The 121,896-nt window shown below is 61.0% G+C and overlaps 6 protein-coding genes across 12 annotated transcripts; 4 read left to right on the forward strand and 2 right to left on the reverse strand.

Annotated features, from left to right (window-relative positions):
* The first annotated feature begins 35,037 nt into the window (after nucleotides 1-35,037).
* Nucleotides 35,038-81,352, forward strand: SDK2 (sidekick cell adhesion molecule 2). Of its 2 annotated transcripts, XM_068209929.1 has the most exons (45): nucleotides 35,038-35,736; nucleotides 54,094-54,253; nucleotides 61,693-61,799; nucleotides 63,196-63,343; nucleotides 64,021-64,154; nucleotides 65,016-65,127; nucleotides 65,337-65,527; nucleotides 65,928-66,011; nucleotides 66,081-66,275; nucleotides 66,449-66,565; nucleotides 66,663-66,830; nucleotides 67,009-67,111; nucleotides 67,324-67,500; nucleotides 67,587-67,723; nucleotides 67,897-68,044; nucleotides 68,112-68,252; nucleotides 68,336-68,517; nucleotides 68,719-68,834; nucleotides 69,450-69,645; nucleotides 69,798-69,896; nucleotides 70,163-70,354; nucleotides 70,444-70,565; nucleotides 70,642-70,751; nucleotides 70,871-71,021; nucleotides 71,120-71,357; nucleotides 71,435-71,550; nucleotides 71,671-71,860; nucleotides 72,045-72,143; nucleotides 72,402-72,596; nucleotides 72,674-72,875; nucleotides 73,046-73,149; nucleotides 73,256-73,326; nucleotides 73,445-73,580; nucleotides 74,060-74,116; nucleotides 74,344-74,445; nucleotides 74,579-74,694; nucleotides 75,528-75,714; nucleotides 76,103-76,240; nucleotides 76,307-76,468; nucleotides 76,579-76,704; nucleotides 76,940-77,104; nucleotides 77,383-77,523; nucleotides 78,080-78,218; nucleotides 78,514-78,640; nucleotides 79,902-81,352. In XM_068209929.1, exons 1-45 carry the CDS (start codon nucleotides 35,658-35,660, stop codon nucleotides 80,256-80,258), a joined length of 6,537 nt encoding a protein of 2,178 aa, XP_068066030.1. In that variant the 5' UTR covers nucleotides 35,038-35,657; the 3' UTR covers nucleotides 80,259-81,352. The 2 variants fall into 2 exon arrangements, with proteins under 2 accessions (XP_068066030.1, XP_068066031.1); XM_068209930.1 differs by lacking the exons at nucleotides 35,038-35,736; nucleotides 54,094-54,253 and adding an exon at nucleotides 59,937-60,160.
* Nucleotides 81,353-87,684: 6,332 nt separating this feature from the next.
* On the forward strand, nucleotides 87,685-94,788 carry CDC42EP4 (CDC42 effector protein 4). Its single transcript, XM_068209954.1, has 2 exons — nucleotides 87,685-87,778; nucleotides 92,894-94,788. Exon 2 carries the CDS (start codon nucleotides 92,996-92,998, stop codon nucleotides 93,941-93,943), a length of 948 nt encoding a protein of 315 aa, XP_068066055.1. The 5' UTR covers nucleotides 87,685-87,778; nucleotides 92,894-92,995; the 3' UTR covers nucleotides 93,944-94,788.
* Nucleotides 87,886-110,705, forward strand: VCF1 (VCP nuclear cofactor family member 1). Of its 2 annotated transcripts, XM_068209957.1 has the most exons (5): nucleotides 87,886-87,891; nucleotides 103,375-103,430; nucleotides 105,026-105,122; nucleotides 108,808-108,870; nucleotides 110,370-110,705. In XM_068209957.1, exons 2-5 carry the CDS (start codon nucleotides 103,384-103,386, stop codon nucleotides 110,607-110,609), a joined length of 447 nt encoding a protein of 148 aa, XP_068066058.1. In that variant the 5' UTR covers nucleotides 87,886-87,891; nucleotides 103,375-103,383; the 3' UTR covers nucleotides 110,610-110,705. The 2 variants fall into 2 exon arrangements, with proteins under 2 accessions (XP_068066058.1, XP_068066059.1); XM_068209958.1 differs by lacking the exon at nucleotides 108,808-108,870.
* Nucleotides 97,009-99,920, forward strand: CPSF4L (cleavage and polyadenylation specific factor 4 like). Its single transcript, XM_068209928.1, has 7 exons — nucleotides 97,009-97,318; nucleotides 97,667-97,816; nucleotides 98,077-98,172; nucleotides 98,327-98,420; nucleotides 98,711-98,753; nucleotides 98,856-99,041; nucleotides 99,398-99,920. The coding sequence occupies exons 1-7, from the start codon at nucleotides 97,216-97,218 to the stop codon at nucleotides 99,464-99,466; spliced, it is 741 nt and encodes a 246-aa protein (XP_068066029.1). The 5' UTR covers nucleotides 97,009-97,215; the 3' UTR covers nucleotides 99,467-99,920.
* Nucleotides 99,814-103,142, reverse strand: MTNAP1 (mitochondrial nucleoid associated protein 1). The gene is made up of 4 exons (XM_068209967.1): nucleotides 102,035-103,142; nucleotides 101,636-101,743; nucleotides 101,102-101,218; nucleotides 99,814-100,641 (listed from the first exon to the last, which is right to left on the reverse strand). Exons 1-4 carry the CDS (start codon nucleotides 103,140-103,142, stop codon nucleotides 100,613-100,615), a joined length of 1,362 nt encoding a protein of 453 aa, XP_068066068.1. The 3' UTR covers nucleotides 99,814-100,612.
* Nucleotides 110,706-111,498: 793 nt separating the features above from the next.
* Nucleotides 111,499-120,351, reverse strand: COG1 (component of oligomeric golgi complex 1). 5 transcript variants are annotated; one of them, XR_011005306.1, is made up of 15 exons: nucleotides 119,961-120,351; nucleotides 118,804-119,048; nucleotides 117,929-118,110; nucleotides 117,467-117,637; nucleotides 117,238-117,391; nucleotides 116,860-117,070; nucleotides 115,975-116,736; nucleotides 115,596-115,742; nucleotides 114,586-114,747; nucleotides 114,211-114,338; nucleotides 113,688-113,796; nucleotides 113,123-113,232; nucleotides 112,959-113,034; nucleotides 112,583-112,832; nucleotides 111,499-111,685 (listed from the first exon to the last, which is right to left on the reverse strand). XR_011005306.1 is itself a non-coding variant. In XM_068209934.1 (15 exons), the coding sequence occupies exons 1-14, from the start codon at nucleotides 120,342-120,344 to the stop codon at nucleotides 112,604-112,606; spliced, it is 2,859 nt and encodes a 952-aa protein (XP_068066035.1). In that variant the 5' UTR covers nucleotides 120,345-120,351; the 3' UTR covers nucleotides 111,499-111,685; nucleotides 112,583-112,603. The 5 variants fall into 5 exon arrangements, 4 of the variants coding, with proteins under 4 accessions (XP_068066035.1, XP_068066032.1, XP_068066034.1 ...); XM_068209934.1 differs by having other exon boundaries at nucleotides 112,583-112,621; XM_068209931.1 differs by lacking the exon at nucleotides 112,583-112,832.
* Between the last annotated feature and the right edge of the window lie 1,545 nt (nucleotides 120,352-121,896).

Here is a 121,896-nt window from a genome sequence, read left to right on the forward strand (position 1 = left end):
GCACCTACAGCCCAAGGCACCTTTGTGTCCAGGGATGGTGCTGGAGCTGGGACCAGCCCCGATGCCCTCTGGATCCCCAGGTTTGAGCAGCTTCAAGAGTTTTCCCTTGGGAGGGATCTGCTGCCTTTCCCTCCTCCTCCTCCTCCCCCCTCCCATCCATGGCTCTGCAGAATCCTGTCACAGCCCCTGCGTGACCTGCCGTGGCACCGTGCCCGTGGAAAGCTGCAAACCCGACCCTCAGCTGCCAAAACACCGTCAGAAAAATCAGGGAATCAGGTGCAAATGGCAAGAGGAGATTAACGGGAGAGGAGCGATTGAATCAGGGGCCATTAACAGATTAAATCATTACACGGAGTCAGATCAGCACACAAATAATATGAATAATAAACGTGGCTCTGGGGCAGCAGCTCCTGCTTCCCGTTTATCTCATCCAGAAGGCGAGGGCTGGTGACTGCCACCACCCACGTGGTGCAGGGACAGAGGACACTCGGAAGAGCTCTGGGGTTGGGGACAATGACACCAGATGTGCCAGTGTGACCCTGCCCCTTTCTGCCGGTCCCTTTTGGGGCCCACCAGCATCCTGCCCACCCCAATGAGGTCTTGCAGCCCCCACAGCCCCAGCAGCCCTGCAGGGACCACCCTAAGCCCCTCTCCTCATCCAGCCTTTCCTTCTCCTCCAAATCTCCTTCCCAGCTGTATTTCCTTCCCTCTGGAGAAGGGGAGCAGCCACGTCCCTGCTCTGCTCCAAAAGGTTCAAAGGCAGGGCAGACACATCAATAAAAGGCTCCAAACAATGGGAAAATGTCTTTTCTCCCCAACTTCATTTCATTCCCATCACCAAAAACCCCGAGGAATTGGAAACAAAGCCTGAGCAGCCTCTGCATGGGCACGGGGAGGGGGTCGAGCCCTCCCTGGGCTGCCACAGGGTTAATTCACATCTCGGCACCGTCACATTTATTCTGCTGGCGAATCTTTTCTTCCCTAAATTCCTGCTTGCCCAGGAAGGCTGGAGAAAGTCTGAGCTGCTGCGACAACACCTGGGAACAAGTATTATTATGTGGTGTGACAAGGTTTGATGAATTCCTGTGTGCCTGGGGGAAGGGACTAAGTAGGTGAATGAAGTGCGAATATTCTCCGTGACAATCAATAGCCTCGATTGAGCCGTCTCGGCAGATGTGACATTTGGATTTCACTTCCTCGGACGGACTAACTGGATTTATGTCCTCGGGAAGTGGGAACAGCAGGGAGTGAAAGGCTGCAAGTGGCTGGCACGGCGGCGTGGGCACAGGGTTGAGGTGGGGTGGTGGGTTTGGGGTCGTTGGTTGGGGTTATGGAGATGGGGTGGTGGATTTGGGGTGATGGATTTGGGGTCATTGGTTGGGGTTATGGAGATGGGGTGGTGGATTTGGGGTGATGGATTTGGGGTCATTGGTTGGGGTGATGGATTGAGGAAGATGGGTTTGGGGTGATGGATTTGGGGTCATTGGTTGGGGTGATGGATTTGGGGTGATGGATTTGGGGTGATGGATTGGGGATATGGATTTGGGGTGATGGATTTGGGGTCATTGGTTGAGGTGATGGATTTGGGGTCATTGGTTGGGGTGATGGATTTGGGGTGATGGATTTGGGATGATGGGTTTGGGGTTATGGAGCTGGGATGATGGGCTGGGATGAATGACTGGGGTCATGGGTCAGGGTTATGGAGCTGGGGTGACGGATCTGGGGTGACGTGTTTGGGGGGGCAATAGGTTGGGATAATGGTTTGGAGTGATGGTTTGGGGTGCTGGAGCTGATGTCACAGACCTTGGAGGGAGGCATTTTCCACCGTGAGGGGAGTGCCCGGGCCACACTGTGGAGTTTCAGCTGCTGAAAGGAAAGAGTAACCTGGAGCTGGGGCACCCCACAACCACAGCCTGCGCTGGTGGGAGCCATTTGCCACCAGATCCCACCCTACCACCCCCGTGGATCCCCCCAGGACCCCTGGCTGTCATCCCCTCAGTGCCACCCACCCCATCCCAGCCCCCCACATCCCCACACCCGCCGTGGCTCCGGGATTCCCGTCACATCCCGCAGCCCCGGAGCTGCTGCCTCATGCCCGGCACGGCCATTTGTTTGTGCTGGTTTCAGGCAGACTGATGGTTTTAATGGCACATAATCATTTTTCAGGAGTCATTTGATGCCACTAATCATGGCTGTGATCCGGCACGCCGGGATGTGTAATGACAACGCTGAACAGGAAAAATGGCACTCGGATCCTCCGCTCTTCCCGCTCTAATCTATATTTTACCACATCTTTCTACCTAATGATACTTATAACTGTTAATAAATGACTACTTAGGCACTTCCTTCTTTTTTTTTTTTTTTTTTTTTTTTTTTTTTGTGGCAGTGGGCAATAAAATAATTCTGGGTTAAACTATCAGAATGGGAAAAGGAAGTGAGGGGTCAAGTGTTTGCCTGGTCATTGGAAGAAGCTCACGTGGTGGGAAGTTCAGAGCGGTTTTTGCTGCTCAGAACTTTATGGCCTCTGGGTTAAAATAGCAACTGTTAATTAAAAAAAAAAGGTAAAAGAAACAATTTTAAAATGAAATTTCCTCACTGCAGGAAGAGGATCCTCCTGGCACGGTGCCCAACATCTTCAGGATGAATTATCGTGCCATTCCTCACACTCCAACTCATTTCATTGCAAAATTAAAGAGAATCTGGCAATTAAAAAAATAAGGAAGAAATTCTTAACATGTTGTCTTCCCTGAGCTGCTAAAAGCCAGGGATCACAGACAGGGAATGAACTTGAATGGAGCATTGAGAGTGCCCTTCCCTTCCCTTCCCTTCCCTTCCCTTCCCTTCCCTTCCCTTCCCTTCCCTTCCCTTCCCTTCCCTTCCCTTCCCTTCCCTTCCCTTCCCTTCCCTTCCCTTCCCTTCCCTTCCCTTCCCTTCCCTTCCCTTCCCTTCCCTTCCCTTCCCTTCCCTTTTTTATTCCTCTTTTTCTTTTTCCTCTTTTCCCTCTTTTCCCCCCCATCCTTTTCCTCTCTTTTCTCCTTCCTTTTCCTCTTTCTTTCCCCTCCTCTTCCTCTCTTTTTCCCTCTCTCCCTCCTCGGAAGCAGCAAATCACTTTGATGGTGGCAGGAGCGAGGTCCTTTGCCGCTGCATGGAGTCACCCCTGTATCCGTCATCCTTAATGAATTCCAATGTAACGACTCATGGATTCCTCCCTCATTATTCACAGCCCCCAATACTCAGGGGAAGGATTCCCGGGGTGAGGATTCCCCGGGTGAGGATTCCTCACCTGGATGCTCAGGGGGATCCCAGGCACAGGTACCTGCACATCCCAGGGATCCCACAGCCGAAACTCTGGCGTGTCCCAGGATTGTGCCAGGATTGTCCCAGGGTTGTCCCAGGATTGTGCCAGAATTATGCTAGGATTGTGTCAGGGTTGTGCCAGGATTGTGTCAGGATTGTGCCAGAATTGTATCAGGATTGTGGCAGGATTGTACCAAGATTATGCCGGGATTGTGTCAGGATTTTGTCAGGATTGTCCCAGGGTTGTGCCAGGATTGTGTCAGATTTGTATCAGGATTGTGCCAGGGTTGTGCCAGGATTGTACCAGGACTGTGTCAGGGTTGTGCCAGGATTATGCCAGGATTGTGTCAGGATTGTACCAGGATTGTACCAGGATTATGCCAGGATTGTGCCAGAATTGTGCCAGGATTGTCCCAGGATTGTCCCAGGGTTGTGCCAGGGTTGTGCCATGATTGTGCCAGGATTGTGTCAGGATTGTCCCAGAGTTGTGCCAGGATTGTCCCAAAGTTATGCCAGGATTGTCCCAGGATTGTGTCAGGATTGTCCCAGAATTGTGCCAGGATTGTCCCAGGATTGTGTCAGGATTGTCCCAGAATTGTGCCAGGATTGTCCCAGGATTGTGCCAGGGTTGTGCCAGGATTGTGCCAGGATTGTCCCAGGATTGTGCCAGGATTGTGCCAGGATTGTCCCAGAATTGTGCCAGGGCTGTGCCAGGGTTGTGCCAGGATTGTGTCAGGGTTGTCCCAGAATTGTGCCAGGGCTGTGCCAGGGTTGTGCCAGGATTGTCCCAGGATTGTCCCAGAATTGTGCCAGGGCTGTGCCAGGGTTGTGCCAGGATTGTCCCAGGAATGTCCCCGGAGCCCGGGGCTGGCAGCTGGCCCGGCCTCAGCACCTCCCGGCTGTCAGCTCAGGAACATCCCCATGGATCCGGGGGATTGGGGCTGTGTGGCCACCTCGGTGCCCGGCTGGGCTCTCGGCCATCACGTCGGGCTCGCCACCTGCTCGGCGCTGCAAACACGTGGGGACAAAGCAAGTGTCACTCGTGCTCGTCCTCCATTAAACCATTAACTGGTTTAACGTCCCTTGAAGAGCTGGCATGTGGCTCTGTGTCCCCCTGCACCCCATCCTTCCCCTGTGCCCTTTGGGGACGTGTCGCCGTCCCCACTGCTGGCAGCATTGGGGCTCTGTTGGAAAACACATTTTAATTATTTAAAAAGAAGGCACGGAATATTTTCAGCTCTTTTCTGGGGGATTTTTTTTTGTGTTATTTTAAAAAAGCTTTTTTTGTAGCAGGTTTCTCTTCCCTGGGAAGGTGGCAAGAGGTGTCCCCGCCAGGGGGATGGGGACAGGGACATGTAGGACCCCATCAGTGACCAGAGACAAGGAGGTTGGAGGGTGGCAGTAACTCCAGCCCTAATAAATCACAGTGACACCATTACATGGGGCCACGTCACATCTCAGCAGCCAGCTAATTAAAAACTGGAATAAAACAGGGCAAGAAAATAACTTCATTTGGGTGTCTCTGCATTGCTCATCTGGGGACAGTTCTCTGTGGGGGGAGGGTTTGTTTGATCCTAATTAGGCTCCAGATTGGAACAGGGATGGGGACAGGTGGCTGTCCTGGTGACCTGGGACACTGTGACCCTGCAGAGAGGGGCTGCTTGTCCCAGGGGTATTTTTTTCCACTCCTTCTTTTATTTTTAATCCAACCTTCAAACTGGACCCAAAGCAGCCGTTTATAGCCCTGCCAGGACCTTGGGGTGTCACCAGCAGGTTTTTGGGGAGTGGGATGCTCACAGCTCTGGATGAACTGGGTGGAGCTGGCACAGGGACGTTGAGGGACGGGGTTTGGGAGTGTTGTGGCACAAGGCTTGGTGACGTTATGCCACAGGGCTTGGGGACATTGTGGCACAAGGACTGACACACTGGCATGCAGGGCTTGGGGCATCTTGAATCTGATCTTAGGGACATTGTGGCACAGGACTTGGGGACTTCACAGGACAGGGCTCAGGGACATCAGGGCACAGGACTTGGATTAAAATACAAATTCCTGCCTGGCTTTGCTGGTTCTCATCCCAACTTGTTCTCCAATTTCCCGGTGAGAGGAAAATTTTCCATAATGGGCCCCTGGGGAATGGCTGGAACAGGAGCCCAAACTTCCCTGATCAGCCCCTTCTGCCACAATTCTCTGCTGCTTTACTTCTCCCAAGGAAAATTAAACCATCAATGGGATCAGGGAGCCCCAGTGCCTTCCTCCTCCCTGGATCTCCCCATGCCACCCCCGTTATTTTTCCTAATTGCCCAGGAAGGGGAGGGTAAAGGCACCCAGCCCCCCTCGAGGGGGAATGTGGGATCTGTCTCTGGAGGAGCAGGGAAGGGAGATGGGAAGCGCCAGCCTCTCTCCAGTGAGGAGAACACAAACCCTTTCATGTGGTGCTGTGGAAAGGGAATTAAAGTCTCCTGGATTATTCCAGGGAGACAATCCAGCCCTGCCCTCCTGATCTCCGTTTTGTGATAAAGATTTTTGGGGGGGGCTTCGGAGAGGAGAATTCCAGGGATGTGGGCACAGCTGCCTGCTGCTGGCGGCTGCTTCTGCCGATGGATGTGGAATTCCTGGCATGTCCCCAGTTGTCCCAGCGTCTCCTGGCATGACACAGCATTTCCCAGCTTCTCTGGGCATCTCCTGGCACATCCCAGCACATCCCAGCACCTCTGGGCATCTCATGTCCCAGCATGTCCCAGATTCTCCCGGCACGTCCCAGGGGTCCCAGGGCTGTCCCCACATCCCAGTGCTGCCCAGGCAGGTCACAGGGCTCCCCCAGTTCTCCCTTTCCAGTGGTTTAGTTTGGGGGTGCAGGGAGTGTGGCTCTTTCTGGGATGGCACTGGTGGCATTCCGAGCACTTGGTGCCATCCTCAGCCCCTGTGGCCACGGCTGCTGATCCCAGCCAGCAGCTGCAGAAAATCTCCAGGAATTGTCCTCAGAGCTGGGTGATTTTCTGCTGGTTTGGAGCAGAGCCACGAGCCTGGGATCAGAAGCGCTGGAATGAGTGATTTTCCGTGCAGATCATTCCCTAATTAAACCACATCCCAAGTGGCTGCGTGTGAGCTGGGAGCGCCCGGAAGGCAACAGCTTCCTGGGATGTGGGATGTGCCCCCGCCAGCCCCCCATGGCCCCTGCCAAACCTGGAGCTGGTCCAGTGTCACTGGTGGAAAACTGGAATCCAGCTGCCATGGCCATGCGAGGAAGAGGCAGGGACAGAGCAGAGCCAGCCCCGACCCTTGCACAGCTGGAAAATCCCCTCGAGTTTCCATCTTTGCCATTACAACCAGTCCCTCCCTGCAGGAGCATCATCGGCTGCTCTGGGCCATGTGGGTCCACCCTGGAAATGGGTGGATGCTCAGGAAGAGGGATGAGTCCCTCCAAGCACCCGGAGGGTGGAGGAGCTTTATTAGCCCTTCTCCTTCCTGGGAGGCAAAGGTGCGGCTGCCAGCCCCAGGTGTCCCCATCCCTGTCCCACCCCAAAGCTCTGGGAATCTCAGACCTCCACAAGAGTCTCTCCCTCCCACCCACCCCTTCCCAGGGGGCCACGGCACGACCTCAGTGGTGCAGGGACACGTCCCTGCTTGAGATGCCACTGGGCCACCACATCCCTCCATTGTGATGTCCCCAGGGGTGGAGAGAGGGTCAGGTGAGGGACACGGCGTCCCTGGGCTCTCGGAGCATCACTGGCAGCCGCTGGCACGGAGCCGGGTGCACGGAGGAAGGGGCTGCAGTAGAGGGGAGGAATATTTTTAGCTTTCTCATTAACCGAGTCCTTTCAAATTAGCCTTCCATTAACCTCAAAGCGCAATGAAAGCGCTGCAAAGCAAGCGTGGGATTTTTTCCCCTTCCCTTTCAGGGCTTAAGGCTCCTGCAGAATATCAAGGTTTTCCTGATTAGCGTCGCATCTGCCTTGAAGCTCTAACGAAGGGAAGTTGTGTCAGGGGCGACTTTTGGGAAGAGCTGGGCTGGTGACAGTGGGATTGAGGCAACCCAAACCCTGCCCGGCCCTTCCAGAGAGGATCCATTGGGATTCTGCAGGCACTGGCACCTCCATGCCCATCCTGGAGATGCCCGAGGTCAGGGAGATCCATCAAACAAGGGAGAATCACCCCAACGGGCTTGGAGCTGCCCAGGTGCTTCCCTGTTGGCAGCGGCTCTCCCCACCCCCCCCACCGGGATTTTCCCTGGGTTTTGGGGCTGCCTGTTGTTGGTTTGGGGTTGAACATTCAGCCAGGAGCTGGGAGAGCTGGTTTGAAACCCCTCTGGCTCCAGTTTTGGTGTCCTCCAGTGTGTTCTTGGGTGGGATGGGATAGAGGTGAGGGCAGGGAGATGGAGGGATGGAGAGGAATGAGGATGTGGAGGTGGAGACAGTGGAGATGTGGGTGGAGGAAGGAAGGAGACAGAGGAGGGATGGAGCAGAGCCGGGGACAGGATCGGTTCCAGGTGCAGCAGCTCCTGATCCTGTTCCCTGCCATGTGTGAGGCTGCTCTGGGCTCAGGGGACCCTCCCCATCTCCAAGCCCACCTATGGAGCCAGACCAGGAACCCACGGCCCTGGGATGCTCCTGCCCAGCCCCTTGGGATGCCCCAAATCCCCCCAGTGCCTGGGCACTCCAGGACCCAGCACATCCTGAGCCGCCTCCACGGCCGCATGTGCAGCACTCACACACCCAGGGCTGATTTCCATTAAGTGGAAAGCAGAAATAAGGGGAACATCAAAGGGAAATTGGAAAGACAGAAGAAAAAAAAAAAAGAAAAGAAATAAAAAAAACCGGGGCGGAGGAACGGGAGACGGAGGAGAAGAAAGAGAAGGAGCTGCTCCGCGCCAGCGCCCGTGCTGCAAATTGGAAGAGCTGCTACGAGGTGTCCACAGGCGACCCTGCCAAATCAATTGATTTCATCTCTGGGCACAGAGGCCTTTTTTTATTTCACACCAATTTTCACGGGCAGCGTCGGATAAAAATGGCAGAGATGCCGGGAAGGGGGAGTGGCGGGGGGGGGGGGAGAAAAGTGGGGGGGACAGGAGGGACCGGCTGGGGGCAAAAAGAGGCTGAGGGGAGGGAAATTCTGCTGCCAGGCCTGCCTGGGGATGATCCCCTGCTGTCCCCTGCTGCCCCCCATGTGTCCAGTCCTTCCCCACCTCCCCCTGGGGACCCAGCGCTGGGCAGTCATGTCCCCTCCCCACCTGGGACACGGGAATGAGGGCGAAGCCCCAAATCCCGGCAGTTTTCCCGAGGTGTGGTGGGAGCATCCCTGTTCCTCTCTCTCCCGCACACAGCCGGAGACTCAGGCAGAGAAAAATACCCGCTGACATCAAGGTTATGTAGTCCTGGGCTGACAAGATGGATTATCTCCCGCAATCCATCATTTCCCTGGCTCCTATTGCAGCTTTCCTTTTGCTCTTTCTCTTCCCCCTTTTTTTCTTTCCTCTCCCTTTATTTTTTTTATGAGCAGAAAACGTTTTTAGCAACCGTAATAGCCACGGCTGGAGGCAGGAACGGGAATCCATCATTTATTTGGCGGGGTTGGATAATAAGTAAGCTCAGGCCTAAATCCCACGACCTTGAGAATTAAATAATAACAATAATAACACTAATGAAATCCCACACAACTTCCCACTCACAGCAGCCCCTCTCACACCTTGGCAGGTGGAAAAGGGCTTGGGATTATTTTTCCAGTAATGAGGGTTGCGAGAGCTCCCATGGAAACGCTGCGGATGCAGGGATGGGGGCTTTGTCCTCCCTCCCTCCCCCTGCCCTTCCCCAGCCCCCTCGGGTGGCACTGCCAGCAGCAGGGAGGCGCCGGGGATGGGGGCAGTGAGACATTTCCCTCTGGAAGTGTTTTGCTTTGACATTTCCCAAAGAAAATTCCCTGGCTCCTTGTCGCACGCTGGCATTTTGCTTTGAAATCCAGGATCTCCAACCTGTGACTGGAGACTGGGAATCAGAACATTTTCCCTGCCTTGATGCCGCTCCCTTCCACTGCTGCTGCACCCCCCAGTTCCCCTTTCCCTCCCGTCCCCAAAGATTGGGGGGCAAGATCGGGGCAATGCAGGGGCAGACCCCAAGGACTGGACTCGCTGATCCTCATGGATCCCTTCCCTCTGGAGCTGCTCCGTGCTGCTGTTTGCAGCCTCGTGGCACCTTCAGGGAGCAGCGAGGCCAGAGCCAGAGCAGCAGCGTGGAAAATGGAGAGGGAAAGTCACCACCGCTTAAAGATGGGAGTAATTCCTTCAGTGCCGCTCCGTGCAGCTCTGGGGGAGCGCAGGAGTGGCAGGGATTGGTGGCAGGGGTGGCACATCCCCCCAGAGCGTGCCGGTGCCCCCAGGGCAGGGAGATGGAAAGGTGAGGGTAATTCCCATCCTCCCCGCACAGCCCAGACCCCAGCCCGGCGCAGGAACAACTCTGGAGGGGCTGCGATGGGGACAGGAGGGTGAGTGGCACAAGGGTGGCATGGTGGCACCACAGGGGTGGCAGTGGCAGGGTGTGAGCTCTGGAACCGTGCACTGGTGAGACCCAGATGAGCTCCAGGGAACTTTGGCGGAGGAAAATGTATATTCCGGGAATGCAGGAGCTCTCTCCCTGCAGCCGGAGCAGTGGTGGAGCGGGGTTATTCCATCTGGTCCCCTCAGGGTGTTCAGGGTGTCACATCAGCCCTGTGGCCCCCCAGGCTTGCTGGGGACCCCCGGCATTCCAGGGATCCGCAGCTGCTGCCGGGGGTAGCTGGAAAATGAAAAATTAAACAGGGCCTTTGCACGAGGCTCTGCCGGAGTACAGGCATGGATGTGCAGCCACCGAGGCTTTGGGGGCTGTGGGGAGGACGTGCACCCCCACTTTGGGGCTGGGTATCCCCAGCTTGGGGCTCAGCATCCCGTCCTGGCTTGGAGAGGGACTCAGAGCCCTGGAGCGGGGCTGGGGTGCCCCAGGGGAGCCCCCAGAGGATTCCTCCAGATCCAGAGGCTCCTCTCCCTGCCGCGGGGGTTCCGGCACTTGTGGCAGCGTGGGGAGTGTGGGAGCTGGGTTTTGGGGTGCTGGGCCCCACTGGGAGGATGGCTCTGTCCCTGCCCGGGCCCGGCACAGCCTCGAACGCTCCCCATCAATAATTCCCAGCTCCGGAGCGTTGTCACCCGCTCGGGGGTCGCAATTACAGCGAGCCCCAGGGCTGGAGGCATCGCCTCGCTCGGCTGCGCCGGCGGAGCCCCGGTGTCACCCGGGCTCAGGGAGCGGGGCCAGGAGCACACGCACCCGTCCTCTGCGGGGACCCGGGCTTAATTAATCTTCTGTCGAGCAGAGAAGTGGGAATGGTCCCGGAGGAAGCCGGGGAGATGATTGTGCTGGAGTGAGACAAAAGAGAACAGTTAGACTGTGACAGCTGATATTAAAATGACTACAACTCACTTCACCCCCCAGTCAATGCATTATATTCCTTATAAATAATGGGATACTCCAGGTTAACTGTCTGTTGCTGCATTCCAATTGTTGATATTTAATTAGCTCTAAAATTAAAGTGTTCTTTTATTGCCCTGTCGTTAGGGCTGCCTTATTTCTAATTGATTGAGATTAAAGTGCCGGGGACGCGGCGCTGGGGGCAGGTGTGGTGACACCGTGTGACACCGGGAGGTGTGACAGGAGCAGAGCTCTGGGACACGTCCCCAGGGCGTGGGGGGCCTGGGCTGGGCTCTGTCCCCAGAGAGGGAGAGGGACACTCTTTCCCCCAGCCCTTCCCCACTGCATCCGTGGGGGACCTGGAGCCATTCCCAGGGCTGGATCCTGCCCCTGTAGATCTCAGTTCTCACTGGCATCATCCCAAATTAATGAGCACCCCTTTTCCCTGGCTCTAGGTGTAAATCCACGCTGACATCGGGCTCAGGATCCTCCACATCTCACTCTCATTGCCTTCATTGAAAATCACCCCAAAAATGAATCCTGGAGCACTCCGAGGAGGAATGAGGCACCAGAGCCGCAGCCTGCTCTGCTGGGCACCGCAGTGCCCAGGGGCCAGGGCAGGAGCTGCTTCCTGCCCCTCAGAAATGGGAGGAACTAGGAGCCCTCTGGTCACCCTGGGATGAAGCTTCAGAGGCCGAGCTGAGCACCAGGCGCTGCCACAAAACCCCACCAGCTCCCTCCGAGCCCAAACGGCTCTTCAAAACCCTGCTGCATAATTTAACTGGAGCGATTTCAAGCAGGAATGTGGGAAATCCTCACCCCCACGCTGCAGGAGAACGTTCCCTGCTCCCCAGAACCCCAAATTCCCCTCTGGAGCAGGAACCTCTTGTTGCTCCATCCATCCATCCATCCATCCATCCATCCATCCATCCATCCATCCATCCATCACGGCTGCGGGAGGTGTGGGTTTTTTTGGCAGGGCCGCGCTCCAAACCTGAGGAAAAGCCAGTGGAATGTTGACTGCGGGTGCTCCTGGTCCCGCTCCCGCCTCGTCCCGGTGCGGGGACCGCGGGATGCGGAATTTCGCGGTGCCTCTTTCATGTCAGAGCAGCGCCGAAGCGCTTGGGAGAGTTAATAATAGAATAGCAGCGGATTAAACAATGAATAATGGAGGAGGGTAATAGAGAGAATAAATAATATATTTACAGACTCGCAGTCCTGCTCCCCGCCGTGGGGCTGGCAGGGATGTCCCCGTGGCACAGCAGGTGCCACGTCAGGGCTCGGTGCAGCTTGGCAAAGCCAAACTTTGCCGGAGGGTGCCAGTCCCCACGCTGGGTGACACGGGGACGTAACAGGGCAGCGGCTCCCCAAGCGATGCTCCCGACCAGGGCTTGCAGGCAGAAATCCTCTGGCTGAGCTGTCTTTTCACGCTCCCTGGCTCCTGACGAACTCGATCTTGCTTGGCTGTAATCCCCGAACGCTTTAATGGGGGTTTGTTTTCCCAGCAATGCATGCAGTGACAAGGACGGCTGGCACGGGCTCGGTGCCGGGGGACAGCAGGGTGATACGGGGGGTCCCTCGGCTGGCAGCGGGCTGGCGGCAGCGCGGGGCAGCTGTGGGGTGCTGGAGGATGGTGATTCCCGGGATCTGCTCCCGGGCACGCTCCGCTCGCTCCCCAGCTGCTCCCGTGCGCCGGCCGCCAGCTGCTGTGGGGTGTCGGCGATGGTTGTGGCTCTCGCCGTGGCACAGGGCTGGCCTGGGGGCCGTAATGAGCAGCCCGGGCCGTGCCGGGGGCTGGCACTGCTGGGGTCCCCCGGAGCATCCCCGGTGAGGGTCACGGTCCCTGCGCGGGGCGCAGGTGGCAGGCGGCAGCGGGACGGTGATGATGGATGGGGCTCGGCCGGTGGCAGCGCCGGTGACACCGAGGGCTCCGGCAGATTTATCACTCTCCCAGATGGGCCTGCAGGTTGGGAGGCTGGATGGGAGCCAGAGGGAGGGAGAGATTTCCTTGGGAGAGGGTGCGACCCCAGGGAGCCACGTGCGCTGCACTGGGCACCCCAAAATATCTGCGGGGCTCTCATGGAGGGGCTCCTTGTGCCCAGGGCGGAAACCGCTCTGAGTCCGGGGTCTGGCAAAGGGCTTTACCCCCTCAAATACCCCGGGCTGGGCTCTGCCCGCCCTGAGCAGACCCCTGCCTGTGTGTCCCCGCGTGTCCCTCCCTGGCCCGGTGTCATTAATTCACCTGTCACAGGCTAACGTGGTGTTGGGATAATATTGATGTGGCCATTCGAGCGCGGGGACAACGAGGCACAGCGCCGGTGCCACCCGCAACGGCATCATCCCCACCTCTCCTGCGGTGCCACAGGCGTGTCCTCCCCTCCGTCACCTCCCGGGACAGGTGTCCCCACCCCCCTCTGCCGCGGGTACCTGGGAGGGGAGGGAAAAACACTGGGAGCCCTTAAAATAACACCCAAGTGTTTAAGGATGTGAGATCCGTACTAAATCTCAGGGAAAAGGAGCAATTATCCTGTCAGGGAAGGTGATATAATTTTGGAGAGCTGGTTCTGCAGCTGTAATTTTTTCCCAACCATTTCTCCCCCAGAGGGATTTAGTGGCCAATTATCCTCCAGGGAGAGGGAAGGTGCTGGCTGCCAGCTCCGGGTGCCATGTGCCATGTGCCGTGTCCTGTGTGCCATGTGCTGCTCTGGAGAGGCTGCCCAGTGCCAAGATGCAGCATGCTGTCACTGCTGTGGCTGCTGGCACTGTTGCGGCTGCTGCCTCTGTTTTGGGGACTGGTCGTGGAGTGCATGCTGGCACTAGTTTGGGCACTGGCACTACTGTGGGTGCTGGTTTGGGCACTGGCACTGGTTTGGGCACTGGCACTGGCTCTGGCAGTGCTGTGGGTGCTGGTTTGGGCACTGGCACTGGTTTGGGCACTGGCACTGGCTCTGGCAGTGCTGTGGGTGCTGGTTTGGGCACTGGCACTGGTTTGGGCTCTGGCATTGGTTCTGTCACTGCTGTGGGTACAGGTTTAGGCACTGGCAGTGCTGTGGGTGCTGGTTTGGGCACTGGCACTGGTTTGGGCACTTCTGTGGGTACTGGTGCTGGCACTGGCACTCATTCTGGCAGTGCTGTGGGTACTGGTTTAGACACTGGCACTGGTTCTGGTACTGCTGTGGGTACTGGTTTGGGCACTGGCACTGGTTTGGACACTGGCACTGGCTCTGGCAGTGCTGTGGGTGCTGGTTTGGGCACTGGCACTGGTTTGGGCGCTGGCATTGGTTCTGTCACTGCTGTGGGTACAGGTTTAGGCACTGGCAGTGCTGTGGGTGCTGGTTTGGGCACTGGCATTGGCTCTGGCAGTGCTGTGGGTGCTGGTTTGAGCACTAGCACTGGTTTGGGCACTGGCACTGGCTCTGGCAGTGCTGTGGGTACAGGTTTAGACACTGGCATTGGTTCTGTCACTGCTGTGGGTACTGGTTTGGGCACTGGCAGTGCTGTGGGTGCTGGTTTGGGCACTGGCACTGGTTTTGGCAGTGCTGTGGGTGCTGGCAGTGTGGGTGCTGGTTCGGGCACTGGCACTGGTTTTGGCAGTGCTGTGGGTGCTGGTTTAGGCACTGGCATTGGTTCTGTCACTGCTGTGGGTGCTGGTTTAGGCACTGGCAATGCTGTGGGTGCTGGTTTGGGCACTGGCATTGGTTCTGTCACTGCTGTGGGTGCTGGTTTAGGCACTGGCAATGCTGTGGGTGCTGGTTTAGGCACTGGCATTGGTTCTGTCACTGCTGTGGGTGCTGGTTTAGGCACTGGCACTGGCTTTGGCACTGCTGTGGGTACCGGTGCTGGCACTGGCATGGGCAGGGGTCAGGAGGGCGAGTGCTCCCACCCGTTGGGCTGCCAGGGAACGTAATTAAGTGCGAAGTTGTCATTTTTTTAATGAAGTGTCAGCGCTGGAGTTTATAATTGCTAATGAGCCTGAATAATAATTAGCTGGGTTTTAATGAGGGCGATGATCACTGGGAGGGAGAGAGCGGCGCTTTGGCCTCGTTCCCTGCCACTCTCGTGCTGTGTCCAGCAGCTGGGGTCACCCATCCCCAGCGCTGGCTGTGGCCCTGCCGCCTCTGTGCCATCCCTCAGAGCAGGGCCACGATGTCACGGTGCCACGCTGGGGGTCACAATCCCAGGAAGTGCTGTGGGAATCTGTGGGTGCCGAGAATGTCTCTGCACAGTCTGGTGTCACCCAGGAGCACTGTGGCACTGGGGACCTCCAGGACGAGTCTCTGCACTCCGGGTGTCCCCACAGCCCTGGCACATGTCCCCACAGCCTGTCAGAGGGTGCCATGGGGAGATGCCACCACTGTGGCTCTCCAGGCAGGCAGAGGGGACCAGGACACTCCTGTCCCACTGAGGGCCGCACTGGGGTGATGTCTGTGAGCACCTGGGTGCAAAGGGGACGTGGAGGGTTGGCCACCCAACCTGTCCCTGCATGGGGACACCTGGGTGCTGTGTGACCCCAAAGTGTGGGTGCAACTGCTCCTGCGTGCTGATGCTCCCAACTCATCCCATCCCCAGGGAGCGAGATGAGAACGGGATCAGAGGGCAAAAATCAGCCAGCTAATTAGGCAATTGCAGGTGATCCTCGTTAATTAGAGAAAGAGAGAGGTGTGAAAGGATGGGGCTGTGGAGGTTGCCAGGGAGGTGCTGAGCTGGCTATCCCAAATGTGGAGTCTGGGATTGCCAAGCCTCCAACCACTCCGGCTCCCACCGAGCGCCTGATCCTCGCTCTGGAAAATCTCTCTAATTGCAGCAGAAACCTTGAGAGCCACCAATGACTGCAGCCAAAGGTTCATAAAGCAGGAAGCAAATCTGGGAGACAGCTGTGATGTTGCTTCAAAGAAAATAAAAAAAAAAAAAAAAATAGGGAAAAAGAGCAGGGATGGGAACAGGTAAAGGTGGCCGGGCAGCTCCACACTCCGTGGTTTTATGGAGATAAATAATTCACCCATGCTGGGGGACTCCAGCACCCCCAGCACGGAGCTGCGCAGTGCCAGTGCTGTTGTTTCCTCTGGATGCTGCTGGATTCCCAGGAAAAATGTGCAGGGTGTGCCCTGGGATGGGTTTGGTGCTGGTGAAGGAGCATGTCCCCATGCCGGGCCAGCTCCGCTGCTGGGGTCCCCAGAGCACTGCTCAGCACCAGAGCTGCCACCCCACCCTGGCAAACGGTGTCACCACGTCATGGATGTCACCCCTGCTCCACCCCGCGGAGTGGGACGAACCGCCCCGCTCCAGACAGGCCCGTTCACCCAGCGCACGCTGTTATTTCTCAGAGGTGTAATTAAATTTAATTGTCAATTACGGAGTGACAATGTGGGATCGGCACAAGCCCGCCCATCCCCCGCAGCAGGGAGGGGATCCAGCGCCGGGACCCCCCCGTGCCCCCAATCCCTGATCCCCCAAGAACCAGGAGCTGCGGCTCTTCACGCTGCTCTGGTTTCTACTCCCTCACAAGAGCTGAAATCTGACCTTTTTTAATATACAGGGCTGCGATTCCGGAGCCGGGAGCAGCTCTGGGAGGGAAAGAGGAAAGTGGGAGAGTGAGATGGAAATGGGGGAAGCATCGGAGTCTCCAGACAGATGGGTGACGTTGAGGTGCCCAGCGAGGGCTGGGCTGAGCCAGTGGCAGGGATGCTCAGGGAGCATCTGGGGGAATTCAGGAGCCTGTCCTGGTGTCTGTGGGATGAAGGACGGGAGGCAGACATGGAAAAGTGCCCGTTTAAAAATCAATGGAAGTGTCACGCGCTGGGAGTGGGGCTGTGCCTGGAAATTGCAGCCGTGTGCGGCGCCGTCGCTGAGGCCCCGATAATTGTGCTTTTCTTCTCTTCCTTTCTTTCCCTTTCTCCCGCTGCGCTGCAATAATTGGGAGCTGTCGCCCGGCTCATCCGCTCGGCTCTGGGCGGCAGGCTGCAATTATCCAGCGGCTCTGGGACGACGCCTTCAACAGCCAAGCACACGGCACACGCTGCCCCCGGGCTATCCCTGTCCCCTCTGTCCCTGTCCCCATCCCCAGGACAGCCACATCCTCGTTCTCATTGCCACCCCATCCCCATGTCATCCCACTCCAAACCCATTCCCATCTAATCACATCCACATCCCATCTCATCCCAACCCCATCTCCATCCCCACACTATCTTCATCCCAGCCCCCTGCCCTTTCCCATTCCTATCTCCATCCTACCCCTGTTCCCATCCCCATCCCAACCCCATCCCACCTCCTTCCTCATTCCCATCTCCTCTTCATGCCATTCCCATCACCATCTCATCCCATCCTTATCCCATCTCCGTGCCCACCTCATGCCCACCTCCATCCCCATCCTAGGACATGGTGCAACAGCTGGAGCAAATCCCAGCTCCGGGCTGCACCACTGTGGCCACAGGTCCCATCCTGACCTACTTTCCCAAGCAAATCCCTCTCCATCAGCGTTCCAGAGCCAGCTTCTGCCTGGGAGCCCCGTGTGGGGCCATGACTCCCGAGGAGCTTCCTGAGAAACGCTCACAATAACGTAATTATGGGAGAACTAATAAATGTGTCAGTCCTGTAGGCAGGAATTCCCTGGGAACAGGGAGCTTTGCCGCTGTGGCCGCGGGCACTCCCCGTGCACAGAATTAACTGGGAAAATCTCTCCCCAAGCCCTGAGTTTGTGCATTATTGATGAACCTCTCAGGGCAGCCGTGACTTATGGGCTCTCCTGCCTCGCTTTTCCCTTGGATTGGTGGGATCTGTGGCTGGCTATGGCACAACGGAGGAGAGATGGCTTTTCCATGATGGAATGCCAAGGAACGGCCAGTTCTCCCACCTGCAGGCCCCTGCCTGCATCATTGGTGGGCCTGGGACAGGTGTGGGGACAGGGACAGGGGCGGCTTCCCAATGAAACCCCCATCCCCAAAGCCCTTGGCTTGGCTGTGCTCCCACACAGCCCCGGCAGCTGAGGGATCTGTATTCCCCAAAGGATTTTCTTAATTAGGAGACTTGACAACCACACTGGCTCCTCACCCCCTCAGCCCCACGCTCCAAAGCTCTGCCCACCCCCTGCCACAGCACTGAGGGGACACCGTGGTGGCACCAGCACCCCGCTGAGGAGGGGACAGGGACCCTGTCCCCAGCCCCAGGGTGGGGCTGAGCTGGGAGAAGAGCCTGGAGATACTCCTGGGATTTGTTTCCCTCTTGAGGTTGGTGCTGAGGGGATTGAGAGCTTTGGTGTGGGTTTAGGATCCTCCCGAGAGGGGAACGCGCTGTCACCTCTGTCACCTTCCACCTCTCACCCAGGGTGGATGCTCCTGCTCGGTGGCCTCGTGCCAACATCCTCCCTGGCACGTCTGGGCAGGTTTGGTTTGATCCTGGGCTGCCCATGGGGTCAGGGCTGGACATGACGGCCATATGTGTGCCACACCTGTGCCATATCTGTGCTATATCTGTGCCATAGCCACCACACCTCTGCCATAGCCACCACACCCGTGCCATAGCCACCACACCTATGCCATAGCCACCCTACACTTGCCATAGCCACCACACCTGTGCCATAGCCACCCTACCTGTGCCATTGCCACCCTACCTGTGCCATTGCCACCCTACACTTGCCATAGCCACGCTACACTTGCCATAGCCACCACACCTGTGCCATAGCCACCTTACACTTGCCATAGCCACCACACCTATGCCATAGCCACCCTACACTTGCCATAGCCACCACACCTGTGTCATAGCCATCCTTCCCGTGCCATAGCCACCCTACACTTGCCATTGCCACCCTACCCATGCCATAGCCACCCTACCCGTGCCATAGCCACCCTACCCCCCCATAGCCACCACACCCGTGCCATAGCCACCACACCCATGCCATAGCCACCCTACCCATGCCATAGCCACCACACCCGTGCCATACCCACCCTACCTGTGCCATAGCCACCACACCTGTGCCATAGCCATCCTACTCATGCCATAGCCACCCTACCTGTGCCATAGCCATCCTACCCATGCCATAGCCACCCTGCCTGTGCCATAGCAACCATACCCAGCCCCCTGAAGCAGCAGCACGTAGGCACAGGTGCATTCCCACGGCAAGGAATTGATCCCCGCTGTTCCGTTTATGAGGTGGCATAATCCCATGGAATCGTCTTCGTAATATCCCAAACTAAATCATTTATTCTTGCCAAAAATCCAATAAAGAGCTCAGGCCTCCTCCACTGGCAGATAAAGCCCAGATTAACGGGGCTGCCGAGATCAAAAAAAGAAAAGAAAAAAAGAAAGAAACAAGGAGGAAACTCTGGGAAAATGAGTGCGGGATGGAGAGGAGACTCCTGCCACCTTCTCCTTTCCCAAGGCTGCTGCAGCTCAGGGTTTTATTACAAAAAGCCACCTAAGTATTACAGACTAATCCCTAAATCCCAGCCTAGTAAAATATGGAATGGATTTTGTAAATTGTGCCCTTTACAAAGCTGATTGAACTTTTTTTCCCCTTTTCTTCTCCTTCCCCCTCCTCTCCCAGGGGATCTTTTTTCTTCTTGGGGACCAGGATGGCTTTTGGTGTCCAGGTCCCGGCTCTGCTCCTTCTGCAGCCTGAGCCACCTGGTCCCAATTTGGGGCTGCTGGATGGTGGGAGCTATGTGGATTATGGTGGGGATGATCCATTGGGATGGGGTGGGATGGGAAAAGAGGTGTGATAAGAGATGGGGACAGGAAAAGGGAAGGGAAAGGGGTTGGGAATGGAGATAAGGATGGGAAAAGGAAAAGGGATGGGGATTTGGAAGATGCCAAAGGCCCTGTGGCTGGACCTACTCATCACCTGTGTTGTCACTTGCTCCATTCCCCCTCCATCCCCTCTGCCTGCTGGCATCCTCCTGCACTGAGGCAGGGATGTGGCTGGGAACACCAAGCCCTCTAGAAAAGCCCCTCCTCCTCTTGGTCTGATTTTAGGACTTTCTGAACTCCTGGAGTTCCCCGAGGTGATGTGGGGCTGGTGGGGGACACAGAGGTCCCTGTGGGGGTTGGTGTCCCCGGGGGGCTGGCGGGTGCAGGTCGGGACAAGGGCACCACGTTCCTGGGCTGGAGCCAGGGCCTGGGGGAGCTGCTGGGGTCATACGGGGACCGTGTTGTCCTTGGCTCCTCCTCCGAGCCTTGGCTGCCTGTCCAGGCAATAAATATGGGTGTCAGCCGTGGTGGGTCAGTCTGTCACCTCGGCATGGCTGTGACTGCAGAGTGTCACCAGCCCACACAGCGCCTGCCCGAGCGCCCTCAGGCTCCTCAGCATGCTGGGATGGTCCGTGGGGCTGCGGGACCTGGAACTGGGATTCCCTCTGGGATCAGCCCAGCATCACAGAACCTGTTTGTGCACAGGATGGGGATAAATTTGGGCACTACTTTCCTTCCTCCAGCATGATTTCCTGTTTGGGTTTTTGGTTTTTTGTTTGTTTTTTTTTTTGGTTCTTTTTTTTTTTTTTAATATTATAGCAAGATGTTGCTGGAAAAATGTTCTCCCTTCCCTGTTTTTCCATCAAATTATTTTGCAGAGGAACATCTGGCAGCAGCTCACAAATGGGCTGCTCCCTCCTGTCATGGTGGCGGTGCCGGTTCCTCGCAGCGGCTGGGGCAGCTGGCAAATGCCACCTGCCACCACGGTGCCCATCATCCCGTGCCACCGGCTGACACAGGGGACAGCAGGGACAGGGCGCCGTCAGCATCGTGTCCCACGTAGCAAAGGGGGAGCTGGGGAGAGGAGAAACATCTGCCACGTCTTTCCTTTGACTCTGTTCCACCCCGAGCTGCTGTTTCCTCTGGCTTGAGGGTAATGCAGCGACCTGGGATCAGATCCCAGCTCTGAGCCGGGCTCAGCCCGCAGCAGCTGGAGCCAAGGCCGGATCCCTGCGTGGGCTGGGATCCTGAGCAGGATTTGGGAGCGTTTTGGGGTGATTGTGCATTGAATCCCCCCTGCAGCTGAGCCTGGGCTGAGCTCTCACTGCTCCTTGCTGAGGGGCAGCCTCAGTTTTCCCCAAAACCAAACGGCACAGCTGGGAGCCATCCATCTCTTCCTTCCCTGCCTCAACCCATCCCGGCGATGCAACACCGGAATTACTGCTCGGAGCCCGTGCTGGAGGATGTTAGGTGGTAACCACGGCAACGGCCAGGTTTCTCTTTCCTTGCCCTTGCCAATCACCTTGAGATGTCACCACGTCCTGGCCACCAACCGGGCACCTCACGTCCCCCCACGCAGAGGTCCCTGAGCTGTCCTGGTGTATGTGGCAGTGCTGGGGACCCCACCGTGGTCCAAGGACTGGATTCAGGCATCCAGCCCCCCCCCAGGGGTCCCCTCGTTGTGGGGGTGGAAGGAGGAGGTACCCCCACCCGGTCCCGCCGCCGTGTCCCCGTGCTGGCAGTGTCCCTTCCCCGCAGCCCCGGCGGAAGGAGCCCGGCGAGGCGCTCCAAGCAACATCTGCAAGTGCTTATCCCCGCAGCCGGCCTGGCCCTTCCCGAAATAGCTCTCCGGGATGGCTGCCCGTGCCAGCACTGATGTAATTTGCTTTTATTTCCCTCCCGTCTGCTCCTTCCCCGCCGAGCCGCGGTTCCTGTCAGGCACGCTCCGCGCCGGGGACTCTGCTGCCGCAAGCCCCGCACAGCCGGGGCACTCCCGGATGATGCTCCCGGTGCCACGGAGGGACTGGGGAGGTCCGGTGCTCTGGTGGATGTGATGCCATTGGAAGCTTCTCATTTCCCTCACCAGAGCTGGGACGAGTCTTATTTCTGCAGTGTGGGGTGAAATCAGGGAAATCCGGGTTGTCAGTGGGGGTTGGTGCAAGTGGGGAGGGGGGTTGGAGGACAGCGTCCCCAAGGAGAATCCTGATGTTCCCACAGCTCCAGCTGTGCCTCCACCGCTCCAGGAGCCCTGCAGAGGGGTGATTCCCTGGTTCTTGTCTCTGGCACTGCAGGGTTTGCCCGCAGGGTGTCACTGGGATGGGCACCCCAGCCCGGGGCAGCTCCAGGGCTGGAGATGCCTTTGCTCCGCAGCTCCCGGCCCCTCTCCATGCGCGGGGGGTTTAACTTGGCCACTTCCATGCAAGCAGAGACAGCCGGGCGCTGATCCAGTGGAGCCGGCCAGCTGGCGGCCTCCCCTCGCCTGGCTCCGGCACTCCCTGGCTCCGGCTCCGGCACAGACCTCGGGAGCAACGTGTCCGTGCAGCTCCCTCCAGCGCAGCTCCATCCGACCCATCCCCTCCCGTCCCGTCCCGTCCCGTCCCGTCCCGTCCCTCCCCGCCGCCACCGCGGGGTCCCTGCCTGGGGTCCGGCATCTCCCTTTCACCAGAGTCATGGAGGAACAGGAATCCCGGGAAAAAGATCCATGGAGAAAATACCGTGCCCCCACCGTGCCCTCGGTCCCCTCGGGGGATGGGCGGTGTCCTTGTCCCCTCGGCTCACACGAGGCCTGTGCCCGCTGCCACCGTGCCCTCCCCCCCTGCAGGAACACATGGAACCACGTCCTCAAATAATTGCTTCATTACGGGCTAATTACTGCAATTAGCTGAGCAGAGCTCGTGCAAGGCGAGGCAAGTCCCTCCAGCCCCCAGCCCGTGGAGGTGGCACGGATGGACCTGTGGGTGCTCCACCTGGATCAGGGGGGTCCAGCCTGGCACCCTCAGGGTGCTTGGTCCCTTGGGGACTCTGGCAGGAGCCCAGGGCTGGGTGTGTGGGTCTGTGGCCATCCAGAGCTGCCTTGGCCATCCCCAGCAGGCAGTTTGCCATGGGATGGGCACGTGCCAATGTCCTGTGCCAATCCATGGTGCCGGTCCCTGGCTGCACGTGAGGTCGGTGACATCCACCACCAAGGGATTGCTGTTCCCTCACGGCCTTTAATGGCTTTTGCCACCTGCCTGGCTCCTGCCACTGCTGCAGGAGCCCATGGGGGCTCTGTGGCTCTGCCGAGCAGGAGCAAGGCCAGGCTCACCTTTAATCCCTCCCCAGAGCTGGGGAGCAGAGGCAGCTCTGGGCACTCCAGAGGTCCTGGGGTGGTTCTTGCACCACTCAGCACTGCCACCACCCAGAGCCACTGCAGGACACGGGGTGCAGCGGGCACAGGGCCGATTGTCCCCATCTGTCCCCCAAAATGGGGAAGCTGTGACAAGCAGGATGAACAGAGCCCCCATCCTCCAGTGTGACCCTGGTGTTGTCACTGCTCTGGTGCCACTGTGAGACCTGGGAGTGCCAGGACAGCCGTGTCCCGTGCCAGCAGTTGTGCTCAGCTCTGCTGTCATTGTCACGGCTGCGCTTATGAATAAATGAAGTGCGAGCAAAGCGTCTGCCTAATGGCACGGTGACAAATGTGTACCAAAACCAGAGGGAAAAGGGAACGATTTGAGGAATTCAATTATTTAACAGAAGCTTGTTACTGCCATTGCACTGGGGACCCTCCTCTAGCACGGCCCTGGCTCTGGTAGGGGGTGGCGGGGAGTGTCCTGGGGTGCCGTGGGGGGTGTTGGGGGCCACAGCTCCCTGGGGTTGGGGACACACAGGATGGGGGGTCTGCAGGGGCTGGTGGCAGTGGGAGGCATTCATTCGCATCTCAGGAGATGCAGATGGACTCAAACTGTTTTGTGCTCTGCCTGATTCCTGAGGCTGGACATGGCCCAGGGTCTCATCCTGCTCGGTCAGAACCTCGTGGATCCAGCCCTGGTGATGCCACAGTCCAATGACACATGAGATGGGGACTCACAGAGAGGGACTGGCACTTAAAATGGATTTAAATCAGTCCCACTGTCCCCAGTGCCCAGGGATGTGTGTCCCCACGGCCTGGCCATGGTCACATGAGTGTGGCACAGAGGACAAGGGGCACCAGCTGCCTGCCCCTGCTGCCTCGAGCTGGGGGCTGGGAGGGTCCATTCCTCCCTTTTGAGGTCATGGAGACCTCGAGCTCTATCCTGCACGGCAGCCAGCGCTCCCTCCCCGGGGCTGTGGGGCTGTGCCATGTCCTCGTGCCAGGAGCCGAGGCCAGCACGGATCAGTGCCCGCGTCCCTCCCCAGGCAGCTGGCGGTGAGGGATCCTGGCAGGGGACGGGAGCGTGTGGATGTGGGCAGGCTCTGGCAGGGGCCGTGGGCTCAGGGGCAGCTCCCTGTGCCCGCCCCGCCGCTGCCTGGGGACAGCTCTCTCCGAGCTCCATATGCTGGAGGAGATGAGCTTTATCCACCTCCAGCCTCCTCTGGCTGCAGCCCAGGCTCCGGCTGGAGCAGAGATACCGGGGTCTGGCACGGCATCCCTCCATCTCTCCTTTCCCTCCCTGCAGCTCCGTGGGGTGGGAGCAGACCGGGCTGAGCCCCCGTGGGACACCGGCGTCCTCTGCTTGATCCCTCAAGCACAAAATCCGACAGAAGCGTCGCCTGTGCCGAGCACCACCCACCGCCAAACCTGCCCAGGGCCGTGCCACCCCGCGGTGACAGCCACCGCCCTTCCCGGCCCCCGGGGGACACCGAGGCGAGCGTCTGGGGCCTTTCTGCCAAAGGAGCTCCCGGCGCCGCTGCCCCGGCGCTGCCAGCAGCCGGGATGCTCTCTGGAATTCTCAGCCCTGGCGGCAGCCAGAAGGAAGCTGCTGTTTGCCAGGGAGGCAGAGCCTGGCAGCGCCGCGGGGCTGCAGCCAGTGCCAAGCCGGGGAGCTGTGCCGGGGAACGAGCCCCGGCTCGTCCGCAGGGCCGGGGAGAGCCGCGGCTTTGCCGAGCCTGCAGGAACGCGGAGGAGCAGCACTGGTGCGGGGATGTGCGTGCCTGGGCACCCCCTTTTCCAGCACGAAGTGCCCCGTGGGTTAGGGGCCAGCTCGGAGCCCCTCTGTCCCAACCCTCCCTCCTCGGGGTCCCTGCGGAGCCGCAGCCAAGCGGGTGGCTGCTTGGAGAGGAGAAAAATCGCGGCATCAATCCCGGCGGGAGCAGGGGCGGTGATTTAGGGGACCGGTCACCGCCGGAGCTGCTGATGAGCTGCGAATCGAGGGGAGAGAAATCAGGCTGTGACACAAAGTGGCATCTGCTCGAACGGAGTCACCCGCCCCGGGGAGGGGATAAATCCCGGTCGGCACGTTCCTGCTCTCCGGAGAGATGGATTTGGAAGGGAGGCAGAGGCTTGGGTGTGAGTTACTGGCTGAGGAGCACTCGTGCCAGCTGGCAGGGGACCCCAAGGATGATGGCACTCCAGTCTAGGACATCAGGGATGACGGGACTCTGGCGTGGGACCCTAGGGAAGACAGAATTCCATCACAGGACCCCGGGGTGCTGCTCTCCAGTGTGGAAACCCAGAGATTCCAGGCGTCCAATGTGAGATCTTTGCACCACACAGTCCCTCCTCTTCCTCCCAGCCCTTCCAGCTTCTTTAACTCTCATTTTCAAACAGGCCAAGATGAGGAAGGAGGAGGAAAAGGAGACTCCAGAGCCAGGGGTTTTGTTCCTGAGCATCTCTTCCCTGTGTGCCAGATGGGCAGAAGGAAATTATCCATAATTCTTTATCTGGAAGTGCTACAGTGGGGCAGAGTCACCTTCTCCTGGTGATTCCAGCGCCAGGGTGGGGGGCTGGGAAAGGAAGGGGGGGTACCCCCACTCCCAGGCCCCCCATGTCCAGTGTTCTGCTTCAGCAATGGGGTCCCAACCAGGGGCCCTCCTCCATCCCCTCTCCCAAGCCACCCCTGTCTCTCACCTCCCCGAGCCCGACAAATGATTTACAGGGAGATGATGTACGACTTGCTTGCTCATCTAAGTTTTCCTTTAAATGAGGTTTTTTTTTGGAGCAGCCTCACAAATCGATCCCCTGTCACCCATGCTCTGCTCCTGCCGTGGGTAATGGCAGGGAAATGGATCCCTGGGTCCTCGGGAGGGGCGGGGGCTCTGTCCAGAGCCTCTCTGTGCACGTGTGCCAGGGCTTGTGGCACACGTGGCTGCACATCAGCATTTCGGAGTGTGCACCCTGGCTCGGGCTGTATATCTGGGTGTGCAGAGCTTTATGACAACTGAAATGGAAAAGACAATTGGATGTCAAAACCTATCCCAGGAACCCATTTATACCCACTGACTTTTATGGGATTCCCACTGATTGATTCAAGCACCATAAAACTTACCACAGCAGCTCCCTGCCCTCCCAGCCTCGGCTCTGTAGGGATGGCATTGACTCCTCTGGCTGTATCCAGCATTCCTGGGGGTGCAGCTTCTTCCCAGCTCCTTGTGGGAGAAGTTCCAGATGAGGGATGCAGCCACCTTGCCATCCATCCCTCTGCTGGAGCATCAGGCAAGATGAGGCTGGAGGCCACAGCTGAATCCTGCACATTTTCCTTGGGAAAATCCCTCCTAAGCCTCAGTTTTCCATTCCCAGTCACTTTTCCTTGTCACAGAGGTGAACTTCACGCTCCACTGATGGTCTCCAAGTGACAGCCCTCAGTGGCACCAAGGCAGGAGCTGGGATGTTCCACACTGTCCCCAGTGGGACAATCCATCACCCTGCATGGGTGCCACGTGTGCCATGGGTGGCTCCAGGAAGCCAAAATTCCATGCGTGGACACAATTCATCACCCCCCAAAGCCTGGCAAGGCTCTGGAATCCTCCAGAAATGGGACAGGAGGCTCTGCTCACCCAAATCCTAATCAGAATCTCCCAATCCCCCATTTTTTCCCTTTATTCCCCCAAATCCTAAGCAGACTCCAGAAATGAAGCACTTCTGGATAGAAAGGAGTGGAATATTTCCAGTTGGAAGGGACCTACATGGATCACCTCCCCACAGTCGCCCAAACTGGCCCGAGCAGAGGATATCCAGGGAACCTGTGCCAAACAAGGCCTTCCCTGAGCTCCCAAAAATAAAATATTTCCATGTCAGAAAGCTTTAAAAAAGGAAATGCGAACCATAATGGAAAAGACGAGAAGTAAGGAACAGAAATTGGAATGTTAAATAGAGGAAAAGCAGTGAAAGGAGGGTTCTGGTGGGGGAAGGAGCGGGAAGGATGGGGGATGTCCCCAGGGAGGGAGCGGCAGAGGGCTGGAGCAGGTCACCAGTGCCACCAGGAGCCATCGGTGGGCGCAGAGCTCGGCACAGCCCGCGGAGCTCCAGCGGCCCCCGCGTGTCCCGGGGGAAGGTGAGGGGGAGCCCTTCCCCGGCACCCCCGGGGCCCTTGGCACGGGTGCGAGCGGCTCAGCCGCCCTCCAGCGCTCTCCTTCCCATGGCTGAGCGCGCTGACCTTTCCCGGCGCTCCCCGGCTTTCCTGGCGGCTGCTGGATGCGCTGGGAGCCGGGGGGAGGCGGCGGCCCCGGCCCCTTCCCCCTCCCCAGCACTCAGCAGCACCTCCTCACATGGAAACCTCCGGGTGTGCGCGGAGAGCTCGGACACAATCAGGACACAGGGACAGCAGCACAGGGACAGGCCGTGGGCGGCTGGCAGAGTGTCCCCAGTGCCTGTGACAGCACGGAGTGATGGTGGCAGGTGGGGGTGACAGGCAGAGCCTGGTCCTCCCAGTCCCTGGAGGGGACGGGGGCACAGCCAGGAGTTCCACGATTTGGGCTGGGAAGGTTCGGTGCAGGTTCCTGCCACAATTCCAGGGAGGGGTGAGGCAGGGCTGGGCGTGGGGGGCAGCTCTTGCATTGCCATGGCACTGCCATTGTCACGCTGCTGCGCTTTGTGGCACCGTTGTGTCACCATTGCGGTGCCATTTTGTCACCATTGCACTGCTGTGTTGCCATTGTCGTGTCACTGTTGTGTCACCGTTGCACTGCCACTGTGTCACCGTTGCATTGCCATGGCACTGTGGTTGTATCAACATTTTGTTGCCATTGTGTCACCTTTGTGTCACCGTCGCATTGCCATGACACTGTGGTTGTGTTGCCATTGTCGTGTCACTGTTGTGTCACCACTGCACTGCCATTGTGTCACCATTGTGTCACTGTTGCATTGCCATGACACTGTGGTTGTATCATTTTGTTGCCATTGTGTCACCTTTGTGTCACCACTGCACTGCCATTGTGTCACTGTTGTGCCACCGTCGCATTGCCATGACACTGTGGTTGTGTCACCATTTTGTTGCCGTTGTGTCACTGTTGTGTCACCATCGCATTGCCATGACACTGTGGTTGTGTTGCCATTGTCGTGTCACTGTTGTGTCACCGTTGCACTACCATTGTGTCACTGTTGTGCCACCATCGCATTGCCATGACACTGTGGTTGTGTCACCATTTTGTTGCCATTGTGTCACCTTTGTGTCACCACTGCATTGCCATGACACTGTGGTTGTGTTGCCATTGTCATGTCACTGTTGTGTCACCGTTGCACTGCCATGACACTGTGGTTGTATCAACATTTTGTTGCCATTGTGTCACCTTTGTGTCACCACTGCACTGCCATTGTGTCACTGTTGTGCCACCATCGCATTGCCATGACACTGTGGTTGTGTTGCCATTGTCGTGTCACTGTTGTGTCACCGTTGCACTGCCATTGTGTCACTGTTGTGTCACCGTTGCATTGCCATGACACTGTGGTTGTGTTGCCATTGTCGTGTCACTGTTGTGTCACCACTGCACTGCCGTTGTGTCACTGTTGTGTCGCTGTTGCATTGCCATGACATCGTTGTTGTGTCACCGTTGCATTGCCCTTGTGTCACCACGGCATTACCATGACATTGTTCTGTCACCACTGCACTGCCATTGTGTCACCGTTGTGTCACCATTGCATTGCCATGACATTGTGGTTGTGTCACCATTTTGTTGCCATTGTGTCACCGTTGTGTCACCACTGCACTGCGACACCATCCCTGGAGCACCATCACCGCACGTCCCTCCCTCTCCCGTCCCTCTCCCGTCCCACCACCCTTCCCACATCCCGCCTTGCCCAGAGCAGCCTGGTTTGTCCCAGTGTCCCCACCCCGATGTCACCTCCTGCTGGCTTTTCCCGCTCCCTGGGGGGCTGCTCCGCCCCGATCCCGAGCTCGGGAAGCCGAGGGCAGCCCGGGGCAGGGCTGAGCTCCCGGTACAGCATGTCCCCGTGTCCCGGGAAGGGCAGGCACACACCACCCCCTGCTCCCGCCTGTTCCCACCCCTCAGATAAAAGCTCTGCTCCTGGAATAAAGGATTTCAGAACCCGCTGTGCCTGTGTGGATAGAAACTCATTTGTTTAATAGGCAGCAGTTTGGCTTTGTCATGTTCATTTAGTTTTTAATGACGCACAGTTGTGCCAATATTGATTTTAGCTTATAGAGACTCAAAAAATTTACTATCTGGAATTATCTGAAATGTAGCTGTTTCATCCAGCGAGCAGCAAGATGGATCTTTCCCAGCCTCACTCCCAGCAAGGTGGTGGCACCAACCAGTTGGGAAGGGCTCTGTGTCATCCCTGCTCCCATGTCACCCATGGTATAGCCAGGCTGGATCTTATCCAGGGAAACTGAGGCACCAGTGTGTCCCCCCAAGTCCTGCCTGCGAGGTTGTGCTGGGGATTTGCTCCAGCTGTCGGGTCTTTCGCCCTGTATCCCATAGGGACGTTTGTTGGGGGAAGGAATGTGCTGGGAGAGCAGGGCCAGGGCTCAGACCTGCCCCTCCACCCCCCCACCCAAACCTCGTCCTTGGCCGATGCTTGACGAGCCAACAGCTCTCGGGAATGACCACAGCCAGCAAATCCCACCCACGGCCCCTTGCGAGCAGAATTCCCCGGTGGGAGCCAGCCAGAATCCATCTCCTGAGGTAACACAGGGTGATGTTCGGGGAGCGGGGACCCCAGGAACACCCGGGGCCCGGGGGGAGCAGAGCCGAGCTGGCTGGAACAGCAAATGCAGCAGGATGGGTGGGCTCGGCATGGGGAGGGGCTGGGCGGGGACCCTCCCCTACCCTCCGGCCCATGTGCCCCCACAACCCGGTCCCAACCCAATTATGGGATAATTCACTTTGAGGTTTGGCCGCTGCTGATGGGATTGATTGAGGAGCTGGTAATTACATCTCCCTAAAAGGACCCTGGGGCTTTGTGGGAACACAAGTGGGGAAGGGAAAGGCTGATTTTTATGGGGGGACAGGCATGGGGAGCCCACCAGAGCCACGTGTCCCCCTCACCATGTCCTCACTTGTGCCCACCCCCCTGCCAGGCAGGGATCTCTTGCCTCAGCCTGAGCTCGGTGTCATCCATTATGCAGGTCTGTAAATATATTATTTACTGTTTCCCCGATTTTCACTCATTATTTATCACCTGCAGGCAGGGCTAGAGCCCCCAGCCAGGATCCTGTCCCACTGTCAGGGACAGGGTTCCCCCTCTTCCCTTGGCAGCAGAGGAGGGAGTTAGGGAGTGGTGGGCTGGGGGCTGGACACACCTGTGGGAGTTTCAGCTGCAGCTGGGTTAAATCTCCTCCCTGAACACACCTGTGAGAGTTTCAGCTGCAGCTGGGTTAAATCTCCTCCCTGAACACACCTGGGGGAGTTTCAGCTGCAGCTGGGTTAAATCTCCTGCTTCAGTGCAGAGCGGAGTTGGGATGTGGGCTCTGTGCAGCTGCTCTGGGATGCCCACCCTGTGGCAGGCAAGGAAATGCTGGAGCTGGCCCTTTCCAGGAGGGGTGGGCCATGAGTGATGCCCGTTGGGGACTGGTAAGGTGGGTTTTGGGCTCTGTTGCTTTTGTAGGGTTCTGCTGGCAGGAATGACAAATTATGGGGTGTGAGAAGTGCCCAAGGGTGCTGTGGGCACCCAGAGGTGGTGATGGCAAGGTCAGGGGTTCTGGGAGGGTGAGAGCACATGTGACATCTAAAAACTGATCTGGTGTCCCCCCATAAAGTCTTTTTGGGTCTGGATTTTCCAAAAAAACCCTGCTTCTCTGAGCTTTGGGTGTGGGAATGAGGGATGGGGTCACTACAGACGCTCTGGTTGAGGGGAGTGGGGTTTGGGGGGGCTCTGGCACCCCCAGCTTGGCCCTGGCTGCTGTGGGAGGGACAGCAGTGAGCACCTCAAAAACCTCAGCTTCTAGAAGCATGTGAGTGAGGGAGAGTCTTGGATGCAGCCCCCAGCAAACCTGGCTGGTCCCCAGCTGCTGTTTCCGAGGAACGCTCCGGAGGTGGCCTTTAAATGTTAAGAAATCATGTTAAAAGGAGCCAGGGCCTTAGTTTAAATTTTTAATCTCCTGATTTAAAAACTCAGCCCTGAGGTCTGGGCTGCTGGTGGGGGCTGGTGCTGCTAAGTGGGTGTCTCTGTGCTGGTGGTCCTGGGGTGTGAGGTCAGCTCTGAAATAGGGGCTGCACCTTTGCCCTCCTGCTGCTGAGTGGAGCCAGCTTTTCCCATGGCTCATCCTGGGGCTTCTCTCGACCCTTTCCAGCCCACAGGAAAAGGAAAACTTGGCTTTGCAGGGCAGTGGAGGAGCACTGGGGGCTGGGGGGGTCCTGGTTCCAGTATTAGAAATGTTCCTTCCCCCCAATACCTGCAGCCTCAAAGGTGCTCTGGAGGAGGATTCACCAATGTGAGTTGAGGAAGGGAGGGTCTGGAGCAGCAGGAATGGTGTTTGCCCCACCCTCAGTCCCTCTCACACGGGGATCCAGGTGGGAACTCCCACGTCCCGCTCGGTATGGGGGGAGAGGCCCCCTCCGGCGGGAGCAGCTCTTGCCGCGCTGCCCTGAGCTCCTCGGGAGCTGCCGGGGAGGAGGAAGACAGCTTTGCACGGAGCAAAGGCTCCCGCTGTGCCCGCCTCCCCGCCGGGATTAGTGCTCTCCACCCGGAGGGGTGAGGAGCTGGCCCGGGGTGCTCAATTAGAGGGGTTCAGGGCAGGAGAAGGAACCGCAGTGCCAGCACTGGAGTCCATCCTGGTGCTGCGTGTGCCAAACCCTCGTGCTTGAAGGGGAACCAGGGCTGGTTTGGCTCTGTGGGGTTTCCACGGTCCCCATATCCTCCCTGGAGGTGTGGGACCCTTAACCTCCTGTTCCAGAGGTTTGTGGATTACTTAGGAGCAGAGGGGTGGCAGCCAGGGCCAGGTCTCCCTGCAGAGTCTCCGTCTCTTTGTGACTTGCTCCCAAAGCTCTCCAAGGAGAGAGCCAGATCCTGCTCAGCCGTGGGAGTCCTGCCCCCAGTGCTGCTGGTGCTGCTCTGCTCTCTGCCAGCTCAGAGCCCCCTCAGCACTGAGCAGGGCCTTGAAGGAAGATCTTAATTGGGCTGAGATGCCCCAAACAGCTGATGCTGGGAGACAGCCCCAGGGCTGGGAAGAGGAGCAGCCCTGGCAGGAAGGAGAGGGCAGGGCGTGCTCCTGGTGCTGCTCCTATCCTCGGTATTTTTTTAACTCATAAAAGATTTAAGATGTTTCTGTTCTGAGCCGGTTTGGAGGCTCCTTGTACAGCACCCCAGGGCAGCGTGGAGCCCTGTTTGATGCCCTTCAAGGAGAGGCAGCTTCGGCCCTGCCAAAAATGGGGCGTTTGCCTGCATGTGGCCTTCCAGGGCTGGGGAGGGCCCTCAGGGCCCAGGGAATGAGGTGGCTGTGACTCAGCCCAAGCTGCAGCTCTGGAGAGAAGGGACCTGTCCTAAGCCCAGGTTTGAAGAGAGCAGTTAAATGATTGCAGAGGCTGCTCTGGCCTGCAGCGCTACCCTGGATTGACTCTTCCAGCAGAGCTGATGCTTCTGGAGAAAAAAGCCCCTTTCAATCTTAATTACAAAACCAAGAAAGTGTTAGGGAGCCTTGCTGCAGCCGGAGTTATCCTCTCTGTTAGAAACGTGCATGTTATTGCTGGTCTGGATCCTTCTGGCTTCTCCTCCTGCCTGTGGGAGCTTGTTACCCTGCTGTCCGTGAGGCTGCCGAGCCTCTCGGATCCAATTTCTCTTCCCTGCGCCGGTGCTGACAGCCTGTGGTTACATCCATCTCCTCTCCCCTTTGATAGCGGAGAAGGACTGAGCTCCTGGAGTCCCTCACTCACAGGCAGCGCTTCCGACCTCTCCTTGCACTTCCCCGCCCTTCCCCAGCGCGGGGAGTGTGGATGCTGCTCTGCTCCAGGAGCAGAGACGCTGCTGGGAGTCACTGCCTCCTCTGAGAACGACGAGGGATGCTGAGGACAGCTGAAGCTCTTGGCTGTTGTCCTGCAGCCTCTGGATAGTGCTGATGGTCCCCAAAGCTCCTGACAGCCCAGCAAAGACTTTTTACATTTCAAACAAAGCCTTGATCTTTTTTTGGAACTTGCCTTGGTTTCAGACAAGAGTTTTTAATTCAAGCCCAGCGCCGTATTTTGGGTTTGACTTTGATGCGCCCTCTTCAAGCAGGAGGCAAAATAACAGCGTTCACATCCACAAATAGCCCCGGGGCGGGCTCCTGCTGCCCGCGGCCGGCGGCTCCGCGGGGCCGGCCCCTCCTTGGCCGGGGCTCCGGCCGCAGCTCGGGGATGCGCAGCTGCCGGTGCGGGCTGGAGAACCCAGTGCAGGGGTCAGCGATCGAGAGAGGAGCTCAAAACTCCATTTTAGAGACAGGCAGGAGTCCTGTGATGTGGCTTGCAGTGGTCTGTAGGGATGTGCTGTCACGATTCCTGGTGTAATTAGGAGTAGTGCTGCCCCAAATTGTGGGCTAAGTTGGGATTCTCAGTAATATTGGTGGAGGAGGAGGCCAAAACTCATGGGAGATGGAGAAATGCCCTGTGCGGGGCAGGGGTGACCCAGCAGCACGAGGAGGACACCCGGGCATCACCTGGAATGTCCTCAGGGACACGGGTGGGTGGCAATGTGGGGCTGTCACCGCTGCCCTCTCTGATCCCTGGGATGTGCCAGCAGCTCCAGGCTCTTCCACACGCTCCTGGAGACAGGTGTGGTGTTACCTGCTGGAACTTGCTCCTGCTTGGAGGGGTTTGGGTAGAGAAGAGCTGGCGCAGAGCAGGCAGGACCGGGAGGGGGGATGTGCTCTAGTGGGAACACTGATGTGAGATCCAGACTCAATCAGTCTGGGTGACCGTGGGGAACCAGGTACCTGTGCAAGTGGGTAATAAACTACTCACAGCTCAGCAAGATTAATGGTAATAACCATAAATCAGTGCTGGCACCAGGGTCAGACCCGGATTTATGGCCCTGGAGACAGGAATTCCTGTTCTTCATGGAACAAAGCCCCGATCCTGCAGGGGCCTGGGAGCGTGCTGAGTGTTATTGTGGCTGCAGCGTGTGTGGAGGTGCCTGGGGAACGGGTCTGAACCCCTGATGGGGGCTGAGCTCACCCCTGGCAGGGCAGCCTCTCCCTTTGCTTGCTCCAGGCGGCAGTGGGAAACACCTCCCTGAGGGGTGAGCCAGGACTGCTGCCTCCCACAGCACATTGATCCCGTCATCTCGGTTGAGAATGCCAGCCACGGAGCTGATTAATGCCGGGGTGGGCAAGAGCTGGGTTATTGTTCAGTCTCTCTTCAAGAGGTCGATGGGAAATTTGGCAGTAGCTTTCCAAATATGCAACGTGCACACAGGCGTGGTCCCCCCAAGGGCTGTGTAGGATTTCCACGTGAGTGTTACATTGCAGTGGAAATGCACACCGGGGCCGGGCATTGTCACACGCGGTTGTATCAATGCCTGTGGGAGAGTGCTCCCTCTGTCCCTGCCCTGGTGTGACCCGGCACTGCCGGGGCTGGCTCCAGGCTAATCTGCTCATGCTTTCGTTTCACCCTGATCCTTGCAGGTCCCTTGGCTCAGAGGTGCCGTGTGTGCTCAGGAGGCTGATCCAGAATTCCGGATGGATATTTCCTCCTGTGCAGATGGTGCAGGTCTTTGGGTGTTAATGCTCGGTAGCAGCCGTGACTGAGCTGCTTTCCCCCACCTAATGCAAGGCACTGTGCTAGCAGAAAGCACAGACATCTTTGAAGGATGTGTGATCCTGTTGGGAGCTCTGGGCTTGAGGAATTGCGGGATGAGGCCTGATGAGGTGGTGTGTTGTCAGGGAGGTGCTGCTGTGTCATCTCTGGGGTTAAAGGTTTTGTTGGATTTTTTGGGCTTTGTTTTTGAGAACCCTAAAACGTTTGCTCTGGTAATCCTGTGTCATTGAGTTCTGCCTCAGAGCTATCTGAGGGATGTGCTGTGTCCCCTTCGCAGGGGTCGAGCGCTAATGCTCTGAGCGCTGTCGGAGGGGCTGGGGCAGTGAGGGGTGGGTTAGGGTGGGAGCTGCAGACAGGAGCCGCTGTTTCCATAGCGGGGGTACCGGCAGCGCGGGGCACCCGCCCGCTCCGCACGAACCGGGGGCGGCCGGCGGGGACGCGCCCGCTCCCTCCGCGGCCGCTGGGTAGCGCTCGGGGCCGCGCCGTCTCCCCGCCTCCCCGGCTCGTGCTGCCCCCGGCTCCGCCGAGCTCCGCCGCCGCCGCTCACTCCGCCGCCGCACAGCGAAGGAGGAGCAGCAGCGGCTGGAGCGCCGAAAGGGGTCGGCGCGGCGCCGCCAGCCCGCCCGCCGCGCACCGCCGGCGGCTCCGAGCGGGACCCCGCGCCGCCGCCCGCCGCTGCCGCACTTTCCCCCGTCCCCGCTGGGGACGAACCCTCTGTCGCCCGGAGCCGCCTAGGAGGGGATGTCCCTAGGCAAGAGCTGAGCGCTGGGGAGGGGCCACCCCCCGCCCCCAAACTTTTCGCTCGGCCCCGGAGCGGCGGGGACCCGGCCCCCATGGAGCCCGGGCGGGCAGGAGGGGCCGGGGGCGCGGCGCCCTGCGCTTCCCGTCCCCTTCCCTGACGCGGGGCGCAACGCTCGGGGAGGGGCTCGGCTGCCGGCTCCGCTCCGGATTTGGTGGTCCCGGCTCCGCACGTCCCTGGGGAAGCTGCCGATGGTGGGGAGCTGCCTGCGGACCGCCCCCAGCCCCACGAGGAGCCCTTCACCCCGGCGCTTTCGCCTCCCCCTGAGCAGTGCTGCTGCGGGGATCCCTGCGCCGGAGCCGCCCGGATTATAAAGTCGGGGAAGTTCTCCCTCCGCAACCCCCCCCCAGCTTCTCTCGGCAGAGCCATGGCCCGGCTCCGGAGCTGGGGGCTGCTCTGCTTCGCTGTGCTCGCCCTGCCCGGCCCCCCGGGAGCCGGAGCCCAAGGTAAGGGGATGCGGGGAGCGGCGGGAGATGGGGGGACCCCGGGCTGCACACCTCAACCAAGCTTATTGCTACCCCGGGCTGGGAGATCGGTGTGCCAGCCGGGGGATGGGAGCGAGGCGGCTCTGGAGCTCCTACCGGGAATATCCGTGATATTCGCAAAACCTCCCCGGAGCCAGGACTCGGGGCCCGCCGGTGCTGGGTGCAGCGCCGTGTCCGTGGTGGTTCAGGGGGACGAGCAGCGTGGCTCTGCTCTGCCTCCCCCTTCCCCGTAACTGCCCTCAGGCTGGGAATGAGGGGAACGTGTTGCTCTGAGCATGATGTAGAGTCTGTGCTGGACCACCTTTGGGAGAGTGAGCAACCCCAAGGGGTAAGCGTTGCCCATTCCCCCCCTCCACGGGTACCCCCGTTGTACCACAAAACCCGGGGTGTGAGTTTGGGGGATTCCCGGGGAGCAGCTCATACCCTGATGTTGGTCCTGTCGACTTCCAGCCGCTGGTACGAACTGGCAGGGGGCTGTGGTGGTCTGCACCCCCGAGCCCTGTGGGTGCCTGGGGCTCCCAATGCACCCCAACTACCCCTGGGGGTTGCAGGGCAGGGTGAGCCCTTCTCTGCTCCTCGCCCTTTGGGCTTGGGCACAGCACAGGCTGCTTTTAGCTGCTCTGCTAGCCCACAGGGATATAAAAATAGTTTGTGGCCCTTCGGGGTGCAGCTGGGGTTCAGAGGGGCCGGGAGGACCCTGTGGTCTCCTTCCTGGCCGTCAGGCTCCCTGCGGGCCCAGAGAGGAGGCTCCCGGCTGGCAGGGCTGCAGCGTGGCTGCCTCCGTCCCTGCGCTTGGACTGAGCACATCCAGACGGGAAATGGGGGGGCACGGCTGAGTGCAGCGCTGGGGGTCCTCACCCACGACATTTCTTGCCCTTGTTTGTGGCAGCAAGTGGAGCCAGAAGTCCCTGAGCGCTCCCGTGCTCCCGCTCCCCCTGAGCCTCCCCCAGCACTGCTATAATTTCTCAGTAATTAAGTTCAGAACATAACATCTAAAGCGGCAGTATATTATCCGGGCAGGCCCTGTGTGGGGAGCTCTGAAGGTCTCTTTGATTGATTCACTCCCTTGCCGAGTTTCTCTTCTCCACGCTGGCGTCTCAGGCTGGCGGGTCCCCTGCGAGCCGTTTGTTCCCTGCCTGCGGGACGGGCTCCTGGGGTGACCCAACCTCCTTCCATTTACCCGTGGGGCTCCGGGGTCTCGCTGTGGGGTGGAAGATGCGGGGCTGCCTGTGCCCCAGCGCTCTGGAGGGGTGGGGAAGGGGCTTTGCTCCTCTCTCCTGGCGCAGGAGCCGAGCTTTGCAGCTCTGGCTCTCTGCGGCGCGTGTCGCGTCCTCGCGGGCACAGTGACATTGCTCGGTGCCCGGCCCCGGCGTGGCAGCGGCCACCAGCGAGCTGGACGTGCTGGAGGGATCATTCCCAAAGCCTGGCACGTGCCCGCCTCCCCTGCCGTGGGTGGCACTGGGGATGTGCCAGCAGGGTCACCTCCCGGCTGCGGTGCCCGTGGGGTGCCGGTGCTCTCCGCTGCATCCCGCTGGGATGGACAGGAGCAGGGTGCTGGAGCTGAGAACAGCCCGGCACGGGGCTCCAGGCTTCGGTGTGTCCCACTGCGGTGGGGCAGGCAGAGCTGGCAGTGAGGGGCAGCAGTGCTTTGTGCCAGGGCTATTGATTCTGGCAGCCAAGGAAAATGGGATCAATCGGGAAGGGAAGGAGGAGGCAACAGCGCGAGACCTCCCCGGCCAGGGTGCAGGGGCTGCCCGGGCCCGGGGTGAGGCACTTTCATACCTGTGCTTGGTAAAAAAAGACCCTTGCTGCCCGTGAGAGAGAGGATGGAAGTTTAATTACAGCCTGTCTGTGCTGTGTAATTATTAATTACTCGTGGCAAAAAATAACTTATTGATTAGGGGCCTCGTGCTAATTACCCGGAGTCCAATGCTGAGCTGGGGGAAGGCTCAGCCGGCAGCGCTGCCTGGGCGGGAGCTGTCGCAGTGCGACCTGTGCCAGGCCCGGGGCCTGTGCCAGGGCTGGGGCCACGGGCAGCCCACCCCCCATGACCCCTTTGGCTGATGAACAAGGCAATAAGGGGATCCCCAAGAGCTGGGGGTCCCCAGCCCCCTCCCTCTCACTCTGTGTAGATTTTCTGACACACAGAGATGCAGTTTCCCCATGTCCAGTGCTGGGGGCACAGCCTAGGACCCCCTGTACTGGCACAGCATCTCTAATGGGATTGAGGAGGCTGCGGCCAGTCCCAGGAGGGATTTGGGCAGCTTAAGGTTCCAGACGGGATTTGGGGCAGGGGTTTCCACCAAAGAGGCTTATTAGAGGTGGCAGCAGGGGAGTTCCAGCATCTTCTGTCACTGTGTGTGGAGCCTGGGCACGTCTCCGCACACAGTGCCCTGTGGGGCTGGGCAGAAGGGGGGCAAGGACGAGCCCCTGCCCTTCCTGGGGATGTGATGCTGGTGCCAGGCTCATGCCAGGACTTTGGTGATGGGAGCTGCTGGTTCCTCTGTGCCGGTGGCATCAGGGCAGGAGGGGATGGCCCTGGCTGTCCTGTCCCTGCCAGCGCTGCCACATTCACTTGGTGGCCTCATGCAAGGCACGGGCTCAGGGAGGAGAGTGGCTTTTAGGAGAGAGGAAGGGAAGATTAAAATTTGATGCTGCTTGGGAAGCCATTAGTGCCTGGGCACAGCGATGATGAAATTTTGATGACCTGATCACCATAAAGGAGGGGGATATGGTCCGGTCCCAGGCAGGCTGTGTCACTGTGCCTGTCACTGCGCTGGTCCCCAAAGGTTTGGGGTGCCAGCTGAGGAGGAGAACAGGCAGGATGAGAGCTGCCAGTGGGATGGAAAAGGGAGCTTGTACCCACCTCCAGCTGCCGGCACTGGTGGGCAGGGAGAGCTGGCGGTGGCTGAGCAGCTCCTGCCCCGGTGCCATCCGGGGATCAGGGTGAGTGACAACATCAAGTGCTGCTCGTCCCTTAGTGACGGGACTGGGCTGCGGTGGCATTTCCGCTCAGCAGGAGCACAGGCAGGAGCTCGAGGAGAGCGGCAAGGAGGGAGCAGGCGGATGCTTGGCTGCTTGAGAACCTGGGAAAACGCTGATAATTAAACCGGGAGGAGGGAGGCAGGCGGGTGCTGCGAGGAGGGGTGACCATGCCTCTGCCACTCCACGAGCCGTGTCCTTGTCCCCAGCCTGTGCCTGTGGCTGGTTCCTGCCTGGGGATGAGCTCCAGCCACACACATTGCTGTAGGCCCTACACAAACTGGTTTGTTGTTGGGGTGTGTTGGTTGCAGCAGCAGCACAGGCAGTGCCTGGGGTGAAATGGCCCCGTGGGGCAGCACCATGTGGGAGCAGAACCCGCTGGGTGGGTGGGTGAGCGGAGGGTGCCCTCCCTTCTGAGCCCTCGTTACTGCCCCAAGCTCGTTAACGAGTGGCTGGCGTGTGGCTGGGTGCGAAACGGCCGGGGAGAAATATGCTGCTGTCAGTGGTGATGTGATTGTGCTAACGAAGGGCGAGCTGAGCCCCCGCCGTGCCCGCGGTTGTGCCAGGGCTGGTGGCTCCACCGGTGCCTCATGGCACTGGGCCTTGGACTTCCAAGGGAATCCAGCAGCCCTGGGGAGCTGGGATGGCTCAGGGTGGGGGGCACTGGGCTGTCCCGGGAGCTTCTCTGCCGGTGCAGTGGAGCGTGGCATGGAGCTGCTGGAAAGGACGTGGTGCCAGGATCACTCAGGTGTGGTGGTGATGCCAGGGACCACCCTCATCCCCACGGCTGCTGCTGTGAGTTGGGGTTCCCCCCATCCCTGGAGGTGGATCCAGCCTCAGGAGGTGTTCCTATCGCTCTGCCCGGCCAGCAGGCAGGAATGTGCTGGCAGCAGCTCCCCGCTGTGCTGGCCATGCTTGGCATCCCTCCCACCCCCCCTTGGTATCCTTCACACCCTGGGTGTGCTGGTGATGCCACTGGCATGTGCACTGCCCTCTGCACCCTCCGTGGGTTTGGGGACCAGCTCTTGGGGGTGCATTTCCCAGCCCCACTCCCAGCTTTGGGGGTGTGTCCTGCTCCCCTCTCCCAGGGCTGCCTCACCTTGCAGCCCCTCTCCCAGCCTGACTCCCAGCACCTGCCTGTGCCCCGGGCAGCCCGTGGCCCCCTTGGCGGCCCCTGCCCCACCCTCCCCTCGCCCCCAGCCCCGGGGGTGCAGGAATGCCTGCCTGGAAAGCCATGCCGGGCTCGGGTTGCCTGGGAACTGGGAAACCTGATCCCTGGGAACGGGGGCCGAGGGCAGGGGACATTCCCGGGCTGCAGCTGGTCCCCGGCCCCCTTTGTCTCTCTGCTCTGATGGGGCCCCCAGGAATGGAGACTTGGGGCGTGGGGGCTCTCGGCTCGAGCAGGGCCATCCCTGGGGGCACTGTGGATGCTCTGGGGCGTCGCCTTCCCATGTGGATCAGTGTCACCACCATGGGCTGGGCAAGGGGACCAAGGCCGGGTTGGACAGGGCTTGGAGGAACCTGGTCTGTGGAAGGTGTCCCTGCCCGTGGCAGGGGTGGGGCAAGAAGAGCTTTAAGCCCCTTCCAACCCAACCCAACCCATTCCATGACTTGCTGAAGGCCCTGGGATCAGCTGCTGCTGCGTGCCAGCAGCTGGGCATCCCGGCTGGCCACAGGGATGGCATGGTGGCCATTCCAGGAATGCTGGGGTCCCCTGTGCTGAAGCCACTCTCCCTCCCTGCGAGCCATCATTGTCCCCATCACCCACCCTGACACGTGGCAGCTCCTGAGCATTCAAGAAGCTTCCCTCCAGCCTGGGCAGCGTGGGCAAACTGAGGCACAGGGCAGGGGTGCTGGTGGGGACAGTGGGAAGGGGACAAGGGGGCTGGCTGGTGTCCTGCTGCCTGGTGGCACTGGGTACAGCAGGAAGGGGACCCAGGCACACGTGAGCTGCTCCTTTGGCTCCCATCCCTCTCTCCCTGTCCGTGCGGAAGCCCCGGGTGCAGGGAAGCCTTGATGAGTTTGACCATTAGCAGAAGAAGCTGCTGAGCTAATTTTAGCCCTGGTAGCTAATTGCTTTCTGCACTGCTGGGTGAGCCCACAACCTGCGAGTCCTCAGCTGTAACCTTGAGCCCTCCCCACTCCGTGCCCTGTGGCACGGAGGTCCTGCCAGGGCAGGGAGTGGGATGGGGATTCTTCTGTGGGATCGCTGGGCCCTGGAGGGGTTTCTCTGGGACACTGGGGTGTACAAAGCTGGGAGGGGTTGGGGTGCCTGGCAGGGTCCCGCTGCCCACAGCTTGGAGTGGTGGCCCTTGTGTGGAACAGGGACACGTAATGTGGGAGGCCTCTGGCTGTCAGGGGTGGCCATGAGGTGTGCACCACCAGAGGTAGGATCCTTCAGCTTGATGGGTTTGGACCCCCTTAATTGGGAATTGCTGGGTCCAGAGGGCATTTCCCCAGGGCAAGAGTGAGGCTGGGGACACACATGCTCCCTGTTCCTGGCTGCAGGGACAGAGTTCTTCCCGGGATGGCCAGGGGCACCTGTCCCTCTGTCCCCATCCTGCAGGGCCACCCCCAGCACATCCCAGCTCATTGACTGGAATCTGTGGCGCGGGCTGGGCAGTGCTGGTGGCTTATGGGGACATTTGTGCTCCTCCCAGGAGTGTCCCCCTGCAGGGAGCAATTGAGCGCTGGGTGCTGTGGGTGGCTGCCCCCATGGGTCTCTGCAGGGTGGGATGCTCAGTGCTTCCTCTCCTCCTCTTCCTCCTTGCCTGGGCTTATCAGGGATCAGGCTCAGAGCTGAGAGGGAGGTGACGGGTCCTGCATGGATCTGGCATCCCCAGCTCCTGGCAGTCCATGAAGGGCTGGTTGGGGATGGAGCGGGATGTGGACGCGATGCCGGCTCCGGGCCCAGCATGGGGCTGGGAGGGATGGACGGACGGACGGACAGACGGATGGATGGCGGACTGGCTGGAGGGGGCTGGGACCGGCGGACACAATCGCTCTGGTTTCAGCACCCCGCCTCCTGCATGCCTGAAAAACAGCTGATGGCCGTGACGGGGGATGAAATGGGATTAGCTGCTGCTTCCAAAGGGAGCGCGTCCTGCCGAGCCGGACAATGCGCCCGCTGTGCCCCGCGTCCCACCGCAGCCCTGCCCAGAGGCTCGGCGCTGTCGCCTGCCCTAGCTGTCCCCGGGGGGACCTTCCGAGCCTCCCGCGCTCCAGCACCGGGTGCTGCACAGACTCCCGGGGGTGCTAGAGACCCCGGGGTGGCGTGGGCGCTTCTCAGTGCTGCTTCCAGCCCCGAGCAGCTCCCAGGTGAGCTGCTGGGGTGGCAGGAGCTCGGAGCTGTCCCACTCCAGCGAGCACCTGGAGCCTCGCAGTGAAAGGGAGAAGCGAACCTCGCGGCACGAAGGGGCTTGGCAGGGTGGGCACCTCTGCCCTGGCCCCCCCCCGGTCGGTGCCGGGGCACGGCGGGGACCCGCGGGGTGTCCCGGGGCGGGAGCCACGCGCGGCCGCAGCTGCGGCGCTGCCGGGGCGTGCGGTGCCGTGCTCGGTGGAGCGAGCTGATGTTTATTTTGATAATGAGTTCTCAATGCATTCGCAAACTAATAAAATCAACTCATTAGGGTGGGATGGTTCATTCCGAGCTCTGCTGCCGTTGGGAGAGCCCTCCCCGCCGGCTGAGCACCTGGAAGCGCTCGGCACCCGGCCCCGGCGGGGAGTGAGAGGATGGGTGCCTTCATCGCCTCCTTGTCTCCGTTTTCCTGGCGGGCAGCGGGGCTGTGCGGGGCGCAGGGCACGGAGATGCCGGAGCCTCTCCCCGGGGGCGCCGGGGGAGCCTCGCTCGCTTGGCTTCTCCCCATAAGCTTCACGTCAGGCTGGAATCGCTGGCGCGGCGTTGGCTGGAAAAGCCCCTCTGGCTGGGAGAGCCACAAGTGTGTGAATAAATGCGATGACCAGAGTTTACCGCGCTGCCCTGGAAATTCAGGGCTGTCTGGGGGGGAATGCCAGGCTGCCTGTTCTTCCCCCACCCCACGAACAGGGCTGTCTGGGAAAGAAAAGCTTTGGAAAAAAAGCTTTTCCAAGGAAAACTCGTGCTCGCTGTCATGCTACAGCTATTTCTGTTTCAAGTGAGCAGTGCAACGACTAATTAATACTTAGGAAAAAGGATGTCTGGGCAACACCCCAGTAAATGGGCGAGTGCCCGAGGCCCGCTGGCTCGGGGCCGTGCCGCGGGGAGGGGGACTCCGGCCACCAGCGCCTTCATCCTGCCTGGCACGGGCAGGGGGGGAGCTGGCAGAGCATTTTCCATCCCACGGGTCTGGCGACTCGATTGCGTCAGTCCCTGGGAAGGGCTGAGCGAGGTTTTTCTTGTGGTTTCTCTCTTGTGTTTTTCTTTCCCCGTCGTTTTTTGGGTTGGGCAACGCCGCCTCGTTGGGATTCTCGGGGCTAGTCTGGGAAGCGGCTGTTGTGTGTCTGTCTGTCCGTCTGCTGAGCATCCTGCGGGGCCGGGGGAGGTGGCACACGGGTGTCCCTGGCAGGAGGGACAGCTCAGGTGCTGCTGTGGCTCCCGCAGGGCCGGCCTGTGGTGGCTTTGCTTTCCCAGCCCTTCACGGCCGCTGTGACCCCGGAGTTTCCACGGCGCAGGGCTGCGCTGTCCTTCCAGGAATTCCTCGAGGATACACTCAGCGTGTTCCATGGGGCCAAACCCAGCCCCGGGCTTGTGTGTCACTGCGTGGGGTGGGTGACACGGGACGTCCCCATGGGGACAGGGTCCGGGCGCTTGGGATGTCCACCTTGCTTGGCAGCTGGGTGTGGAGCCTGTTCCTGCCAAATCCACGTGGGGAAACTCCGGGCTCGGCTGGGAATGGCTGAAGTGCGGGACGGGCGATGCACTTTGACCCCTCTCCTGCCGGGGGAGCGTCAGGCAGCTGGCTGGTGGGGGGGTCTGGAGGTGATGTCCGTCGATCCTTCCCTTCCTCCGTGTTTTGGAGCCTCTCCCGGGAAAATCAGCCGCAGGATCCGGCCCCTCTAATAGCGTTGAGTCACTCTCCGGGTGTCCGTGACTCACAGCAGTGACCCAGATACGGCGGAGCTGCGTAATCGCGGGCTTCGGAGGATTTCTGCCGTCGGAAGGAGTTTGCTTGCTGGGAAAGGAGTTTTGGCCGGAGCCTGGAGCTCGTTAAACATCCCCAGCTGGGGACTGGGCTGTGTCCTGCGCAGGGACAGGCTCAGCAGGACAATGTCTGTCCGTGCCACCCGCAGCAGGACAGCCCTGGGGATGTCCCCTGGGCTGGGGAGGGGCTCCTGTCCCTTGTCCCCGCTTTGCTGCAGGCCCCTTCCAGCTCCTGGCAGCTCCACGCGTTTGGGTTTGGAGCTCCGTGCCCTGGGGCCAGGATTGGGATCACACTCGGGGTCCCTGGGGGCTGTCCGGTTCCTCGGAGCACAAAGCTCTTCTTGTGGGCCCCCCGGGCTCGGGGCTGGGCACGCACAACGTGGCTGTGTGTGTGTGTGACTGTTTGGGGTTTCCCGGGAGGGAAATGTTGGTTTTTCCAGTGGCAGGGATGGGCAGGCACACAGCCCCGCTCTGTTTCCAGCCATGGGGCTGAATAAATCCCTGTTTCCCGGCCAGGGCTGATGTTTCTCCCTTGGCTCTGGGAGCATTTCAAGCCTTACCTTACCCAGGTTGTCACCGGGGTGCAACTGGCTGTGTCTCCAGTGCCACAGGGATGGGGACTGAGGGCTGTCCTGGGCTGTGGTCCATGGGAAGCCTGAGGGGATGATGCTGGCACAACCCTGGCTCTGCTGCAGCGGGCAGAGGAGGATTTCTCACCAGGTTTGGGACTTCTGATGGTTGGGGACATGGGCTGGGAGCTTGTCATGGTTTGACAGAGCTGCTGAGGTGTTGGGGAAGGGATTGTCAGGATGAGACTACAGGGGAAGGTGGCTTCATCTCCAGCACTGCTGCTGGGAGAAGGGAGATCTGAGCCTTTTCCCAGCACCCCTTTTCCTGGGGGAGCCTCTCCCCACATCCCCCATCCCTGGAGGGGCTCACCCGGGCATGGTGAGGCTGCCCATGGCCCCCTGAGCCCGCCAAGAGCCCCGGCTGTGGAAGAGGAGCTTGTTATGGAGCCATCCTGCTTTTAATTAACAAATTAAAATCCTAGTTAACAATCCAGCCCCAGGGCTGTTGGAGGCTGGGAGAAGCTGGAGCGTTTGTTATGGAAACAGCAGTTAATTAGCAAATAAATAAATAAGTATGGGCCTGGAGACAGATGTGGGAGGAGGAAGGGGAGATGGCAGCATGGTCGGGGTGTCCCACTGGCCTGGCCTGGTGGGATACAGTGAGGGAGGAGGACATCCATCCATCCATCCCTCCGTCCATCCGTCCCTTTGTCCTGGGGGCTGCCATGGTCCAGGTGGGCATTGCCAGCTCCATTCAGAGCCATTGAGTGCAGGGGCCTCTTGCTGCCAGTGCCAGGACAGATCTGGCCATGTTCCACTTGCCGGGGCCACCTTGGCTGGACTTGTGGCTCCCAGTCTCTGCCTGGGCTTTTCCTGAGCACTGCCAGCTCCAGCAGTCACCCCTCGCAGCCCCTTCCCCCACCCTGGGACCACGACAGATCTCCAGCAGAGATGGATGAGGTGTGACACTGGCAGAGCTGCCGTGCAGCCCGCAGGTGACACCAGTGCCACGCTGGGGACCGCAGGAGGAGGGGACAGTGCTGGGGGGCATCTTTCAGGGGCTGCTCCTGCATCCCCGTGCAGGGACTGCCGCGGTCCCCATGGGTGTCACCTGTGCCCCGGGATAGGGCTGTGAGGAGGATCTGGGGAGCGCTGGCTGCTGCCAGGGAGGGGGTGCTGAGGCTGTGGCCTCCCTGGCCGTGCCCTGCAGTGGTCAGCTTGGATTAGCCACAGGGATGTCACCGAGAGCCCCGAGCGGTGGCTGCTGCCAGCGGGGATTATCACCATGGGTGGCTGCTGGGTGCTGCTGGGGCCCTGCGGGGGTTTGGGGTCACTGTGCTGCTCCCCGAGGCGCTGCAGGGTCACCTGGAGGTCTCACTGCCAGTGTCACAGACAGGGGTGGCTGTGTGTGACCCAGTGTCACAGACAGGGGTGGCTGTGTGTGACCCAGTGTCACAGACAGGGGTGGCTGTGGGATGTGGCCCAGTGTCACAGACAGGGGTGGCTGTGTGTGACCCAGTGTCACAGACAGGGGTGGCTGTGGGATGTGACCCAGTGTCACAGACAGGGGTGGCTGTGTGTGACCCAGTGTCACAGACAGGGGTGGCTGTGGGATGTGACCCAGTGTCACAGACAGGGGTGGCTGTGTGTGACCCAGTGTCACAGACAGGGGTGGCTGTGGGATGTGACCCAGTGCCATGGGCAGGACTGGGGACCAACGTGGGGATGTGGCCCAGTGCCTGTGTCAGGACGTGGGTGGCTGAGGGGGTCACTGTGGGGACATGACCCCTCTGCCAGCCCATACCAGGGCCCTGCAGGGTTTTTGTGGGGTGAGGAGGGGGCAGAGCCCACGTCCCTCCTGCAGCTTCACCTTTCCAAAGGCTTAGGGGAAGGAAATCAGTTTAAGCTCCAGCTCTGCAAACCCTGCGGTGTCACACAGGCGGGAGCCGTGCTCCGCTGAGCAGCTCCTCCAGGTTTGCATCTCCCTCAGCCTCCCCCTTAATCCAGTTACCACACCTCTGCAATCGGTTTACGGCATGTAGGGAACCCCAAATCCCCTCTGAGGGAGGCGCAGGGAGCGGGCCAGTGGTGCTGGAGCTCTGGGCTCAGCCCAGCTCCTCTCTGGGGGGGTAAGGCCAGCTCTAGCTCCCCTCCTTTGCCAGCCCTCCTGGGGTCACGGGCACATGTCCTTGCACCCTTTATGGGAGGTGTCCCCACATCCCCAGAGCTACCCTTGACCCAAAAATCCTTTTTCCCGTGTCAGGGAGGTGCTGAAGCAGCTGCACAAGTGCACGGGGGGTTGGATGGAGATGAACTGTCCATCTCCAGCTGGGCAGGAGCTGTGACCTGAGCCAGGGGACAGCGTGCCCATGGCCAGCAGCCCCTTGTGCTGCCCGTGCCCCTTCCCCACGGCAGAGCAGCAGCTCCCAGAGCTGTGAGCAGCCCGGCACCTCGGAGAGGCACCAGAGCAAGGACGGATGTGCTCTGGCAGCAAGGTCACCGCAGGGCACGTGCTGGTGGCAGACAGCTGGAGGGCACTGGGTGCCAGCCTTGGCGCCTCCCAGCTCTTCCCTCGTCCTGGGCAGGACGGGCACAGCACCTGGCACGGCTCCGGGCTCTGCTGCCGGAGGGATGTGGCCGCGGTGAGATGCTGCTGCACCCCCGAGCGCCGGCAGCCCTTCCCTGCTCCACAAGGGCGGTTTTATCCCAGTGATCCCGGTGGGCTTGGAGCCGGGGAAGGGGAGGCTGTCCTGGCTGCTCTGCCTCGGCCGAAAACCCCCTTAGCTCCTTTTTGGTGGGGCTCCCCTGCAGCCCCCGCTGTCTCCTGGACCGTGGTGCAGTGGGAGGGCCCAGCCCGAGCCCCCCGTGCCCACCTCAGCCCACCCGGGGGGCAGGGCCGCCTCTGCCAAGAGGGAAAATCATGTCCAGCGCTGTTTTCCACGCGGCAAAGGAGAGGGCTGGAATAGCAGCCCCAGGAGCTGCAGGGCGCCACGTCCACGTCCCGCTCTGTCCCTGGGAATCCTGTGGGGCTGGGGAGCTGGCACCTCAGAGGAAGGGCTGGGGCGTGGCGTGGGGAGAAGGAAAACCTGGTGGGACAGGGATGGGGGCCCAGGCTGGGGGACTGCAGGGATGGTGTTCTCCAATATTCTGCGGAAACCAGAGCACCGTGAGCTCACCGGTCCGGGAATTGACCCCCAGAAGCTGCACCGTGGCCCCGCTGCCTTCCCACAGCCCGGCTCCGGCAGGAGAACTTTCCACCACGGCTCTCTCGCCGCCTCGGAGCACCGAACCTCTCCTAAATAATTCAGGAAGGCGAGTGCCGTCCGCAGGGGCTGCGGATAAACGTGGTAAATGGCTGAGAAATGGAGCGTGTCCTTCGGGAGCCACCTCCGCGCCGGGTGGCCGGGCCCCTCTCCTCCCTGCTGGCCCAGGTGGTGGCTCCGGGCCCGCACAGGTACGGGCGCGGGGAGGAGGGGATGGAGCAGAGCTGCCGAGGCCGCTGGAGCATTGGGAATTGCATTTCATGGCTGGGCAGGCTGGGATACCAACCCGGCCCCGCGCGCCGGGCGCTTGGAGAGGAGATAAGATTTGATTAAGAAGGCTGCTATTAATTTATGGCAAGTACACTCACGGCAGTGGAGAGGTTGCTTTTAATTAATAGCCAGAAGGAGAGTTTTAAAGCTCTTGGTCTCAGTGGGGGGAGAAGGGAGGGAGGGGAAAGCAGGGAAGGAAGGGAACAAAGTAAGTTGGGAGGATTAATGGTCACATCTGCAATTATAAGTCTTTTTCTTAGTAAAAAGGGCAAAAAACCCCACATCAAAAGACACGCAGTGGGTGGGGGTGTGTGGGGCAGCCGGGCTGGTCCCTGGGGATGAGATGAGTGGGACTGTGCGGGGTGCCTTTGGCACTGCTCCATCCCAGCCTGGGGGGACAGCAGGGGACAGATGGGTGTCCCTGTGGCTGCTCCAGGGCCAGCTCTGCTGGGCTCAGCACCGAGGGCCAATGCTGGGAGGGATCTCTTGGGAGAAATTATTTCTTGTGAGGGTGGAGGGACACTGGCACAGGGTGCCCAGAGGAGCTGTGGCTGCTCCATCCCTGGAAGAGTCCAAGGCCAGGCTGGACGGGGTTTGGAGCACCCTGGGGCAGGGGAAAGTGTCCCTGCTGATGGCAGGCATGGCACTGGATGGATGATGGATTCTAAGGACTTCCCCAACCCAAACCACTCTGGCCTTGGGTGACTGTGATTTTGGCTGTGGTGGTGATGGGATGAGGAGGATGGAGCCGTTCTGCCCTGCTGGGATCCCCTCGGTGGCTGCAGGGTGTGGCTCAGGTTGCTCTGCCCCTGCCCAGGTGTTGGGAGGAGGGCGAGCAGGGCTCAGCCAAGGTTCCCAAACCATGCTCACTCATTCTTGGCTTCATCCTCGCCACCCCCCGCCAGAGCCTTGTCCCCTTGGTCCCCTCCAGGCAGCACCGTCGCGCTCCGTGGCTCCCCAGGTGCCGGCGGCGCTCGGCATTTCAATTCCGTGTTTGCTTTTTATTAAGGGGATGAAGCCATGTCTCAAGAATACTAATGGCTCTGGCAGCGGTGGGGAGAGCCTCTAATCCCCCTGCACCTGCCACCCGCCACCGGGGACCCCGGGAGGGCCCCGCCTGGGGACACTGGGAGCACCAGGGGCCGTGCCCGGGCGTGGTGGTGGCTCCGTGCCCTTGGGGACAGGTGGGCCATTGAATTGGTCTGGTGGCTTTGCCAGCATCCACTGAAAAATCGATGCTTCCCGACCTCACCTGGCGTCTGACAAGCAGGGAATGGGACGTAGCCAAGGGGTGACTGCGTGGGCAGGGATTCACTTGTCCCCAGGGCCACCGTGTCCCTGTCACCCCTTGGGTGGCCATGAAGGATTCCCTGGGGCCACCTCTCCTTGCACCCAGATGAGGCTGAGCACCCACCGGGGTGCTTGGGGACATTCTGGTCCCAGTGGGTGCTGGTTTTGGGGGCCGTGGGTGACGCTGCCCCCTCCCCAGCCCCCCCAGCTGTGGCGCGGCTGCGGCGGCGCCGGGGAACCGCGCGGCGAATATGTTCCACAAATGAATAATAAAAACAAAGGAAAATTACCCTCTTATTGAAACTCGTTTTATGAATAAAACAATTATTCTGGTAATTGAAAAAATGTGTCGTTAAATTAAATGCAGTGGTTCCTATTAAAATTTTAGTGGATTTTTTCTTCTCCTCTGTTTCTTTTTCCCCCTTTTTCCTTGCCTCCCTCCCTCCTGCCTCCGCTGGCGGCTAAAGGCTGGTAATTATAGCGGAGGGTTTCGCTTTCTCTTTATTGTTTTTTAATCTCTTCGTGCTGCGGAGCCAGCGAGAGCCTGATGCCGAAGAGATTTAGCTCCATCTCCCCGTGCTGGGGGGGGGCCGTGGTGGGAGCTGCTCGATGGCAGTGCCAGGTGGCCGTGCCACCGCTCCTGGAGGGTGGCACCTTCCTTACTGGGCTGGCATCCTCCTTTCCAGGCTGCCATCCTCCTTTTTGGGTGGCGATGCCCTGGGAAGGATGGGGGAGCCCTGGGAAGATGTGGGGGGAGCAGGGACATGGCTCTGTCCCCTCTCTGTGGTCCAGGTGGGGCGTGGGCAGTGCAGTGGGCACTTCCCAGGGCTGCACTGGCCACATCCTGGTGGGACCAAAGAAGGGTTGTTGGGAAGGAGAAGGAGGATGGAGCTGTTTTCCCTGAGGCAGGTGCTGCTCCCTGGTGTTGGCTGGGCTCTGTTGGGTACCTGGAGCTCGCAGGTGGAGGTGGGCTGGGTCCAGGACATCCCCCAGGTCCCTGCGGGTATCGGCTCTCTTGGGATTCCTGGAGCATCCTGCTGAATCGTGGTGACCAGCAGGAACAGGCTGGCCACCTTGCAGTGGGTGAGCTGGGCAGGGGAGGGCCTGGATGTCACCCCTGTCCCTAACGGGGACTGAACACAGGCAGACATGGGGACTGTGCTGTCCCCTGGATGGTGGCGCCAGGCAGGAGGAGACCCGGCTGCCCCACAAGCTGCTGGTGCTTCGGGGGTGGCCGGCGGGACCTGAGGAACTGGATCTCCTGCCCCCATCCCCATCTTGCCTCTGAGAGCGAAGGGAACAGGAGGGGGCTGCATCCTCCGTCCCCACCGCCCCCCTGCCAGCAGCTGCCAGGCAGAGCCGTGCCCTTGGCAGCCATTCCGGGATTCCTCCGGGCTTAAAACTCCCCGTCCCTTCCCATCAAGAGGGATTTGAAGCCGGAGAGAGGGGAGCTTAGTTCCCAGCTCGCCCATTAGGGCCGGGAATTAGGATCCATTACGGCTCTTTCGGGAGCCCTGCCCTACATCCGCGCCGCTCGGCCTCTAATGCCCCGGCGGCCCTGATGTAACTAAAGTGCAGGGCCAAGATTGTGATCCCATTAGGCGGGATTAGTGCCGTGCCACGGCCTGCCATTAGACTGTCATCGGCAGGGGAGGGACAGAGCCGGGACTGTCCCTGTCCCTGTCCCCCTTCCCTGCTGCCAGCCCTTGGAATCCCATCCGTCACCGCCGGCAGCCCGGCTCAGCCCCGAGGGCACGATGGGGACAGAGGGGTTTGGTGGCACCTTTCGTTGTGGAGGGGACAGCGCTGGCGTGGCGGGGGTGGCACAGGAGCTCCGCAGTGTCCCGTGCCGCCGGCAGAGGTGCAGATGTTCCCGGAGACGCCCCTCGCTGCAGCCTGTGTTTGGAAAGTGATGAATTTCTGCACCAACTAATTAGCCTCTAATTAGCAAGCGGAGTGTAAACAGTCACAACAGATGGGGAGAGGCGGAATGAGCAGTAATGACCCTTCGTTTGGGGGGACGTGGCTGTCATCCACCGGGAACCCTCCCCCGGGCCGGGGGAATGGCAGCTCCCATCCGTGGTGACATGGTGAGAGCTCCACGAGCCTGGATTTGGAGGTGCCAGGGCCTGTCAGGGATGGTGGTGCTTCCAGGGAGCAGAGCTGGGATGGCTGGTGCAGCTGGAGAGGGAAACTGAGGCTGGGGGCTGCAGAAGCGGCTGGTGATGAGGGGGACAGTGCTGCTCAGCATTGGGGCCCCTCACTCTTCTCCCCTCCAAGAGCTGGTGTGGCCAAACCCTGGGAGCACCAGGAACACCTGGTCTTGTCCCTGGAGGCCCCTCTGAAGACCTGGAATCAACGAGCCACGTTCCCCTCCCTGGATCCCTCCTCTCCTCCGGCCACCCCTGGCACTGGGTTTGGCTCCCTGGAGGGGCACGGGGGTCCCCGGAGGATGAGGAGGATTCTGTGCGAGCTCGGTGCCACCTTCACCCTCACAGGGGACCCCCAGGATCCCCACTGGCCCCTGCCGTGGTTGGGCTGGGTTTGCCTTTCTGGGGGCACGGGAGGGGCCGGGCCGGGGCGGCCGCTGTGCCCTTGGCGGGCGGATCCCCACGGAACGATCCGATCCGAGTGGAATTAGGAGCCGCCTCTCCTCCTCTGCGCCGTTTTTCACCCCTTAATGCAGAACAGATGGCTCGGGCGCTTCAAAGCGTGATGAGCCTTAGCTGCTTAAAATCAAATTAGGATGGATGCAAACGGCGGGCGGGCCCAGGGGAAGGTGCACCGGCAGCACCCTGCTTCCCAAACGCCTCCAGGACACCTCCCAGGTGCCTCCCAGGCACTGGCTGCTGGCTGCGTGCAGGGCACACCGGGTCTCAGTCCCACTGTGCCCTCAGAGTGCTCGGCTGGGCCCTGGCAGCACAGCCTGATGGTCCTGAGGGATCAGCATTCCCTGGGGACCAGCCCGTTGCGCTGTGCTTGGATGCTCCCTGAAGCTGCATCGTGCCCAGTGGATGCCAGTCTGGGGCATGGCTCATTTACTGGGTTCATGCAGGAGGTGTTTGGATCCAGAGCTGCCATCTGGCTGTGCCACGTCCCCATCTGGGCACGGCCGTAATCCCAAAGTCTCCAGAGTGGCGTGGGCGATGCCCTGGCCTTGCAGGTCAAGCTCTGCCATGGTGGGGACATGTGCGGCCACCGCCGTGCACAGGTGACACAGATCCTGCTCTGGGGTGTTCCCGTGAGCCCTGTGGCAGCTGTGTCCCCACTCCTGGGGCACCCTGAGGGCTGCAGGGCTGCCCTGAGCTCCACAGGCCAGGGAACAGCATGGCCATGGGTCGGGCTCGCAGCAGTGGTGCCAAACCCCACAGCCAGGGCACCGAGCTGCCAGTGGGCACCACCCTGCCCCTGTGCCACCCGGGACATGCTGGGCTGCCATGCCCTGATGCCCCAATGTCCAGATCCATCCCAGATCTGAGACAGGGACACCAGGATCGGTGAGGGCTGCCCCTTCCAGCTGGCGCTGCTGAAGGTCAGAGAGGAAGATTAAATTAATGAGCCACAAGCTGCTCCTTCCCTTCCTAATGACTCGCCTGGCATCCAGCACCACCGTGCCCTTCCCTTTGCCAGGCAGGATGATGTAAATCCACTGGGCATTTCCATATGGGTGTGCAGGAGCTAGGACCGAGGAGAGGGACCCCCAGTGCAGCCCTGGGGGTGTCTCTGGGTGCCTCTGGCTCCCACAAACTCCTGTTACCCCCCAGGGTGATGGGCACTGCCCTGGTGCTACTCACAGGGATCCACGGCAGGAATTCAGCTTGAGCAGACAAGAAAGCAAAGCCCTACCCCAAAGAAAAAACCCAGAGCTGTGATTGAACGTGCACTTGAAAGCTGCTGGGGAATATGAATGTGCCTTTGAAGTAAAAGGGCTTCCATTTGTTAAGCAGAAAATGGAGCTGTGTGGTTCGATTTATAGTTTTACTTAGCAAATAAAACAGGAGAGGAGTAAGTGGTTCTGCCTCGCTCGGCTCGCAGCCCCTCCACCCCTTCACCCCCCGAGTTAAAAGCTCGGAGATGCTACAAAGGGAGCCGGGAATAAAGCGAAGAAACAGCTTAGATAAACCTGCAGCGGGCTGAGCCCTTGTGGATGGGCTGCTGGAATTGTTCAGGGAGGGACAAGGGACAGGGAAGGGTGGCAAGGCCGGTGACAGGGTTGGGTGGCCCGGCTGGGGCGGGGAGGGGGCTGCGGGGTGATGGCGATGCCAACTGAGTCACAGAATGCTTTGGGTTGGAAGGGACCTTAAAGATCATTTTGTTCTGTGCCCTGCCAGGGGCAGGGGCAGCAGTGCTGAGTGATCCCTGGGGCTGGTGGGATGTGGGGCCCTATAGTAAACATGTGGCAAACCCCGGCTCAGGGAAGAAATGCTGATGTCTGCTCCAGATCAGAAGGCTGAAGGACAGCTGTATTAACACTCTACTATATTACATTAATATACTATTTAAAGAGATACTATCCTGTTCTACATACTTACTTCTTACTTACCTGTCTAACTAACTCAAACTCGTGACTCTGCCGAGAGTCTGAGCCACAGCTGGGTCCCATTGGTCATTGAACTTAAACAACTTTCACTAAAATCTAATCAAGTAATCACTGCAGGTAAACAATCTCCACACCACATTCCATGTGGGGAAAACAAAGGAGCAGCGATAAAGATTGTTTTCTCTTCTTCTCTCTGTGCTTCTCCTGAGAGACAGAATTATGTCTCTCTGTCCAGAGAATGGGAATGCCACAGGGCCCTGATCCCTCTCCCTCCTCTCTCCACAGACGATGTCTCCCCGTACTTCAAGACGGAGCCGGTGCGGAGCCAGGTGCACCTGGAGGGGAACCGGCTGGTGCTGACCTGCATGGCCGAGGGCAGCTGGCCCCTGGAGTTCAAGTGGCTGCACAACAGCCAGGAGCTCACCAAGTTCTCCCTGGAATACCGGTGAGCCTACAAAGGGCGGTCAGGCCTCGGCAGGGGCTGCCCAGGGAGGCTGGGAGTGCCCATCCCTGGAGGTGTCCAAGGAAAACTGGAGGTGGCACTCAGAGCTCTGGGCTGGGGACAAGGCAGGGATTGGGCACAGCTGGGACACGATGACCTTGGAGATCTTTTCCAGCCTGGAAAAGACTCTGGATTCTGAGTCCTCCCGAGCATCCGTGGCAAATCCTGCCCGTCATGCTGGTCCCTGGCAGGTGCCAGTGCCAGGGCTGCCATCCTGGGAGGCGGCACAGAGGCAGCACTTGGCAGCCCGCGAGCTGTGGCTCTGTTTGCAGAGCAAACGGGACTTTAAGCAGGTCAACAGCGGGGAGGAGGTGTTTGCACAAGCGGATTAACACCTCAACACCGGGCTGCGGATCACAGCCCCCGGGGCTCCCTGGGAGCAGCCAGACCGGGAAGGGGCAAGGCAGGCTGGTGTGGGAGAGAGCCCAGATCCAGCCCTGTGTGCCAACTGATCCTGGCACACAGCGACTCCGGCCCCTTGGAGATGGCCTTTAAATCAAGGCGGGCACCTCTCGCCGTCTCCTCTGAGTGTGTGTGTCATCCTCTGTGTTTTAATCAATAATTCAGGTTGAGACAAGCCGTTCCCCCTTTCCAGGCATCGAATCCAAGGGCTTCGTGTTGCTGTAGCAACACGGGGCTGCTCCGGGATGCCGGGAATGCAGAGAGAGTGGCTGGGTGACGTGCTGGGATCCTGGAGCCTGGGCCCTCCTTGGGGACTGTCCCCTCCTGAGCCGTGGTGGCTGCAGCTCTGCAATGCCCTGAGTCCCTGGCTGTGGGCCCTCTGGGCCACTCTTGTCCCTGGTCATGGTGTGGAAGTTCAGAGACCTGTTGAGCCCACAATTCCCACAGCTCTCTCCTGTTGGGAATGCAGCTCTTTCCCAGGCAGGAGAAGGGAGTCAGGACCTTGATCCCACACCCTGCTCTGCCCTGGGAGTGGGTTGGGGTGCCTGGGGGCTCACCTCCAAACCCAGAATGGGCATTCTGCCTTCTTTTCCTGAGTTTCTCCTGGTTTGATCCGTGTCTCAGTTGACCCTTCAGTAGGAAAGGGCCCAGCAGCGGTGTCTGTGCTCCAAGGATGCCAGGCAGCTCCACATCCCTGCATCCCAGCATCCCTGCTCCAAGGTGACTCCCCTCCCCTGGAGCCCTGAGCTCCAGCATCCAGGCAGAAAGGATTAAGGAAGGAAGCGAGAAACCAACCAAACAAACACGTGGGGGAAACCCAAACAAACGCAGCACAGCCATCGGAGCAGAGAAGCCACCGTGCAAATCCCTGCTGGGCTCCCCTGGAACCTGCTAGCATCCCTTGGCTGTGCCCGCGGCTCCGTGGGGATTTGGAGCGTGGAGATGAGGGTTTGGCTCTCTTGCCTGGCACTGGAGGCTGCTGGTGAGAAGGCGAAGGACCAAAATTAGTTATGATGGGCAGAAATTGAATTTTAATAGAGCTGTCGGTGGCGTGGAGCCAGCGCGCTCAGGCAGTGGGAAGGTTGTAATTAAAAGTTAACGAGTTTAGAAACAGAGTAATCCTTGGAGAGGGGAGGACTGGTGCTGATGGCCGGGGAGGCCCAGGGATGTTCTTGGCCACCTGGGGCCGGGGATGGCTCCGGGTTTGGGGGGCACCAGTCCCTCCCAGCTTGGTGCTGCCGTGTGTCCCCTGGTCTAGGGACAGGAGGACATTGCCCAGAGCCCGGCTGTGCCCATGAGGAAGGCTTTGGAGGGGACAACGTGCTGCAGGGGCTGTGCCCAGGGACTGGCTGGGCTTGGTGGCATCACCTCATGATTCCCAGCCAGGCTTGGTGGCATCAGCTCACGGTTCCCAGCCTGGCTTAGTGGCTTCGCCTCGTGGTTCCCAGCCAGGGCTGTGTTTCCAAGCATTCCATCCTCATCATCCTCACTGCTGCTCCCCAGACCCTCTGCTGAGCAGGGCATCCCTCCGGCTGCAGTGGCGCTCGTGCATTTCCCATTTGGGGGCTGTGGGCAGGGGCTCGCTGTCCCCCCGCCCCCCTGCAGCCGCCCCACTCGGTGCTCACGGTGGTCGGAGGAGCTCATGCCATGTTTCCAGGGAAGGAGCCGCTCTCCCGGTTTGGCAGCGTTTCCATGGCGACCGTCCTTTCCTTCCCGCAGCGGTTCCGCCGCCACCGGAGCGGCTCTTGGCGTTCGCCGAGGGCCAGGTGGGCACCGGGCTCGGCCCGTGCCTGGCCCCGAGCCGGGCGGTGCCTGTGCGTGGAGCCGATCCCCCGGGAGCATCCCTGCGGAGCACGGCGGGATCACTCGGCTCTCTGAGCATTTGGAGCCAACCTCCCCGAGGAGCACCCCAGGGGATTCGGTGTGATGAGGGATCCAGAAGGACTGGGGAGCAGCCCGGGGCTGTGTGCTTGTGGAGCCACCCCTGGGGGCTGTGGGAGCTTGGGCACCAGCCTGGCTCTGTGTGTGACCATGGGCTCATCCCCCCGGAGCGTCCCTGGGGGTGGAGCATCCCGGAGCATGCAGAGCTGTCTTCCCTCAGGAGGATCCTGGGGGATGGAGCAGGATGAGGGACCCCCGCGGGACTGAGCAGCAGCCTGGCTCTGTGTGTGTGTGTGTGTGTGTGTGTGTGTGTGTGTGTGTGTGAAGTCCTCCCTTGGGAGCATCCCTGGGGCTGCAGCGGGCTCAGGGATCAGCCTGGCTCTGCGTGTGCCCACGGACCTGTGATCCCAGGAATATTCCTGCTGGGTGGGATGGGATCAGGGACCACCTGCCTTCCCCTCTCCTTGCTCCCCCCCTTCCCTGCTGCTGGCATGGGGTGCACGAGGCCGTTTTCCCATGGGATGCCTGCTGCATCCTGCTCCAGGGGACCCGCAAGGACACCCCTCCCATGCCCTCTGAGGTGACAGCAGGCTGGGTGCCCACGCACTTGGGTGCCCTGGCCCAGCTCTGGTTTTGCCTCCAGGATCTCTCCAGTGCCGGGCTCTCCGGAGCTGCTCGTATGAGGAATCACAGCATGCAAATCAGGCAGCTTGATGTCTTTAATGAAATCCTCGGAAGGAAAGCACTTCTCTGGTGAATTGAGGATATTTATTTCTCATACAAGAAATTTAACATGCAGATTAGTTGGGTCTGGTAATTTATCACATGAGATTGTCCTATTAAGGGCTGCATCGAGTCCTGCTGCCTTTGGAAATTACCTTACACATAGATTACCTCTGGACAGACTCCCATCCGTAGAGATGCATCTTCTGGCTCCTAAATCAGCCCTTGTGCCTCTCCTCATGGCCTCCACAGCTGGTGCAGGAGTCCAGCAGCTACTGAAGGATTCCCTGCCTCCTCTCAAGAGCCCAGATCCCCTTTGCTGGAGCTTGGAACACTGTAATTCCATCTCTGACTCCGGCTGGCTTTGCCCCAGCTCCCCTCTGCCAAGCAGGGCTGGCACAGCTGAGGCAGCCCTGGGGTGGGTTTTCCAGCACGTGGTGTCTCTGATCCATCTCCATCTCCTTCCAGGAGCCTTTCTGTGTGGGCTCACTGAGATTTGGGGCAGATTTGGGGCTCTTTCAACCCCTGCTCCTCTCTGGGCTATTTTAGGGTGTCCCTCAGGGGTGCAGGGACACATCTGGCTGTGCACACCAGACTCTGACGTGCCTTTATGGCCTAGTGAGGATCCCAAATGTTTGATGCCCAGAGTTTGTCCCCAAATTACATAAAATACGGAGCCAGGAGCCTCTGAAAATCCCAGACCTGGGGCAAACAGGATGGATCATCCCGGGATTCCTGCTGGGAGCTCATCCTTGCTCTGGTGGGCCTAGCTCTCTGCCAGCCCAGGTGTGAAGCCCATCCCTCTGCCTTGGGGAGCTAATTACCATGCAATGAGTGAATTAATGGCAGCTGAAGAGCATTGGAAGGGTTGCATCCAGGCTGGCTGGGAGCTCCTGGGTGCAACCAGGGCTTTCCTGGTTCTTGCGGCTCCAGCCTGCTCTGTGTCACCTTTGGCACCACCACAGGTGGCAAAGCCCCAGGAGTGCTGATGAGGAGCATGGAGGGTGGTTTTTCCTGGGAATGCTTGTGCTGGGGAGGCTCCTGCCTGTCTCTGTGCCTTGTCTGGGACTTTGGGGACACTTGAATGTTGGCATGAGGAGCCGTGGGCACAAGGCAGTGGTGCCAGTGAAGCACAGCAGTGCCAGGGCTGGCAGGAGGCACGTGGTGGGGTGGCAGCAGAGGGAATCTCCTTGCTGGGATCCTAGAGGGGCTCAGGAGCCACAGTGGAGAGGACAGGGGACTGTCAGAGCAGGAGATGCCACCGGAGCTGGGAGGTGGCCAAGCTCGTGCTTAGCAATGCACCAAAGCCCTCCGGATGCCGCAACACGGATCGAGGCTCGCTCCGTCCCTGCTCTGCAGGAAGGAGGCTGATTAATACACGGGCATTAATTATTAAATGGCTCATTGTTCTGGCAGGGCCAATTGAGGCAGCGATTTACGGGGCTGCCAATTCCCACGGCCGAGGGAAAACACTCCGGGCAGGAGGAGAGGCAAAGGCCACGTGGATCCAAAGAGAGTCTGTTGCAATCGGGAGCTAATTGAGATCCAATAGCCCAGTTAAGCGGGGCTGATGGAGCTCCAGGGGGGTGCTCACAGCCTCATCGAGCGCTGGCCCCGGAGCAGGGGCCGGGACACGGCTGGGATGCTTCGAGTCGTTAAACCTCTGCTAAGTGTGTTTTAATGCTCACTTGACATTTCATTATCCCAGAGTAACTATTCAAACACACGTCCCCTCCAGAATTAATTAGTCGTTATACAGGATATTAATCAAAGGGGGCTGTGCCAGTGTGCTTCCATCCCAAATCCGATCCAGCTGTTGCTGTTACTGGGCGGCATTGGAAGAACCTCACAGATTTCTGCGCTCTTCTGGCTTTCAATTTGATGGATCAAATCCTTTGGCTGCTGCTTTTCCCGGCCCTTCTCCACCCCCTCAATCTAAGAATAATTCGGCAGCGTCAGCCCCACGCTCCTCAGCAACCCTACAACAACAGAGCCACGGCAGCAGCCGGGGCTGGGGCGCGGCTGTGCCGGAGCGATGGCATCAATCCCGCGGGATGGCACGGCGAGGAGCTGGGCACGCTGCTGTGCCCTGCCCTGCTGACGGGATCAGGGACGGACGGACGGATGGATGGATGGACGGACAGGTTGACATTCCCAGCATGCAGCCATCCATCTGTCAGACAGATCCGGTGCCAAAGCTGCTGCTGCAAACCCGCCGGTCCCCCGGCACGGGGCTCCTGCCCGCGGAGCCCCCTCCTGACCCCGGGGCTGAGCGGGACACAGCCGCTTCCTGCCGGAGCCGTGGGGGTCAGTGCTCGCTGTGGAAGGGCTTTTCCCCGCGGACCATGCCCTGTCAAGCTCTGTCTTCTCAGAGAAGCCAAACAAACCCCTGGAACAGCGGAGTCAGCAGCGAGGGCTGCGCCGGGAGCTGGGCCAGCTTCACCTCCATCCCGGCTGGAGTGGGGGCGGATGGACAAAGCCACCCGGCCGGGGCACCGGGAGCAGTCCCAGCTGGAGGAGCTGCTTTCTCGCATGGAACAATGGCCCTGGAACGCCTGGCCACGGAGCTGTGGCACAAACTGGGGGGTGGCATCCACCCCTCCTGCCTGCAGCACATCCCCTGTGAGGGGGTGACAGGAGGGTGACATTGGGGGTGAAATCAATTCCCGTCCCCTCCTAGCCAGGAGTGACGGGGGAAGGAAATCGAACCCGAGCGGTCTTGGATAAAAGCCTCGGTGGAAGGCGAGCGGGGAGAACAAAGTCTGTGCTGGTTTGGTTGATGACTGCGGGCTGGGCTGCGCCGGGAATTGATTTCCTTTCTCCGGGCTATTTTCAGCAGCTGAGGTGTGTGTGGAACTGCTGCTGCTTCAATAACTCCTCCAGCTCCCGTGTGCGGGGACCAGGCCCTCTTAATTGGATTTGCTGGAGTGTCCTGGGCCCGGGGACACGGCTGCCTGTGCCCATGGAGGTGTCCTGCTGTGGGGACACCGTGCTGCCAGGGCTGTGCGCTGTGACCCGGTTCGAGTCCTTTGGCTGTGCCAGCGCTGGTGGCTTTGCACTGTCCCCATCCTGGAATGAGGGTCTGGAGGGGACACGGCAGCGAGGACACGGTTCTGTTTGGGGCCACACGTGTCCCTCTGCTGCTGTGTGTCCATCCAGCCATCCGTCCATGGGCGTGCGTGTGCTCGGGAGTCACGGTGTGATTTATTAACGAGGACACCGCAAGGAGAGCGGGCCCATTACTCCTGGCGTCTGCAGCCGTTCCTGACAGCTCCGTGGAATTGAAATATCTTATTTAAAGCCTCTGGGGAGCATTTTTAAATATCAGCCGTGACACTCAAGGACTCGTTCCCAAAGGGCACCCTCCCTCCTCCCGCGGGGACGGGTGACCCCGGCACGCCGCGTGGGTGGGCGGCTGGCTGGTTGTCACCGCGGGTTTGGTGGCAGTCCCGCCGTGCCCGCCCCGTCTCCGCGGTGCCGCCGGGCGAGGAGGGAGCCCAGTGTCCCCTGTCACCCTCTGCCGTGCGGGGAGGTTCCCCGCTGCGCTCCCGGCACGGGGAACGCGCTCCTCAGGTCTTATGAAAGTTTAATTTACGCTCGGTTCTCAGAAGAACAAACAAAGCTCTGCCGAAAGAGCCCGCGGCGGGTTTTAACGCAAGATTAGATTTTTGGGCAAGGAGGGCTGAGCTTGTTTTATTTATTCCCTCTCTGCTGTATCTCGCAGCGCTCCCCGTCGGGGACGGCGACGCTGCAGCGCCTGCCCGGCCCCCCGAGGCTCCCCCGGCCGTTTGAGGGGCAGGACACAGGAGCTCCAGGGTGGGGGCTGCCCGGGGAGGTCTGGTGGCAGCAGGGTCCGGCTTGGGGACCGCGGCGATGCTCGGGGGGCAGTCGAGTGGAGATGTGGTGATTTCCTTTATCTCCTCACCTGCTGCTGGCGCTGGCCGCTGATAAGGGCCGGCGTGGGGGTGATGAGGGGGTTCAGCCGGGATTCATCGGAGCAGCGCTGGACTTGGCGGCTCTCAGGTCCGGGCTGGGTGACACCAGCAGATCGCAGTGTCACGGCTGGGGCAGGGCTCAGGACAGCGGCTCCCAGCCCCTGCACCGGGAGGGTGACACTCAGCGGCTCGTGCACAATGGAAGCACCTCCAGTGTGGGTGGCAGCGAGTCCCCGTGTGGCAGCGAGGGACACTGGGCTGTCCCCCAGCCTGCACGGCCATGCACATCCATGCAGGGCGTGAACCTCCAGCAGCAGCTCCTCGGCAAAGGAGCTCCTGGCACACGTGCAGTAAATCGGGAGGCTGTGCAGGACCTGCAGCCTCTCCGGGAGCTGTGACAGTGACACGGACGTCCCCTCACTGCTGATACCCCTCCCGCAGGTACATGATCACCTCGCTGGACCGCACCCACGCCGGCTTCTACCGCTGCATCGTCCGCAACCGCATGGGAGCGCTGCTGCAGCGCCAGACCGAGGTGCAGGTGGCCTGTAAGTGACCGTCCTGCTCCGTGGGGACCGCAGGGGGACACCCAGCTCCCGGCGCTGCGGGACAGCTCTGGTGTTGGTGCCACTCGTGCCAGCATGTGCGAGCCTGCAGCATCCTGGGATGACCTAGCAGGGACATCGGAGCATCCCTGAGGCGATGCCAGGAGGGATGTCTGGAGTATCCCTGGGGTGGTGCTGGCAGGGACATTGGAACCTCCCTGGAATGACCTGGCAGGGACATTGGAGCACCCCTGGGATGACCTGGCACGGACATTGGCGCATCCCTGGGATGACCTGGCAGGGACATCGGAGCATCCCTGGGGTGACGTGGCAGGGACATCGGAGCATCCCTGGGGTGACGTGGCAGGGACATCGGAGCATCCCTGGGGTGACGTGGCAGGGACATCGGAGCATCCCTGGGGTGACGTGGCAGGGACATCGGAGCCTCCCTGAGGCGACACCAGGAGGGATGTCTGGAGCATCCCTGGGATGACCTGGCACGGACATTGGAGCATCCCTGGGGTGACCTGGCAGGGACATTGGAGCCTCCCTGGGGTGGTGCTGGGCAGGGACATCGGAGCCTCCCTGAGGCGACACCAGGAGGGATGTCTGGAGCATCCCTGGGGTGATGCTGGTGAGATTTAAGGAGGAGATGAGAGTGCTGAGGCCTGGGTTGGTGGCTCTCTCCCCCAAAAGGGACCTGCCCCTCTCTGTCACCCATTGCCTCTGGGAAATCCCCAATCCCATCCCCTTAAATACCTCCTGAGGAGCAGTGACAAATCAGGAGGATAATGAGAAATTAATAAGGCAGCTGTGCTAACAACTAATGATAATGGCAAAGTCGTTAAAAAAGGATTCTTTACATGTTTTTAATTACAGCAATTAAGGAAGTCAATAAAAATCCCCTGTCCCACCCCTCTCCTCCATGTTCCCCGCTTCCCTCAGTCTCCCACAACTGCTGTGCGCTTCCAGCCTGGGAATGGCAGGGTGGGATGGAGGCAGCTGTGCCACATCTTGTCCCTGGAGTCAGGGTCATGCTGGGATGCCCCTGGCATGGGGACATGCCGTGGAAAACGGAGAGAAGCTGGGGAGCCCCGGGACTGGGCCCTCCCTGCTGAGGCTGCAGCCTGTCTGTGGTGGGGACACTCAGACAGGGGTCCCTGACCCCGCACAGGGGTGATGGATGGAGGGATGGATCACCAGGAGCAGCCGGTGGGATCTGAGCCACCCCCACATCCCACACCCTGAGCCAGCCGAGGAGGGGACCAGGAGCAGCCCCTCGGCACCATCCCCCGGGGAGCCCATCCCACAGACCCCGTCCTGCTGCCCAGCCAGAGCCGGCGCTGCATCCCCGGGGGCGTCCCCAGCCCCTGGCACGGTTCTCTGCCCTGCTCTGCAGACATGGGGAGCTTCGAGGACGGTGAGACGCAGCAGAGCGTGTCCCACGGGGAGGCGGCCGTCATCCGCGCGCCCCGCATCGCCAGCTTCCCGCAGCCGCAGGTCACCTGGTTCCGAGATGGACGGAAGATCTCCCCCAGCAGCCGCGTGTGAGCACCCCCAGGATCCCCCTGGAACCCCCCCAGCATCCCGGGGGCTGCATTCCCCCTTGTCCCCACACTAAGGATGTTTAGCCAACATCTCGAGCGCACTGTGCTAAAACCCAGGGACAGGCTCGGTGACTAATGACTCTGTTTGTCACCAGAGAAAGGGATCTCTTAACAAAAAATGAAAGCAAGAGGGAGGAAGGCGGGGGAGAGGGTGGGATAGAGGCAAACACGGCACACACGCGTGTGCTGGGTGTCCCCATGGAGCTGTGGCACATCCCGGTGCTGCCGGAGCCCTGGCAGCCACAGCCGGCAGGAATTGAATTTGTCACCCCCATTATGCAGGAATTGAACTGGTCTCTTTTCGATTTGCAAAGCGGGATTGAGGAGATAAAACTCCTTTATCTCATATTTAATGGTAAAAAAACATACTCCCCACAGCATTTTATGTTTCCAGAAGATTAGATTGTTCCAATAAGTAAAAAATGAAAGAAAAAAAAAAAGGAGAAATGCTTGGAATCTGCACCGTCCTGTGGGCTCTGCTTGGACAGAGGGCTGCAGGGTTTGGTCCCCCCATCCTGGGGCTGACGCTGGGGGGAGGCTGGGGGTCCCATGTGGGTGCTGGGTGGGAGTGAGGGTCCCAGCTCAATGGGTTCACTCCCACCACCCTCTCCTCCCAGAGCCATCACGCTGGAGAACACCCTGGTCATCCTGTCCACGGTGGCCCCGGACGCGGGGCGTTACTACGTGCAGGCGGTGAATGACAAGAACGGGGACAACAAGACGAGCCAGCCCATCACCCTGACCGTGGCCAGTGAGTGTGGGGGGCACTGGCACCCTCCCCCCAACCCCTGCCTCGCCCCCAAATTTAATTTGCAGTAAATATCCTCGGAGACTCCAGCTTCTGCTGACTTAACAGTTCAGCTGCCTCAGAATTTATTTAGGCGCTCGTGGCTGTGCCGCAGGCAGGGCTCCTGCTCCAGCTGCATCCGGCCCTGCCCTGGGATGGGCTGTGGAACAGGGGCTGCAGTGTCACCCCATGGGAACCCCTCACCCCTGGCTGTGTCCTGGTGCTCTGGAGCAGCCCCTGCCTGGGGGCCACCTCTGTGGCTTCATCCCTCCAGTTCCTTTGGGCCCCCCGGCCCATTTGGGTGGTGACAGCCCATCCCATGGGACATGCCCTAAAGCGACATCAGTCCTGTCACGCTCTCCCCATCTCCCCTCCTGCTGCCCCACAGGGTTAGGATAGGTTACCCAGTCTGTCTGCCTGTCTCCCATCCCCATTAATCTGTTTTCCCATCCCCTGGCATCCTGGAGCTCCATAAACATCCCGGGGCCCTGTTTATGGATTCAGCTCTATCAGCAGCTTTCGAGCCGATCGCATTTTTACAGCGCCTACATGAGGGTTTTTTATTGTTGCCATCATTTTGCTTCATGGACTCCCTGCTCCCTCCTCCCTGCTGCCACCAGCCTGGTGGCCCTGCCTGGGCGTGCTGAGGCTCCCACGGGAGGACACAGCTTAGGGACACCTGGGAAGGCACCCTGATGCCACCAGGTCCCTGTCACCTTTGTCTCCTCCAAGCCGAGCAACCGGGGATTTGGGTGCCCTCTCTAGGGACACCCCAGGGAGGGCAGGGGGTGCTCATGGTTGTGCCTCTGGCCTCCTCCTCCCCAGATGTGGGTGGCCCAGCTGATCCCATCGCACCCACCATCATTGTCCCACCCAAGAACACCAGCGTGGTGGCCGGGACCTCGGAGGTGACCATGGAGTGTGTGGCCAACGCCAGGTGAGCCGTGGGGTGGGGATGAGGATGGGGAATCTCCTTGCTGGCATTGCCCAGCCTCGGGGCTGGGTGCTCCTAAATCTGTTCCCACCACACTCCTGGAACCTGTGGGATGGAGGGAAGTCCCTTCCCACCTGAGTCCTGAGGGATGGAGAGAGGTGGGATCCTCCAGGGAAGCTGGAGCTGGCTTTTGACACACCCCGGCCCCCCAGGCCACTGATCAAGCTGCACATCATCTGGAAGAAGGACGGGGTGCCCGTGTCCAGCGGGATCAGCGACTACAGCCGCCGGCTGACCATCCTGCACCCCACTCTGAGTGACAGCGGCTTCTACGAGTGCGAGGCTGTGCTGCGCAGCAGCAGCGTCCCCGCCGTGGCTGCCGGCGCCTTCCTGTCTGTGCTGGGTGAGCTCCTGTCCATGCTGGGTTCTCTCCTGCCCATGGGCACCTCCCTGTCCATGCTGGGTGAGCTCCTGTCCATGGGCGCCTTCCTGCCTGTGCTGGGTGAGCTCCTGCCTGTGCTGGGTGAGCTCCTGCCTGTGCTGGGTGAGCTTCTGTCTGTGCTGGGCTCTCTCCTGCCCACGGGCACCTCCCTGCCCGTGCTGGGTTCTCTCCTGCCCATGGGCACCTCCCTGCCCGTGCTGGGTGAGATCCTGCCCACAAGCAGCCCAGACCACACATGCCATGAGCTGAGGCAGGCTCAGCCCCGGGGCAGGGATGGGAGGTGACAGGAGGGGCACTGGTAAGCCCGAGGACCCTGGGGAGAGGCTCTGTCCCCGCTCCTATTTCCTGGTTCCCTCGGCAGAGCCCCCGCAGTTCGTCAGGGAGCCGGAGAGACACATCACGGCCGAGATGGAGAAGGTGGTGGCCATCCCCTGCCAGGCCAAGGGTGAGCTGCTCCCCGGTGCCCTCCGTGTGCTGCCACCAGCCCGTGCCTGACGTGGCTGTACCCGTGCAGGTGTCCCCCCTCCCGAGATGGCCTGGTACAAGGATGCTGCCCTCCTGCAGCTGGAGAAGCTGTCCCGCTTCCAGCTGCTGGAGGACGGCAGCCTGCAGATCAGCGGGCTGCTCCCTGATGACACTGGAATGTTCCAGTGCTTTGCCCGCAACGCAGCCGGCGAGGTGCAGACCACCACGTACCTGGCCGTGACCAGTAGGTGCCACCCCCCCTTGCCCTGGAGGTGCCCTGTCTGGGTGGTGGGCGGGATGTGCCCCTGGATGAGTCCCTCAAGGGGCTTGGGGACCCCAGGAAACTCTTCTGGGTCAGGTCCAGGCCGGGGACAGGGAGGGAATTCAGGGGGGGCTGTGCACCTCTGTGCCCCGCAGGCATCGCCCCCAACATCACGCGGGGTCCCCAGGACAGCACGGTGATCGACGGCATGTCCGTCATCCTCAACTGCGAGACCTCGGGGGCGCCGCGCCCGGCCATCACCTGGCAGAAAGGTAAAGGGCTGGAGATGAGCCTGTCCTCGCTGCCCTGGGGCTCGGTGACCACCATGGCAGTGGCCGTGGCACTGACGGGGCTCCGGCGTGTCCCCAGGGGAGCGGGTCCTGGCCAGCGGCTCCGTGCAGCTGCCGCGCTTCACCCTGCTGGAGTCGGGCAGTCTCCTGGTGAGCCCCGCACACCTGCCCGACGCCGGCACCTACACCTGCCTGGCCACCAACTCCCGCGGCGTGGACGAGGCCTCTGCGGACCTGGTGGTCTGGGGTAAGGGAGTCCCGGTGGGCCAGGGAAGGGAGGGACCCTGCCCGGCTCCGGGCACTATCCCGGGTGCTGGGGGATGGAGCTCTCCGGGGATGGGTGCTGGGTTTTGTGGGTGCAAACGGGGGCTGTCCCTGCCGGTACCACCCCTGCAGTGCCAACGGGTCATTGTGTCCCCCCGCAGCAAGGACACGTATCACAGACCCACCACAGGACCAGAGCGTCATCAAGGGCACCAAGGCTGTCATGAGCTGCGGGGTCACCCATGACCCCAGCGTGGACATCAGGTGAGTGAGAGGGTCGGGGAGTCCAGGCACCCCCGGCTTGCCCACCTGGCTGCTGTCACCGCTGTGCCGGGGAGGGAGATGGGGGTACCCTTCCTCAGCTCCGCGCTGGTGGTCCTGTAGTGCCACCTGGTGCCCTGTGACAGCGAGCCCCTGGTCCCCTCTGTTCACTGGGGGGCTGCGGGACACCAGCACACCTGGCTCCCCTGGCACAGGTACGTCTGGGAGAAGGACGGGGCACCACTGGGCCCTGAGAGCGGCCCCCGGGTGCGCCTGGATGAGGCGGGCACCCTGCACATCTCCCAGACCTGGTCGGGTGACATCGGCACCTACACCTGCAAGGTGATCTCGGCCGGGGGCAACGACTCGCGCAGCGCCCACCTCCGTGTCCGGTGAGACCCCTCCCCCCTTATCCCGCTGGCACCCCCACCTGGGGCTGTGCCCCCTCCCTCCTTCCCTCCCTAACCCCCCTGTCCAGGCAGCTCCCCCACGCCCCCGAGAGCCCCGTGGCCGCCCTGAGCCCGCAGGAGAAACGGGCCATCAACCTCACCTGGGCCAAGCCCTTCGACGGCAACAGCCCCCTGCTCCGCTACGTCGTGGAGGTCTCCGAGAACAGTAAGGGGCTGCTGCCACCCCCCGGCGCCACTGGCACTAGGAGAGGTCCCCAGCGTCACCCTGGTGCAGGGGATGCTGCAGGGAGCTTGGGGACCCCGGGACTGGTCAGCCAGGCGGGGGACCCCAGTGTCCTGCAGGTCAGGTCCCCACCCTGCTGTCCCGTCTCCCCCCAGACGCGCCCTGGACCGTGCTGCTGGCCAGCGTGGACCCCGAGGTGACATCGGTGACGGTGCGGGGCTTGGTCCCCGCTCGCTCCTACCAGTTCCGCCTGTGTGCTGTGAATGACGTGGGCAGGGGACAGTTCAGCAAGGACACGGAGAGGTGAGTCCCGCCTGGGGGTCCTGGGGGGCTGGTGACCCTGGGTGCTCACCCTGCCCTGTCCCTGCAGGGTGTCCCTGCCCGAGGAGCCGCCCTCTGCACCCCCCCAGAACGTCATCGCCAGCGGCCGCACCAACCAGTCCATCATGATCCAGTGGCAGCCGCCCCCTGAGAGCCACCAGAATGGGGTCCTCAAGGGCTACATCATCCGGTAGGTGCCAGCGGGGGTGCCCAAGGGTCCCAAAACTGGTGCTGGTGGGGACAGTGGCAACTCTGATGGCTCCTGGTGCCCAGATACTGCCTGGCCGGGCTGCCCGTGGGGTACCAGTTCAAGAACATCACCAACGCTGAGGTCAACAACCTCCTCCTGGAGGACCTCATCATCTGGACCAACTACGAGATTGAGGTGGCTGCCTACAACAGCGCCGGCCTGGGGGTCTACAGCATGAAGGTGACGGAGTGGACCCTGCAGGGAGGTAGGTAGGGACAATCAGGGGTGGGCAGGGCCTTGGTGGGCACCACGCAGCAACAGGTGGTGGGACGGGAGGCAGGACATTGGGTGTGGAGATCCCAGGGGGAGTGGGATGTGCTGGGCAGGGATGACCCGAGGTTGGCACCCAGCTGATTGAGGGGACCTCGTGGAGCTGTCTCTGTGAGCTGTCCCTTCATCCTGGCAGTGCCCACGGTGCCTCCAGGGAATGTGCAGGCTGAGGCTACCAACTCCACCACCATCCGCTTCACCTGGAACCCCCCCAGCCCCCAGTTCATCAACGGCATCAACCAGGGCTACAAGGTGAGGGTGATTCCCAAAAATGGAGCAGCTTGTGGGGAAAACTTGGTCCAACCTTCACAAACTGTCTTGGCTCCTCCTCTCTGAAATCACGGATTTTAATTGGCTCTCTCCTGACTGTTAAAATAATATTTACTGTTATTTAACACTTGCATGGGCTCGGAGTCTCCCATGCTCTGTAATTAATTCCAAGTTGCAATTAATTCAAATTTACATTAATGAAATTGAATTAAAACATTAAACTTGTGTCTTAATCCACTCGAAAGAAGTTCGGGAATTTAATTGCTGCTGAATGAGATAACCAGCGTGAGCAGGATATTTAACATTCTTATTAAACGCCACTTAGTATTTTTGATTAGTATTTTTAGGGTCTAATTAGTGTTTAATTAAGTTGCTAGAGGCTATCTTGCACAATACCAATTAAATGCCCAGCCATCCCTCCTGGATGCGGGCAAGGGGGATCCCGTTATCGATGGAGTTAATCACAGCTCCGTAAGCAGTGCTGGCACAGGCATCGCACTGTTAATTGATCGTTAATCAACGCCGAATTAATAAGAGGAGGCCGAAGATGGTGTTTGTGGCACTGGGAAGCTTCATCCCCGTTCCCTTCTCCCGCAGCTGATCGCCTGGGAGCCGGAGCACGAGGACGAGGCCACGGTGGTGACGGTGCGGCCCAACTTCCAGGACAGCGTCCACGTGGGCTACGTGGCGGGGCTGCGCAAGTTCGCCGAGTACTTCACCTCGGTGCTGTGCTTCACCACGCCCGGGGACGGCCCGCGCAGCCCCCCCCAGCTGGTGCGCACCCACGAGGATGGTACGGGGAGGCTCCCACCCCCTCGGGATGGACCCTGCCCGCCCCCCCGGCTCCGTCCAAGGGGAGCCCCCTCCCCGCTCGCTCCTCGCGGGCGTCCCGTGGGTGCCGAGGGATCCTGCGCTTGGGTGCTGAGCCTGGGTGTTTTTGGGTAGTGCCTGGCCCCGTGGGACACCTCAGCTTCAGTGACATCCTGGATACGTCCTTGAAGGTCAGCTGGCAGGAGCCGCTGGAGAAGAACGGAATCCTGACGGGTAAGGGAGCAGCAGCAGGTACTGGCGTTGTCATCAGTCCCTTTCCCACCCCCACAGCATCGCCCCATTTTCCTGTCCCATTCCCCCTCTGCAGCATTGTCCCGTGTCCCATTGCCACCCCTCAGTCACACTCACGTGTCCTTTTCCTCCCCCACGGCATCTCCCCTTTGTCCTGTCCTCTCCCCAGCCCGCAGCATCTCCCACCCCTGTCCCCGCGCAGCCCCCGGGTGATGCTGCAGGGGTGACGCTGCAGGGGTGCATTCCAGGGTACCGGATCTCGTGGGAGGAGTACAACCGCACCAACACGCGGGTGACACACTACCTGCCCAATGTCACCCTGGAGTACCGCGTCACCGGCCTCACCGCCCTCACCACCTACACCATCGAGGTGGCCGCCATGACCTCCAAGGGACAGGGACAGGTCTCCTCCTCCACCATCTCCTCAGGGGTCCCCCCAGGTGAGCACAGTGCTGTTGGGGTGCTGGAGGGCTGTGCGTGGTGCTGGGGGCAAGCGGCCGGTGTCACCCACCCTGCCCTGTCCCCACAGAGCTCCCCGGTGCCCCCACCAACCTGGGCATCTCCAACATTGGCCCCCGCTCCGTCACCATCCAGTTTCGCCCGGGTTACGACGGCAAAACCTCCATCTCCCGCTGGCAGGTGGAGGCACAGGTACAGGGTGGCTCAGGAAGGGGATCGGGGGTGTTTGGGGCCAGCTCACCCCACTCACCCCGCTGCCATCCCACAGGTGGGCCAGAACGGCGAGGCTGGCGAGTGGGGGCTCGTGCACCAGCTGGCCAACGAGCCCGACACCCGCTCCATGGAGGTGCCCAACCTGAAGCCCTACACCTACTACAGGTGAGTGCCAGGGCAGTGCCCCGGTGCCATCCCTGGGTCCCCCACTGTGACCCCCTCACTGTCCTCCCCAGGGCATGGAGCCCTCTTCCCCACACCGTGACCCCCCTCTCCTCTCTCAGTTTCCGCATGCGGCAGGTGAACATCGTGGGCACCAGCCCCCCCAGCCTGCCCTCCCGCAGGATCCAGACCCTCCAAGCCCCCCCGGACATGGCCCCTGCCAACGTCACCCTGAGGACGGCCAGCGAGACCAGCCTGTGGCTGCGCTGGATGGTGAGGGGGGTCAGGGGGTCTGCACCTGCGTGGGCTGAAGGGGGATGGAGCTGGGGGGGCTGTGGGACATGAGGAGTGACAGTGCCTGTCCCTGCCAGCCCCTCCTGGAGCAGGAGTACAACGGGAACCCCGACTCGGTGGGGTACAGGATCCGTTACGCGCGGGCGGACGGGCGGGGGCCGCCAGCGCTCCACGTGATCCGTGACCGTGTGGAGCGGGAATTCACCATCGAGGACCTGGAGGAGTGGACGCAGTACCGGGTGCAGGTCCAGGCCTTCAACGCCATCGGCTCTGGGCCCTGGAGCCCCCCGGTGCTGGGACGCACCCGGGAGTCAGGTACCGCTGCCCACCTGGGTGCTGGGCACCCACCTCGGCCGATCCGGCCACTGACCCTCTCTGTTGCCCCCCTCCAGTCCCCTCGTCCGGCCCCAGCAATGTGTCAGCAGTGGCCACCTCCTCCAGCAGCCTGATGGTCCGATGGAGTGACATTCCCGAGGCTGACTGCAACGGGCTCATCCTGGGCTACAAGGTGAGCTCCTGCCCGTGGGCAACATAACTTTCCCTGGGGGAATCACCCTGCAGGCTGTGGGGTCCCCGGCTGGTGGCCTGGCTGTGTCACACGGGCCGTGTCACACGGGCTGTGTTGCAGGTGCTGTACAAGGAGAAGGGCTCGGAGGCACGTGCCCGGTTCTGGCTGGCCGAGGGCAATGCCTCCCACAGTGCCCAGCTCACCGGGCTGGCCAAGTACACCCTGTACGAGATCCGGGTGCTGGCCTTCACCAGGATGGGCGATGGTGTCCCCAGCCGGCCTCCTGTCCTGGAGAGGACACTGGATGATGGTGGGTGACAGCACCTGGGTGGGCTGGGTGATTAATCCCCTCCTATCCCTGGCTGATTAATCCTGTCCTATCCCTGTTCTCTGGGGCGATCCCTCTCCCCCTGAGCAGGACACCCAGGGCTCCCAGGGGATGGCATCTGTCTCTTTTCCCCACTCCCCGGTGACTCCAGTCTCTCCCCCTGCAGTGCCTGGGCCCCCCGTGGGACTCCTCTTTCCTGAAGTGAGGACCACCTTGGTGCGGCTCATCTGGCAGCCGCCGGCAGCCCCCAACGGCGTCATCCTGGGTATGTGGGGAGCACCCCGGGCGAGCCGCGCTGGGATGCTCTGCAGAGGTCCTGTGGGGGCAGGGATTGTCAGAGACCAGCTCCCTGGGGTCCCCTGGGCATCTCGGAGCCCTCAGGGGTGAAGTTCCCCGCTCGTATGTTAGTGCCGGGCTGGGTGTGAGCTCCTCCGTGAACAGTTTGGGATGGAGGGAATGGCACAGGGAGGGGCCCAGGCTGGTGTCCCCTCCCCAGCGCCAGCACTCCGCTCCCTCCCCGCAGCCTACCAGGTCAGCCACCGCCTGAACACCTCTGCGGTGACCGCGGCCGCCCTGGAGGTGCTGGATGCCAGCGCCCGGCAGTTCACGGCCACCGGCCTCCAGCCCGAGGCCACCTACCTGTTCCGTGTCACCGCGCAGACCCGCAAGGGCTGGGGCGAGGCGGCCGAAGCCCTGGTGGTCACCACCGAGAAGAGAGGTAACGATGGGGGGCCCGGCCGGCGGCGGGGGGCTGGCGGTGCCCCCGCAGTGCTCCCAGCCCCTCGCCTCCCCCAGCCCGGCCGCAGCCCCCCGGGAAGCCGCTGGCGCAGCAGGAGGAGGTGCGGGCCCGGAGCGTGCTGCTGTCCTGGGAGCCGGGCAGCGACGGCCTCTCCCCCGTGCGCTACTACACCGTGCAGAGCCGCGAGCTGCCCGACGGGGACTGGGCTCTGCACTCCGCCCCCGTCAGCCACAACGCCACCGCCTTCGTGGTGGACAGGTGAGGGGCTGGGGACGCGGTGGGTGTCGATGCTTCGGGTGTTTTCCCCGTGCCTCAGTTTCCCCATCATGTGAAAAGTGCTGGTACAAGGCTGGGAAGAGATGGCGCGGGGTGGGGGAGGGAGGGCGGCTCGGGGGTGACCCGTCCCCATCCCGCTCTGCTCCCTGCAGGCTGAAACCCTTCACCTCCTACAAGTTCCGTGTGAAGGCGACGAACGACATCGGGGACAGCGAGTACAGCGAGGAGTCGGAGTCACTCACCACCCTGCAGGCGGGTCAGCACCTCCTGGGGCAGGGACAGCGGGTACCCCCCGTGCCCAAGGGAACTCCTCCTTTGCCCTGGGCATCTCTGGAGCCTCACCACCCTCTTCTCCCCCACAGCCCCCGAGGAGGCTCCCACCATCCTCTCCATCACCCCCCACACCACCACGTCGGTGCTCATCCGCTGGCAGGTACCGTCCCCCCTGCCCTGCCCTGCCTGGGGAGGTGGCGCTGAGGTATACCAGGTGGCACCTCAGGGTGCCAGGGAGCCAGAGCAGCCTCTGACTGCCTTCCCTCCTCCCCCCGCAGCCCCCGGCTGAGGACAAGATCAATGGGATCCTGCTGGGGTTCCGGCTGCGGTACCGGGAGCTGGTGCACGACAGCCTGCGGGGCTTCGCCCTGCGCGGCCTCGGCCGCCCCGGCGCCAGCTGGGCCGAGCTCACCCGTGAGTGCCCATGGCCCCACCGGCCCTGGGGACAGGGGCTGGGGTGACCTGGGGGTGGCAGGTGGGATCTGAGCAGTGCAGCATCCACAGCATCTCCCAGGTACCAGGGTCAGGCCGTGCCCCCTGGAGCTGTCACCAGCTCCCTTGTGCCACCAGGTCTGTGGTCTGCTGTGTGTCCTCAGCCCCCACAGGCGACAGGGTCACCTCCACTCTGGGGGCAGCAGGGACACGAGTGACAAGGGCAGAGCCCGAGGCAGGCGCTGGCCCTGTCCTCTGTGGAGACCCCAATGCACAGACCTGGCTCGTGGCACTCAGGGGATGGGGCTGGAGGATGGAAAGGCTCCTCAGTGCTGTGCCAGCCTCGTTGGCTCCTGGGGGTGCCAGGGCCGTTTCTGGGGAGCCCTGGCCTGCGCTGGGGTGGGGACTCAGTGGCAGGAGCCCCCCTGCCCTGCACTAACCCCCCCTGCTCTCCTGCCCAGCTGTCTATGCCGTGCACAACCTCAGCGAGGTCTCCCTCACCCAGTACGAGCTGGACAGTAAGTCACCACTCCCGTGTCCCCGCCCCATCTCTGTGTGTCCCCCATTGCCACCCCTATGTGTCCCTGCACTGCAGGGCAAGCTGGAACCCCTCTGCCCCATCCAGCTGCTCCTTGGGGACACCCCCTTCTTCCCAACGAGGGGGGTTCAGCCAGGTCCCCCGGGGGCAGTGGGGCTGCCCCATCCTGGGGACCCCGTTGGGCAGGGGTCACCCTTTGTCCCCCAGACCTGAGCAAGCACCGGCGCTACGAGATCCGGATGAGCGTCTACAACGCCGTGGGCGAGGGACCCCCCAGCCCTCCCCAGGAGGTGTTCGTGGGGGAAGCAGGTGAGTCCTGGCAGGGGTGCCTCTGTTGGGGGCTGCAGGGAGGGGGCTCGGCTGTCCTGGGAGCCCTCAAGGCCCGGACAAGGCAGTGCATGCCCCGAATCAGGGTGGTGACACCGTCCCCTCCCTCACACAGTGCCCACCGGAGCGCCCCAGAACGTGGCTGTGCAGGCGGCCACGGCCACGCAGCTGGATGTCACCTGGGAGCCGCCCCCCGTGGAGAGCCAGAACGGGGACATACAGGGCTACAAGGTACCCCCTGTCACCTGGGAGCTGGCACCCGGCCGCGGCTCGGGGGCTCGGGGGGCTCTGGGGAGGTGCAGAGTCCCTGGGGGGCACAGGGTGCGTGGCACTGGGGGTGCTGTAAGTGTTTTCGGGGAAGGGGTTCTGGGGAGATGCTGGGGTCCCGAGGAGATCCCGGGTTTCCCATCCCGGTGCCGAGCGGCGGCGGGGCAGCAGATGGCGCCGTCGGCCCTGGAATGCGACCGGGATGTGTCGGGATGCACTGGTACAGAGCGGGGAAATGTTGGGATAGAGCAGGGATGTGTCGGGATGTAGCAGGGATGTGTCGGGATGTAGCCGGGATGTGTCGGGATACAGATAGAATTTGTCGACATGCACTGGGATAGAGCAGGGACGTGTCGGCATGGAGCCGGGATGTGTCGGGATAGAGCAGGGGTGTGCCAGGATGCAGTTGGGAAGCACCGGGATGGAGCTGGGATGAGTCGGGATGCAGCCCGGGTGCTGTTGGGATGCATTAGGACGCAGCCACGGTACCCAGCCCATGCTCCAGACACCTCCTGGTTCCCATCCATTGTGATTCCTCCGGCTTGCCCCCATCCCTCGGGAATCGGGCACAGCTCGAAGATGATCTCAGGCGATCCCTGATGATGCCAGCCGTGTCTGATGCCCAGCACAGCCTGGAGCCCTCCTGGAGGAGAGGCTCTTCCGTTCCCTCGGGCGCACTTGGAGCCGCTAGGCCGGGACAGGGGCTCAGGAGCCCGGGCAGGGACGTTTGAGGGCTCAGGGAAGGCGAGCTGGGTGGGAGCCGTGCCTCAACCAGCTCCCCATGCCCCCTCCCACAGATCCACTTCTGGGAGGAGCAGCGGCCGAACGAGAGCGCTCGGGTCAAGACTCTTTTCCTGCCCGAGACCGGCGTGAAGCTGAAGAACCTGACGGGCTACACCTCCTACTGGGTCAGCGTGGCCGCCTTCAACGCCGCGGGGGACGGGCCCCGCAGCCCCCCCGTGAAGGCACGGACACAGCAGGCAGGTGGGGCCCGTGGCACGGCTCCCCCCGCACCCTCCTGCCCCTGGGCTCCCCGGGGAGGTGTTTCCATGGGTCCATCTCCAGGGATTCATGCTGCAATCCCGAGCAGAACATCGCTGGGCTCACCCCAGTGGGGTTGCGGGGTGGGGGCACACGGAGGTGAATGTTTAAGCCGAGGCTTGAGGAGGATGAAGGTCTTGGGAGGAGACACAAGGAGCAGGAGACTCATTGCCCCCCGTCCCGTGGAAGCTTTGCTGCAGCAGGGATGGGGCCCGGGGGGTGTGAGTTGGTGATCAATCAGCTTTGGGGTGGAGGCAGGGAGAGGGGCTGGCTCGTGCTGGGGGTGTCCCCGGCAGCGCTGAGCTGGCCCTGTCACCCTGTCCCCTGGCAGCCCCCAGCGCTCCCGGCTCCATCCGCTTCAGCGAGCTGACCACCACGTCAGTGAACGTGTCCTGGGAGCCACCGCCGCTGCCCAACGGGATCCTCGAGGGCTACAGGCTGGTCTACGAGCCCTGCACGCCCGTGGATGGTGAGGGCATGGCCGGGGGGAGCGGGGAGGGCTCGGGGGGACCCGGCTCAGCCTCTGTCCCCGCAGGCGTGAGCAAGATCGTGACGGTGGATGTGAAGGGGAACAGCCCGCTGTGGATGAAGGTCAAGGACCTGGCCGAGGGCGTCACGTACCGGTTCCGAATCCGGGCCAAAACCTTCGCCTACGGGCCAGATGTTGAGGCCAACATCACCACGGGGCCCGGGGAAGGTATGGGGGACACGTGGGGACACGTGGGGCGAGGGAGGAGATGGGGTGGGGGCTGGCCCGGCTCTGGGCCAGTTTGTGCCCCCTGCCTCCAGCTGTGCTCTGGTTCCCAGGTGCCCCCGGTCCCCCCGGAGAGCCCTTCATCTCCCGCTATGGCTCGGCCATCACCATCCACTGGTCCAGTGGGGACCCCGGCCAGGGGCCCATCACCAGATACGTCATCGAGGCCCGGCCCTCAGGTACCACAGCTGCCTCTGCTCTCACCCCCACCTCAGGGTCAGGAGAGGGGAATCTGAGGCAGGGAGGGCTGACCTGGGTTGTGCATTAGGACTCAGAGTCTGAGGAAAATGCTGCTGACGGGGGCCGATGACAAGGGCAGCACCTGGAGGGCCAGTGGGTGGAGGGACATCACCCCTCGCCCTGGGGTGTCCTGCAGAGCCAGCCCTAAAATCCCAGCCCTGTTTTCTCTTCCAGATGAGGGGCTCTGGGACATCCTCATCAAAGACATCCCCAAGGAGGTGACTTCCTACACCTTCAGCATGGACATCCTCAAGCAGGGGGTCAGCTACGATTTCCGTGTCATTGCCGTGAACGACTATGGCTACGGGACCCCCAGCACCCCTTCCCCCTCCGTGTCAGGTGGGTTCCGGGGGGATTCTGTCCCCCTGTGCCAGAGGGAGGGTCCTGCTGTTGCTCTGTTCTCATGGCCATCACTGAACCCCACTCCTGGCTCCTACAGAGTCCCAGTCCCACTGCCAGCACCCCCTTTCCAAATCGCCCTGGAGCCCTCTCCCTTTCCATGGATCCAGGCCTCACAGAGCTCCCCAAGTGACCCTGTGCTCTGCAGAGGGGTGTCCCCGTCCAGACTGGTTGTCCCCTGTCCCTGTCCCCCTCTGATCCTCCCTGCTGTGCCCCAGCCCAGAAAACCAACCCGTTCTATGAGGAGTGGTGGTTCCTGGTGGTCATTGCCCTGGTGGGGCTCATCTTCATCCTCCTCCTCGTTTTCGTGCTCATCATCCGCGGGCAGAGCAAGAAGTACTCCAAGAAGTCAGACTCAGGTGAGCGAGGGAGTGTGGTGGGTGGTGACAGGACCCTCCTGCTCCTGTGGGAGCCTCTTGGGGGTCTCTCCTTGCCTTTGGGGTCCGGGTGGAGTGGTGGGAGCCTCCCTTCCTGCCCGCCTTGGGAACAACTCCTCCAGAGCCCCAGTGCCACCCCATAACGGTGCTGTGGCTTCCTGGAGAGCTCTGGGAGCCCGAGATGAAATGAAGGACTTGTCCCAGACAGCTGCAGAGGCAGGGCAGCCCCGGGGGCTCGCAGAGGTCACCGGGATTAGCCAAACACAGCTCTGTTTTCTTAGCTCTGTCAAGGGCTCAAATTGTGGGGAAAATCCAGAGCTCCTCGTTAAGCAAACAGCTCGGAGTGGGGAGCTGGGGGCACTGGGGCAGGGCAGGGGCCTGAGCCAGGGCACGGCTGGCACCTCCTGACTGTCCCCAGGCCCTGGTGACTCTGGAACCAGAACAATCTCCCCCAGCCCCCTGTGCAGGGCCCAGCCCCCCTCGCTGTACTGTGCTGCCTGCGGAGGGGCTGGGGGAGGCTGAGCATCCCATCCCCCAGGGAGCAGCTCCAAGGCAGCCGCCCTGAGCCACGGGGAGATGGTGAGCCTGGATGAAGGCAGCTTCCCCGCCCTGGAGCTCAACAACCGCCGCCTCTCCGTCAAGAATTCCTTCTGCCGGAAGAACGGCATCTACACCCGGTAGGGCCCCCCGCCGCAGCCCCCTCCCCGGGCCGGGGGAGCATCTCTGGTCATTCTGTCCATCCCTGCTCCGTCATGGCGTGGGGAGGGCTTGGATCCCCAGGGGGTGAGCCTGCTCTGCCCGGGGTCCCCCCCGAAAGTGCCTGACAGTGGGATCAGTGTTCTTGGGAGGGGGTTGGCACGGCTGAGGGGGGCTCCCTGAGCCAGCCCTATGGATACGCTGGGGCTGTCCCCAAGTGGCCCAGCCCCGAGCAGAGGGGGAGCCACGCTGACCACCCCCCTGCGTGTCACCGAGGTCCCCACCCCGGCCCAGCCCCGGCAGCCTGCACTACTCGGACGAGGACGTGACCAAGTACAACGACCTGATCCCCGCCGAGAGCAGCAGCCTGACCGAGAAACCCTCCGAGGTCTCCGACTCCCAGGTGACCCCCGGGGCTGCACACCGGGACAGGGACCTGGGGCGGGGTGGAGGGCGCTGGGAGCCCTCCCTGAGCATCCGCCCGTTCCTCTGCCCGCCACGAGGCGGGTCCTGGTGCGCGTTTGGGAGCTGCGCTGCCGCTGCCGCCCCGTCCCGCTCGGGAGGCAGCAGCATCCCTGTGGCTCGGTGGCACAGCGCCGGAGGGAAGCTGGCACAGCCCCCGGCCCGTGTGCTGGGGATGTGACACTGCGGGGGGCTCCCAGGGCTGCTGGGGACAGGGCACAGGGGACGGGAGGTCAGCGGGGCTGGGGGGTTGTCCCGCTGCCCGGTCGCTGGTGGCAACGTCCGCGGCTCTGCCAACTCCACAAAATGTCACCTTTGTCTTGTCCCGGGGCCACGGGCAGCTGTGGCCGGGCAGGAGTGTGGAGCCCCGGGCACACCACGGCACTGTTACTCTCAGGATGGATCCTGAGAGGCTGTGACACCCAGGGAAAGGTCCTGTGGGTCCCTAAAGCTGTCCCCGAGCAGGAGGGGACCGTGCCCAGGGTGCCCCCCCGTCTCTGCCCGCACCGGCTGTTTCCTTGGCAGATGCCGGCTCCTCTCGCTGCGGCCCGAGCGGGGCTCGAGTGGCTTTTGAGGAGCTGTGAAGAGCTGCGGGAGCTGGCGCTGGCGCGGGGCAGTTCCCACCGCCCTCAATGGGCCCTTTGTGCGCCGCCGGAGAAGCTGAATCCAATTACCGGCAGAGCCCAAAAACACCCTCCCCGCCAGCCCGGGGGCATCGCGGCCTCGGCAGCGCTCAGGAACCTTTTGTATGAGGCTTTATTTTGTTTTGGCAAAAGGCAGAAACCCCCCAGTGATGCTGCAGCCGTCCCAGCCTTTAAATACTTTCGGGATGTGCTCGCCAGCGTTCCCAAAAGAGCACTGGGAAAGCACCAGGAAAGCGCTGGAAATCACAGAACCAGTCGGGCTGGAAAAGACCTCTGAGATCACCGAGTCCAGGCTGTGCCTGGTCCCCATCTTGTCCCCAGCCCAGAGCACTGAGTGCCGCTTCCAGTCCTTCCTTGGGCACTCCAAACCTCCCTGGGCAGCCCCTTCCAATGCCAGGCCACCCTTTCCATGTGGAAATTCCTCCTGGTGTCCCAAACTCCCCTGGCACAGCTTGGTTCACTCTCATGCCACGGCTGGGAGCAGAGCCCGACCTGCTGAATTTTGGGGCTGTTGGGTGCTGTCCCCACATCACCACGTTTCCCCACGCTGTTTTTCAGGGCAGTGACAGCGAGTACGAGGTGGACCCCGGGCACCAGAAGGCGCATTCCTTCGTCAACCACTACATCAGCGACCCCACCTACTACAACTCCTGGCGGCGGCAGCAGAAGGGCATCTCCCGGGCACAGGCCTACAGCTACACCGAGAGCGACTCGGGCGAGCCCGACCACACCCCCCTCTCCAACAGCACCTCCACGCAGCAGGGCAGCCTGTTCCGCCCCAAAGCCAGCAGGACTCCCACCCCCCAGACCCCCGGCAACGCCCCCAGCAGCCAGCCCGGGACCCTGTACCGCCCGCCCAGCAGCCTGGCCCCCGGCTCCAGAGCCCCCATCGCTGGGTTTTCCTCTTTCGTTTGATATTTAAACAGAAGGAAAAAAAAAAAAAAAAAAAAAAAAAAAAAAAAAAAAAAAAAGCCCAAACAGGAGAGGGGTGGAAAAATTAGGAAAAAAAAAGAAAAAAAAAAAAGAAACAAAAGAAAAGCCCCAAGAGATTAAGAGAAAAGGAAAAAGCAGCGAGGGAAGAAGAGGAGGAGGAGGAAGGGGAGCAGCCCCAGGCTCCAGGGGTTTTCTGCTGGATGCCAAGCACCGTCCCTGGGGCTGGGGAGCAAACCCAGGTCCCCTCCTTGGCCAAAGCTTCTGTCTCATGGACTCCTCGGACGAGGTGGGGCGGGGGAGTGCACCCACATCGCCCTTGGCACCCATGGGGGGCTGCCCTGGACCTGCTGCTGGACTCCAGTGGGTGCTGGGGGCTGGGTCAGGGGCTCCTGCCGTGCCAAACCCTGGCCCCTCCACTCGTGGCTCCCCCAGGACGTGGGGACAAGCGGTGACACAGAGACCCCCAGCCGTGGAAGGCAAGAGGAGCTCTGCAGATCCAAAACCCTCTGGACTTGAACCCCCCACTCTGGACCCCCACAGCCTTTGGGAGAAGGGGAAAGGATCCCAGGGGACGATTCATTCCTCACCTCCTTTGTGCCTGGCCCAGCACAGCCCCCCAGGAGAAGCCAGGACTGGGACCCCAGGAGAGCCCCGGTGGGGTGCACGTGGTGCTCAACCTCCCCCCCCACCCCCAATTCTGCACCTCGGGGGCTCTGCTGAGGCCTCGGATGAGGTGATTGGAGCCTCCCCTTGGCATTCCTGGTGCTTTGGGACTTTTTAATGGGGTTTTGTGCAGAGGCCTGAGAGTGTTGGGGGGTGCTGATGCTCGGGGGGCTCCGTGGCCGTTTTGGGGGTGTCTGCACAGCACAGCCCCCACAGTGCCTATGGGTGAGCCAGCACCAGCCCGGCAGGGCCGCGGCACCCGGGCTCGGCCGAGGGAGATGCCAATAAACAGCCTGAGGACAAGTGTGTCCCCTCTCTGTCACCTTGCTCTGCCAGAGGAAGGCCCAATGCCATGTGTCCCTGTGTCCTGCTGTCCCATTGGGCCTGTGGCAGCCCTATGGCACCAGGAAGGAGCTGGGAAAGGGGTGCCAGAGGTGCTAGATAGAGCCCAGAAGGGTGCAGGGAGCTGTGGTGACATTCCCATCGCAGTGGGGTCTGGAGCTGCGGGGAAAAGGGGTGATGGGACAGGAGACCCCACTGCACCGTGCTGTGGGCACTGCCAGCAGCAGCCCTGGCGCTGGGGATGTCTCCTGGGCTGTTCACAGCCGCCCTCTCTCGCTCTGCCCTTCAGGCCTGGCAGGAAAATCCAGGTGATGAGTCCAGGTTTCATCAGCTGTCACCAGCGGGGGCTGGGGGTGGGGAGGGCTCGGTACCCACGGTGCTGGTGAAGCACCAGGTACATGCCAGGGACTGCCAGGGCTGTGGGGGCTGCACAGTCCCTGTCACAGCACCTGGGAGCTCCTGGAAGCCACATCCTGGGACCCTCACCCTGGCATGGGCAAGGGGCTGCCAGGGGAGCCTTGTGCAGATGCTACATTTGGGGACCCAGCGCTGCAGCTCCTCCTTGGACTGGGAGAACTGGGCTGCAGTGCTGGCCTTGCTGCTGAGCCACGGTCACCCTCTATCCCCACACCAGCTCACGGTGTCCCCAGAGCAGCTGGCATTGCTGCTGGTGGGTGACTCTTCTGACCTGCTTGGAGCCCCTGCCCAAGGCAGTGCAGCCCCCAGGGGTGTCCGTCCCCTCCCAGGTAGTGTGGGGAGCCCTGGCACCCCACTCGTGGGGACAGAGGGGGTTCTGCGCCTGGCTGGGCAAATCCTGCTCCATGTGCAGCCCAGCTCCAGCCCCGGGCGTCCCAGCTTGTGCAAGAGGGACCTTCCACTGGAGACATGGGGAGGAGCAGGTCAGGGGAGTCGAGCAGCACAGGTGAGCTGCCAGTGCACGGAATGTGCCTTGTGCAAGGGGTGCCACCCCTGCAAGGGGCATTCCCTGTGAGAGAGATGCTTCTGGTACTGGGGCTGGTCCCCGGGTTAGGGCTGATCCCTGGGTTAGGGCTGATCCCCAGGTGAGGGCAGATCCCCAGGTGAGGGCAGATCCCCAGGTGAGGGCTGGTCCCCAGGTGAGGGCTGGTCCCCGGGTTAGGGCTGATCCCTGGGTTAGGGCAGATCCCCAGGTGAGGGCTGGTCCCCAGGTGAGGGCTGATCTCTGGGTTAGGGCTGGTCCCCAGGTGAGAGCAGGTCCCCGGGTGAGAGCAGGTCCCCAGGTTAAGGCTGATCCCCGGGTTAGGGCAGGTCCCCAGGTGAGGGCTGGTCCCCGGGTTAGGGCTCGTCCCCGGGTGAGGGCTGATCTCTGGGTTAGGGCTGGTCCCCGGGTGAGAGCAGGTCCCCGGGTGAGAGCAGGTCCCTGGGTTAGGGCTGATACCCGGGTTAGGGCAGGTCCCCAGGTGAGGGCTGCTCCCCGGGTGAGGGCTGCTCCCCAGGTGAGAGAAGGTCCCTGGGTGAGGGCTGCTCCCCGGGTTAGGGCAGGTCCCCAGGTGAGGGCTGGTCCCCGGGTTAGGGCTGATCCCCAGGTTAGGGCTGATCCCCGGGTGAGGGCAGGTCCCCAGGTGAGGGCAGGTCCCCGGGTGAGGGCAGGTCCCCGGGTGAGGGCTGTGCCAGCCCTGCGAGCAGCGAGCGCAGATCTCCCCAGACACATCTCCCATCCCGGGACAGGGAGGCAGGCCCTGGCTCCCACCCGTGAGGGATCTGCCTGCGCTCCCCAGCACCGGGACAAAGCCGAGCCCAGGCCCGGCTCACCTGTCCTGACCCAGCTGGCCCCTGGCTGCCAGGAGGTGCCCGAGGGTGCAGGCACACCTGCGGCAGGTTGGGCGCTGGCGCCGTGCCGGGAGGTGACGCCGCCGCTGTGGCTGTGGCCGGGGTGCCAGGGCCCCGCGGCAGCGGCGGTGGCGAGGGCGGAGGAGCTCTCTGAGCCCGCGGTTTCCCACGGCTGAGGGATGCAGAGCCCGAGGGAGCGGGGGGACATCCCACCTCCCACCACGGCAGAGGGTGCTGTGGGCACGGCAGGGATGGGCTGGGTGCCAGCGGCACTGGTGAGAGCTCTTGCTCGGCTGTGCTGCCTCAGTTTCCCCACGGAACAGAGGAAGTGGAAGCAGCCAGGCTCGCAGGGGAAGGCGCTGAGCCCGGCCGCTTCTCTCCCACCTCCACTTCCAACCAGCTCTTTTCCCAAATTCCCTCCCTGCCACTCCCGCGGCTCCAGGCAGGTGGGGGCCGCCCGTTCCCGTTCCCCTTCCCGTTCCCATTCCCGGTGCTCTCTGGGCTGCTCTGTGCCGCAGTCAGGCGGGGTGAGCTGTCAGTGCTGATCACTCCCCGAGGACCAAATCGGCCTTGACGTTTCTCCTGAGCGCTGCTCCCTGGGTTTGTGGTTTTCCCAAGGGCAGAGCAGGGCAGAGCCAAAGGGGGGCAGAGGGGAGATGAGGCAGCCCCAGATGCTGATGGGTGGATGGGGCAGCGTTGGAGCAGGAGCCATTCCCTTCTCTAGGTGTGATGGGGAGATGCTGATGTGCCAAAAATGAGGGTTGTGACCGATAAAGCTGGGCTGAAATCTGTGATTTGTTTAAATTTATTTATTTTAGAAGCAGCCCCGCAGCCTGGGCTCTCCCTGTCCTCCAGATATCTCCTGTTCCCTGCCAGCTCCTGGGACAGAGCCAAGTGTGTCATGTCCCCACCTCTCCCTTGCCTTGAGGGCAGGGACAGCCCCTCCTGCCACGCTGGGGGCCAGACGGGACTCGGCGCATCCTCAGAGCCCCGGTGCCCGGGGCACTGCTCCGTGCCAGGGTGGCAGGAGAGGAGAGCAGCGGAGAGGATGGAGCCAGCTCTGTGCCCCCTGTCCTGTCCCACGCTGTGGGTGCCTGGGGCACCCCCCTGCAGGGGTCCCTGTGCCAGGGCAGGGGTTTTCCATGGGTGCTGCAGAAGCCACGCTCCAGGTGGGATCATGGAATGGTTTGGGTTGGAAGGGACCTCAAATATCATCGAGTTCCAGGCTGGAAAAGCAGCTCTTCTGGGAGAGGCCGGGGTGGCTGCAGCCCAGCCAGGTGATGGCTTCCTGGGGGGAGCAGCAGGCTGGGGGAGCCCAGCCTGGCACTGCCAGCCAGGACAGGATTCCAGCTGGGAGAGGTGAGAGGCTGCAAGGAGAACCTGCCCACGGCACCCAGCTTGTGCCGGTGCCCACCTGGCCAAGGTGCCAGCAGGGAGGGGCAGAGCACCCTGCCAGGACTCTCTGGGGAAGTGCTCAGCCCTGGCTGAACGGTGTGGGGAAGGGCTGAACCCCCTGGCCCTGGGGGGGTGTCTGTGGGGTTACTGGGGGCGTTTCTGGCAGCAGCCAGCGCTGGGCCCTGGGGCTGGAGGGATTTGGGAGGGGCTGTGGGTACAGCGCTTTGTTCTGGCACCCTGGGGTGTCCGGACAGTGATCCCCAGCACCGGGGCTCAGGGGAGCTCCCCGCTGGCTCGGCAGCGTCGGCAGACAAAGCTGGCAGGCGCTGGCAGCAGGAGGAGGGGATGGGGCTGCTGGGAACCCGGGCGCTTCTCCCTGCCCTGCTTTTCAAAGTGCTTTTCAAGCCTTTTCTTTTTTTCTTCTCTGCTTTCAAAAGCTGCTGAGAAGCAGCAAAAGGAGCCGGCGATGGCTGAGGAAGGGCGGGAGCGATGCGGGCTCCAGAGCCGCCCAGCACCCCGGGCTCGCCTCCCCGGGGCCGGCTGCAGCCGCGGGGCTCTGCGCGGCACGGAAGGGGAGGGGGCCCGTCTCTCCCAGGCAGTTTTTCAAGTTGAGTGAGTGCCTCTCTTCCCAGCCGGAGCCAGGCCAGCCCGCGGGAGCCTTCCCGGCGGCTCCCACCAGCCGGGTGATGTTAATCCCTCCCGACTGCGCTGTCTCAGCCATCTCCACGCTCCCATGACAGCGTCAGGTGAGGCGAGCAGCGCCGCACCGGGGTCCCACCGGCCTTCCAGTGCCTACTTTGTCTCACGTGAGTGGCTGGAGATGCCGCTGGGGGCTGGGGCAAACCCTCCTCCTCTTCGTCACCTACCAAAAACTCACTGTTGCATCCGGAGGTGGCCCCCTCCTCAACTGCGGGCCCGGGGCTTTGCCTCTGGCCTCAGCTTCTCTGTATGGAGAGCAAGGAAAATACAATCTGCCAATAAAATGGGCTATGAAAACGGCACCGGAGGAAGCAGCACAGCCCAGGATGGAGGCACAGGCGTGAACGGGGTGGTGCTGACACCCGGGCTGGGGGCAGAGGCTGTGCCCTGGGTACCAATCCCAGCATCTCCGCAGTGCCTCGCTGGCCCTCGCTGCCCAGCTCCGTGGTGACACCACTTCCTTCCCATGGAGGGAAGCGTCAGCCCCCGCTGAGCCAGCCCAGTGCCCGGCGCTGCCCACCCAGCGCTGTCACAGCGGGGTCAGGGACTGGAGCTCCTTGCACCGGTGACATGAAAACCCTCCGCACCTCACAGCGTCGTGTCCCAGCACTCGAGAGCCCAAGAGTGGCGTGGCCAGAGCATCCCAGCACCCCCCACTCGCCACCCCCCTGCCTCCCACCGCGGAGACGCCCGGAATAGCCAAGAAACGCTGCATTAGGCAGGTTCGGGATAATCTGGGCTCTCCCGCCCCTTTTCTCCCACAAAGGTCTGGTCTTAATCCCCGCGAGCGAGCGAGCGAGCAGCGGCTGTGCAGCGGCTCTCCCTTTCAGCCCAGCGTCAGTGGGACTGGGATGATCTCGGAATTCACCGCCAGTGCCGAGGGGGCCGCGGTGGCCGTGGAATCCATCCCGGGGGCCGTGGAGCCCCGCACCAGCACCCGCGCTGGACACCTGGCGTGACCACGGACCCCCTGCCGTCGTGTCCCGGCCACCGCCCACCCACGGCCTGGAGGGACCCCATGGCCCCCCAAAAGGGATCGAGCACTGAGACTAGCTGGGGACAGGGAGATGGGGTAGTGGAGGGATGCGGGTGCAGCCTCGTGGGTGTCACGGTCACGAGTGGAACGGGAGCATCGCTGCTGCCCTGCGGCTGAAGCCGCCTCCTCCTGGCATCTCAGCGCGGTTCTTAATTTCCCCGTAATTAATTAGAGCCGGTCACCCACCGCCACCTCAACCCCGCCGCTCTGCCAGGGGTGCGGCCAGCTCCCCGCTCTGCCTCTGGGGATCCCACTCGTGACCTCCGGCGGGAAGGGACCTGGGAGCCCCCACCCCCGCCGGTCCCTTCATCCCCCGGGGTGCCGAGCCCCCACTCCTGACCTCTCTCCTGTCCCTGTCCCCACTCCTGACCCCTCTCCTGACTCCTCTCGTGTCCCTGACCCCACTCCTGTCCCCACTCCTGACCCCTCTCGTGTCCCTGACCCCTATCCTGTCCCCTCTCCTGACCCCTCTCGTGTCCCTGACCCCACTCCTGTCCCCACTCCTGACCCCTCTCGTGTCCCTGTCCCCACTCCTGACCTCTCTCCTGACCCCTCTCGTGTCCCTGACCCCACTCCTGTCCCACTCCTGACCCCTCTCGTGTCCCTGACCCCTCTCCTGTCCCCTCTCCTGACCCCTCTCGTGTCCCTGTCCCTACTCCTGACCCCTCTCGTGTCCCTGTCCCTACTCCTGACCCCTCTCGTGTCCCTGACCCCTCTCCTGACCCCTCTCGTGTCCCTGTCCCTACTCCTGACCCCTCTCGTGTCCCTGTCCCTACTCCTGACCCCTCTCGTGTCCCTCTGACCCCACTCCTGACCCCTCTCGTGTCCCTGACCCCTCTCCTGTCCCCACTCCTGACCCCTCTCGTGTCCCTGTCCCCACTCCTGACCCCACTCCTGACCCCTCTCGTGTCCCTCTGTCCCCACTCCTGACCCCTCTCGTGTCCCTGTCCCTACTCCTGACCCCTCTCGTGTCCCTGACCCCTCTCCTGACCCCTCTCGTGTCCCTGTCCCCTCTCCTGACCCCACTCCTGACCCCTCTCGTGTCCCTCTGACCCCTCTCCTGACCCCTCTCGTGTCCCTGTCCCCACTCCTGACCCCTCTCCTGACCCCTCTCGTGTCCCTCTGTCCCCACTCCTGACCCCTCTCGTGTCCCTGTCCCTACTCCTGACCCCTCTCGTGTCCCTGTCCCCTCTCCTGACCCCACTCCTGACCCCTCTCGTGTCCCTGTCCCTACTCCTGACCCCTCTCGTGTCCCTGTCCCCTCTCCTGTCCCTACTCCTGACCCCTCTCGTGTCCCTGTCCCCTCTCCTGTCCCCACTCCTGACCCCTCTCGTGTCCCTGTCCCCCCACCCCGGGAAGCCCCGGGCGGGGCCGAGGGTTCCGCCCCCCCCGCCCCACTCGGGTTTGAATGGAGGGCGTGGGACCGCCCCGTGACGTGGCGCTGCGCCATTGGCCCGGGCGGGGCGATGATGTCATCGCCGGGGGGGGCGGGGGCGCTCCGTTCCGGCGCGGCGCGGCCATGGACCGGTGGCGGCGGCGGCGGGGCCCGGGCGAGCAGGTACGGGGGGGGACGCCGGGGGCTCCGGGGGTCGCGGCGGCCCTGCGAGACTCGGCCCCGCTTCGCCAGGTCCGGCCCGGCTCGTCCCGGCGTGTGGGGAGCCCGCCGCGCTCAGCTCGGCTATTGTCCGGCGGGCGGGCGGGGTCCCCGGCGCTGCCGCGCTCCGGTACCGGGCAGAGGGGCGGCCGGGACCCCCGGCCTCATTCCCCGCCGGGCCGCGGGGCCGGTGCGCGGCGCGGGTGGGCGAAGGGGTTAACAGGATGCGGAGCGCTATTTGCCCAGCGCGGGGCACCGGCCCGGCTCACCCCACCCCGCCCCACCGGCGATCGGCGCCCGTTCGCTCCGCCGAGCCCCGCGCGGGGGTGGCGGTGGCCGGAGCTGGCGGTGGTCGCGGCCGGGGCGGTGGCTGCCCGCGGCCCGTCTCGGGAAGGTGGATCTTCGCCGCGCTGGAGCGGGTCCAGCGGCACCCCGGGGCTGGCCGGGGCTGGGCGCCGGCGGGTGCTGAGTCAGAGCCGCCCGAAATCCCCGTCCCGCTCATTCCCCGGTGGCCCCGGACAGGGGTCCCGGCTCACCGCAGCCTGCCCTCCGCCCTGCTGCCCGTCCCTGGGCGGCACACATCGCCGCCACGAGTGCCCGGAGAGAGGGACTGCCCGGCTCTGCCAGCCCTGGGCACCGGGCTGGCTCCCGGACCCGCTCCGGTGTCCGTAGAACCGCGGGTCCGTGGGCAGCGAGCACTCGCGGGGCGCTGGACTCGTCCCACGCCGCCCCGGTTTGACCCCGGCGGCAGCAGCAGTGTGAAGTATAGATGTTTCCAAGCGCCGAATCTATGGATCAGGAAGGCTGTTCCAAAGGGAGTTGGGATCTATAGAGCAGGAGAGCTATTCTAAAGGGATCGTTAATGGGCTCTAGGGGGAAACTGAGGCACAGCGTGCGATCTCTGCAGCCAGGACAGGGCTCGTTCCCCTGCCGGGCACGCAGTAAACAAATCTGTTTTGGACGCAGCTCCCTCGGAAACCGTGGAGCGACTCCAGCTGAGGTTTAGCACCGAGGAGGCTCAGTGTGTTTGGGTCTGGGGGTGCAGGACGAGCCTGAACCCCGATCCCCGGGGCAGCCTCCCGGCTCCGTGCCCGTGCTTAGCGGCCGCGGGGCTCCCTCCCCGGCCCCCAGCGCCAGCCCCGCTGCCGCCGGCGTTGTGCTGACCGTGCCGGTCGCTCCCTTTGTTCGCTGGGTTTTGTCCTGAGCACAAACAGCCGCCGAGGGCCCCCCGAGCCGGCCGGGGCGGGCTCCGGGCCCCCGGCAGGTAGGGAGCCGTGGCCGCGCTGTGGGAAGTCTGCCTGCTAACTTCCCGTCCACCCCAGCGAAACCGCAGGAATCCAGAGCCCGGCGCAGGTCGGGAGGTCTGGTCAGCCCCGGTATCCTGTGGAAGCCCGGCCAGCCCCTGCTGCGAGAAGACAGCGCCAGGGCCAGCGAGGAGATAACCTTTCCCCCCGGAAAACTCCCCTCCTGGCCCTGCAGAGCCGCGGGCTGGTTCATGGCCCCGGAGCTGGAGGATTTATGGCCCTGTGCGTGTTCTGGCATGTCCTGCCAGCGGTTCCTTGCTGAACTCTGGCTACCTCCTGGCTCTTGGCAGTCCCTCCGGGAGCGCTTCTCCGCTTTTGGCACTGGCGGTGAGTTCCCAGCCTGGTGCTGATCCGTGTGCCGAGAGCCCTGGTGGGAGCCAAGCTTCTCCTCCCTCCCCCTGTGCCGTCTCTCCATCCCCGGCTCTGGAGCTCGCTGGCAGTGGATTTCCACTTCCAGAGGCCTCTCGGTGCATCCCAGGGTTGCGCTGCAGCGGCGTCCCGATGCCAGGGACAGGACCAGACCTGTCACCGCGCGGGGGTGGGGGCGGTCACCGGGCGCCGGGGCTGCCCGCACTGACAGGACTGCCTGCCCCCAGGCCCTGGGAAGAGTCGCTGGGCAGCCCGACCGAGGGTGTGACAGCGGCTGGGTCCCCTCCTGGGCTGGCGGTGGCAGGGTGTGATCCGTGCCCTGTCTCCGGCTGCTGTCTGCCAGGCTCCAACATCAAAGGATCAAAGGATCCCCGAGGGGCAGCGCACCCCAAAGTGGGGTTGAGCAGGCGGGGTGGCCTCCCTGTCCCGTGTGTGGGTTCTCCCTGGCCCTGGGCAGTGTGGGGGACCCGACCGGTCCAGCACAGCCCCTGCCCCAGCACCCGGCAGGGCGGGGAGAGCATCCTCTGATCTCGGGGTGCTGCCTGGGGGCTCTGCATGGGGAAGCCGGGGAGCTCGTTTGGAGCCGGCTGGGCCGGCCAGGATGCTTTCCCGGTTTGGCTTTCCCAGCCTGTGAGTGGGAAGAGCTGGGGGCAGGATGCATGGGAATGTGGCTGGACTCGGCGTTTCTCCTGTGTGCACTCATTCACTGGCCTCCTTCTCTGAGCCACTTTCACTCTGGTCCCCACGGGTGACTGATGCTGAGCGGGATGAGATGGAGAGGATGGAGGGGGGGTCTCGTGGGAAGCCTGCACCATCAGGGCGTGTGGGCCTGGCCAGGGCTGTCCCAGTTCTGTGCCTGCACTGTCCTCCAAGCAGACATTCATTTACAGGGACAGTTGTGTCCCTGGGCACCTCAGGTTCTCCCTCCTCAGAGCCCGTGATCCCGCAGGGCTCAGAGGGCAGGTGGCAAGCAGCACAGGGCTGTCAGCACAAGTTATCCCTCTTGTCCTCGACCCGTGTGTGCAGGTCCTGTCCCCTCCCCTTGCCCCAAAGCCCTGCTGGGGCTTGGCTCTGCTCTGGGCTCGCTGCCCCGGGATGGGCAGCGCTGCCAGGTGCCTGCGAAGTCTCTCGGGTTACCAGCAGCTTCCCCTGGTAGGTGGCTGGAAAGGCAGCGCCGGCGATGCCTCCCTGGCCTGGTTTCCTTTGTGAAAGCGCCGGCAGCGGGAATGTCACAGGATCTGCTCTCCCCGAGTGAGAGGAAGAGACAAGGGCTCTGTGTCCAGCTCCCCGGGCCGGGCTGTGTGGGCAGCAGTGTCCATCTGTGCTGCCATCGCCTCACGGGGCGAGCTGCAAGCGAAACATCGAGGGATGGGGGGAGATTTTGGCCGCTGTGAAGAGGCTCCGTGGGCTGGAGCATTTAGGGGAGGGGGACACGGTGCTGCTGTGGAGGCTGTGATGGTGATGGAGCACTGCTGGCCCGCCTGGGACCGCTCCAACCTCCCGGTGGCCCCTTTGCCGCGGCTTGCAAAGTATCTCACAAATGCTGAACTTGGCCCCGAAATCTAAATACAAGGGAGGGACAGTCCCCAGATGGCCTAAATCAGCAGCACGGTTGCCTGGCCCAGCTGGGGAGCTCGCCGGGAGTGTTTGTTTTATGGAAAACCAGAGGCTGGAGGAATGCTGGCCTGGAAGGAGACGTTGGAAGGGGAAAGCGTTCGTGCCATGCACACGCGCCCGGTCGGGCGTGCGGGAGATCCCAGAGAGGGAGCGGGGCCCAGCGAGCTGCTCCTCTGTGTTGGGATGCGCTGAGGGGGGAAGGAATTCCCCCAGCTCCTGGTTTGAGGTGCAGGGAACGGGGTGTGGCTCCTGGGTGGCTTCTCCCTGCTGCTGGGGATGAATTGGGGGCTCCCCTGCTGGTCCCCCGTGTGCCATCACACCCCCGGGTGGCCCTGGGGGCTCAGACTGTGCCTCCCTGGGCTGGTGGCATGCTGGACAGGGAGCGTGGCCATGTGCCACCAGCGCCGTGCCATGGGGCGCTGCTGGCCTGGCCGTGCCCGTCCGGGAGCCATGCACGGGAGGGTTGGGCAACGGGACTTTGCCCCAGCGTGGGGCCAGAGTCCGTCCTGCCCGGACACAGCCTGCCTGCGGTCCTGCTGCTCCTCTGGGGGCCAGCGCGGTGTCACAGCGTGGGTGTGGGGAGGGAAGGGGCGTGGAGGCTTCCCCTGGCCCTGCTGGCAGCTGTGGGGTGGGTGCTGTGGCTCCTGGTGCTGTCCAGCCGGGCAGGACCGGGCGGTGCCGGGGGCCATCGCCGCCCGTGGGCTGTGGGGCCGGGCTGGCTTCCAGCGGCACCCCGGGGCCGGGCGGGCACCGGCGGGGACGTGGCCCCCGCCGCACGGCTCGCTCCGAGGACACACGTCCGTCCCTTCCCCGTGCGTGTCACGGGGCGCGGTGTCGCCGGCGGTGCCCGGAGGGAGGAAGAGGGCGGCCACGAGCCCTTCCTCCCCGGCTGCCTCTCCCGGGACCACCTGGGGCTGCCTGGCGCCACGGGATGCGGCGACACGGTCGCTGTCCTTGTCCCGTCCTGCGTGGCTACGGGCGCTGGGTCGGACGGGTCGGCTGGTGGCCCCGAGGTGGCCCAGGGACGGAGTAACGTGCCCGTTGCCATTGTGGTCGGACGGAGCCCTCGTCATTTCTGTCACCTCTGAGTCACAGCGGTGACGATGAGACGTCTGGGGAGGGTGGGGACGGTCACACATGGCCTCAGCTCCGAGGGGCAGCACGGAGGGTTTTGGGGGGCTCCACGGCAGCAGCAAAGCAGTGTCCCCACGTGCCCATCCTGCCAAGCACGAAGGGGTCCCCATCCTGGTCCCCCGTCCCCCTGCTCGGCTGGCGGTGCCTCCCGGGGGCTCTACGCCCTCCTCACACACTTCCTGCCGTCTGTTTCCAATTCCTCCTGGCGTCTGCTCCTCCCTGCTTTCTTCCAATTAGAAAAAAAAAATCCCAGGCATCTTCTCAGCGTGCTGCTCGCAGAGGCTGGAGCTGCCATGCCCCGCTCGGGAGGGCTGGGGCTGCACGAGGAGGAGCAGAGCTTGCTTGTGGTGCCCTGCATCTCTTGTGGTGCCCATTCATGGGGGGCACAGAGTCAGGGATCATCCTGAGGGATTTCTGTGCCCAAGTCTTTCTCCTGAGGGTCTCTCTGCTCCGGGAATGCATCTGGGGGTGTGGGGAGCTCAGAGGGGTCTGAGGATGTGTCCCGTGTGGAATGATGCCCTACATGGAGCCAATCGCTTGGAGAGCCAAGCAGGCTGGTGGGCACAGGGTCACATTTTGCAGCTTGGTGGGATGAAATCTGGTGCCCCACCCACATCCTCAAAGCCTGACCGTGTCCCTCCCTCCTCTCCCCTAGGAGTGACCCATCCGTGACGCCGGCGGGATCCCGGCTGCGGAGCCCCATCTGCGAGCACCAGACACGGGACCCAGCGTGGCACAGCCTCCCCTGGGTGCCACCATGCCGATCCTCAAGCAGCTCGTGTCCAACTCGGCGCACTCCAAGCGCCGCTCACGGGCCGACCTGACGGCCGAGATGATCAGCGCGCCCCTGGGGGACTTCCGCCACACCATGCACGTGGGGCGCGCCGGGGACGCCTTCGGGGACACCTCCTTCCTCACCAGCAAGGCCGGGGAGCCGGTGCCGGAGGTGGGAGAGGAGCCGGGCGCCTCCAAGCCCAGCCTGCTGTCCCGCCGCTTCCGCAGCAGCAAGCGCTCGCAGTCGGTGACACGCGGGGACCGGCGGGACATGCTGGGCTCGCTGCGGGACTCGGCGCTCTTCGTCAAGAACGCCGTGTCCCTGCCCCAGCTCAACGAGAAGGACGTGGACAGGAGCGCGGGGCAGCTGCCCAAGAGCCTCTCCTCCAGCCCCGTGAAGAAGCTGCCCGAGGAGATGAGCCCCGAAGAGCAGCAGCGCCCGAACGGGGCGGCCGCGGGGCCGCTGAGCCCCGGCTTGGACGAGCGCGACTTCGGGGACATCACAGACCTGCCCGTGGTGGTGGCCAAGGGCGGCGCGGGCTTGAAGCATGCCGAGTCCATCATGTCCTTCCACATCGACCTGGGGCCCTCCATGCTCGGGGACGTGCTGAGCATCATGGATAAGGATCAGTGGGAGCAGGACGAAGATCCCGAGGCAGAGGAGAGCCGCGAGGAGGAGGAGGAGGAGGAAGGGGAGCCTGCCCCGCCTGGCTCCCCGCTGGTGGCCGGGGCAGCCCTGCCGAGCCAGAGCCCGACCCATGGTGTCAGTGGCCGCAGCCCCAGGGACAGCAGTCCGGTGTCCAGCTGCACCTCGGGGCCCGAGGAGCGCAGCCCCGTCCCCAGGCCACCAAGCCAGCGGGGGGGGCCCCTGAAACGCCCCGACAAGGAGTTCTCGTTCGCCGACGAAGATGACGACGAGATCCGGGTATAAAGGAGGGTCGAGCCGAGGTCTGGTTCTCACTGCGCTTGCCTGGACACAGGGCTGAACACCCCAACTGGTGGCACTGGGGAAGACTCAACTCCTGCCTCGTTCCCTCTCAGTGCTGCAGCAGGACAGCGCTCTGCTCCCGGGGCCAGGGCTGTTCCTGACAGGCCCCAGCCAGCTCCAGCAGTTCCTGGGAGGGGGAAGCAGACTCGATTTCGGTTCTTTCTGTTGGACTTTGGATATTAGCTCCTTTCTCCTGCCCCCCTGCTCATGTAAAGCGATTTAGGATCCAACAAGATGAGCCTTTGGAGTTTTAGCCCTTTTAGTAATATATATATTTTTTCCGCCGTACAGTTTTTACTGTTTTCTGATTTGTACTTACCTTTCTCTACTCTCTTTTGGTTTTAACTGAGGGAAGATTTCCCATGAGGAAGAACTTGGCTCTGAAGCTCACAGGTGGCCTGGGACTATGGGCAGCTCCAGCTTCCTGGGTTTCCTGGGGACTTTCTGCAGATCAAGAGCCTCCCAGTGCCGTGGCAGGTGCTCGCTCCCCATCCCTCGGATGGATGGATGGATGGATGGATGGATGGATGGATGGATGGATGGTTCCATCCCACATGCTTACTCTCCAACCAGCCTGGGGGTCACAGGCATGCTCCCAGCCAGCTCCAGGGATGCTGATGGAACTGTGGGTCTGTCTGTCCCCTGTGGGAGGAGCTCCTGGAATCTGCCGGAGCCGGGGAATCCCGGTGTCCCGGTGGGGCCGGGCAGTGCCGGGAGCAGGTGGCTGGAACAGGAGGTTTTATACCGTCTATGTACAAATACAAGGAATAAAAGGAAATGGTAGTGACCGCAGTGGCCTGAGTTCCTGAGGGGTGACATGCGGCGGGGACCTGCTGCCCAAGCAGGACCAGTGTCCCTGTGCTGCCACCAGCCCTGTCCTGCTGCCCCCACCCCCGCTGCCCGTCCCTGGCTGTGCTCCTGGCCACAGTGGGGGCACCTGCCGTGGCCGAGCTCTCTCTGCCCGTTGCCTGAGGAAGCGGAGAGCTCCTGCTGGCCGGATCTGGCTCGGGGCTGGGACCCTCGGGCCAGGCGGCTTCTGCCAAGGGCTGGCTCTGCCAACGCTGCCCTCTCCTCCCCCAGCCCTGTTCCCTCCAGCCTGGGAGGAGGGGACGGTGCTGGGGGGGCAGGACTGGCTGTCCCTGCTCCCACAGGCTGGGGGCCAAGGGGTGCCCGGGGGGTTCCCGGCCCTGTGGGGCTGCTGTGGCCCTGGATGATCCCGGCAGAGCATCAGAGCAGTCATTCTGATCCCACAGCCAGCTTCCCACAGCTCAGCCACTGGGGAAATGGGGTCTGCCAGTGCTGGGAGTGACTTCCTGCTCCAGCCCCTGGGATGGAGCTGGGCTAAGATGGGGCAAAGTGCCAGGAATGGCCCCACAGCCTTGCCCGGAGCACCGGCCTCCTCACTGGAGAGAGGGAATGATTTATCCCCCCAAACATCTCCCAGCCCTGGGGGGGGCTGGATGCCCCTGTACACCCAAATGGATCTCCCTGGAGAAGCCAGGGGAGCGGGCAAATGCTGTGCCACAGTGGGGACACAATGGGGTCCTGTCCTGTCACCCTGGGCAGGGGACATTGGGCCATTGTCTGGGACAGGGAGAACAACAGCAGCTGCAGCTGGAGGCTCTGAGCTCACCAGGCTGCCTCTGCTCTGGTCACCGTGCCCCCCTGCCCTGTGCCAGGGTCCCATGTCCCATCCCCTGAGCCAATGATCCTGGTCACTGTCACCTGGGAGGTCACCAGGCTGCTGGGGGACAGCTGGCTCCTCTTGTCCCTTAGGGATGCTCTGGGACAAAGCAGTGAGCTTTGGTCCCTGGGCTTTGCCCGCTTTTCTCCCCGGGGCTGTGGGGTGGGGAGAAGCCCTGGGCTGACACTTCACGGGCCTCCTGCCACTGTCACTTGGCCGCCCTGATCTTTGTGACGCCTGTCGGCTCCAGGCTCGGGCTCGGCAGCGCTGCGGTGCCTCGAGCTGATGGGGCAGAAAGTGCGAGCGGGGCTGCGGAGCACAGCCGGGACACGGCCCCGCTCCACGGGACAGGGGCAGCCTGCAGCACCGGGAGGGAGCGGGCACAGGGACAGTGCCACGTGTCCTGGGCTAGTGGGAAGTGACACCAGCACCGCCAGTGTCCGGCCAGCGCCGGGAGCAGGGAGGGAGGCGGCACCCCCAGCCTCCCCAAGCCCCTCGGTGGGCACGGTGACATCTGTCACACCCCCAGAGTGGCACCTGGGCTGTCCCACACGGCTGCCGGGTGGGCGGTGGGTGCCCAGCACCCTGCAGCACCCACGGGCAGCGCTGGGGCAGTGCTGGTCCAGTGCTTTGATGCCGAGTGACAGAATGGGAGCAGGGCTCCATGGGCCGTGTCAGCCCCGGGCGCCGCGGGCGCTGAGCGTGGCCGCGGGATGGAGCAGGGATGGAGCGTTGGGATAAATCCAGGGGCTCTGCTCCAGGTGGGCTCCACGAAACCCATGGAGCCCTGGTCATGCCCAGAATGTGCCACTGGAGCCTGGCACCCATGAAAGCCCCAAAGCAGGCATGGAAGGGGCTTCTGGGCAGCCCGGTGGAAGTGTCCCTGCCTGTGCATGGAACAAGAAGGGCTGGAAAGACTATTTCACAAGAAACCATTCCGTGATTTGTTGGGATGCAAGGTGTGACCCCTTTCAGGAGCCCAGGGATGTGGGTCTGTCTTGCCAGGTGCTGGAGAGCAGGCCTGGGGCTGGTGCTGCTGTGCCCAGAGCACCCCAAAACACACCCAACATCCACCCCGTGCTATTGGAATGCTCATCCCAGCACTCTGGCCGTATTTGTCTCCATTTAAGGCCTCCAATGAGGGGTTAACCCAGCTCCCAGCCAGCCCCAGCCGTGTTTTCTGGAGGAGAATCAGATGTGGGAGCGGGGAGGCTGAGAGGGGCTGGCTGGGGCCTGGGGCTGAGCTCCCCAGCTGCGGCACCAGGCAATCAGGGCTGCAAATTGGGATCAGATGTGGGCAACTCCCCCCTCTAAATGCAGCACTCCAGGGCTGCTTGGGCTGGTTCTGCTCTGCCTGGGGAGGAGGAGGAGGAAGAGGAGGGTTCTGCTGGGGCCCAGGGTGGCTGCAGGGGCCTCCAGAGTGTGGTGCTCCCTTTGGAGGGCTGTGTTTTCCTTGGGGAGCGCCCCTGCCTCTTCCCTTGCCTCTTCCCCTTCCCCTGCCGGGCTGAAGCAGGCTCTTCCCACAGCAGGGATGATGCAGGAGCTGGTAGCTGGCGTGGAGAAGATCAGGTTTGACTCAGAGGCTGATGTGGAGGGGCTTGGAGCTCAGCCCCTGCCCTTCCCGGGGATGGACAGTAAGTTGGGGACAGGGCTGTGGCATTTTTGGAGGGTGGCAGAGCTGAAGGAGCTTTTGGGCTTCTCGCTGCCCTCCTGCAACACCTGGGTGGTTTTTGTCCTGGCTCCGGGCATTGCTCCCTCACGAATGCAGCTGGCAAAGCTGTTGGGGAGCTGCCCGGGTCCCCAGTGTCCCTGAAGTCCCAGGACTGGGGGTCGAAGGTGAAACCCTCCCCACCCCGGGGCTGGGGCAGTGGGACAGGCTGGCAGTGACAGGGCTGTCCCAGGTGTGCAGGGCCACCGCCGGGGCTGTGGGTGAGGCAGGGCTGGGGCAGTGGGACAGGTTGGCAGTGACAGGGCTGTCCCAGGTGTGCAGGGCCACCCCCGGCACGGCGGGGCCAAGCCCGCGGTGTGCAAGCATTGGCTGCGAGGGCTCTGCAGGAGGGGCGAGGGCTGCGACTTCCTGCACGACTGCGATGCCACCAGGATGCCCGAGTGCTATTTCTACTCCAAGTTCGGTAGGTGCGGGGCTGGGCGTCCCAGGGAGCCTCATCCCACCCCTCTCTCATCCCTCGGGGCTGGCCTCGAGCGAGCGGCTGATGCCACCTCCTGACTGCGGGAAGAAGTGCCACTGTCACGCAGGCAGGGTCACTGTCCCCACCCCCAGGCAAGCCTGGCTGTTCCCAGGGCACCCCAATTCCCTTCATCTAGCCCATCCTTGAGCGATTCCCGCTGCGAGTGAGCACTGTCCCGAATGTCCCACGCCTTGCTCCCGCAGGTGAGTGCAGCAACAAGGACAGTCCCTTCCTGCACGTCGGTGCCACCGCCAGCACCGTGTGCTGTCCCTGGTACGACCGTGGCTTCTGCAGGCACGGTGAGCGGGGCTGGGCGGGCAGGGGGTGCCCAGCGGGGATGGGGCTGGTGCCCACGGCCCGGTGCGGATCTGGGCTCGGGGCTGCAGGGAGAGCAGAGCTCCCACCGTGCCGGGGTGATGGCGTGTCCCTGTGAGTGTCCCCTCTGCCTGGCAGGTCCCCTGTGCAAGTACAAGCACACGAGGAGGGTGATGTGTGCCAACTACCTGGTGGGCTTCTGCCCGGAGGGACCCAAGTGCAAGTTCGTGCAGTACGTACTGGGGGGGCTTGGAATGTGAGTGGGGAGGGGAATCCCCTCTCTGAGGTGGCTGTGGCCCTTGCAGGGTCAGGGACAAGGGCACAAAGGGTCTGAATTAACCAAACCCCACGCCCAAGCTGTGCTGCTGGCAGTAGGGACAGCGGTGGGTGGGCAGGGGGCAGCCCTGGTCCCCACAGGGGTGCCTGTACCAGCTCCAGGACATCCCCGAGGGGCTGTGGGGGGCTCAGAGGGGTCTGGGGACACCCCAGGGAGTAACTGCCTGTCCTCTGTGTCCCCTCCAGCCTCAAGGCCGGGCTGATGACGAGCAGCACAGACCGATCGAAGGTGAAGCTGTTGTCCCTGTGCCCACGGGGGTGATGCCCCAGCTGCCCCCAGCTCCTGTGGGGCAGCAGCTGCCAACTGCCCCCCCTGCCCCCTTTCCCCCAGGAAGCTGGATGTCCATGGGGGCTGGTACAGCGGGATCTGGCTGCTGCAGAGGAGAGGGGAGGTGAGCACGTGCCACCCAAGGAGCCACCTCCACGTGGCACCCAGCACCTGGCAGCTCATCTGTGGGACACCAGTGGCTGCCCTCCGAGCCCACAGAGCCCGCTGGAAGGAGGCACCCGCTCCAAGGTGAGAGATTTTGGGGAGTGAGAGGGCTGGGAGCAAGGGTCTCACCCTTGGAGGGAGGATGAGGGGCAGCAGGCGCTGTGGGGATTCTCAGAGTGCTCCCAAAACAGCCTCTTTGACTGGAAATGTCTTTTCCTTGTGGTATTTGGCCCTGTCCCCTTGGAGCTGGGGTGGGAACCAGCAGGGGAAGGGATTTCAGTGGTGAGAACCCTGGGAACAACAAATCCTTCTGGCTCAGATGTTTGGTGTAGTTGGGGTGCTGTTTCCGTGATCCCACTCCTTTGGAAACGGGGTCAAAACGAAGGTGTGGGGACGCGGCAGGCGCTGATCCAGCACAAACCCATTCCCTGTGCCCCCAGAGCGGATCAGCCAGTCCCTGTGCCAGCCAGAGAGGGAGGACTCCACTGGAAATGCTGCTGGGAAAGTGACTCCAGTGCTGCCACACGGCTCAGGGGAGGAGGACACCACGGGACACCACGGACACGGCACCAGGGCGGCCCCTGGGCTAGGAAAGCCAGCAGGGTCTGCCCAGCACCAACTCACAGCTGGCACAGGCAGCACAGAAATCACTTCATGCAATGAAAATCAGGACTTGCCACAGCTGGCTGCTCCCCCTGGCACTGCTGGCTGCGGGCAGGCCGGGGCAGCAGCAGCATTCCCAAGGTTTGAAGGGGTGCAGGACTGGCTGGTGCCAGCATCCTGGGCACAGGGGTGAGGACGTGCTCATCCCTTGGGGAGGGGGCACAAAGCACGTTTCAGATCACAACCCTAGCAGGAAAGGAAAATCCACACAGGTTTTTATTGCTGGTGAGAGAGTTTTTGGTGCAACACCTCTGTCACAGTACTACTGCACCCTGCAGAATAAAGAGCTCAGACTTTTAATTCTTGGCTTTTTTTTTTTTTTTTTTTTTTTTCCTTCATGCCTGCAACGTGAGCAACCCTTTCCCAGACATGTCTGGGAATGGCAGGCTCCAACTAGCACTCTTGGCTGTCCTGGTTTGCCTGCTGCAGGCACGGGTTTGCCCTTTGGGCACAACAGCTCATCCCACGGATTTTTCTTCCCCAGAATTAGGGTGCTGTGGTCTGAGCTGCTTGCCCCAGTGCCTTCACACAGGTCCTGGCCAGTCCCACCAGTACAGGGGGTGAGTACAAACTGGGTTGGGCCAGGCAGAGCTCTGAATTTAAAGGGAATGGTTCTTGGGGTTGAAGTCCACATAGCTACAGCAGAATTGTGAAATCATCTCTAATGACAGGTCGGGACAAGGTGCTGTCCCCTGTCCCAAACAAGGGATCTGGGACTCTGCAGCCTCCAGGAGCTCTCCTGCCCCCACAGATCTCAGGGTGCCTCTAATGCTTCCTCATTTCACTACTAAAAGCTGCCTGACCAGGAGGGGTGGTCACAGGCTGTCCCTGTCACCTCTCTGCTACACAAGCCAACCTGCAAAGGGGCTCCTTCTCAGCTCCAGCCCCAGCCAGGCCCCTGCTGCTGGGAATTCCTGCTGGGGTGCTGGTCCTGGGTGCTCTGCTGCCTCCCCAAGAGCTGTGGCTGTTCCCTGGGTGCTGCTCCAGCTCCTTCAGTGGTATTTTCGCCAGCGGTGCCGCTCTGGAAGAACAGGGAGAAAATCATTCCAGTGTCAGCACAGGTATCTGTTTGGGGGCTCCAGCTGGGGTGAGGAGCCTGACTGCAGCTTCTGTGTTTGCGTGCTGCCAGGGGGAACCACCCAAACAGCAGCAGATCCCTTGTCATCTGTCAGGAAATGCAGCTCCTGTTGGAACATCTCCTCCCTCTGCCCTATGTGGGCTTTTCAAAGTGCTCCTAACAATCCTGGTGCCCTTCTCCAGGGAGAAGCTGTGAGTCAGCAACTGCTATCAGCACTTTTATTCACCAAATTCCTCTGTCCACCTAGAGAATCCTGCTCTCTGAGCTCTGGTATTAAGTCTTAAATGGGGAGTGTTTAAATAATTTAATTATTTCAATTACTCCAGAGCTTTAATTAACAGGGATGTTAAACAGACTTTCCAATTGCTGCAAAAGGAAGAACTCCTGAAATAGCAAGTCTTACTGAGGTGCTGATAGTTCCAGGCATAGCTGAGCAGGCAGTACCCAGCCAGGAGCATGGAGATTCCAGCAGGTCCCCCCTGCTTCACGTGGATGTATTTGGCACAATAACTGCTCCAGGCTGTTGGGAGAGAAAGGAAAGGGATAAATCATGGGCTGGTCTTGGGAATTCACTGCTTCCCTGCAACTTTACAGAGCTAAAATGTTGGGGATATTTGTTTATCCCAGGGATAGATGAGATGTTGGGATGATGGATGGGAAGGAATTGTTCCTTGTAAGGGAGGGCAGGCCCTGGCACAGGCTGCCCAGAGGAGCTGTGGCTGCCCCTGGATACCTGGCAGTGTCCAAGGCCAGGCTGGATGGAGTTTGGAGCCAGCTGGGACATCTTTATGGATCACTGGATCATCTTTATGGTCCCTCCCAGACCCTTCTATCATTCCATGATTTGTGCTTTGTAAAGATCCAGGCTGGCTACTTGGCCCAGCAAAGTAAATCAGGGAGGTGGGATGGACCTGCCCCAAAAGTCAGGAATTCTCACCTCTCTGCACTGCTGCCAGCAGCCCCTGGGGAGAGAAGTTGCAGGTGCTGATCCAGGTGTGCAGCTCGCCCAGCCTCACCTCCATCAGGGGCCTCTCCGAGAGGGGACCTGCAGGGTGACAGGCGGTCACGGCGTGGGGTCTGTGCTGCCAGGGGAGCAGGGAGCTGGGATGGGATGAGGAATTTGGACTTGGAAAAGGAGAGGGAATCGCCTCTCCCACAAAGTTTGGGCTGCATCAGCCCAAGACTCCATAATCACATCACCCATTGACTTTGCAGGCTGGAGGAGGTGCAGTTAAACCTCCTTGGATTCTCCTGGATCCTTCCCTGGGCAAGCCCAGCATTCCTTACCCCTCCTCTCCCATTCCAGCTGCCATCCCAGCACGGAGATTTTCGTTACCTTGCTGCCCCCGTGCCAAACCCCCCTTGGGTGTCTCCGCCGTAATCCTCACATCCTCGTGGAAACGCTTCCCTGGAAAAATCCTCAGCCCTTCCCAATCAGGATACAAGTCTGGAAACCACTCCAAGCCAGTGGCACCGGCCCTGGCGCTGCAGCCAGGGGCCTGCCATGAGTAGGTGGGCTGGGTTTTGGGCGTGTGGAGCAGCGCCAGGCTCGGCAGGGGCTCGGGCACGCTCTCCCCGGCCGGCCCCTGCGGGCTGAGCTCCTTTCTGCGTGTCCCCTGGCCGCCACCTCCGAGCGCCTCCGCCAGTGACAGATGGAGGATCCTGGGATGCAGAGCACCCGCGGGGGGTTCAGATCCCGCCCCAACTTCCAGGTGCACCTGCTCCCCTCCTGCCCTGAATTTGCCTCTTCCCTCCCGCTGGACGAGGTCCCCGGGGCTGTTTCTGCTCTCAGCGGGCTCTTGAAGTGTCTTTGCTGCCTTTAAACTGCTTTCTTCTCCCTTGGAGCTCCCAGTCCCGTTCCCCACGGCTCCCCGGCTCCGAGTCTCCTTGCTCTTGGATTTCGGGGCAGTTTTGCGGCGCTGCGGGTGCGGAGCGGGGCCGGGCTCCGTCCCTTCCCCGCGGCTCCCCGCCGCTCCTGCCCCGCTCCGCGGCTCCTTCTCCCTGACCACCCGGGCTCGGTGCTTCTCGATCACCACCTTCACCCCCTTCCGCAGCTTCTTGGGCACATCCTCCACCTCCTCGGGGTGCAGGTCCAGGCTCCGGGCCACGTCCCGCACCGCGCGGGAGCCGCTCCCGGGGGCGGCGGGGCGCGCACCTCGGCCGCTCCCGGGGGCCGGGCGGGGACCCGGGGCTGGGCTCGGCGCCGGGCCGCTGCCGGTGGCGGCGGAGGGCTGGGGGCTCGATCCCGGTGCGCTGGCGGGGGTCGGGCGGGCACCTGAAGCTCGGCCACTGCCGGGACTTGGGCTCGGCGCGGCGCTGCCGGGCGCCGGGCCGGGGCTCGCTCCCGGTGCTGCTGGCGCGGCCTTGCAGTGCGGGAGGTGCGCGCGGAGCCGCTTGAAGGGCCGCCGGCAGTGCGGGCACAGCTCCGGCCCCGCCGCCGCCATCACCGCCCGTACCGCCCCGGTGACGTCACAACGCCGCCGCCCGCCCGCGCGGCGCGCGCTGTGACGTCACAATGGCGCAGCCCCCGCCCCCGCGCGGGCGCACGCCGTGACGTCACGGGGGCGAGGCGGCGGCGGCGGCGGAAGCGGCGGTCGGGGCCGGGCAGGGCCGCGCTGCCGCCCCTCACCGCGGCCTCCGCCCCTCACCGCGGCCTCCCCGCCGCCTCCGGGCCCTCCGCCCGCCATGAGCTGCCGGCAGCCGCTGCCGAGCGAGCGGGGAGCGAGACAGAGGTGGGCGAGGGCGCAGCGCGGCCTGAGGGGGGGAAGGAGGGGCCGGGCTGAGGGGAGGGGGCTCGGCCGCTCGGAGCAGCCCCGGGGGCGCCGCGCGGGGAGGCTGGGGAACGGGGGAGCGGCCCCCGGGCGCGGGGAGGGTTGGATGGGGCTCAGCGCGGTTAAAGGCGTCGGGAGGGGAGGCTGCGTGCGCTCCGCAGCGCGAAGGGACGTGGGGGATGCGGAGGGCTCGGGGGAGATTCTCGGAGGGGTGGGGGGGATCGCGGAGCGGGTGGGGGATGGCGCGGTCAGGGAATGGGGTGGAAGGGTCCTTAAAGCCCGTCCCGTGCCACCCGTGCCGCGGGCACGGACACCTTCCACAGCCCGGGGTGCCCCGAGCCCCGTCCGAGCTGTCGAGGTCACTGCAGGTGTTGAGGAAAGGAAGGATCCAGAGGCAGAGGTGGGGGGAAGGGAGGGATAGCCCTTCCCCAGTGTTCCCGGACAGATGGACAGCGTTCGGTGCTGCCATCCCAGGGATGGGGAGCAGGGAGGCAGCTCCGGGCTGTAGGCGTGGGCCAAACCCTGGCAGTCGAGGCTGCTGCACAGAAAGGAGCCAGTTATAAATACCTCCCTCCAGTCTGTTTTGACTCATTCGAGCGCGGATTAATTTTAGGCACACCAAAACAGCTCCATCCCGTGTTTTTTTGGAGGCTGCTGAGATCCTGGCTGACTTGTCGTGTTTGTAGGGCGGGGAGGAATCGTTTGATGTTGGTGTAGGAATTCTGGGATGCTGCTGGGGAGCAGCTGCTGTGTTGGTGTCACAGAATCACACAGTGGGCTGGGTTGGAAGTGACCTTCAGTCTCATCCAGTGCCACCCCCTGCCACGGGCAGGGACACCTCCCACTGGGCCAGGCTGTTCCAGGTCCTGTCCAGCCTGGTCTTTGAGGTCTTCCCTGGGTCTCCTCGAATCTGGGAACGTGAGCACTGCTCCCACCCCATTATCCTCCTCCAAACTCTGATTGGCCTCGATGCCTGCATAGATTTGGATAAAAATTAGGTTAAAACTTGTACCCACCATGCCAGACAGTGCAAGGTGTCCCGAGAGGGTGGCAAATACATCAGAAGCAGGGAAGAGTTTGTTTTCCACGAGGTGTTTCCTGGCAAAACCTTATTTCCACATGGGAAATATGATTGTTTTGGGATGTGACTCGACTCCAAACACTGTCAGAGTGGAGACACTAAAGAGTCATTGTGGGGTGGTGTGAGCAAGTGAATAATTGGAGATAGGCTGGGCTGTCCCCAGCCTGTCAGGTGTCACTGTGAGCCCAGGGATTATTTTTACATCTGCAAGGTGGGCAGTTGTTAAATGAGTTTGTTTAGAAGGATGGTTTTAGTCCACGTCCCTTATACTGGCAGGAGTCATCTTGTGAGGAACAAGATCCTTTTCTCTGTGCCCTCAGGCTGCAGCTAAAAGCAGAATATGGGAGCCCCCAGCACCTCGGGGGGCTGGAGGCATCCTGCATTAACTTATCAGGTGTCCCTGTCTTTTTTGGGTGCCTTCAGAGGACGAAGCAGAAGGTGGATCAGTGAGCTGATTGTTTCTTTTCCCCTGCAGGAAGAGGAGGAGGAATGGCAATGAAGATGATGGCCACGTTCCCCAGACCAAACGAAGCAGCAGGAACAGTGTCCTCCAGGACTCGTGGGACACTGAGGTGAGAGCCTTCCCAGGCAAACCCGTGCTGCATTCCAACAGCAGTTGGAATATCCTGTGCATTTTTTTTTCATTTTATTTCATAGCTTTGTGTTTGAGGTCGTGAGGTTTGATTTGGTGACATCAGAGATTGAAATCAGTTTGGAAATCAGCATTTCCAGTGAGCCTGCTTATCCCTGGCCTGAATATTTCTGGGAAGAAACTTCAAATCCTGCCTCACAGCACCCATGGAAATAATTTCCTGCTTTTTGATTCTGCTGTGTGGGTTGAGCTGTGCCCAGAGCTGAGGGGCTGCTGAGGCTGGATGTGTCCCTGTGCTCACCCTGCCGACCATCAACCTTGCCTTTCCCCACAGTGAGGTGATTATCTGTGGGAGAAAGACAAAACACATTCCAGGCAGGCCTTATCTGTTGTGGAATAAAATGCTCTGATGGAGCTGCTCAGTTTAAGCAAGACTTGTTCACAGCTAAAACAAACTCAAAACTTGTTTTTTTCTCATATTTTCCATGATTTCTTTGCTGAACGTGAGATAAATTCTCTTGTTTTCTTACCCCTCACCAGACAGGTGTTCTCTCTATGCAATTTGAGATTTCATTTCTTAAAAAAAAAAAAAAAATTAAAAATTGCTGATTTCCCAACTGCTGCCAGGTTTTCTGAGATGTCACCTGGGTGAATCACCTGAAAATTCACTGTGAGCGACGTCCTTGTGTTGTAAAACATTCATGGAAAAGAGGGTACAGAGCAGAGGCTCCCTCTCTGAAGTTAATGAAATTAATTTTTTGAGGGTTTTGGAAATATCCTTGGTTTTTTTGAGCCTCCTCACTTGGAAGGCGGATTGCAATGAGCAATTACAGTATGAATTATTATGGAATTAACTCAATTATTCAGCTGTTAATTGTGCTTCACAGAAAACATTTAGCTGCTGTGTAACTTGGAGCTCTCTTATAATCTGGAAATGGTTTCAGATGGATATTTCTACATTCCTGTTGTGAGGGAGACTCTCTCTTAACCTGGACAAGTAGATGATGTGACAGGACACTGCTGGGAATGCTTTAAGAGCTGCTGTCCATCAGGAAGGAATCCTCTGGGATGAAAACTGCCCCGTGCTGCTGTGTTCTCAGGAGGGAGACTTTGCATTTTGGGGTGTGCTGGGGAGCAGCAGCCCTGGTTTGCTGCCATCTGACACTGAATCACTTGTCCAACAGGTCAGAGCCCTCCGTGTGTGTAGAGTAGTTAAAGGCTAAAGCAGCTTTGTGGCGGGAGGAGGACGGATTTAGTGTGGAACAAGGGATTGAAGTAGGAGTAATGAAATTAAGGATATCAGGAAAACCCCCTGATGGTGAGTGGCAGAAGCACCTTTGCTTGTCGTGTAAACACCTGGTGTTTGGGCAGAGCCACTAAAAGCAGGACTGGCAGTGGCCACACAGGAGGGGTGGCATCAACCCTGGCCTGGCTTCCTGCGAGGGAGCAGCACGGGCATGGCTGACCCAGGGCAAGGTCACTGCTCAGCCTAACAGAGACTCTGCTTCTTGCATGCACTTGCCTGGTAAAATCTGGTTTTAACACTTTAAACCCTGGTGTGAGGCAGGGAGGAGCTCTCACTGCTGAGGAGTGTGGACACAGCTTCTCAAACAGCACGCCCCGTTCCCCGGGGAACAGAATTCCCAATGTTTTCTCCTGATGAATGGGGCTTTTTCTTTTTGGTTTTTTTTTGGCTTGTTTTCTTGTCGGATCCCTCAACTGAGCATGCCCAGAAATTCAAGCCACGAGATTAAATCTGTATTATTCCAACATTTGGTTAAGGACTTCCTGTACCAAAGGGAGAAATCCTTGTGCTCATTGTGCACGAGTGCTTCCGATTGGTGCCGCTTGGAAAGTCTCAGCCAGTTTGCAACGCTTGGATTTAGCTTCCTGATACTTCACTGTGTGCAAAGACACCTCTTGCTGCTTAAAAATCCCCACTTGTTTTGGGATATTGCCTGGGAAAGGGGGAGTGGGAGCAATTTGTGACTTCCAAGAGTACGTGAGAGTCGCTTTTCATTGCCGGGCGTCGCACGCCTGCTTTTTGTGAAACATTACCCAAAGTCCTGATTCCTCCGGCCTGTTTTGGTTCAAACTGACTGTTCCCTCTTGCAGAACGAGGCCTCTTTGAGAGCACGGCCTCAGGATGGCAATCGAGCAGTGTTTTAAACTTGATGGCAATCAAGCAGTGTTTTTGCCAGGATCTCTTCCCATTTTTTTTGTCTTGCATATTTTGCTCTGGAGACTGAAGTGAAGGGAGGTTTTTCCTTAGTGGCAGTTCAAACCTGGGCTGTTCTGTGATGTTATCCCTCAGTCTCTGACTTTGAGTCCCACTGCTCGTCCAAATCACATCCAATTCCAAAGGATTTGCTGTTTTCTCACCTCTGGATTGTCCTTTCACCCAGGACAGGCAGCAGCCCTGACTTCTGACTTTCACAGGATGGGAACAGAGTCTCTTCAGTCTCCATCAGTGCTGCTTTTTGGCCAGTTGCTGTGAGGATGTGCCATTCCTGGTGCTCCTGGAGAAGCCACTTGCAGGGCACAGCCACCCTGAGGGTGACAGAAACCTCTGGCCTGGGCTCAGTCCATGGACAGGCACAGCCAGGGGGCTGGAGCTGCAGCCAGGGTTAAACATTAGCGAGGCACAGCCTTTGCCACGGAATTTTGCTTCCTGTTCGGCCTGTCCTCCCTTTTCCAGGAGCTCAGCTGTGTTGTTTGCCCAGTATTTGGTTAGAAATCCATTGCTTGTCCCCACATCAAGCCAGGAGAAGTTGTAGTGGATCCTCCAAGGGGATCCCACTCTCGGGAATGCTGAGGTTCCCAGCTGTGCTCTGCAGCCTGGGGAATCACCAATGCAAACCCTTTGCTCTTGTTGTTCCGGGGAAGGAAGAGAGTCTGAGTGTTCTGGCTGACTCTTTCCTTCCTGAACAACTTCTGCAAACCCCAATTTCTCATAGTTCCTCTTTGTTCTAGCCAGGATTGAAACACCACCGGGTTCTTGGCAGAGTTAAAATCAAAGTTCTTGTCCCCACTATCCAGGGAAGGTTTGCTCTTCAGTTCTAACTAAAACCAGATGGTGGCTTTGTTAAACTCCTCTTGGAAAACCTTGAGAGCAGCAGGGGCTGAGTGGCTCTTTCTCCAGTTCCTGTCGTGAGGGATTGTCCCAGATCTGCACATTTAACAGGACATTTGTTTGTTTTAAAACTTGAAGTGTGATGTTAAGGGTTAATGAGCCCAGTAAACCTTGAAGATGCCATTTGATAGCTAAAGTATCACTTTCCTTTGCCCCTGTAAAGCTTTGCTGGTGCCTGTCTTGCTGACTTGATGACTTTAAGGATTTTTTTTCTTGTCTGATTGTAGTCCAAATGCGTTACAGAATGTGCACCACAGCCTGGGGACACGGTAGGTGTTCCGTGTGATGTGGGCAATGATGAAGGGGTGCCAGTGCTAGTGAATCTTTGCCTTAGAGAACTGGAAATAAAGAGGGTCTGACAAACCCCATCTGTCACCAGCCTGAGGTGTCAGAAGCACGTCCCAGGACACACTGCCAGCTTTGAGATGCACAAAATAATCACTACTAACAGCTGGAAAACGTTTGTTGAGATGTGAAACGGGAGCAGCAAGCGGGGCCAGGTTCTCATTTGGATTTTTACCTTGATTTGCAGAAGGTGGCTGTAACGAAGCTCACTAAGGAGCGCAGACTAAAAGGAAACAAAGTGTCCTGTGCGGTGGGTTTCTCTCCGAGGCTGCCGTGACCCCTCAGCATCGCGTGTGACTCTTTGTGCTGCTCTGCAACAGCAGCTGCGCTGCCCAGCACCGCCCCAGCTCCTCCCTGTCCTGCCGGGGCTCTCTCCCTCTCTAGATGGGGGAGGAGGAGCTGGTTGCTCCCGTGGTCCCATCTGTGCTCCCTCGGCAATGACCCCGCTGTGTGTTTCTCTCTCCTCGCAGCCCGGGGCCCTTGGCTTGGCTTGCTGTGCTCCCACGGAGCTGAAGCATTTGTGGTGCTTAGCGAAACAAAGGAATTTGTCAGGGTTGGGTGGTCAGGATCGATGGTGGATCTGGGCCGGGGGAGGGGAGGCTTGTGTTCCACCCAAACATCCACAGTGCCTCCCTGGGCTCTGCAGACACTGCTGGGTGCAGTTTGCACCAGTCCTGATTTACTCCAGGTGAGGCCCTTCTGGAAGTGGTGCCGACTGGTAAATCCCTGAGGATTTCGTGAAATTTGTCCACTTCTGATGTGGTCACAAAGCTGTGACTTCTGTGGCGTAATCCTTACAAAAATATAGATTTTTTTTTTTTAGCTGCTGTCATTTACTCTGTCTGCTTTTATGAATCATTTATGGGGTGGCAGAGTAGCCACTTGCTGATTGACTCACCCAGATATTTGCAGGTCCTGACCAGCAGATCACACAAACTAAAACTGGAACTAATGGAACCTTTCCTTAGCAGCCCTTAAAATGGTGTTTTATGTCTTTGAATCCCTTATGATGATAGCAAATGCTCTTCCAGCCATTCCCGTGAAATGTGGTTGTCCTAAATGTTGGCAAATGAGCCCTGGCCTCTTATCCCAGTCAAATGCTGAGTTCTTTTTCCTGCATGAGGAATTCCTCAGTGCCTGTTGCTCTTTCACTGCCATGTCAAGTAAATTGGTGTGGAATTGCTATGGAACACTTCCAGTTAACACTGCCATGGAGTGCTTAATTGGGAGAGGAGTACTTGATGGTGGGGTGTTCAAAGACTTAAACTGGGTGTTGTGTGCATTTGTTTCTCACGGCCTCTTGCTTTGGATGCTTCAGATCTCACTTTAGGATTGCCTTGTAGGAAAGTGCTTTGCATGGTGCTTCCCTCAAACCTCTGCTAGAGCAGAAGTGCCAACCCTGCTTGCCTGTACTGACACTGCAGCTCCTGGGAATGTTCTTTATTTTCCGATTCTTGGATCATCCCAGCAAACTTCACTAATGCAAACGTGGGGTTGGGGGCAGAGCTGAGGGGTTTAGCTGGGGAGGATTGAAATCCAACACCCTGGAGGTCACTGAACCCCGGGTGAAGGCTTGTCCCTTCAGCTCTGTGACACTGGTGTGGGCAACAACCACCTCTCCGTGCCAAGGTGGATTTATTCAGTCCATCGGGCTAGAAATGTGGAAGGGAGGGATTTATCCTAAAGGCTTGCTTCTGTGGGGTGAGGAAGAAGTGTCTGATGTCGCTGTTCACCCTCTGTGTGTCCCAGTCCTCCAGCAGTGACAGCGGGAGCAGCAGCAGCAGCAGCTGTAGCAGCAGCAGCAGCATCAACAGCCCCGACAGAGCAGAGTCCAGCCTCAACCCCAGGATTGCAGGATCCAGCCCTGTCTCCTCCCAGCCCTTCCACGAGCAGTCTGCACTAAGCCAAGGTCCTTACTTCCACATCAACCAGATCCTGAAGGAAGCCCACTTCCACAGCCTACAGAGCCGGGGACGCCTCCCTACATGATGACCCAGCAGCTCCCTGCCTTCTGTGAAGGGACAGCACTGTGTAGATTTGATATTTCAACTTCAAAGTTTGTTAAAATGGAATTGCACAAAATTGCCTGTTGCCTTTTCAGTCTATATTTGAAATAACAGGTTAACAGGAGATTGTTTACTTGTGGTTTGCTGCACTATTGCAATGCAAAAGGGGCTTTGAAGCAATTTTTATAGGATTCTTTTTGGGGTGGTTCTAAATTGCGTGGCAAGAGGAGACTGAGGAGTCCACATGTGTGTTATAGGATTGCAAACTGTCCAATTCCAATCGACTGCCTAATCTGTTTGTTAGCAAGTTGTTGCTTTCTGTAAAGTTCTCTTAAGCGTTCCTCTTCAGTTTTATAAGTCTTTTTTAATTTCAATAAACTAGTTAAAAAATTATTTGGCAACATAATTTTTTGAGCATTCAGAGTTAGTGAGAATAGGAGCAGCGAGTGCAGGCCTGTGAGCCCAGCTCAGGGTGATGAGTCTTCTCTCATGAGCTTCACTGCTGCAGGACTGGAAGGGAAATGTGAAATTAGAGCCAGGACAGGTTGGGCAGGTGCTGCAGGGGCCACTCAGAGCAGGGTGGTGGTGCCTGGCGGACACAGGTGTCCTACCCTGCTCCAGCACCCCTTTCCAGCTGTGAAATGTTTTGTTTTCTGTTAGTGTGTAGGTTGTTTTGACTTTTTTTTTCCCTTTAATTTGACTTTAACAATGTAAGGCTAGGAGGTGAAAGAGCAGCTCCACCTCTGTTCCAGCAGCCAGGGGACAAGGACAATCCAAGCTGTGCCTGGTTCCCATGACACGCCCTGCTCTGGCTGAGGATGGGAAGCACTGACAATCCCGGAGGTGTCACCAAGGGGACAGACAGAGAGATCTCAGTGAAGACAAACACCCAGAGCAGTTTTATTGGTTGCTGCCTCACTTGGTCATGCCCGAGAGCCAGCCCAGCTTGAAGAGGGACGGTGCCACCGTGTCCTCGTCGTCGGTGATGAGCTGCCGGAACAGGGAGCCCGGCCGTGCCGCCTCGTCCTCTCTGGGCAGCGCAGCAGCTGCAGCCTGTCCCTTTGGGAAGACAAAAGTGACTCTGACTCTCACAGCACCCCCGGGGCTCCCTCTGTCCCCTCAGCAACACGGGGTGGAGCCACGGCACACACCCAGAGCGGTGTCACTGCTGGGTTAGTGACAGACACACACCTCGCTGCTGGTAGCAACAGGCACTTGGCAGATGTCACTCAATGCTCATCAAACCCCTGAACGCTCATCAAAACCCTCTGAGCAGCAGGGCAGGGGCTGCTGCTCTCAGAGCAAGGGATCACAGCGTGGTAGAAGCACAGCTGGTGCCCCTTGCAGGAGCTGTTCTGGGAGAACTGTGGATTTTACCCTCTCCAGAAGAGTTTTAGCATTGAAGAAGCAGCAAGCGTCTGTCAGGGATCCTGGCAAGTGTGGCTAGCACAGGACACGGGTGTGCTGAGCACAGCACAGCAGCTGAGGGGAGTGACAGAATGAGCCAGACATCACTGCACACTTCTATGCTCTAGTCCAGCTGAGCTGTGAGAGGTAAGGAGTGCCTTTGCTGGGAAGTTCTGGGCTTTTAAACACCCCTTCTGCTGGGTCTGGTCCTTAAGGGCTCCAAGAAATGGAGAAGGAGAGTTGCAAATTGAACATCATCTCAAGTGACACTGGTAAAACCAGGCCTTTACCTCTTTGTCTTGGCTCTTGTCAGCTCAACAACTTGTCCCAGTTGCCAAGAGCACCACGGATAGATTGGGTTGGTAATAGGTAAAGGAAACATTAATTTCTGCTTCCCACAGCAGTGAGGTGTTCCTTGGCTCTCACCCAGCACACAGGGCTCCATCTAAGCAGATGTTCTAAACTGGGGGAAATGGAGCAACAGAAAGATTGGCTGCTACAGCTCAGCACCAGGGGAGCAGCAGGACACTCCTCACACAGCTGGGGTACCTGGCCAGGCCTCCTCGGGGGTTACAGGGCAGCATCCCACTGCAAAGGAGTTCAAGCATTAGCTACTGTCCCTCAGCCTTTCTTGCAGCCCTCTTTAATGAGTTGTCTTTGATGTAAACCCCCACTGCCTCTGCAGCCTGCCACAGAGCAGTGGCCCCAAAACCACAGGGGCAAAGGGTGGGTGGGGTCTTGGAGGGTCCTGGAGAAATCCACCCCATCCCCTGCTGTGCTGCCATAATGATTCATTTTACTGAAAATAAAAATCAGGTGAAATAATATTTGGCTACTTTCTTCTTTGCCCACAAACTCCAGTGTCAGGGGGACAGTGAATACTGGGAAAATATTCCTATTTTTACAGCTCAGTTCAGACACCAACCTGGACTTTTTCTGTGCTCCTGGCAGTGGACTTGCTCTTCCGTGAGCTCGACATGCTCAGTGGCAAAAGTCCAAACCTTAAGAAATGGAAGAAATGTGGGAAGCGGTGATTCCAGAGCAGCTTCCCAGAGGCAGCAGAATGCCTGGAAGAGCCGGGTGCCTCACCTGATCTGGCTGGATGCTAAGGGCAGGATGTTGTGGAGTTCCTGCGAGCTCAGTGCACCGCCCCTGCTCGTGTACTGGTTCTCTGTCCCAGTCAGCAGGCCAAAGAGAACCTGGAAGGCATCAGGAGATGCTTGGATTTGGGGAAGAGAAGCTGGAAGGCACCTTGGATTTGGGGCTGCTTGGATTTGGGGGTCCTGCAGAGCTGACCCCGCAGGATGTGGTAAGTCCACTGGTACACCATCAGCACCGAGTGTGAACACCAAGTGCTTCCCTTCCCCCTCTTAACTCTGGTGTTTAATTATTCCCACAGTTGAGTCCCAGACCTGTTTCAGCACTGCTTAACCCAATTAGTGTTGCACAGGCTCTGCTGAATCCCCAGATAAAGTTCAGCCAGCCCCACACGCGGGGCCGTGCAGCCGGCTCAGCCAGCTCCTCTTATCTTCAGCTGGCACTGAACATTCTTCCCCTTCCCAAGCCAGTGCCAGTGCTTATCTTGAGGCATTAAGCATTTAAAGCCGGCCCAGCTGCCCTGCTGAAGGCGTTCTGCAGTTTCCCTGCTCCCTACCGAGGTTCTCTGCACCAGGCGGTTCAGGTTGCTGTTCAGGTGTGGGGTGAACACATCCAGGTCGAAGGGATCGATGTGTCCCTCCAGGAAGTCGATGACCTTCTCAATCCTGCAGGCAGAGCAGAGGGCTCCTGTCAGGGGTGACATCCTGGTGATGCCAGCTCTGAAGCAGCCAGGGATTTCCTGTCTGGGGTGACTGAGCACAACAGGAATTACTCAGCAGAACAGCAGCTGCCCCAAGGGTTTCCAGCTCTTACACAACCCCAGCAGCAGGAACCTGCTCCCTGTGGTACCCCCAAGGCTTTAACTCTTGGCTGGAAGCTCAACTGCTCTGTCCAGGGGCACCCTCTGAGGGGATCCTATGGACACAAGGAGGGGGACCAGCCCCTGGCCACAGAACCCCACCCCTCCTCTGTTCTGAGGATGAGCTCAGTTTTTGAGCAGTGTCAGAGCTTGGAGCTTGCACTGTTTTGGGGCCCCCCAAAGCACTGCTGGACGATGTGAACCCCAGAATGTGCCATACCCGGAGTCCTGCTTGATCCTGCTGGGTTTTGTGTTCTCACTCTTGGCTGTCAGGATGATGCTGAGGTACCTCAGGTCGTAGAGTAACTGCAGAGCCCTGCTCTGGGTCAGGGGGAAGCTGTCCGGCCTCTGCAAACGGGACAGGCGGGAATGGGGCTCCTCCCTGGCCCAGGGGAGGCTGCCAAGGGGCAATATTTGAGAACACCAACCCCAAGGCACAACCAGAGTGTGAAATCTGGTGTCTGCCTCAGCTGTGGGCGAGGCAGGGTGAGTGTAAGGGTGTCCCCTTTCCAGCTGTCAGGACAGGCATTTTCTGTTCCAGGAGCTGGATGTGTCCCTGCATTCCCAGGCACGCTCCCATCCCACACCCAGGTACCTTCTCCTGCTTCTGCTCCACCAGCTTTCCATAGGCAGCGAGCACCTCTGCCATGCAGCTCCTCAGCAGCTCCTGCAGGGTGACCTTGGGCAGGGTGTGCCCCCCAACCCTGTTCACCTCCTGGCACAGGCTGAACAGGAGGCACTGCACGTGCCACGAGGGCTGGGCAGGAGAACAGAGTTTATTTGCAGTTGCTCTGTAAACTCCATTCCATTCCACATCCCTTCAGATGGCTGCTGGGAGTGTCCCACTTCCTCAGCAGCCCCTCTGCCCCTCAGCTTGGCTCGGGCATCTCACAGGGTCTGGGTTACTGACACCCCAGATTTTGGGTAACAGCAGCTCCCCCAAAGTCCCCAAAAGACTTTACCAGACACTGAGTGCAGTGAGAAGAGAACTGCTTGTGCATCTTCTGTCAGCACAGACCCTGCTCTGCCCACCCACTCCCTGGGGCTCTTCCTCCCTCATCCCCTGGGCCTCCTGAGTTCCCACCCAGCTGCTTTTCCCCTCAGATAACCAAATTCACTGGGTAAGGCTCACTGCATTCCCCTGTCCAGCCCCTCCCGTGCTGTGCAAACACAGAACTCACTCCAGGCCTGGCCCTCCTCCCCCCTGCCACCCGCTCTGTCCCTGTGACGTCCTTCCTGTGCCACCACCACACCCTTGGGAAGCCACACGTCGCAGTTCCCTTAGGATTCCAGTCCCACTTTTGCAGCCCTGTCCTTCAGTGCATCCAACTTCTATGGAACCTCTCTCCTGGGACCTCTATGTTTAAAACCAGGCCTAAGTGCTCCTCTGGCTCAGCTTACAGGATCTAGGCCAACCTCAGTCACAGAGATAAACAGTGACAATGACCTATTTCCTTCCTCTGACCTCTGTCCTCACGAGGTGAGTATCTCAAAGAGCACCAGAGAGTGTTTGTCCTCTGCTCGTGACACCAAACACCCTCCCCAGCAGCTCAGCAAGTGCTTCAGGAGCAGTGCTGGGCTCCTCCCAAAGGCTGCTCCTCATACCTGCACAGGCAGCCGGATCTTGGACGTCACGCTGCTCCCAGACTCGGTTTCCTCCTGGATTTCGATCTCATCCCAGTTGGTGGCCGTGGCCAGGACAGAGCCAGCTGTGTCGAGCAGCAACGTGTGGGTGAAGCACTGCACCAGACCCTGGAGCACAACAGTGAAAACCCCGCTCACAGGACACTTCTAACAAGGCCAAGGCCAGCCAGCCCACCCTGCCTGTGACTGCTGCCTCCCTGCACCTCCCAAAGTGAACCTTAGGGACACCAAGGCATGGAGCCACCCCTCTCTGACCGGGCAGCAGCACAGGGAGCTCTGGGCAGCCCCAGCGAGGGAGCCCTCCCCAAAACCATCTCTGAGGAAGGAAACTGCTCCTTACTTTGGTGACAGCCGAGCTCCAGAGCTGATAGGCCAGCAGGCTCTGCTGCAGGAGCTCTGCCTTCACCCCCTGCCACTTGGCCAGCTCGGGGGACACTTCCTGGGCTTTGCCCTTGCCCAGCTTCTTGGCAGAGCGCGGCTCCTTGGGCGCCGACTCCGCCTGGCCCAGCACACAGCGCTGCAGGTGAGGGCACAGCTCGGGCAGGGCCTGGCACAGCCTGGCCATGAAGAGCACGGCGTTGAGCCTGGCATCCCCAGGGGGGTCCAGCTGGCTCTGGGCACTCTGGAGCTGCTCCTGGACGCAGCCCAGGAGGTGCTGGACGCAGGCGACGCAGTGGTCGCGGAGCAGCTCCTGCACGGTGCCGGCGTCGGCGAAGCGGTCGAAGGCGGAGCGCGGTGGTGCCGCGGGCTCCTTGGGGACAGCGTCGTCCCCGGGGAGGTAGGACAGGACATCCTCCAGCCTGGCCTTCAGCTTGGAGTCCAGCGTGGAGCAGAAGCTCTGCACGCACGGAGTGAGCGCCTGTGCCTTCATGGCCAGCCCGCTCCTGGCGAAGGGCCCGCGCTGCCCCACGCTGACCCACGCCGCGTCCCCGGGCAGGTCCCCGGGGCTCTCCGACCACAGGAACAGGGCCACGTTGTGTTCCAGCTGGATCTGCTTGCTCAGGGCACCGCTGCCAGCTTTCACTTCCAACTCCTGCAAGGCTACAGCCAGCAGCTGCTTGGAGCTGCTTGAGATGGAGTCGAATCCTTCTTTGGTCAGAGCCTGCAATGGAACCAGCAGAAAAACCAATTTCAATGTGCCACTAAAACACACCTCAGTGCACTGTGAGCTGGGTGAGACAGCACCTGGGGTGCAGAGCAAGGCTCCCCACAGCGCAGCACCCACCTGCAGCCTGTCCAGGAAGAGCTGCTGCAGCAGCTCCTCCCAGAAGGACACAGGCCTGTCCAGCAGGCGCCGGCACACGGCCTCCCAGTTGTGGCTGCTGGACTCGCTGGAGAGCAGCTCCCACACGGCATCGCGGATTCCTGCCAGCCCCTTCATGCTCTTCACGTACACCAGCAGGGTCCTGACCCCCGTCCTGATGTCGTCGCTGCACCTGGAGGCAAAGTTTCACCTCCGTGAGGGAGGCGAGGTCCTGGCACAGGGTGCCCGGCTGCTGGGTGTGCTGTGCTGCCTCTGGCTGCTTCCATCAGGGTGAAGGATGAGGAGGATGAGGGGATGAGGAGGAAGTCGGCCAGGCTGGGATTGTCCTGTCCCACTCACATGTTGATCCACTGCTGCAGGGTCTCCCTGAGGTACTCCTGGCTGATGGGGTGCGCCAGGGTCCGCAGGGCCGGCTGGAATTCCACCACGGACTCAGGCAGGTACTTGAACCAGCTGCTCAGCTTCAGATCCTCCTCCAGCACCCCTCCTCTCCCTGGAATCACAGCCAGGGATCAGCCCAGCACGGGGCACCCTCCTGCCTGCACACCTGGGCAGGTGCAGGCCTCACCTGCGGGGTTCTGGCCCGTGCTGCTCTCCAGGGTGGAGAAGAGCAATCCACAGGGCAGGGCTGGCTCCGGGGCCATCCCCTCGGGCACGGTGTAGAAGAGAGCGTGGGCCTGGTACAGCGTGGTGCTGAGCAGCTCCATCAGGGAACACACCTGAGCTTTGATACCTGCGCCTGCAGAGAGGTGACTTTGAGCCAAGGCAGCCCTTCAGCACAGGTCAGTGGCACCGTGGTCCCTTCCAGGGACGGGCCGGAGGGCAAAGGACTCAGCCTCATGCCCCACCTGCTTCCCCATTACAGGTGGGCTTGGCCTAAGCCCCTGAGAACTGTTAATTTTTGTGCAGTTTTGCAGTGTCCCTGCCACCATGAGATTTATGGGAATTGCCCGTCCCTGCTCCGGGGGCAGGAGGAGGCGAAGGGCAGGCTCCCCCCGAGCTCCCCAAGCAGCAGCCCCGTGGCACTGACCGTGGTGTGGCTGGTTGAGCAGCTGCTGGATGGCCAGTTTCCTGGCCAGCAGGAAGTCAGCCAGGGCCTGGCGTGGGGAGCTGTCCTCCAGCAGCATGATGGCACACAGGGCTTCTGCCACCGCCTGGTCCGAGCCCGTCGGGCAGCGCAGCAGGGCCTTGCTCTCCTGCAGGATGGTGGATCTGCCACAGGAACCAGCTGGGAGTCACTGCCCGAGCCACACGCTCAGCTGGGCTCGCGTGGTGGCTGCCAGAGCGTGACTCTGTCCACGCTGTGCCACTTGTATCTGGATATTACAGGATTGGTGAGATGGTTTTTGTGCCAGGCTCAATGTGGAACGGTTTGGGTTGCAAAGGATCTCCCTAAATCCCTGTCGGTCCTGTCCCATTACCTGATGGAGCCCCCAGGCTGTGCTTGCTGGCCATGGGATATTCCCTCACATGCCCCTTTCCCTGCCTGCCAGCTTTCCAGGGCATTCCTGGGGCACTGGGCTCCCAGCTTGGCACCTGCCCCAGCCCAGGATCCTGCCCTGAGCTTTCCTGTGGGATCCAGGTGCAGCTGCCTCCGGCAGAGCCTCTGGAACAGCTGAACAACTCTCCCCCCTTGCTGCAGCCCGGTTCTGTCCTGCCTTCCCTGGGCTGTGTCTGAGCGAGTCCCACTAACAGGGAGCGCTTTGGGCTGGCAGGGCCCTTTAGGATCGGGCACTTCCAAACCCCTAAAGCAGGCTGCTCCGAGTCTCATCCACCTTCCAGGATGGAGCACTGGGACACTTCCAGGGATGGGGCAGCCAAAACTCCTCAGGGTAACCTGTGCCAGGGCCTCACCCAGCCCTTCCCACCTCACCCAGCCCTGGCCGTGCCCCATGCCCGGCGCACCTGAGGTGGCTGGCAGCCGCCACTTGTCGCAGCAGGATGGGGAAGCGGGCGAGGACGGGGCTGGAGCGGGCTCGGGGGGTGTCCAGCTGCAGCTGCCGGCGCAGGTGAGCCCCGAGCAGGTGGAGCCGGGCCGCGGGCAGGTAGCGACCCCCTTCCACCGCCCCCCAGACCTGCTCGGGAACCTCCAGCAGCAGCTTCAGCTGCGCCGCCGCCCCGTAAAAACTCTGCTGAGCTGCTGGGCGAACCTGGAGAGGGCACACAGGGCTCAGGGGAGAACGAGGGGATGGGGGAATAGGCAAGGGGATAAAAGAGAGGCAGGAATAGGGGATGAGTGGAGAGAAGTAGGGATGGGGAGGAGGAGGGGATAGGGGAATAGGCAAGGGGATAAAAGAGGGGCAAGAATAGGGGATGAGCGGAGAAAAGGGATGGGGAGGAGGAGGGGATGGGGCATAAAAGAGGGGCAGGAATAGGGGATGAGCAGAGAAAAGGGATGGGGAGGAGGAGGGGATGGAGGAATAGACGGGGTATAAAAGAGGGGAAGGAATAGGGGATGAGCGGAGAAAAGGGATGGGGAGGAGGAGGGGATAGGGGAATAGGCAAGGGGATAAAAGAGGGGCAAGAATAGGGGATGAGCAGAGAAAAGGGATGGGGAGGAGGAGGGGATGGGGGAATAGACAGGGGGATAAAAGAGGGGCAGGAATAGGGGATGAGCAGAGAGAAGGGATGGGGAAGAGGAGGGGATAGGGGATAAAAGAGGGGCAGGAATAGGGGATGAGTGGAGAGAAGTAGGGATGGGGAGGAGGAGAGGATGGGGGAATAGACAGGGGGATAAAAGAGGGGAAGGAATAGGGGATGAGGAGAGAAAAGGGATGGGGAGGAGGAGGGGATGGGGGAATAGACAGGGGGATAAAAGAGGGGAAGGAATAGGGGATGAGTGGAGAGAAGGGATGGGGAGGAGGAGGGGATAGGGGAGGCAGAGGGGATGGGGGAATAGACAGGGGATAAAAGAGGGGCAGGAATAGGGGATGAGCAGAGAGAGGAAGGGATGGGGAGGAGGAGAAGAAGGTGGGAAAGGGGCGAGAGGGAGATGGAGTGGGGGAAATGAATGGGTCCAAGGGGGAAAGAGGCCACGAGGGGCTCTGCCCGCTGCCCCTCACCGTGCCGGCGGGGCCGGGCCGGGCCGCGCCGCCGCGCTGCAGCCCCCGCACGGCGCCCAGCAGGCGCTCGGCGCTCCGCCGCATCTCGGCGATGGTGTCGGCCGCCTCGATGAGGTCGCGGTAGCGCTCGCCCACCATCTGCCGCAGCTCCTCCCGCTTCTGCTCGATGCCGGCGCGCAGCCGCCGCTCCACCGCCCGCAGCTCGGCCGCCGTGTGCGCCTCGAACAGCGCCTCGGCCTCGGCGCCGCGCGCCGCCATCGCCGCCACGGCACCGCCACCGGCACCGGCACCGGGCCCGGGCCGCGCCGGCGGGGCCGCCGCCGCCATCTTGGGCACGGGAAGGGGACGGCGCTTCCGGGCGTCACCGCTGGGCGGCGCCGCCATCTTTGTGCCGGGCACAGGCGCGCCCCGCTGTGTTGCCACGGCGGCACCGCCATCTTTGTGCCGGGCACATCCAGGCCCGGGTGCCGATGGCACCGCCGCCATCTTTGTGTCGGGCAGAGCCGCACCCCTGTGCAGTTGCCACGGCAGCGCCGCCGCCATCTTTGTGCCGGGCACAGCCGCACCCTTGTGCCGTTTCCACGGCAACGCCGCCATCTTTGTGCCGGGCACAGCCGCGTTGCCACGGCGACGCGGCCAGAGGGGAGCAAACGCCGCTTTATTTATTTTATTTATCGTTTGTTTATTTATTTAATTGCGTTTTCTTTTTCTTCCCCGTTTCCCGGGAAACGGGTCGGGCTCCGCGGCCTGCGGGTGCCGCTGTCACTCCACACACCCCGGGAGGTTTCGCCCTCAGGGCGCTTTGGGTTGGGGGGAGCTTGGTTCGAACAGGGCTGGGGCTGTTTGCCCATTCTCCCCTTCCAAAATCACCGCTCTGAGCACCGGGATTTCCCCCCAGAATCCATCCAGGATGCGGCGGAACGGCTTTGAGCTTTAAGGTCCCTTCCAGCCCCAAGGCAGGGCAGATCCAGAGGCAGGCAGGATCCAGCTCCGAGCCAGACGCCGCTGTGACCGGGCAGGTGGGCCCGGCTGTGCGGCTGTTGTATTCAAATCCCATAAACCCCCGTTTGTGCTGGAAATTGAGACGGGGAGAAAAAGAATCCCAGGTGTTTTGGAGTGGTTCGGTTTATTTGCGTGGGCAGTGTTGGTGCTGCGGGGCCGCACAGCTGCTCAGAGCCAAAGTTTTTGTTTATAGGAGTTGGTAAACTCTGCTCCCAGGGACAGGACGAGAGGAAAGTGCCTCAAACAGTGCCGGGGCAGGGGCAGGTTGGACATCAGGAGGAATTTCTTCATGGAAAGGGCTGTCAGGCACTGGAGGCACCCAGGGCAGTGTGGAGCCCCCATTCCTGGAGGGATTTAAAGCTGTGTGGATGTGGCACTTGGTGGCACACGTGGCACATGGTCAGTGGTGGCCTTGGCAGTGCCCAGGTTGGACTCAGTGATGTTTGAAGGGTTTTCCAACCTGAACAATTCTGGGATGCTCTCGCAGGGAGGTGTCCAAGCCTGGCTCATATCCCCCAGCTCCAACACACACAAAACACCAGAAACTGTAGGAAAACTCTTTTATTTCCCTTCCCGTGACACAGACTGTGGCAGCTGGGAGCCTTCTCTGTGGGAAGGCTCAGTCCCACACTGGGACATGGAGGAACCATTGCCAGGGAGGAAAACAGGGCTGGGAGCAGGGACACGGCCTCGGCATGTCCTGGTCACCATGGATCCACTGGCAGGGCACAGCTACGGACACGGGGCATGGACGGTGCTGCTGGGGGGCCCTGGATCTCTGCAGGGAACAGAGACCTCACTTCACCCTCCTTGCCCTGCAGAAGTCACCTGGCAAAGTGGCAGCAGCCTCCGTGGTCCCTCCCGGCTCGTGCCCGGTGCCACCAACCCCCTGGCACACGGGGAGGGCGAGGGGGAGCCAAGGGCGCCCTGTGGG

The sequence above is a fragment of the Anomalospiza imberbis genome, chromosome 19, assembly GCF_031753505.1.
Source record: "Anomalospiza imberbis isolate Cuckoo-Finch-1a 21T00152 chromosome 19, ASM3175350v1, whole genome shotgun sequence".
NCBI classification, from domain to species: Eukaryota; Metazoa; Chordata; class Aves; order Passeriformes; family Viduidae; genus Anomalospiza; species Anomalospiza imberbis.

Coding starts and splice junctions, on each gene's coding strand:
- SDK2 (XM_068209929.1), top strand. CDS start 35,658: ATGGCCCGGCTCCGGAGCTGGGGGCTGCTCTGCTTCGCTGTGCTCGCC. Junction 70,752..70,870: donor AAGCCCTACACCTACTACAG/GTGAGTGCCAGG, acceptor CTCCTCTCTCAG/TTTCCGCATGCGGCAGGTGA. Junction 73,150..73,255: donor ACTCACCACCCTGCAGGCGG/GTCAGCACCTCC, acceptor TCTCCCCCACAG/CCCCCGAGGAGGCTCCCACC.
- CDC42EP4 (XM_068209954.1), top strand. CDS start 92,996: ATGCCGATCCTCAAGCAGCTCGTGTCCAACTCGGCGCACTCCAAGCGC.
- CPSF4L (XM_068209928.1), top strand. CDS start 97,216: ATGATGCAGGAGCTGGTAGCTGGCGTGGAGAAGATCAGGTTTGACTCA. Junction 97,817..98,076: donor CTATTTCTACTCCAAGTTCG/GTAGGTGCGGGG, acceptor TTGCTCCCGCAG/GTGAGTGCAGCAACAAGGAC. Junction 99,042..99,397: donor AAGGAGGCACCCGCTCCAAG/GTGAGAGATTTT, acceptor CTGTGCCCCCAG/AGCGGATCAGCCAGTCCCTG.
- MTNAP1 (XM_068209967.1), bottom strand. CDS start 103,142: ATGGCGGCGGCGGGGCCGGAGCTGTGCCCGCACTGCCGGCGGCCCTTC. Junction 101,219..101,635: donor GCTGGCAGCAGTGCAGAGAG/GTGAGAATTCCT, acceptor CTCTCCCAACAG/CCTGGAGCAGTTATTGTGCC. Junction 100,642..101,101: donor CTGGAACTATCAGCACCTCA/GTAAGACTTGCT, acceptor CTGTTCTTCCAG/AGCGGCACCGCTGGCGAAAA.
- VCF1 (XM_068209957.1), top strand. CDS start 103,384: ATGAGCTGCCGGCAGCCGCTGCCGAGCGAGCGGGGAGCGAGACAGAG. Junction 103,431..105,025: donor GAGCGGGGAGCGAGACAGAG/GTGGGCGAGGGC, acceptor TTTCCCCTGCAG/GAAGAGGAGGAGGAATGGCA. Junction 105,123..108,807: donor AGGACTCGTGGGACACTGAG/GTGAGAGCCTTC, acceptor CTTGATTTGCAG/AAGGTGGCTGTAACGAAGCT.
- COG1 (XM_068209931.1), bottom strand. CDS start 120,344: ATGGCGGCGCCGCCCAGCGGTGACGCCCGGAAGCGCCGTCCCCTTCCC. Junction 119,049..119,960: donor GGCCCGGCCCCGCCGGCACG/GTGAGGGGCAGC, acceptor TGCCCTCTCCAG/GTTCGCCCAGCAGCTCAGCA. Junction 114,748..115,595: donor AGATCCGGCTGCCTGTGCAG/GTATGAGGAGCA, acceptor TCTCCTGCCCAG/CCCTCGTGGCACGTGCAGTG.